Source organism: Dromiciops gliroides, chromosome 4 (genome assembly GCF_019393635.1).
Source record: "Dromiciops gliroides isolate mDroGli1 chromosome 4, mDroGli1.pri, whole genome shotgun sequence".
Taxonomy (NCBI): Eukaryota; Metazoa; Chordata; class Mammalia; order Microbiotheria; family Microbiotheriidae; genus Dromiciops; species Dromiciops gliroides.
This window is the reverse complement of record NC_057864.1, coordinates 266,938,392-267,082,570: the sequence shown is the minus strand read 5'-3', so window position 1 is coordinate 267,082,570 and position 144,179 is coordinate 266,938,392. Positions and strand designations below refer to the sequence as shown.

The 144,179-nt window shown below is 36.3% G+C and overlaps 1 protein-coding gene and 1 non-coding gene across 2 annotated transcripts; one reads left to right on the top strand and one right to left on the bottom strand.

Annotated features, from left to right (window-relative positions):
* Positions 1-59,968: 59,968 nt before the first annotated feature.
* On the top strand, positions 59,969-123,811 carry LOC122756011 (cysteine-rich secretory protein 3-like). Its single transcript, XM_044005041.1, has 8 exons — positions 59,969-60,037; positions 82,040-82,107; positions 84,411-84,527; positions 86,480-86,567; positions 99,087-99,229; positions 112,155-112,249; positions 122,153-122,241; positions 123,053-123,811. Exons 2-8 carry the CDS (start codon positions 82,042-82,044, stop codon positions 123,178-123,180), a joined length of 726 nt encoding a protein of 241 aa, XP_043860976.1. The 5' UTR covers positions 59,969-60,037; positions 82,040-82,041; the 3' UTR covers positions 123,181-123,811.
* LOC122726905 lies at positions 67,955-68,062 on the bottom strand. The gene has a single exon (XR_006352896.1). It is a non-coding gene; the product is annotated as a U6 spliceosomal RNA (small nuclear RNA).
* Positions 123,812-144,179: the final 20,368 nt, after the last annotated feature.

Genomic DNA, 144,179 nt, shown 5'->3' with positions numbered 1-144,179 from the left:
ACACTCAACATGTTCCAAAACAATGGTATTTTTTAAAAGCTTCATCTGATTTTATTTTTCTTAGCCCTAACATCCCCATTTAGCCACACTCTAATATCTAAAAACATTGTATTATTTCAACATGTTATCAGGTGGCATTTGTTCTATCAATTCTATCTCTGCAAACCTTTCACATATTTCCTTTCTATTCCCCTTGGTGCCACAGACACTCAAACCCTTACTACTATTCTCCCCTGTACAATTGAATTCATTTTTGAACACATTCTTCTTCCTATTCCATCCTTTAAATTGTTACCCAATGAATTGTCATTATTTAAAGATCTCCCATTAATGTCCTCCATTAGTACCTTACCTGTGCAAGAGAGTGGCCTTCAATATTCTAAAGCTTTACCAGCAAAGTACAAATTCTGTCAGGTCTTAATAAACTCAAAGGAGACTATAAAAAAAATCCTATATGACAAAAGCACAATCGTTCAGTGAAAAGAGGCTAAACTATTATTTTCTTGATCCTACTTATTTGGGTTCTAGTTATTAGGGAATATTAGGGAATGTTGGTTTTTTTCAACTATTTCTCCACTAACAGTGATGGCTTTTAAGAGATAAAGCACAGAGAGGGGGGAAAAAGCATTAAATTTGATGTCAAGGGGCAGCTAGGTGGCGCAATGGATAGAGCACCAGCCCTGGAGTCAGGAGGAACTGAGTTCAAATCTGACCTCTGACACTTGACACTTACTAGCTGTGTGACCCTGGACAAGTCACTTAACTCCAATTGCCTCACCAAAAAAAAAAAAAAATTGATGTCAATAGACTGGGATATTATTGCCAACTATGTTACTGACTTCTTGGGTGACTTTGGGTGGGCCACTTAATTTCTTTATGCTTCAGAAAAGTTATTTCTCATTTTCTGAACTAGTAAATGGGCAAGTGACCTGAGGTAAAAGGGGTCATAGAGGATAATAGAAATTGCTGATAGTCATGGTCTTGAACAAAGTAGAAGTGAGTTATTTTCTTCCTGACCCTCCTGATGTACTCTGGCTCCATGTTTACCCAACCTGTCAGTTTTCATCAGCAAGAAAATCAGAGAAGACTAGGAAGGCAAACTTTGTAGGAAAGAAGGTCCTTAGAATTGGAAAGGCAGAAGAACTCACAGGAAGGAATGATTTTCAGTAGAGATAAAAGATCTGCCTGAACTGTGCTATGCCTGAAATGTTCCTGCTCACCCTCACTAACAAAACATTCTATGCTAATAGTAATACCCTCAAGAAATATTTCTCCATAAGAAAACCCTTCCCGGGCAGCTAGGTGGCACAGTGGATAGAGCACCAGCCCTGGAGTCAGGAGTACCTGAGTTCAAATCCGGCCTCAGACACTTAACACTTACTAGCTGTGTGACCCTGGGCAAGTCACTTAACCCCAATTGCCGCACTAAAAAAGAAAAAAAAAACTTCCCTCTTTCCAATAGCAGCCTTCTCTCCAATAATTACTAAATACTTTCAATAAAGTCTCCCTTTCCACAAAGCCATATCCATGCTTTCCTTAATAGGAAAGTTTGAGGAACCTGCAGGAGGATATAGATTTCCAGAAAGAGTTGAGGCCTGGCTTTTTTTTCTGGTCCTTGTTCTATCTGAAGTGCACATTTCCATGTTCCAAGATGGTCTAGAAAGGTGGTTGTAGACAAGCCCCTCTCTCTGTAGGTTAATTTTTTAATGGGGGACAGGCTTCCAGAATGCACTAGTTCTTGGGTTCTTCTTCTTCCCAAGCTGGAACAGGACGACATGTAACCCCTGAAGGGTCATTACTACTGGTCCCAAGGAAAAAGCTCCCTTAGGTCTCAGCAGACTTTTTTCATCATGAATCATACTTCTTTTCTCTCCCTCCCACCTCAACTGAAGAGGCAGGAATAGAGACAGGAGCCCTCCAAATGCTTTCCCTGAAAGAATCCTTCCTGGACTTCCCATCCCCCACCATCATCTACCTATTTTATAGCATTTCTACCACTTTCCCCAATTCTGTCTTATTTCCTTTTTTTCTTAAAGGAGTACAAGTATTGTCAGCAGATCGTTACATTTCCATACTTGTAACAAATTACTGATCCTATATCAAAGTCCCAATCACTTTGGGCTACTTCCTGTTGGGTGAGAGTTGGAGGGAGAAAAGGGAGGACATACTAAAAGATGTACTCCCATCTTTATTGAGATCTTAAAAAAATGAAAATAAATCATACGGTAATAAGTACTTTAAGTGTTATAAAGTGCTTTACAAATATTACCTCATTTGTCCTTGAAACTACTCTAGGAAGGAGATGCTATTGTCATCCACATTTTATAGATGAGGAAACTGAAGTCAGAAAGTTTAAGGAATTTTCCCAGGATCATGCAGTCATATATCTGAGGCTGGATTTGGTACAAGTCTTCTCGATTCCAGGCCCAGTATTCTATCCACTGTACCACCTAGCTGCCAATTGAAGTAGCATAAGTAGGTCCTAATCTACTCTCTGAAGACACCAGAAGTAGAAGCTAAGGTAGGATAAACACGCACAAAAAAAGATAAAACAAGCTCTATCCTGTAGTTAGAGAAAAACAAACAAAAATCAAATAAAAGAATCTAAGTAAATAATAAAGCTCCATACTGTATATTTGGCAAGTCTCTTTCACTTTCTGGTCATGTATTCCCATTTGTAAAATGAGGAGTGGACTAGATCTCAAAAGTCTTCTATTAGTATTTTTTCTTTTTTTGGTGAGGTTAAGTGACTTGCCCAGGGTCACACAGCTAGTAAGTGTTAAGTGTCTGAGGCCAAATTTGAACTCAGGTACTCCTGACTCCAGGGCTGGCACTCTATCCACTGTGCCACCTAGCTTCCCCCTATTAGTATATTTTTAAAAATTTTTTAAAGCCCTTACAGTACACATACAGTGCCTGGAACATAGCAAGTGTGTAATAAATGTTTATTGCCTAATTGGCAGTCCATAATCCTTTGAGAAGAGTCAAGGCTCTGAATTTTTTAGAAATTGTGAATTTTTCATACATGTCCACTGACAGGTCATATCCCCCAACCTCCCCTCCTCTCACACACAGATCTGGTTTGTATATAAAACTTGAGCAAAAATTATAACTGGTGAATTTTCCAATAGTTATCAGACCTGATGATAGAAGTAGATGTACAGAGAGACAGATTAATTAGATATACCCATAGTTAAATACATAGGTGCCTTTTCAATGAAATCTGATTTAAAGAATCTGGTCATCAATATTTGGAAAAATATGTTATTAATTTATTTGATGTCAATCTTCATGTAATCTCTCAGTGCCATAAGTGATCTCAGAGATCATTTAGGCCAACCTGTACTTGAAGAATATTCCCATCCACACTATCTTTACTGAATGATCATCTTGCCTTCACTTGAAAATATGTAGTTATGGAGAAGTCACTACTTCCCAAGGCAACCAATGCGACTTCTGCACAGCTTTAAAAATCAATACTTTTTAATATAAAGTTGATCAGATCTATCCTTAGAGACCAATCAAAACATATCCCTCTTCTAGGTGGTGGGCCATTCAAATACTTTAGAAAAGATAGCATAACCCTCTTCCACCTGGTTAAATGTCCCCCGTACTAAAGACTTGTATGAACTGATATATAGTGAAGAGAGCAGAACCAAGAGAACATTGTGCTCAGAGACAGCAATAGTGTTGGATGAAGAACTGTGAATGGCTTGATTGTTCTCAAAAATACAATGATCCAAGACATTCCAAATAACTATTAATGAAACATACTATAAACCTTCAAAGAAAGAACTGATACTGATGGAACAGACTGAAGCATGATACTTTTTACTTTCATTTTTTCTTTGAATCAAGTTTTCTTATACAAAATGACAAATATGGTAATGTTTTAGATAATCATACATGTATAATCCAAATCTGATTGCCACCTCAGGGAGGGGAGAAGAGAGGGAGGGAAGGAAGGACAAAATTTGGAACCCCAAACTATAAATAAAAATGTTTATTACATTAAAAAATAAAAATAAATAAATACCTCCCCCCAAAGACTAAATAAATAAATAAATGTCCCCAGTACTTTCAATCAGTAATTGCATAGTATAATTTCAAGTTCCCTCACCAACCAGATAGACAAGCTCCAATTTTTCAATATGTTTCCTAAAATAGAGTGCAATATCCCCAATGTAGTTTGATTAGAGAAAAATACAATGGTTCTACTGGCTTCCTTGTTCTGGACTCTTTGATTGATGCAGTTGGTATTTGGATCAGGACAATCAAAGTTCAAGTCTTTCCTCTGCCATATAATGGTTACATGACACTAAGCAAATTGTTCCTTAACTCAGAACCCTGGGGCAACTCTTTAAGACTACAGAAGTTGTAGAATTGTTGCTTATCTTCTCATCAGTAAAAGAGTTTCCTCACTGGGCACTCCTTACACAGATAAAGGAACAAGTTCAGATGAAATAAAACAAGTAACTCAGATCAGTATCTTCAGTTGACATTAATCATCTTGCTTGCCATGATACACTATAGTATAAGGGAAGAGAACAGGCCTTAGGGTCAGGAAAATTTGGCTTCCTCAATTTCTTCTGACATATCCTGGCATATTTACTTATATAGGGGGCAAATTTATTTAACCTTTTGGTACTCTTGAAGACAATATGCCAACCTCCATTGGTAGAGGGATTTTTGCTAAGAAATTTTTCTAACAGATTCTTAGATTTTAACAGATTCTTGTCTCCAGCCAGACAAAAATATATTGATTAGGCTAAACTCTACCAAAATTGCATATTATTTTTCACATGAGTGACTAATTAGCCATTCATCCCCAATTCTATAGTAGGATAGTTTATTTTTCAAACATTGCTAGCAATTACATGTAAAACAATTTTTATATTTCATTTTTTTTAATTTTGAGTTCTAAATTCTTTCCCTTTCCCTTTTCCTTTCCCTTTCCCTGAGAAACGAGCCATTTGACAAAGGTTATATATGTGCAGTCCTGCAAAAAACATTTCCATATTAGTCATGTTGAAAAAGAAAACAAACAAAAAAGCAAAGAAAATAAAGTTTTTAAAAAGTATGCTTTCATCTGCATTCAGATTTCATCAGTTCCTTCTCTGGAGGTGGATAGTAGTTTTCATCATATGGCCTTCCAAATTGTCTTAGATCTTTGTGTAGAATAGCCAAATCACTTATAGTCAATCATTGTGCAATATTGTGGTTACTGTGTACACAGTTCTACTGGTTCTGTTCACTTCATTTTGCACCAATTCATGCAAGTCTTTCCAAGGTTTTCTGAAAGCATCATGCTCATCATTTCTTATAATAGAATAGTATTCCATCACAACCATATACCACAACTTGTTCACCCATTCCCCAATTAATGTCCATGACCTCAATTTTGAATTCCTGGTCACCACAAAAATAGCTATTATATATATATATATACACACACACACACATATATATATATATATATATATACACACATATATATATATACATATATATATACACATACATATATATATACATACTAATATATGTTTCTATGTGTGTACATACATACATATATATGTATATGTATATAAAGGTAATTTTTTGTATGTATAGGTAATTTTCCTTTAAAAAATATCACTGGAAAAAATATCTCTGGGATATAGAGCTGGTATTGCTATTGCTGGATGAAAGGTTATGCATGGTTTTATAGGCCTTTGGGTAGAGTTACAAATTCTCCAGAATGGTTAGATTAGTTCACGATTCCATTAATAATGTATTAGTGTCCCAGTTTTCCCACATCCCTCCAACATTTATAATTTTCCTTTTCTGTCATATTAGCCAATCTGATAGCTATAAGGTGGTATCTTAGAGTTGTTTTAATTTGCACTTCTACAATCAATGGTGAATTGGAGCATTTTTTAAAAATATAACTATAGATAGCTTTATCTTCTTTATTGAAAACTGCCTGTTCATATCCGTTGATCATTTGACCCTTCTCAGAAATGTCCTTCCCCTCTTATGTCCCATTAGGGTATGATAGATTTCTATATCCAATTGAGTGTGTATGTTATTCCCCCTTTGAGCCAATTCATATAAGAAGTTCAAGTGTTGCCCACACCCCTCTCCAACTTCCCCTCCTCTGTAAATTTTTTCACATCTCTTTTCTGTGATATAATTTACCCCATTTTATCTTCTCCCTTCCCTCATCTCTGAGTACATGTCTCTTGCTCACTCCTTAATTTTATTTTTTTTTAGATATCATCTCCATGCTATGCCCTCTGTCTATGTATACTCATTCTAACTGCCCTAATTCTTTTTCAACCTGAGATGAATTCACATTTTTCTTTAAGGCTTTGAATTTAGGTGTTTTAACTTTGTTGTCTTCTTCTGAGTTTGCGTTTTGATCTTCCCTGTCACTATGGTAATTTTCTATGGTCATGTTTTTGTTTCTTCATTGTTTGTTTATTTTTTAGTCTATTTCTTAACTTTTATCTTTGTGTTAAACTTGCACTCTGTTCCTTGGGTAGAGGAGACACCATCCCAAGCTTTACATGTTTCATGCCGCTATTTACAGAGCTAATTCTTGGGACTCATAATTTTTCAGTTCTTTCAATATAGTATGATCTAAAGAAAGGTCACTGCTTTTCTGTCTTGTCTTCTGTTCCATGAGTGACCACAAGCATTCTTTTTCTGTCCTGAAATTGTAACTAGGGTCTTCCCTCCCTTGTGTATGCATACTATAATGTGCTAGTGCTCCTCCTCACTCTGGAATTGTCACCTGGAACTGCATATGGGCAATGCAGCAGAGTCCTGCCCCCAGTGTCAATAAATGGTCCCCTGTAATTTACTGTCGACTAGTTGTCCAACCCCATTATCATCTATGGGCTGAGAGCTCTGGAAGCTGCTATTTATGATTCAGAATCCCCCAAGGCTTGCTGCTGTCTTTCCCAGGTGTGGCTGGGGACAGCCTGCCTTAAACTGCCCTCTACTCTCACGATGGGGAGCAGACCTTTCCTGCTGACCTTCTAAGTTGTCTTGGGCTGGAAAACTGTTTCAGCCTATTGTTTCTTTTTGGTTGTGTCAATCCAGAATTCATTTTGAGCTGTTATTTTTAAATTATTTGAAGGGGAATTTAGGACAATGTATGAGATGATTATGGATTTGAGTCATATTAAACTCTGAGGATGGGGTCTGGAAGGTACCCAGCCCCACCCCAGTATAGTTAGTTTAAAAGTTTATTGCTTGTCAAATTCTCACTGTCTCCTTTAAGTTTTATTGCCAATTAACAGTATTTTTACTTCTGCTCAGTCTCCCCACTTGTCAGCAACATCTTAGTTTTATCTGGAATCCATCATGTGTCAGAACCCCAGTCCCTGTTGAATGGGTCGGGAAGTTTGCCCACCAATTCAATACTCGGGACTCAAGAAGAAAGGACGGAGCTCAGCACAGGATAGGACAATTAAGTTGAGACCAGATGTTAAGTGACATGTCTCTTTTTCTCAGAGCAGAATTCCCTTGACCCTAGGGTCCCAACAATGGATTATTCTTTTATTCTTTATTCTATTTCTTTGATTTCCCAACATAGCTGAAGATAAATTTTAACCCTGTCATCCTTCTAAAATTAACACGACTACAAAACAATGCTGAAACACCTGAATGACTCTTGCTGTTATTCAAGTTGAATATCTTTAGAGATAGGGGCCAGGAGAGGGGAGTCAGTGGGAACTGTGAGATCTGAAACATCTGACTGTCACTCCCCCATTCCCTCTTCCTTTGGTTTGACCTTGTTCCCCCTCCCCTTTTCCCCCTTGTTCCTGGAACACGTATGCATGTCACCATAAATTGATCACGAGCTAAACACGCACCCTGGGTGAGACAGGATTGGATGTTAGATTGTGAGCTCACCCTAGTGTGCATGGGGACTTCCCCTCTGACCAACATTCCTATAAAAGGTCAAGACATGCATTAAATATTGTGACTCAGTTATTGAGTTTGCCCATTCCCATGGGAATGTAATAAATCTGTCTCTGCTTGAGTTGGTGGTCTCCTCAAGTTATTTGGGTAAACTGAGGCAGTTTGCCCCAAACAACAAGTTGCATTTGGAGTAGGAGAAGATAAAAAAACATTTGAATTGAATGAGAAGGAAATGTAGGTGACTTGAGGAATTTATATATGTTAATAGGGCCAGAGATTAAATTGAGGGAGGAGAAATTTTGGAAAATTGAGGGGAAAAAAAGTATGCAAAATCATTTTAGGATTAGGATTCTGGCTTTTGTGAGAGTATTAAGGAGAAGTACCAGAATTGAGGAGGAGCAAGGAGTAAGTATCCAAAGAGAAGAACTCAAGGGAAAGGAAAAATGATATGGTAATGTTAAAGCAAGATAAGAAAAATTAAGTATAACAAATTGTTAGGTAAAACAATTTATTAGGGTGAATTTTGGGATGGAACAAGTCAGTGAAAAAAGACATTGGTAGAGGTGAGAGGAAACCAGTATACCTCTAGAGATGTTAGATGGATCAAAGGAAATTGGGTGCTACTAGTATATTACTAAGAGGAGATGATCTTTTAATGTATTTACTGATTATGTAGGAGTGGGCAAATTCCCCAAAGTAATTTGAAAAAAAGTCAAAATTTTATCATTATTGAAAATCAGTATTGAATCTAACAAATTTTGTTGTAATCTGAAATGATTGTTTGGATTTCTTCCATACCTGGTGACTATCTATTTTCCAAGTAAGACTGCCTCCTAGAAAATAAGGTGATAGGATTTAAATATTACCTTTCTACATTCCAGGTTATTGGAGTTAGTGAATATTATTTTATAAAATGAAGTGAGGGGGGGGCAGCTAGATGGCACAGTGGATAGAGCACCAGCCCTGGAGTCAGGAGTACCTGAGTTCAAATCCAGCCTCAGACACTTAACATTTACTAGCTGTGTGACCCTGGGCAAGTCTCTTAACCCCAATTGCCTCACTAAAAAAAAAAAAAATGAAGTGAGGGGTAAAGTTGACATGACAGAGTGAAAGATCACAACTGCCAAGCAGTTGTTTTTTTTTTGCAAAACAAGCATAGAAAAATGCCAAATTAAATTCTAAGTATGAAAGCCAACAAAATTCACAGTAAATAATTTTTGTCAGTCCAGTGCCCTTTAAGAAGATAGAAAGGTCTGTAGAAATTGAGATGGGGGATGGCCAAGAAAACAGCATGGCAAAAGTTGTACCTGCTGTGGGTGGCAGTAGCATCAATAAAGAGAAATAGGTTATGAGGCTTTTGAGAAAGTATATGGTTTAGGTGAATCTGAGGAAGATTATCAGAAAATGGAGTCGCATCAATACTTATTAAAGCCTCTAATAGTCATTTTAACTGGGTAAAACCTGAATGAGATTTAAAAATAAGGATATTTTCCACCATTGTAATCTTTTCATTTTAACTTGAAAAAATGATTGGGAAATTGCTCAGAAACTGTGATAGAATCTTCTTGACCAAATGTAAAGGCAGTGATCATGTTGACTCACTTGACTAACCTCCCAACCCCTTAATCCCCAATGAAGAGTATTAACTGAAGAAGGGGGCTTTTGCACTAGAGTTAAGTTTAAAAGAAGTTGACAGTGCTGCTTAAACTTTATACACACACACACACACACACACACACACACACACACACACACACACACACACACACACACATAATGGAAACAGGAGAGCCATTCCTGAGGTTACTTTCCTGTTGAGCTCCTCTGTCTATAGCCTGTCTTGTCCCATTTAGTGGCGTTTTCTGTAACAGCTAGAGAAAAAACATATCATTGAAACAAATCACCAATCTTCTCTACTCATCCATCAAAAAAACTGAACTTAGATTTGATACTGAGATGATCTTGCTGAAGTGTTGGTGGGTCCCACTTTCTCAGAATTCTTCACAGGCCCTCTGCAAGACTCATTTTGCTGCCTTATGGGTCATTCTCTTAATCCTAACCTTTCCCTCAAAAGTAAATATGTTGGGCCAGCTAGGTGGCACAGTGGATAGAGCACCAGCCCTGGAGCCAGTAGGACCTGAGTTCAAATCTTGCCTCAGACACTTGGCACTTACTAGCTGGGTGACCCTGGGCAACTCACTTAACCTCAATTGCCTCAACAAAAGTAAATATGTCTTGAAGACTGAGAGCAAATAATCCCCTTCCTATTAGACATAAACTATATGAATAGCTAACTGGTTTTCTCCTCCAAATAGACTGCTACACAAAAGAAATATGTATATTTCCTTTTACCAAGAATCATGCTGAATCAGGAAATTATTATTTTCTCTATAAAGTCCAATTTCTAAATAACCAAATTCTCAAAATTGAGAGCTCTTGAACTTAGATCAAGTCAATATCCATGTATTTTTCTGCCACATACTTATGCAGGAATTCTTTTGATGCTATCATACCTCACAGTGGGGAAAGTATACTTTCAGTAATTCAGAGGAACAATTGCTCTGATAAGAGGTCATCTTCCTGAATGCCAAGTATTCATTTATTAGTAGTTCCTTATGTTCTTTTAGCAATGCATCAGTGAATATGATTTCCTTGTCATGGGAAGATGATATTTACATGCCTCCAAAGGCTCAGTTTCTAAAATCTCATTTAGTTAATTGAGAATCTCATCATATTTTCCAGCAACTCACCAGATCAATCCCCTTTTAAATTCTTATCCTCACTAAATATTTGCTTTCTTGAGGGGGGGGATTGAGGGTGGGTAAAGGAGGGCTTTCAGACAAAGGGCCATATTCCCAATTTGAAATTCTTCTACAGACATAAAGAATGTCTAACATTTCATTTTTCATTAGATTGTATATTCCCTATATTAAATCTTTGTGGGAACCTGAATCTCCAACATCTGGTGGGCATGAATATTATACTTATCCCTAAATATTCAGACAAATTTAATTTAAAAACTTTTATAAAATTACTATAGATTAATGTTCCATAATATTGTCAAGTTGATTGAAGAACTCATAAAGGAGTTGAGTTATACTTATGCTATCCCTCAATTCAAGGAGTTGAGGAGAAACTCCCTGATCATCTGCCATGATCCTGGGTACCAAGGAAATAGAAATGTTTGCCAACTGTGTTCCCCTATCATAATGTTGACTCAATTTCAGATTTCATAAACCATGATTGCATAGTGGAAATTGTCTTTTTTAACAGAGTAAATAGCTTTTGAAAAGAACAGTGACACAATAATGGGTTTAAAGTTTTCATTGTGGTTTTTTTTTCCTCAGAAAGTGTGCTTGAGCAATTTTTTTCATCCAGTAGTTGATTACAAAAATCTTTGAATTAAGAGATTGTGCAATTCAAAAAGGTCATAAGGAGACTGTTTTACTCTCCTATGAGTGAGTATTCAAGCCAAATACTACTGTTAAGTTGGCTCAATCATATCTGACTCATTCCTTCAAGGCTATTTGTCCTGTTGTCAGTCTCCCTGTTAAGTATAATTCAAAATCTTCCAAATCAAGTAGAAAGCATAGCATAGGAGAAAGAGCACAACTTTGGTGTTACTTTGGTTTCCAATTATAATGTTATTATGCTCTACCTTTGTGACCTTGGGAAAGTGCCTTAACTTCTCTGAGCCTCAGTTTTCTAATTGGTAAAAGAACTGTGTTGAACTCCAAGGAGACTTCCAGATCTTAATCTGAACCCTCTATCATCATGTCAGCATGTATCTTGGTTGCTTAAATGAAAATATGAGGAAGGAGGAAGAAAGAAAGAGTATTTTAAAATTTTTAAATGAGGTATTATGAAGTTGTATATACATATATATACATATGTATATACATATACATATATATATTACTTAGAAGTTTCATACTTTTATAAAGTTAATACTTCCTTCAGGGAGAGAGACTGAAGGCACCAGTGATAATTAGCACCAAACAAGGTCATAATTACAAAATCTCCAAATCTTTAAACAAGATTTTGACTGAAAAGTGGGAAGTACATGAGAAAAACAACAACATAAAAATACCACTGAGTCTGATGCATATAAAAGTAGAAAGAGAACTAGATTTGGAATCACGAGATTTTATTTCAGTTTATGTTCTGCTGTTTACTATCTCTATGAACTTGGTCAAGTCACTTAACAGCTCTAGGCATCAGTTTCCTCCTTTGGAAATAGGGGGAAGAAGACCAAATTACATACCACTCCCATCTCTAAATATGTGTTCCTATGATCTCTTGGACAAGTCTGATAAAGGTAAAACTATCACCACAGTGAGGAAGTCAAAACATCCGAGAAAACATTTAGTCACCAAGCACCTCATCTCTTTGACCAGCATAGGGATATGACAGCCAAAAGCCATTGCCCAAGCTCACTTAAAAGACATCATGGAAACAAATGAAAGAATAAGCAGTGCCCCCTTATATATGAACAAAACATAATGAGAATGTAGAGTTGCAAGGAAAAATGAGCCTACAAAAAGTTGTTTGGCATTAAAGACAACTAAATCAGATTACAAAAAGATCTCTCTCCCTCTCTCTCTCTCTCTCTCTCTCTCTCTCTCTCTCTCTCGCTCTCGCTCTCGCTCTCGCTCTCTCTCTCTCGCTCTCTCTCTCTCTCTCTCTCTCTCGCTCTCTCTCTCTCTCTCTCTCTCTCTCTCTCTCTCTCTCTCTCTCGCTCTCGCTCTCACACACACACACACACACACACACACACACACTCTCACGTGCACAAGCACACTGGAAAAGACTGCAGTAGTTCTATAGCTATCTATTTTTATCATTGACTGCACTGTAACCATTGTATTTAATTTCTTCCACCACATGAAATGCTTGATTAACTAGAGAAAATAGTTGGTGAAAGTACCTAGATATGACCAACTAAATGGAGAAAAAATCAATGCTGGAAATGTCAAAATGTCAAAGCAATTAAGGCCCCCTTTTCAAGTTGTATTAGAAAAAAATGTTCTGAAAAGTCAAATTATGTCATCGTGCTCAGCACGTAATTGGCACTTGATAAATGTTTCTTGAATGAACTGGAAAAAAATGTACAGGTTGAAATTATGAACCTCAGGAGAAGCAAACAAATAATCCCTGAGACTAGGAATATTTTTGTGAGTCAAAGTCTGGGGTAAAGTGGGAAGGAAAGTGAATGCCTTCTATGATACTCTTCCTCAATGATTGACCAATAACAGGTCCCAGCCCAGGCCTCATTTTACCATTTTTTAGTCTCTTGATGGTTCAGAGTTTGTGTAAATAGCAATTGTATCCCAGCATTTTCCCTTTTCAATTTACTTTTTGTGTCTTGTATTCTCCTGTTAGACTATAAACTCCTTAAGGAGAGGGATGGTCTCTTTTTCTTTTCTTTTCTTGATACTGTCCTGCATGTGCCTAGTGTCCCCCCCAACCTTTTTTCCTCACAAAAGTCATTTCTAACTATTAAGCTGTACCAAGTCAGATTCCTTAAATCATTTGAGTTCATTGAGATATATTATGCAAGGCCTAGCATCCAGATGGACCTTTGTGGCAACACAATATTGATCAAATACAAAAACATTTTCCCAGGATGAATCAACAATAGAAGAACCATGCAATAAAACTTCCAGTTTTTCCATGCCTTCTGATGCTTGCAAAGCCATGTAGGCCCCACAAAGATACCTAAGAACCACAAAGGGAAGGAAGCTATAATTCTTTTCTGACAGTTGCAACTGCCACAGTAGAGTCACTTGGCATTTTAATATCCACTACTGTAACATGTAGACAAATTAACATATATATCCTTGCATCATTAAATGATTAAGTTGTTTGAAGGAAGCAGTGTGGTAGCACATAAATGCTAAGGTACAATGTTGAGGGAAGCAATATGATGTCATGGAAAGAATATCGAACCTCTTCAAGGAGAAATCCGTAATGGTGGTGGTCCTTAGGTATTCCTCTTTAAAGAATTACACGTTTAGGGGGCAGGTAGATGGCATAGTGGATAAAGCACCAGCCCTGAATTCAGGAGGACCTGAGTTCAAATATGACCTCAGACATTTGATACTTACTGGCTGTGTGATCTTGGGCAAGTCACTTAACCCTCATTGCCCCATGGGGGGAAAAAAAAAGAATTACACCCTCTCACACATAAATCCAATTAGAATAAAATGATATTTTATTTAGGTGCTAGAGAAAGGAACCAAGAGAAATAGACTCTTTTTTTTTTTTCAGGGCAATGGGGGTTAAGTGACTTGCCCAGGGTCACACAGCTAGTAAGTGTCAAGTGTCTGAGGTCTGATTTGAACTCAGGTCCTCCTGAATCCAGGGCCAGTGCTTTATCCACTGCGCCACCTAGCTGCCCCTAGAGAAATAGACTCTCAAGGGGAGAAAATGGTTTATAGACATGATTCTCTGAAATGCATTTTTCTCCTTGAACAGAAGAAAGACAAAATCTTTTGTAGAAGCTAGATGGAGTGCCCAGATGGGGTAACTACCTGACAATGGAATGTTCCCTTTGGGGGTGGGGAAAGGCTTGAATGAGAGGTGGTGGTCCCGACTTCTGGAGTTATCTCTATCCCCTGACACTGATCAGGCAGCAGTCAAGTCTAATGGGTTTATCTCCCTTACTTCTTTTTTTTTTTTTTTTTTTTTTTTTAGTGAGGCAATTGGGGTTAAGTGACTTGCCCAGGGTCACACAGCTAGTAAGTGTTAAGTGTCTGAGGCCGGATTTGAACTCAGGTACTCCTGACTCCAGGGCTGGTGCTCTATCTACTGCGCCACCTAGCTGCCCTTTCCCTTACTTCTCAAGGTGTGTTTATCCTTTAGCTAGTAGGCCAGTTTAAACTTTATTAGTCCCAAATTCTTTGATATATCTCAACCCCATAACACCCTTATGACTGATCCTAACTATCACCATGGTCAATTCCTTTATCTTCTTGGAGCCAATTATTTCCTTAAAATGGAAATATTTCTACTATATCTCTGGATCATTATACAGAAAGTTTCTTGTGAACTTAGAGAGTTACAAACAGAGCAATTTTTCTCTCTTCTGAATTTCTTAATATTTTATGTTTCTGGTGTTCTGTGGAATTCTGGTGATTGTTAGAATGGTTTTTACAATAAAGTAGCCATGCTGAAGCTCTCTCCATCTCTAGCCTTTTACTGCTGCCCAGTATAATAGACAAAGAGGTCAAATTGTCCTATGGATTTGCAGGAAAAAATTCATTTGGTCAAGAATAACTTAAAGGCACAAATAATATTCAAGGAAGGCTGAGAGGTATAATGAAACTAGAGCTGAATATAGAACAGACCCTGATTGCTCACCTAAGGCAAGAAACTCAATCTATCCAAGCCTCAATTAACCTGATCTGTAAAATGAGAAGGCTGGTCTAGACAGTCTCTGAGTTCTCTTCCAGCTTAAAATCTGTGATGCAATAGACCCTATGAGACATACCAGGACAATCATGATAGACATGCATGCCCCAACAGGAAGCAGAAATACTACGTTAACCCAATAATGTAAGAAAAATGATTTCCAGACATATGCTCAATTCAATTCTACAATTTTTATTAAGTATCTATTATATTCAAGGAACAAAATATGGTAGAAATGGAGAATACAATACAAAAATGAAATATTCCTTTCTCTCAAGGAGTTTGTTTTTGCCAAAAGTAGTAGTATATTATTCTCTCTCCCTCCTTCAATCTGTGTGTGTGTGTGTATAAAAATATACAAACACTCAGAGGGTGTATATGCATACACATACATATACATAGATACTATATAGTATACTACATATACTATATAACCTATAGTATATATTATAAATACTAGTATATGTATAATGTCATTATAATAATTATATTTTATTTATATATATCACATAATTTTCAGTACAACATAAATTCCTTGAAAGAAGGAAATATTTCATTTATTCACACATACCCAAATACATATATATGTATGTATATGTGTGTCTGTGTACACACACACATATACACTCTCAGATAAGCAAATGCAAGTTGGTTTGAGCAGGAAAGAAGGCTTTAACAATCCTTGGGAACAGAGAAAGATTCACAACAGAGATGATATCTAGGCTGTGTCTAGAAAGAAAATAAGGATTCTGAAAAGAAAGAAGAAAATGTGTTTTCTTGGCATGGGCAAATGGTAGAACATCATGCCCAGATAATTACTAGTAAGCCATTTTGACTGAAATGTAAGCTACATCAAAGAAAATAAATTGAAAGCCATTTTAGCAGGTAAATCTGAGCCAGATTTCAAAAGGTCTTAAATGACAGATTGGGTCATTTGCATTTTATCCTAGAAAAATGGGTATTTATTGCAGGATTTTGACCAGGGGCATAATATATACAAATCTGTGGCTTTGGAAAGTGATTTTGGTTGTTATATGAATGATAGACGAGCAAGGAAAAAGACTGTAAACAGGACTATTTCTGAGGATACTACAGTAGGCCAAATAAGAAGGAAGAAAAATCTGAAATCAGTGTAGTAACTTTGTGAATGGAGACCAATGAAAAATTAACAAACATTCATGAAACACCTTCCATGGGCCAGGCACTGTGGCTAAAAAGACAAAAACAAAGCTGTCCATGCTCTCACATATCAAGGTTATAATTATATGAGGAGCAAGGGAGAAGGAAAAGGAAAGAAATGAATGAGTGTAAAGCTGGGCCATAGTTAGCATGGTAATGCCTTTGATGGAAATAAAGACATTAGGAAGAGAGGCAGGTTTAGGTGGAAGGATGTTAAGTTCTACATAGGTTATAAAGAGAACAGAAAGGTAGGAGAAAATCAGATGAATATTATGATCTAGAAAACAAGAGTGAAGAGAATATCTAGCAAGAATGGAATGATTTGGAAAGAGAAAAGGCAAACAACTCCAATATCTTTGCCAAGAAAACATCATATGGGGCTATGAAGAGTTGGACATAACTGAAACAACTGAGCAACGATAAAATAATGACTGAGAAATGGACATTGGATTTTGTAGTCAAGAGGACATCATTAACATTAGAACCTTGGAGAGAGCAGTTTCAATCAGATGGAAGGGTTGGTAGCCTAATAATTGTGAGGAGTTGAAAAATTAGTGTGGGTAACAAGGATAAAAAGGCAGGAAGAATTGAGTACTTTTTTCTTTCTAGAAATTATCTAGGAGAGGGGCAGAGTCAAGATGGCGGAGGAGAGGCTGTGACTCCCCCTAGTTCCCAACAAATCCATCCACTCACTCCCAAATAATGCCCCCCCAAAAAGCAGCCCAACTCACATAAGAACAGAGTGAGACTATTTTCCAGCCAGAAACAGCAATTAAGATCACCTGTTGATTAGGCTGAAAGAGGAGCTTAGCACATGGCCCAGACCAACATAAGAACAGATGCCTCTTAGTCTTCAGCGCCAGTAGCCTCTTCAGAGGCTTGGCTCGGGGACCAGTGAGGGGGTTCCGTGGTTGACCGGGGGTGAAGTGGCTGTAGTCTTTGCTGGAATTGGGGGGAAGCGCCCTGGTTCTGAACCAGTGGGCTGAATCAAGTGGTGGTACCTCAGTGGGGGAGGGGCACAGACACACCAAGCTTCCAAACATAGGGAATCAGATTTCAATCAGACATCTACTTCTAGCTTGAAAAGAATCAGCAAGGAGAACAGTGGACAATAGACAGCTTCTTTGGGGGAAGGGTAGACCAGAATACACCCTCAGAAGAAGATAATAACAAAGTCAATGCTCCAACATCCAAAGTTTCCAAGAAATATACAAATTGGTCTCAGGCCTTGGAAAGACTCAAAAGGGACTTTGAAGAGAAAGTAGGAGAGATAGAAGGAAGATTTAGAGAAAGGGAGGAAAGAATGGAAAGAGAAATTAGAGCAATGAAGGCGAATCACGAGAAAAAAGTAAACAGCTTGAAAAGTCAATTGGGAAAGGAGATAGAAAAACTCACTGAAGACAATAATTGCCTAAGAATTAGGATTGAACAAATGGAAGCTAGTGACTTTATTATGAGAAACCAAGACACAGCAAAGAAAATCCAATTGAATGAAAAATAGAGGGCAATATGAAATATCTCCTTGGAAAAAGAGCTGACCTGGAAAATAGATCCAGGAGAGATAATTTGAAAATCATTGATCTACCTGAAAACCATGACCAAAATAAGAGCCTAGACATCATCTTCCAAGAAATTGTAAGGGAAAATTGCCCTGATATTCTAGATACAGAGAGTAAGATAGAAATTGAAAGAATCCACCAATCACCTCCTGGAAGAGATCCCAAAAGGAAAACTTCCAGGAATATTATAGCCACATTCCAGAGATCCCAGGTCAAGGAGAAAATATTACAAACAGTTAGAAAAAAGGAATTCAAATACTGTGGAGCCACAGTCAGGATAACACAGGATTTAGCAGCTTCTGCATTAAAGGACCGGAAGGCATGGAATGTGAAATTCCAGAAGACAAAGGAACTGGGACCACAACCTAAAATGACCTACCCAGCAAAACTCTCTATAATGTTTCAGGGGAAATAATGGTACTTCAATGAAAAAGAGGACTTCCAGGCATTTGTGATGAAAAGAACTGAATAGAAAATTTGACTTTCAAATACAAGACCCTAGAGAAGCATAAAAAGGTAAACTGGAAAAAGAAATCATGAGGGATATTAAAAGATTAAACTGTTTATATTCTTACTTGAGAAGATAATACTTCCAACTCATAAGAAGTATTAGGGCAGCTGAAAGGAATATACAGAGACAGAGGGCACAAGTGTGAATTAAATATGAAGGGATGATATCTATAAAGCATTTGTCCATGTTTTTTGTAGGGCAGGCAGGATGGGGTGGTTTATGTCTGGGGCTGGATTTGGGCTCAAGGCCTCCTGGATCCAGGGCTAGTGTTTTGTCCACTGTATCACCTAGCAGACCCATGATGACATCTTTAAAATAAAGTTAAGGGGTAAGAGAAATGCACTGAAAAAAAGGGAAAGGGAGAGGTGGAAGGGTGTAAAAAAGCTCACGTAAAAGAAACAAGAAAAAGCTTATGGAGTGGAGGGGAAAATGGGGAAGGAGTGGGAGAGTGAGTGAGCCTTACTTTCATCAGAATTGGTTCAAATAAGGAATAACATAAACACTCAAGTGGGTATAGTAATATATTTTTCCCTGAGGGAAAATGGGAGGGAAAGGGGAAAGGGGGGGAAAGATGAAGGAAAGGAGGGCAGATTGGGGCAGGGGGCAGTAAAAAGCAAAATAATTTTGAGGAGGAATAGGGTGAAAGAAGATAGAAAATAGAGTAAATATTATGGGGAGGGAATAGGATGGAAGGTAATACAGTTAGCAATAATAACTGTGAAAGAAATGATGAGCAGGATGATATCAGAAGGATGTATGAAGAATGCAAACATCCTTCCTCTATCAATAGAGGAAGAACTGATGGTATTTGAATACAGATTGAAGTATAATTTTATTTGTTAGCTCCTCTTTTTTTTTATTTAGTGAGGCAATTGGGGTTAAGTGACTTGCCCAGGGTCACACAGCTATTAAGTGTTAAGTGTCTGAGGCAGGATTTGAACTCAGTTACTCCTGACTCCAGGGCCGGTGCTCTATCCTTAGCTCCTCTTTCTAAAGTTATTCTGTCTATTTTATTTCACAACTTGAGTAATGTGAAGATGCTTGGCATAACTGCACATGTATGACTTATATTGAATTGCTTGATTCCATAGGGAGGGTTGAGGAGAGAGGAAGAAAATTTAGAACACAGAGTTTTTTTTTTTAAATCAATGTGAAGAAGTGATGAGCAAGCAGATTTCAGAGAAATATGAAAGGACTCATATGAACTGATGCTGAGTAAGATGATCAGAATCAGGAGAACATTGTACACAGTATCAACAACATTGTGTATTGATCAACTGTGATAGACTTAACTCTTCTCAGCAATACAGTGGTCCAAGATTGTTCCAAAGGACTCATGATGGAAAATGCTCTCCAAATAAAAACAAAAACAAAAACAAAAATCAAAAACAAAAAACAAAAAAAAAACTGGAATCTAGATGAAGATTGAACCATACTATTTCCACTATTTTGTTTTCCCTTTTTTGAGGTTTTTCCCTTTTGCTCTGATTCTTCTTTCACAGCATGGCTAATGCAGAGATATGTTTAGTGTGATTGTACAAATATAACCTATATCAGATTGCTTGCTGTCTTAGGGAGGTGGGAGGAAGGGAAGGGAGGGAGAAAATTTTGAAACTAGAAATCTTATAAAAACAAGTGTTGAAAACTATCTCTACATGTAACTAGAAAAAATAAGCATAGCATTCTAAAGGCTGAATAAATAGTATGTATAATGAATGAATAAAGAAATATTTTTTTAAATAAAGATACAAAAAAAAAAGAAATTGTCAGGGAAAGCAAAAACAGTGTATGTGTTCATGCAATTTTTTTTCTAAGGATAGGAGAAACCTGAGAATATTTATAGGCAGTAAAGACAGAGCTAACAAGAGAGAGGGGGAGAGAGAGAGAGAGAGAGAGAGAGAGAGAGAGAGAGAGAGAGAGAGAGAGAGAGAGAGAGAGAGATTGGGAATTGAATGATGGTAGAATAATCCAGTCAGGGCAAGCCCCAGAAAGAGATGGGAGGTCATGGGATCAGGGGCCCAAGTAGAGAAGTTGGTGTTGACAAGAGGGCTAATCTTGTTTGCCTGCTTAAACACCATGATCTAAAGCAGAGAGAGGCATAATCTTATTGCTCTCAACCACAAACCTGTAATTATAATTTATTCTATTCATGAGGTCAGAAGCTTAAGCATTGCCTTTGTCTGGGATTAAAATGGACATGGATCACTTTCAATTTTGTGTAACTTGGAAGAGATTATTAAAAGCCTGGGGTTTTATAATTATATCATCTGGAAAAGAATAACCTGCCATTGCTATAGAATTGAATATTCCAGAAAGTCTAATAAGAAATCCAAGACATGAAATTATGAAATCCCAGGCTAAACTATGAAATGTTAATTCTAATTAACAAATGGAAAGATCCAATTTGCTTCAAAGTTCATATTGTGTGAGTCCTGTTTACAACAACTGAAGATCTTTAAATACTAGTGAAGTTTTCATACAAATTAAAAAGATTATACACCGAGGGGTCAGTGCCAGCATGAGCAAAGTTCCAGATGATTAAAAAGGTTTTGAACCTGTAAAACTGACTATACTTGGGATTAATATTTGGCAGAGGGCCATAGAAGAGAATCAAGAAGTTACTTTTTGCCCTTTGAGGGAAAAATAAGATGAATAGGTCACAAAGTAAATGACAAGGAGTTAGTGTCAGCAGGAACAAAATGTCAAATATTTCCAAGTGGGCTTCTTTAACATTGAATCCTGATCATACTGGAGATTAACATCTGGCAAAGGGCCATAGACCTGACCTAGAGGTTGCTCATTGAGGGCAATACAAGATGAACCAATAAGAGACACACAGGTACACACATTCGAGTATGATTAATAAGGATTTCCATCTTTCTGGAACACTAACAATAACTTTGTGTAAAGTTGGAATAAAGGACAGAGAATATTGGAATAGTTCCAATATTGGTAGGACAGTCTCTGAATTGTTGTAAATAAAAGCATAAAGAGAAGAGAGGAAATCAATCAAGAAGCACTTACTAAATATCTACCATATGCCTCATTCTGATATACAAAGACAAAAAAAAATTCCTGTTTCTTTTAGGAAAGATACCTTGCACATATATAAGTACATACAAAATGAATATAAAGAGAATTAATAATATAATATATGTATTATATTATATATAATAAATGCAAGGTAGTTAGAATGGGAGAGCATTAGCATTTAGAAGAATTAGAAAAGGCTTAATCCTAAAGTTGGTGCTTTGGTGGAAATCTACAGGATTCTTTGGTGCACAAGTGAGGAAGGATTACATTCAATACACAGTGAAAAGGACAATGAAAAAACAGGGAAAGAAAAGGCATGTGTGGGAAACACAAGGAAAGCTAACTTGGTGGCTGCAATAAAAAGAGTAGTAAGGAATGAGACTAAAAATATGGGCTGAGAGCAAATTGTGAAGAACTTTAGAGGTTAAACAAGGCTTTATATTTTTATCTTTGATGTTGTAAGGAGTTACTGGAGTTTATTGAGTAGGGAAGTAACATGGTGAGATCAGTGATTAAAGAAGGCATTTTGGCATTTGTGTGAAAGAGGGTTTAGAGTAAGGAAAGATTTTGAGGGAAAGAAACAAATTAAGAGTTTATTGTAATAGCCCAGTTGAGAGATAAGGACCTGAGCTAGAGTTGGGGAGTGAATAAAAAGGGGACATATTAGAGAGAATGAAAATTAGAATTGACAAGACTTGGCAACTATTTAGATATATGGGGTATGGGAGAGAGGAGAAATAGCAAAATTTTAAACCTGGAAGGCTGGACAAAATGGTGGTGCCTTCAACAGAAAAAGGGGAGTTAAGAAAGTGGATGGAGATTGAGAGGGAAGTAAATGAAGTCTGTTTTGAACATATTGAATTTGAACTATCTCTCAAAAATCAGGTTTGGAATGTCCAATAGACTATTGGTGGTGGGGGACCAGAGTTTAGGAGAGACATTGGGATAAATATATAGATCTGTGCATCAGTTGCATGTGATAATTAAACCCATGGAAGCAGATTATTTCACCAAGAGAAAGCATAGAGAGAAGAGAAGAAATTTCCAGACAAAGTCTCTCAAAGTAGTTAGTGGGCATGACATAGATGATGAATAAAGTACTGAAGACAAATGTAGGAGAAGGACCAGGAGAGGTAGTATAATGAAAACTCAGAGAGAAAAAATATCTAGGAGGTCAACAGTGTTAAATGCAACAATGTGGTCAAGGAAGATGACAACTTGGGGGAGGGGAGGGGAGGGAGGGGGGGACTTGCTCCCCTAGCAATGCCTTCCCCTACCACCTATTCACTCTTTTATTCTCTACCTGTTATATTTCATTCAATTAATTCAACAAGTATTTTTAAGCACCTTCCTTGTGCTAGGCACAGTGCAAGGTATTAAGGCATTAAAATCACACAGGATTAAGTCCCTGTCCTTAAAAAGCTTATATTCTAATGAGGTCTTTCTCCTCCTACTCTAGTTACCTCCATTACATTCCATTTCCCTTCATATTCACTCCTTTGACTACTCTGCTTCTTTTCTGATTCTATTCCCCAACATAAAAAGCTTATATTCTAATGATGTAAAATAATACAAAGGGAAGTAGGTGCTTATTAAGTGTTCATTAATTGATTAATTTAAATAAATGCAAAGTCTTGCAAGGGAAGAGACAACTAGAGGAATCAGGAAGGACAACTTAAAGAAGACACCATTTGATTTAAATGTTGAGAGGGCTAGAGAATACACTTAAGCAGATCTCAGAAGGGAAAACTTCACAGACAAGGGCAAACAGTCTGTGGAATGATGGGTAGAATGTGGTTATGAGGAACCCAGTGCTTGGCACAGAGGCTGGTACATAGTATGTGCTTAATAAGTGAGAACTATAAAATTTACTGAGAATTTATTCCCCACCCAGTCCCCTCTTTCCCAGACAAATGAATTGCCAGGGGCTGACTGTCTGTCATTTCCAGACTCTTGATGGACTTATGGACATTCCCCCAAGTAACTTATCCCCTCCCAATGTTCCCTATCTTACTCCCTGGACTTTATGTTATTGTGTAGAAGAGTCCATCTACATTAAGTAGTTTCTATTCAGTCAGTAACACCTATACTTAATTTAGGAGCAGTTCTATTATTTCTTTTGTTAAAGATTAATTTACATTAAGTAGCTATATGTCACTCTGGACAATCTTTTGGTTCCCTTTTTGTTCTGTTAGCCCATAAAAACCCTGTCCTCTGTTCCCATCTTTGGGTATTCCTAGCTTCCAAGCTTTGCAATACCATGCGCTATAGTTCCTCTGCCCCGATTAAAGATATTATTTCTCCTATATTGATTGTTTCCTAAATTTCCAGGTTAACATAAGTGTTTATTGATGGAACATCAACTATGTCAGTTTGGCTGAAAAAATACAGTGCTGGAAAGAATGGATGGAACCAGATTAAGATGCCAAAGAGAGGAGACTCAATTTTCCTGGAGGCAATAGGGAACTACTAAAACTTTGTGAGTAAAAGAATGACATAATCAAAATTAAGCTTTAGGAATATAAATTTGGCATCTGTGTGGAAGATGGACTAAAAAGGGAAGGTGATTAGAAACCAGAAGACTAGTACTTTATGTTGTGAATGTCTTCTCCATTATTCTGTTCTCATGTATAGATATGTGTATGTTTTGCCTCTCCACGTTGATTTTGAATTATTTGAGATTAACTCAGATCTTCTTGTATACTTCCATAATAGTTCTTGTAGAGTTCTGAACACAGCAGATGCTTGATAAATGCTTATTTTATGAGAAATGTCTATATTTTAAGGAAAAGCTAATGCATGTTGGGGGAAGGTCTTCTCACCTGGACTATAGTTGAAATACATTGACTGGAGAGAAAATTAACTTTAAGCTTTAATTCTTCCTTTAATTCTTGCTAAGCACTGGGTTCCTCATGACCACATGCTACCCATCATTCCACAGACTGTTTGCCCATGTCTGTGAGGTTTCCCCTTCTGAGATCTGCTTAGTGTAATCTCTAGCCCTCTCAACATTTAACTCAAATGCTATCTTCTTTAAGTTGTCCTTCCTGGTTACCTAGTTGTCTCTTCCCTTGTAAGACTTTGCATTTATTTAAATCAATGAATTAATGAGCACTTAATAAGTACCTACTTCCCTTTGTGTTATTTTACCTCATTAGATATAAGCTTTTTATGTTGGGGAATAGAATCAGAAAAGAAGCAGAGTAGTCAAAGGAGTGAATAGGAAGGGAAATGGAATGTAATGGAGGTAACTAGAGTAGGAGGAGAAAGACCTTCTTTGAGGTCGAGCTCTTCCACTTACTATCCATGTCACTATTAGGGATCCTCCATTATTTTACTGTCAGAATTTCAAGCTCTCATATCACACACCAGAGAACAAAAGCTCAGAAGGAGTTGTCATCATGGATACAGTGTTAGTGACCTTATAATACCACTGCCCATCCCTTTGATACTCTCTCTGTATGAGATCACAAGTATTTTATAGCACAATACCATGCATAAGGCTTAATCTATTAATTCACAGAACACCGGGGTACTAAAACACAGTAAAACAAGGAAAACTATTTAGGAACGCTAAGTCCCCAAGAGCTATATTTCTCTATCATGAAGCAATTCCATTTGGTTCTCTTGTTTGTTTGTGGTATATAAAGGATTATTGCACCAGGGATAGATATCATTGAAATCAAAATCTCCTACCATATGCAATTTACTCTATTGGATCTCACAGAAAGGTTTCTTGAGAGCTTTAATAACAGGGCAATTATTCATATCCTATTTGACTATGTCTCTCCCATCACTTCACCAGGTTCTAATCAGTTTGAGATTATATTCTGTGACATTCAAGAAAGTTTCAATGTATCATAGATTAGATGATACCAAGAATGATCTGTTCCAATCCTCTTAACTCCAAAATTCAACTTAACTGCTATGGTGATATTCAAAGTATCGAATGCAACAATCAGAGGGGCTACCTGACAATGACCCCATGGTTGGAGCAGTTTTGAAAAAGTTGGAAGTGGTCTTGTGGTTTCTCTGGCCCATTCCCTCCCCTGTTGCTACACCTGGAGTCTAGGGTTGTGACCTTTCATTACTCTCTAAGCTTGCATAGTCTTCTCTATGGACTTTTGGCTATTCTGCAAAATGACATGTTACAGCTATTCGAAGCTGTACCTTCCTTGATATTCCCTCCCTGTTGAAGTATCTTTAAACCCTTCTGTCCCTCCCAGGCACTCCAGTACTCTAGTCCTGTGTGGTATAGATATAGATATAGATATAGATATAGATATAGATATAGATATAGATATAGATATAGATATAGATATAGATATAGATATAGATATATAGATATATATCTATATATATATGTGTGTGTGTGTGTGTGTGTGTGTGTGTATATATATATATGCAATAGCCCCTGGCCTCAATTAATTGAATTCTACTGGAGAGCCACAATTTGATTTGTACACAGGTAAAGAAATATAAAATATATTAAAAAGTCATCTATAGAATGAGAGAATGTTTACTTCTCAAAGGATAAGGAAATGTGTTGTATAAAAATTGACACGTACCGTGTATCTCAATCAGACAGAGGAAGACATTTGTCCAAAGTCAAACTGCTAATAAGCAGAAGAGGCCATATTCAAACCCAGGCTTCTGGGTCCAAGTCCAACAAAATTTCTACCACAACCAGTCTCAGTCAATTTTATAGGATAATATGATTCTAGATTTAGAACTGGAAGGGGCACTGAAGATAGTAAGATAACTGATTTCAAGTTGAGAGGGATCTCTGAGGCAAGTCCTCTGCTGTAGAAACAGAACAGGAACATCATTCATCCCATCCCTCTTATTTAACAAATGAGGAGTCTAAGGTCCAAAAATGTTAAAATGAATTTATCCAAGGTCACACAGCTAATAATGAAAACAGCCAAGGTGCAAAATGAGATACTCTGACTAGAAACCTAGAACCCTTTCCTCTTTGGAATTTGAAATAATTAATAGTAAAATCTCCACAATCAAAGATCAATATAGCTCCTGCATGACCCATGGTGTCCATTTTGTAGTAGGTCATTTTTAGAGCCTAAAGGTTCACATAGATATACCCAGACTCCCACGTAAGCATATTGTCCATAGGAAGAAAATCTGCAGAGGCCCAGACAATCACTCACAAGAAGAATTAAATTTCTGGATCTCAAAGGTCCTTTCAAATTTTATAATTCTACAAATGCTTCATGATTCAATGGCAAATGATTCTTTTGGGGTAATTTGCATTTCTTTTTTCCAGGGATGTAAAGGGAATAGTAGGAAAGCCTGCAATTATGGCTTAGGTCTACTTTCTTTTAAGGAATTTGTCTTTTGGAGGCATTTAGGTGTTGGTATTGAGTCTAAAATCAGGACGCCCTGAGTTCAAATCAAGCCTCAGACATTTGCTTACTTTCTGACTGTCTAAGGTTGTTCATTTGTAAAATGGGAATAACAATAGTATCTATCTACCACGATTATTGTGAGAATAAAATGAGATAATTGTGAACTGTTTTGCAAACCTTAAGATGCTACCTGTATTATTATTGTTATCATTATTGTTATTACTATTATTAATAATGCAATATTCAGAACAAGTAAAATAACAGTACTGTTATAGTTTCTGCCCTAATTCATTCATATATGGTATATTAGGACCAATTTGGGGATTCCTATTTTGTTAAAGACCTAGAAAAAAAAGTATATGTCTAGAAGAGATGGTGAAGGAACTGGTATAATGCCATCTGAAGAACAGACTTATGAAAGACCTGAGATGTATCTTAAAGACTATTCTATAAAAAAAGAGGTTATATTTATTTCCTAGATCAAAATGTGGAAGTTACAGAGAGGTAGATTTCTGCTTGATATAAGGGAGAAAAGCATCTAATAAATAAAGCTATCCAAAAGTAAAAATAAGCCTCCTTAGGTTGTAATGAGTTTCCCATTATCAAAGGTTCTGAATTAGAGTTCAAATCACTTTTTGTTGTGGATTTAGTAAGAGGAGATTCTTTTTTCAGTTATAAATTAGAAATAATGATCTCTCAAGTTCCTCCCAACTCTATTATTCTGTGAAAATGGTATATAAAACAGGAGCTAAGCCTATGATTGCTCAATATCACAAGATAAAAGAAGTCCCATCTAGGCATAGAGGGTAGAAGAGAGAGACAATACACCTGTAACTAGCATGTGGTGGACAGGGATTTGCCATAGAAGGCAGGGTGAGCTTTCTTCCCATTATCAATTAGCCTTATCTTACAGCCTCCAGTTGTATTTCCTACCCCCAGGGGCCATCACTGTGATGCTCACCCACCTCCCAAACCATCCTTCAACTTTGTTTCAGAAAGGTAAGAAAGTTTCTATCTTCTGCTTTGAGTGAGCATTCTTTATATAAAAAAGCAAATATGACAATTATATAATAGAAATGTAAATTTTGGAACTTCATCATCCATCTCATTTATTTTCTTTGACAATGTGTCCAACCAGCTCCCCCATGGGCAATAAGGTATACAATAAGGTATCATCTTTATAGGGCCTCAACTGTTCTCTGGAACAATTTTGTAAACTGAGAATTAAGCAATCTTGTTATAAAGTGTCTTTTCACGAACTAGTGTTTTTCCTGAACACCAAGTATATCTAACTCATGGCATGAGTTTCTGATAGAAAACTTGGGCATCGTGCCATTGTTAACACTCTGTACTCTCCTGAGTTAAGGCCAAACTAGGTGATGGGCTCCCTGCAGCTGGAATATTGCTGAAGCTACTCTGAGCCTCCCCATATTTACCACCTTATAAGTTCCCAAAACATACATCAATAAACAGATGTAGTTCTCATCCAAATATGAGAAAGTATGGGTTGTATTGGTGTTCCCTGCACTAGAATGGGCTGACTTGATTAAACCTGCTCTAGCCTCAGGTGCTCTACTATGTTCATTAATAAGCATAAGGAGAGGTACTAGACATGGTGCTTCACTGGGATAGAGGACTTCTAGTGAAGAATTTCCCTTTACTAATACAGGTCAAAAACCTCTTTGGAAGTTGTAATTATAAAGAGTTGTCTAAAGCATTCAGAGACTAATTGATTTGATGAGGGTAACACAGCCAGCACATGCAAAAGTCAGGACATGACTTTTTGGCTTTAAACACAGCTCTATACATTAAGCCCTGCTGTGTTTTATGTTGTCATATGTAATTGAAAGAATTTGGCTTTGGGTCTCTTTGAGGATAATACAATATTGACTCTTTGATTCCTATATAGTCAGGTACATCCTTAATTAATCTGTTGCAAAAAAAAAAAAATTGGGGGCAGCTAGTTGGTGCAGTGGATAAAGCACTGGCCTTGGATTCAGGAAGACCTGAGTTCAAATCCAGCCTCAGACACTTGCTGTGTGACCCTGGGCAAGTTACTTATCACTCATTGCCCCACAAAACAAAACAAAACAAAACAAAAAAAGAGATTAAAAAAAAAACTTTGCCTTGATCAGAATAGATTATAGAAGGGATGGAATAAAATTATAAAACTTGTCTTACCTAGCACCTTGTCTATTATGAAAGTCCACGTGTTCTTTTGGTAGGAATATATTCTTTTTGTGTGTGTGTGAGGCAATTGGGGTTAAGTGACTTGCCCAGGGTCACACAGCTAGTAAGTGTTAAGTGTCTGAGGCCGGATATGAACTCAGGTACTCCTGACTCCAGGGCTGGTGCTCTATCCACTGCGCCACCTAGCTGCCCCAGGAATGTCTATTCTAAGTGAAATGTCCTATTGAATATTCTAGGTGAATGGCCTATTACAAGTGGGGTGTTTTTTATGTTGTACTTTCAGAGACAAGAAATCCATGTAGGCCAGTAACAGATTAAGTTTTCCAGGTAAGCTACACTAAGCATAGGTCCCATGCTTTATTTAATATCTTATGATTGCTTGAACAAATATAATCTCTTTTCCCTCTAATCTAGGTATTTCTACTGCCCCATATCTTCAGAAGTCATAATGGAGAATTTTCATAGTTTAATATCAATAAGCTTTGGGTTATTACCAACTTCTTCATATATATATATATATATATAGTATAGAACTGAATTTAATTCACTATGGTACTCCATTATGAATTGGCCTTCCCTAGTGGCAATGCATGCTAAGTGAGTAGCTGGACAGTATAGCTACTCCCCCCTGTCAAATAGAACCAATTCTAGAAATTGTCAAAATATTTTAGCAGATTAATGTTTGTCCATACTTGAAATCAAAGGAGTTTGAAATCAGAAAAACGTGACTTCAAATCCTTTAGACATGTACTGACTTGTGACCACAAAGGTAATTTAGATAACTTTTTTAAGCCTCAATTTCCGCATCTGTAAAATAGAAGCCAAAATAGCCCCTACTTTATATGGTTGTTCAAAAGATACAAACACTTAGAAATATAGATATGGCTATGTGTAAAAGACAATATATTAAAAAATAAAAATTAATATTGCTTTCAGTTTCTATCTTTATTGATTTCTGTTGTATTGATTCTGCAATGTAACTGATTTTATTCTATATTGATTTCTATAATTGAGTCTGCATTTGCCTAAAGCCATGTTGCTATGTCCTTGAATTGAGTTCAGGAATTTAGCTTTCCCTCTCAGTTAGTTCAGAGATATAATTAAAAGAAAAGTTGGTATATCTCATACTAGTAGCCCCTGGGATACTTACAGGTCATTAGTTTGTTATTTTTGATCCCCGCATGTTACCATCCTCAAAAGATAGAACATCTTTCTTTAATAGTCATTGTGAAATTAGGGGAGATTTTGTCTTTTCCAGCAAATCTGGTAGTTTTGGTCCCCTAGCAAAGATTACAAGAAGTAGATGGATCCCATAAGATAATTAACATGCCTCAATCATCATAGAGGGGTATGATTAGACTCACCTAAATGCCAGCTCATCTTTCTTAGTAGAGCCAATTGTAAAGTTCCATGACCACCCAGACCTCTTTTTTCTTGTGTGTCAATAAAGAAGGTTCCTCCTTTCTCATTGGGGTTGCTGGCTTGACTGAGGTCAGTCTGACCATCTCCAGTCATCTTGATCTATATCTTGCCATTGGACCCAGATGGCTCTGAAGGAGCAAGTGAGACTGGTGACTTTGTACAACCCCATCTTACGTAAATCCAATCCATTTGCAAGTCATCACCTTCCTGATGTCATTGGTCCTCTGAGAATGAATGAAAAATAGCATGGCCTAACCCACTTTGTTGACAGTTTTACTCATCATTATCAATACATTTTTTTTATTTCAAGTATGTATCTCATTTTATTTTTATTAAATTTACTCAAGACTGTATATGTATGGATGTATAACTATGTGTATGTGTGTGTACACATGCATGTGTACTGCACATGCACACACATATATACACATAAAATAATATATCACTATATAACAATATCGTGCAAACCTTAAAGCACTATATAAATAGCAGCTATTTTTAACATATGTACCTAGTCTCCTAACTTATCAGTAGTAATCAGTTTTAAAGTCACAAAGTCCAACTTGTAGAGAGTATGACATCTCACTATCACTAAGCCTTCTATGACAATTGCATCAGACTTTTGGCTATACATACTTTCCTACTATAAATCTTTTCCCAAGATCTTTAGGAAGGCATGAATATGTAACACAAAGAGTTTTTTGGACTTTGAGAAAGGGAAAAATCATCCATGTGTGAGACATCTAACAAGATGTTAAAGGTTTTCTTGTCTGCAAATAACTTCTCTGAGTAGCTCCAAAACATGCCATTTCTAGTGTTACGCTTTATTTGTTTCTCAGTTTCATGTGGTCATGAACTCTCACAGAGACTTCAGTCTTCTAGAAAGAAAAAACACCCTCCCCCCACCCCATCATTTTACCAAGAAGAGAGGAGATCATGACCCTCCCCAGATGTTAGAGTGAAAATGTCACCATTGCCCCTAAAATGAATTTCTCTAGCAAATGATAAGGGAAAGGTAGTCACGCATTGAAACCTAGGTAAATGCTAAATATAAAATCTCATTAATTTGTAAGCCTAATAATCCTATTTGTAAAATTAAAAGGACATGAAATTAGCCTAGCATGACCTGTTCTCGGAAAACTATATTGGTTCTTTGTGATCACTATCTTGTCTGGATTTATTAACTAACCAACCCCTGAATAATGAATCATATAACTTTCCCAGGAACTGAAGTCATGGTCACTGCTTTGTCTTATACAGAATTTCTTTCTTTAAAAACGAATGAAATAAAAAAGAATTTGCCCTTCTCCCTTCTAATGTCATTTCTCTATCATTTTTCAAAGTTTACTAACAATGGATCAGAATCATAATTACCAGGAACTTCTTTATCCTGGGGTAACATTTGTCTATGGCTATTGACTCAAAATGATTATCAACTGATTACTCTTATCATTTCACTATTTATGGTTTCAATTCCTAAGTAATGATTTCCAATTAGTCCTTTATAATTCAAAGATCATTATCTTTGTCAGGGAAAACTAGCAAAAGTAGAGTTAAATTGTCTTCTTTCTATTTTCTGTTATACTTATTCCATTGACTAAGCAGTCCCAGCCTTTTTTCCCCCAAGATGGCTTACAAAAAGGTTATCCTTAATTTTCCTTGCACCTTCAGCTCATTCTGGAGTTTACTGAACCTGACATTCTTCTTATGGAACTATGTCATGTATTTGTCCATTTACTCCCCTTACTTATGTAATAACTATTCTGGACTCACTGTACCAGAATGAGGCAAGCTACATTTAATCCTTAGGCTTCTAAAGTACCTTGGAATGATGGGAGTATTACTTCTCTAATGTCTTTGGTTCAAAGCCACCATCTAGTGCCCCCCCACACACCATTAGCTAATAATATTCATTAGTTTTATCCAACAATATCAATTAGTTTTTAAAAGGGATATCTAAATCAAAGTATAACAAGAATATAAATTACAAACAATTCGTATTGCTTTTGTATTAGGACACCATCGTCCATGTGAAGAGTGGGTTAAAACTTCACATGACTTCTAGATGACATTCATACATTAGTTTTATTTTCAATAACAACATATCTCTGTATAACATTGTCTCAAGTATTGCTGGAATGCATTCCTCAGGTTATTCTAAAAGTTGTTAATACTGGGATGGGTCTAAAAGGTCATTCCTTAGGACCTTGATGTCAGGTTGGCTGGCTATGAAAATTAGATTTTTTTCCAAATCCTAGACCTCTGTTGGTTAACCATTTTTACATTTCCAAGTTCACAAAATCCTAGCTGTCTTCAATATTCCTTCAGCTAAAAGAGGAAAAAGCAAATGCAAAGAAGTTATTGTTGTTCAGTCATTTTTGACTCTCCCCATTTGGGGTTTTCTTGGCAAAGATACTGGAGTGGTTTGCTATTTCTTTCTCCTGCTCATTTTACAGATGAGGAAACTGAGGCAAACAGGGTTAGGTAACTTGTCCTGGGTCACATCCGTAGTAACTATATTAGGCCATTTTTTAATTCAGATCTTCCCAACTCCAGGCCAGTGCTCAATCCACTGCAACCTACCTGCAAAAGAGATTACTATTACCAAGCTATATATCAACTTCAGATGCAGATGCCCCAAGGCCCCTCCACTTACAACATTTTCTCTCTCATTAGAAGACAGCCATGCAGTAAGTGTCAGACCAAAAGCAAGGTATTATCTTTTGTGCTTAATGAATTTTGAATGCACCACAGTTCTGTCTGTCTATGGAGCCAATCAACAGTACAACTTGTTTTCACATGTTTAGCAAGCTGGAATCAGTCACAGCATGTTTATGAGTGCTCCAAATCAGAAGCCAGGCAACTGCATTCCAAATTGTCTTGTCTTTCCAGAAGCAGGCTACCCCAACCCCTCCACATAGACGCAACTGCATCAGAAAAGCATGCTGTGTCTGAGCATTGATTCCCTCTTATACTTTCATATATACATCTTTTAAAAGATGTTACCCAATCAGTTGTCTCTATAGACACATTAGATTCTCATGACTCTCCTTTTGCCTTCTCATTGGAATTATATTTCAATGTGTTTTAGCATTAAATGATTGAGAATTTTTCATTGTCCTGGGCTGCCTTCCTCTTGGGAATTTTACTCAGATTGACTTACCTACATTTTGTCTAAACCCTCTGAAATCTTATTGAGTTGAATTATATTGTTTACCAAAAATCTTGGGTTCATCTTATGTTATTTCTGAGTTTCTATTCCTCCTAAGATTTCCTCTCAAATTCTAAGTTTGGATAATCATTTGCCCAAAAAGTTCCCATAATTTCTAGTTCAGTAATGCCTCCTTGTTGGTCTGATTCAGGGAGAGGATAATAGTCACTTTCCCCCTCTTCTGAAGGAGTAATAATCATTAAGGCAAGCTAAGAAAATATTAACTCTGGTTTTGGCAAGGAGAGCTAAAAAAGATGGGAGGATAAATGATGTCTCTAATCAGTATATATAATTCCTCTTTACCAAAATTGCCAATAGTTTCTTGAACTTCTCAATAATTTCCTCTCTCTGTCTAGGTAGCCTATATCATACTCTGATGAAAATTACAATTATCTTGTTGCCTTCAGGGGTCTTCACTAAAATGGTCTTCACTATGTTTCCTTCCAAAGGTTCTTAAATATATTGACATGAATATATCTTATTATATAATGTTATGCTGCCTATCATATCTTTTTAACGTATCATTTTCTTGGAATCAATGTATAATCTTACAATATTTGGTCTCATCCACTAAAACTCAATGATACCTATGTGAGCAAATTTGCTTCCTTATAACAAGATCATTAGTTGTTGTTTTTTTTCTCATCCAAGCTTTGTGCATTTTTGCATAGACATAGTAAGAAATGGGTTTAATTTCAGTTTCCTTTCTTAGCTTTATTGTTGATTGGCTCCATTTATTTATTGGAAAATAATAAATAAATAATTCCAATGTAATTGTTCTTCCAATAAATAAATCCAATGTAATTGTTCTTTCTACATTTAAGCTACTATGAATGGCATTTAGCTTACACATGTTAAATGGTCAATATTGTCTGATATCCCCTAATATCTGGGGGGGGGGGTGTTAGCAACTGATTATACTTGTCTCTTTTAAAATTTTTTAAAATTTATTTTATTTTTAATTTATGGAACAAAACAAGCATTTCCAAAATATAGTATTATACAAAAGATGATTGCACATGAAATTGCAAATATATCATCTACAACTTGCTATTCCTTCTAAATAGGTAATAAGGTTATCATGTAAATTTTCCCCTCCCCCCACCCTAGAGATGGCAACCATTTGACACAAATATATATATATAAATATACGTATGTGTATATATACATATATGTATATGTGTATATAATTATTCTATACATACTATTTTTCATTATACATACATATATATGTATATGCTGTGGTAAAATATGAAAGTTTTTAACAGTCGGTTAGGATAACTGAAAGACGCCAGTTTTTCAAGGACCACCCTTTTGGGGAGGAGATGAACAGTCCGCCTGCTGCGCATGTCAGACTGCCTGCCGGGTTTTTGACTTCCGGGGTGGAGAGAACGAGAGTAGGCCTTTTGCCTGCTTGGCGGGACTCCTGACGGCGCGGCACAGACTCTCTCTCCAAAGGTGGCCTTTTCGGTTTGGTGAGTTTTTATAAGGAATATAGACTAAGCTTAGACTTAAGACGATTTGTATTGTGTTTATACTTTCCTATCCTTCTAATCAACATCACCTTGTGACTATCATAACTATAAATAAAAAGGTCTATCTAGAAAACCAAAAGCTTCTTCCATTTACTAGTTTGGGAGATAAATTAAGGGAAAGGTTAAGTAGGGGAGATTTATGATCTAATATCCAATTTTAAATCTCACAATGCATACACACAAATCATATTATACATACTTCTATTGCTCAGTTCTTTCTTTGGATGTAGATATCATATTCTTTTGTATGACCTTTTTAGTAAATTTTGGTATTTGTAAAAGTCATAATGACATATTCAGTCAAACTTATTCTTAAAACAATATTGTTGTTACTGTATACAACATTCTTTTGGTTCTGCCCATTTCACTCTTCCTTATGTTCTACAAGTTTATACTTGTTTTTCTAAGAACATCGAGATCATCATTTCTTCCAGCACAGTAGCATTCTATCACAATCATAAATCACAACTTGTTTAGCCATTCCCCAACTGATGAGTATCCCCCAATTTTCAGTTCTTGGCCACCACACAGAGACTCTTGTCTCTTCGACTTCTGACCCTTACTGAATGTTGTCTCAGTTCTATTTGTCTCTGTTTATTTGAAACAACATCCCTATAACTTGGAAGATAATTCTGTGAACCTTCCTTTTCAGGAAAAGCATCATGTTTGTTTCTCAGCTACAATTTTTGGTAATAGGCAATTGTTTTTGTCTTTTTTTTCTTTTATGTCACCTGCTGTCACACCCAACCCCCATGGCACAGATTTTGATTCACCTCTGACTCATTGAATTGTTTTTCTCCTCTTTTTCTTATAAAAAGTATCTCTTTTTTTTTTTCGGGGCAATGGGGGTTAAGTGACTTGCCCAGGGTCACACAGCTAGTAAGTGTCAAGTGTCTGAGGCCGGATTTGAACTCAGGTACTCTTGAATCCAGGGCTAGTGCTTTATCCACTGTGCCACCTAGCCGCTCCCAAAAGTCTCTCTTTCTTAAAAGAACAATTAATTTTCTTTGATAATCTCAAAAGTGAGATTATCTTTTTCCTCCTTTGCTTTTCCCTTTTAATCCTCCCTCACCTTTTTCATTTTACTTCTTCTCAAGTGCTTCTCCTTGTATCCTTATTTGCCTTCTTCTAATCTTCCCCCATAGTTCCCTCTCAACATTTTAATTATTGGGCTTTAATTTCAAAGCCCTACAAATCTATATGGAACAAAACAAAACAAATCCTTTGTTGTTGTTTAGCTCAACAAGTTTCCATCCAAACTTCCCCTACCCAATGTGGAAGGTGAATGAATCCATTCAATCTTTCTATACATTCTTTCTCCTGCTTCGCAATTAATTTTCTTTTATGTATAAATCAGGCTATGTGACAATTCTGATCAAAATCTATAGTGATTCCATATTGCATGCAGAAGACTGTTAAAATTCCCAAATCTGGGGGCAGCTAGGTGGCATAGTGGATAAAGCACTGGCCCTGGATTCAGGAGGATCTGAGTTCAAATTTAGCCTCAGACACTTGATGCTTACTAGCTATGTGACCCTGGGCATGTCACTTAACCCCCATTGCTCTGCAAAAAAAAATTTTTTTAATTTTTTAAAAAATTCCTAAGGCTGACATTTGGTGCATTCAATAACTGAGCAAAATTCTAACTTATAGATTTTCAAAATACTTCATATTATTCCCGAATACTCTATCAAATGCATCTTTGGTTAGGCTGTTCTCAATGCCTAAAATGTCCTCCCTCTACTGCCTTGCCTGCTAAACTGCCTTGAAGCCCCAAATATGTATTATCTGTATCATAAATCTTCCCATATCTCGACTATTATTATTATTATCATAATTATTATTATTATTATTATTATGAAGGGCATTAATAACCATCACAGTAATATTTCGTCCTCATTATATTTTAAGGTTAACAGAATATTTTCATCTTAATAGTACTCTAAGATAGGTATTGAAAGTTTTATTGTCTCTATTTTTCAATTGAAAAAGTGGGAGGTTCAGACAGTGAAGTGGTTTAATTAGGGTCAGAGAGCTAATAACAAAGTATGGTATTCTGTACCTCTCTAAAGCATTTTTCAGATAATGAGGCATATTCTAATTACTTCTAGATAGAAATTATTTTCCCACTAAAACTAAGTATCATAAAGGAACTGTATTTTATCTAAAATATGTTTCTCTATAAGCGCGTAACAAAGTTCCTTCACATAAATGGTGCATAATAAATGCTTTCTGAATTAAATTGAATTTGATTCTAGAATACAAAGAAAGAGATTGGGCCATCCTACTTTTTTTTTTAAATATACCATGGTAAGCTAATTATTGACTCTTTTCCCTACAATTCCTTGAGAATAATTATTGTCAAACTTTAAAAAATTTAGCTTCTGCTTCTCTCATAATTGAGGAAAAAGAAGTAGATAACAGATATATCAAAAAAGTCACTTTAGAGTAATAGGAAAAAAATGTGGTGAGCCCAAGGAGACTGTAAGCTTGGCTAAAATTTAGCCTTTCCTCATTTAAGAAAACAATTCAGCCTTTCACAATTGTCCTAAACAGGAACCATATCAGCTTATACCATCTAAATTGAAGCTCTAAAATCAATACAGTGTACCTATTCATATCTCACCACACCCCAGAACTAAAGATTTTGTCATACAAATGTCGTGCCAATGCTTGGTAGATGTTCAGAAATAATGTAGCCAGAAAGGGTTCCAATAAAAGTCTGAGAAGTCTTTCTCAAGAATTTATCTATAAACATATTTGTAATCAACCTTTTGACCACACCCACAGGAAATAGTGCCTCAGAAGACTTGGGGAAGAAATCTGACATACTGGCCAAAGGGTTTATCCACAATTCCCTAAGGTTTTGGAGGAAAGGAGGCTTATGGAAAGGAAAAGATTCCAGGAAACTTTGGGGGACATACTGAATATACCCAGATGATATTTGAGGGGAGGCTACCAGATTTGACAAGATTCATTGGGATGCAAATCAGATTGATGACCAGACATGCAACAATATGTGTCTAGGTGCAGTGAGGAACCTCAAACTAAAAATGTCTTTTTGTTCCTTTTCTATGCATTCTTCTAGAAACATTATCTCACCTTGCCTGTAAAGTACTCTTTAACTTCCCATTTTACCTCTTTCCCTCTTTGGAGATTAGGTAAACTATGCAAATCATGGGGAAAGAGTTTCCATTTTTCTAATTATTTTATTTTCTAATAAACCTAATTGTTTGATTGCTCTTTGTTAAATGAGAGAAAAAGTATTTCCCCTTTTCAAGTGTGGGAGATACATGTGTTCATGCTCAGCAAAACTCAGCTACAGCCTAAATCCATAGGATCAGAGAAAGAGCTAGTGCTCTTATTATCCAAAATCTTTGCAAAACTATACAAACCAAATAAGGAAAGATATTCCTAGACCTAATGTCTTTAAAAATAAAACAAAATGAAGGAAGGAAAGGGGGAAGCCAAGGAGGAAGGCAAGAAGGCAGGCAGGCAGGCAGGCAGGCAGGCAGGCAGGCAGGCAGGCAGGCAGGCAGGCAGGCAGGCAGGCAGGAAGGAAGGAAGGAAGGAAGGAAGGAAGGAAGGAAGGAAGGAAGGAAGGAAGGAAGGAAGGAAGGAAGGAAGGAAGGAAGCAGAAAAGAGCGAGGAGAGAAAGGAGGAGAGATAGGGGTAAAAGACAGTCATCCAGAAATCAATATTCTGTGAAAAAAATTCTGTCTGACAAGATTTGAGTAGTAGACTGCCATGTACATTTCACAAAATTAGTCACTGAAGGGAGAGGACATGGTCTAGTAAGAATTTCATGTCTCTGCAGTAGACTTGTAGGGAGATTTGGATTGTACATGTGCAGTGACCATTATGAAATTACAAATGCTTGAACTTGATCACAAACTCTATTCATTCACTCAGCTTATCAGCAAAATGGCTCTCTTTTCTTTCCTTTTCTCTCTACCCACAAACCTTCCACTCTCAGGCTTTCATTACCTTTTTCTTGGGCTACAGAATTATGATAGCTACCCAATACCTATTCTAACATCCACTCTTTCTCCTTGCCAATTTGATGCACACTCAAGGTATCAAATTAGTATTCTTAAAACAAAAATCTGACCATGTTACCATTTTATCCCAAAATGTTCATTGGTGGTTACATGATTGAAAAGATTATGGAGAAAAAGGTTTTTATATGAATTTCCCACTTTATAAACTCTAAAGGGGGGCAGCTAGGTGACAAAGTGGATAAAGCACTGGCCCTGGATTCAGGAGTACCTGAGTTCAAATCTGGCCTCAGACACTTAACACTTACTAGCTGTGTGACCCTGGACAAGTCACTTAACCCCAATTGCCTCACTTAAAAAAAAAACAAAAAAAAAAAACAACTGAATACACAAAGTAAGACAGAAACAAGTTAAAGGATTTTATGGAATAATATTGGATGAATTAAATACTTATAGCCATCACTTACCCTCCACAATTCTAGCTAACCCTATAAGCCAGGAAGAGCCATTATAACTGAATTCACAGGCTCAGTGATTCAGAATATGACTGAGATAGTCACTGCCTGTTTCACGAAAGACAGTGATTCAATCTCACAACCACTACACCCTAAAACTACATAAAAGATGGACAATGTTGATTCTGCCAATCTATCGAAAGAAAAAGACTTACAACGGTTAGAGAATCAAGGACAGCAAACATGACAGTGTAGAACAAACTAAAGTTTAGTAATCTCCCATGGCCATAGAAGGGTGTCATGGGAGGATTATGGGCCCTGGTCACCCCAACAATTCTCTGGGGGGTTCAAGGAACTTTTTCCTTGAAACCTCAGGGGTTTTCCCTTGAAATCAAGTAGGCCTCTCCTTGAACACAATCAAGGACACACACACTCACCTAACAGAGATAAGCGACACAGATTGAACTGAGCATGCTCCAGGACCATCACCCCACATTCTAGTCCTCCTAAGCATCTGGATGAGGTAATGCAGGAGAAGACCATCTGGAACCGCCCATCAGCAGACTGCTTAGACCCATCAGGACAAAGTTGACACCCACCACCAGATCTCTCACGAGGGCTTCTTCCTACCACAGCCCCTCACCCAATAAGAGACTCTTACCCACCCCCATCTAAACCCTATAAAATGGCACCCCACAAGTTAGTTGGGGGGGAAAGCGTTTTGTTCTGGCAAAACCTTCCTCCCCGCCGGTTTCTCTTGTACCCCAATAAACCTGTTCTCTTATTCCTGATTAGGTCTTGTGCGAGAGTGTAATTCTTTACAGAGGAATCCTAAGGACCCACGTGCTTTCTCCTATCGGTTTCCCCCTTATCAAGGGGAAGTAAAAATCAGTTTTCTCCTGAGAAAGATTTCTCTGAATAAACAATCAGCCAATTTCACTCCCCTGCCCCTTTCCCCAAAACATACAACTTTTAGGGCCTAAAAACACCTAGTCTGAAGGCTTTCTGCAAAATAAAAGATATTCAGCCCATCAGTGGAAGGGGGAGTAATTAGAGAGATGAATGAAAGGAGCCAGAGATAAGCAACTAGAAAGGCAAAAAATCCAGAATAATCTGATTATAAGTCTAGCTTCCAAGCAGTTAAATAGTGATCCTCATAAAGACAGAAGAGAATTTTAAAATTAAGACCATAAGATTGACAATGAATTTAAAACTTTTAATAAAAAAGGAATTTATTAAATATTCCAGGGATCATGGAATAAGAGCAAAATCTCCAGAATTTTTAAAAGAAAAAGAAAGCTTTTAAAAGGTGATATAAAGAATGCTGTTTATCCAGAAATTAAATGTTTCTAAATAAAAGTAATTTAAAAAATATTTAACTAGTCATATTAAAACCCTATGGATAGGGGCAGCTAGGGGGTGCAGTGGATAGAGCACTGGCCCTGGAGTCAGGAGTACCTCAGTTCAAATCCAGCCTCAGACACTTAACACTTACTAGCTGTGTGACCCTGGGCAAGGCACTTAACCCCAATTGCCTCACTAAAAAATAAAATAAATAAATAAAAACCCTATGGATAATCTCTCAAAATATTAGAATCTCTAAAAGAAAGAGAATGACAGTCAGACTTTTAAAATCTAGAAGAAAATTTAAGAGTAGCAAAAAAAACTTTAAAATTTCTATACAAATCAAAACAACAGATCTGTAAGAAAGGATGCACAGATATAATGTAATAATGATAAGTATTCCATTAAAATATATAAAACAAAGCAGATTCTCATCCTGCACTAAATAATACATTTTCTGAGACCTTTTTAACGTATAAAAAATACTGACCAACTAAATCCATATTTTGCTACCAAAGAAAACCCCACCAAGGCTTATAAGGGAAAAAAACATAATTTCAATGTCCAAAACAAACAAAATGTATTTTGGAAACAATAATGATCCTTTAAGTTAAGGAGGAAAATCAATTCAAAAAAGCTTGGATTATCTCTTTTTTTTAAATCATAAAAGTATTTTATTATTTACCAGTTAAGTGCAAAGATAGATTTCAACATTTGCTTTCATAAGATTTTTAGTTCCAAATTTTTCTCCCTCCCTCCCTTCCCTCCCCCTCCACAAGACAGAAGATAATCTGGTATAGGTTATATATGTACAATCACATTAAACATATTTCTGCATTAGTCATGTTGTGAAAGAAGAATCAGAAAGAAAAAAACAAAAACAAAACTAGAAACACAATGATTCAAACTGCATTCAAAATCCACATTTTTTTTTCTGGATGTGGAGAACATTTTCCATCATGAGTTCTTTGGAGCTGTCTTGGATCATTTTATTGCTGAGAACAGCTAAGTTTATCACAGTTCATCACCACAAAATATTACTGTTACTGTGTACAATTTTCTGGTTCTGTTCCTCTCAGTCAGCATCAGTTCATGTAAGTCCTTCCAGGATTCTCTGAACTCCTCATGCTCATTGTTTGTTCCAGCACAATAGTATTCCATTACATTCACATACCACAACTTGTTTAGCCATTTCCCTATTGATAGTCATTCCCTAGATTTCCAATTCTTTGCCACCACAAAGAGAGCTGCTATAAATATTTTTGCACATGTGGGTCCTTTTCCCTTTTTTATGATCTCTTTGGGATACAGACCTAGTAGTGGTATTACTGGGTCAAAGGGTATGCACAGCTCTCCAGAATGGTTCGATCAGTTCACAACTCTACCAAACATGCATTAATGTCCCAGTTTTTTCACAACTTCTCCAACATTTATCATATTTCTTTTTTGTTATATTAGCCAACATGATAGATGTGAGGTGGTACCTCAGAGTTGTTTTAATTTTCATTTCTCTAATCAATAGTGATTTAAAGCATTTTTCATATGACAATAGATAGTCTTGATTTCTTCATCTGAAAACTGCCTGTTCATATCCTTTGACCATTTCTCAATTGGGGAATGAATTGCATTCATATAAATTTGATTTATTTCCATACATATTTTAGAAATGAGGCTTTTATCAGAAACACTTGCTGTAAAAATTGATTCTCAGCTTTCTGCTTCCCTTCTAATCTTGGCTGCATTGCTTCTGTTTGTACAAAAATATTTTTCAGTTAATGGAATAAAAAACATCAATTTTGTATTTCATAATATTCTCTCTTATTTGGTAATAAATTGTTCTCCTCTCCATAGATCTGAGTGGTAAACTATTTGTTCCTCTCCTAAGTTACCTATGGTATCACCTAAATCATGTACCCATTTTGATCTATGCCTAGTTTCTGCAATACTATCTTCCAGTTTTCCCATCAGTTTTTGTAAAATACTGAGTTCCCATCCCAGTAGCTAGAGTCTTTGGGTTTATCAAACAGTAGATTAATATAGTCATTTACTACTGTGTCTCCTGTGGCTAACCTAGTCCATTGATCCACTGTTCTATTTCTTATCCAGTACCAAATAGTTTTGATGACTGCCACTTTATAGTATAGCTTCACATTTGGTACAGCTAGCCCACCTTCCTGTGCATTATTTTTTCATTACTTCTCTTGATATTCTTGACCTTTTGTTCTTCCAGATGAATTTTCTTATTATTTTTTCTAGCTCTATAAAATATTTTAGGTAATGTGGTTGGTGTGAGACTACATAAGTAAATTAATTTAGGTAGAATTGTCATTTTTATTATATTAGCTTGGCCTATCCATGAGCAATTGATATTCTTCCAATTACTTAGATCTGATTTTATTTGTTTGAAAAGTGTTTTGTAATTATGTTCATAGAGTTGTTGGGTTTGTCTTGGCAGGTCAACTACCAAGTATTTTATATTGATACAACTACTTTAAATGGAATTTCTCTTTCTATCTTGCTGCTAAGCTTTATTTAGTCATGTATAGATATGCTGATGATTTATGTGACCTTCTGGATGCCCTCAGCTTCAGTACAGAGATGTATGCAAGGGAGACTTGAGGGCTCTGGGAACAGACACAGACAGCTGGGAGGAGATGGCCAAGGAAATTTTTTATGGAGTACATTGATGGCTCATTCAATTTCTTTTTCTAAAACAGGCTTATTTAAGAATTTTATTTCCTCTTCTGTTAATCTGAGAAGTTCATATTTTTGTAAATATTCATCCATTTCATTTAGATTGTCAGATTTATTGGTATACAGTTGAGTAAAATAGCTCCTAATTATTGCTTTTATTTCACCCCTTTCATTTTTTATACTGGTAATTTGGCTTTCTTCTTTCTTTTGAAATCAAATTAACCAAGGATTTATCTATTTTATTGACTTTTTCATAAAACCATTTCTTACTTTTATTTATTAACCATATAGTTTTCTTCCTCTCAATTTTATTAATCTCTCCTTTGATTTTCAGGAAAGATTATTCTCATGGCAGCATAAAACAATAAAAAAATGGAATAACTTATTCCAAAAAGCAAAGGAGCACAATCTATACTCAAAAATAATAAAATCTGAAAAAAAGTTTAACCTATTTAGTGAAAAAATATGGATCTTTAACAAAACATATGAAGCATTTATGCCAGACAAAACAAAGCTGAACAAATTATTCACCTTCCAAAAATTCCAAACAAGAAAAACACAAGAAAGTTAAAAAGAAAAATTAACAAAGACAGAATAAATAATGACAAAAACTATATTGTATTTCTAAAGTATTGTTGTTACAATAATAAATTTTATTGAAAAATGAAAGAACAAAAAGAGATCATCAAAGGACAAACAGAACATAAGCATTTGTAGATATAATCTTAAGGGCTCAAGAAAAGGGAAGGAGGAAGTTACTTATTATGCAGGCTAAATCTCATACTTCACTAAAAGTGCATTAATATATTTTGGAATAGGAATAACACAATCAAGTCATGTAACATCCTTAAAAAGACAGAAGAGAAAGAAAGGAACTGAAGCTATACCCTATCCAAGCTGAAGGTGAGTAGAGAAGGAGAAGTGATATCTTTTCCCTCTCAGAAAGTTTTGGGTTCCAAAAGCAATTAGAGTAAGAGAACTGGAAAAATATATCCAAAATGGTGAGGAATTAATTCTAGAGCTCACTGTAGAAGAGGAGAGTAAAATGACTTGTTAAAGAATGTTTAACGTTGGAATGAGGGAAGACAACCATATATTCAGTAATTGACATGTGCCTTACAATTAGTTTCACCTGGAGGAAATGGGCACAACAGAAGGCCACTTTCTGTGAGTAACAGTTATGCTTCCTAGGACTTCATCTTATCCAAGGAGAAGTTGTGTATGCTTTCATGTGGGGCAGGAGGACTCACATATATTAAGACCTAGGATAAGCCTAAAGAACAAAGAGTGATTATAATAAGAATAAAGGTAAGACTGGGTCTTCAGACATGGGATATATCACCATATATTATTGCTTCCTCACGAAGTACATTTCAAGTAGTTTCATCAAAAGGTCTAATGAAAACTAAAGCTAAGATGCTCTTCTCAAAAATATAATACCAAAATCTGAAGTAGTTTGGGGAGAAACTCTTCATGCTATGGATGAACAATCCATACATAGATACTAAAGGATGTGGGGTGCATGGGGAAGAGGACCAGATGGATTTTTACATGAATTATAACAAACATTTAAGGAAATGATTCTAATGTTACAAAGCTATTTTAAATAAATAGGAAAAGAAGTGGTCTTACCAATTTTCTTTTCTATATGAATATGGTCTTCATACAAAAAAGAGAGAGTTACATAAGAGAAAGACTATAATAGAACAATATTCCAAATGAATATTAATGGATAATTGTATATAAAATCTTAGAATGGAGCCCATCACACCATATCTCAAATATTATATGCTATGGCCTGGTTTAATTTGTAACAGGAACACTAGGGAGGGCCAGTAAAAAAACAAGCAATTAGTTTTATGATTACATCAATACATGCAGAAAAAAAGTTATGAAGAGCACAATACTCTTTCCTTTTTTAAAAAAATTGAAATAAAATCATATAAATAAATGGATTTTGACATGATGAATATTACCTAACTAAAACCAAGAACCAGTATTATCTCTAATGGGGATCAACTAAAGGTCTGTCTGATATGATCCGGTATGAAGCAAGGATGTTCATTATCATCATTAATATTCAGTCCCAGAAATGCTAGCTATACCAACAAGACATGAAGAAGAATTTCAGGCAATAATCATAAGCAAAGAATAAACAAAATTTTCACTTTTTGTAAATGATATGATGCTTCATTTAGAGAACACTAAAGTGTCAACTAAAAAAAGTTATTTGAAACAAAGAACAAATTCAGCAAAGTTATGATAGAAAATAAATCTACATAAACCTTTAGCTTTTATTAATAATCCAAACAAAGTCTAGTAGGAAGAAATAGAGTCAATTTAAAATACTTACAGAATGTATAAAATGCTAGGAGCCTATTTACCAAGACATATAGAGGAACCATATAAATAAAACTGCAAAACCCTATATACTCTAATAAAGACAGTTAAAGTAATTGGTAAAATACTCATTGTTCCTAGGTAGGCTGGGGCCATATATGTAAAATGACAGTACAAACTAAATTAATTTGTATATTCAGTGTCACGCCAATCAAACTTAAAAAAGATTATTTTGTTTGGAGTTCTCAGGTTTTTCAAAATTGTTTTGGCTATGCAATGTTATTGATATTATTTAAATTGTTCTCCTGGCACTACTCACTTCTCTCTGCAAGGTACTATAAATCATTTTCCTTTTTTTTGATGTCTTTGGGTATAGATCTAGTAGTGGTAACCGGGGGTCAAGAGGTATATATAATTTAATAAATTTTATATTATTATTTGTGATTGTTATTGTTGTTCAGTCATTTCAGTCATGTCTGACCCTTTGAGACTCCATTTAGGGTTTTCTTGGCAAAGAAACTGGAGTGGTTGGCCATTTCCTTCTCTAGCTCATTTTACAGATGGGGAAACTGAGGCAAATAAAATTAAATGACTTGTTCAGGGTTACACAGTTAGCAAATGTCTGAGGCCAGCTTTGAACTGTGGAAAATGTCTTCCTAAGTTCAGGTGTGGCACTCTATCCATGGTGCCACCTAACTGCCTCTTATACTAATATTCCAGAATATTATTGTGCCATGAGATGACAGAATGGACACTTGTAAAGGAAACTGAGAATATTTCTAGGAACTAATACTGAGTAAAGTGAGCTAAAATAGAAGAATAATTTATACAGCAACAATATTATAAAGGAAAATAATTTAAAGACTTTAGATCTCTGATCAAGGCAATAATTAACCACAAGTCCAGAAGACTAATATTGAAGCATGTCAGTTACCTCCAGCTATAGAGTTGATGGATTTAAAATGCAGAATAAAATATAACGGTGGCTACTCTACTACTTGAAGTCCAGGTATGTTATATTTTACCTTTATCCCAAGATATTCCAGCACTCAAGACTGCATATACTCTCTAGAATCTCTCTAAATAGCTCTAACTTCCATCAATTCTATTCACTCTATTGTAGGAAGGACAATTAACATTCAGATTATTTTTTACAAAGGGAAATTTATTTTATTTTTTTAAATATTTTATTTAAATTATTGAGTTTCAAATTCTATGCCTCCATCCCTCCCCACCCCTCCATTCACTCTGAGGTGGTAGGCAATCAGATATCTGTTATACATGTACAATTATATAAAATATTTCCATATTAGTCATTTTGCGTGAGAAGACAAATAATAGAAAAAAAGAAAGTGAAAATAGTATACTTCATTCTGTATTCAATCAATATCAGTTCTTTATCTGGAGGTAGATAATATGCTTCATCTTAGTTTTTTAGACTTGGATCATTGTATTGCTGAGAATAGCTAAGTCATTCACAGTTCTTCATGACATAACATTGCTGTTACTATGTACAAAATTTTCCTGGTTCTATTCTCTTCACTATATATCAGCTCACGTAAGTCTTTCCAGGTTTTTCTGAAATTGCCCTGTTTTTCATTTCCTATAGCACAATAATATTCCATTACAAGCATGTACTATAGCTTGTTTAGTCATTCCCCAATTGATGGGCATCCTTTTGATTTCCATTTCTTCACCACCAAAAAAAAGAGCTGTTATAAATATTTTTGCAATAAACAGGTCCTTTGCCCTCTTTTTGGATGTCTTTGAGATGTAAACCTAGCACAGGTAATACTGGATGACTTGTATTTTTATAAGTTTGACTCAGTTCTCTATATCTTTGAAAAATGAGGCCATAATCAGAAATATTTGTTGCAAAAATTATTTCCCAGGTTTCTGCTTTCCTTATAATTTTGGTTGTATTGGTTTTGTCTGTGCAAAAGCTTTTTACTTTTATACAATCAGCCCACATCACAGCACTGTGATGAAAGCCACTGTGAGCAGAATCTTTCAAACTCAGGGTGCTGATGTAACTGCCCAGGGGGACAGGAGGGGCTGCTTTAACTGTAGGGGAGAGGATTAACCCAGAGTATCTGGAGACATTCCTTGGGAAGCTGAGAGAGATCCTTCAGGGCTACCATTTCCTATGTCTAATTAATCTCTGAGCATCACCTTGCAAAGTACTCTATGGAAATGGCTTCCTTTTTTGTTTCTTAAGAGTCAGTCCCAACCCTGGGGACTCTAGCCTCACACATGCTGGAAAAAGGGGAAACTCAAGGACTTCCAAGTGCCTGTTCCACTGCAGCTGCTGCTCAGTCTGAAAAACGTGAGACACATACACTGCCAGAAGAATGTGATCTGCTAGTTGATCCTGCTGAGAGTCCTGGTGGACTGGGGGCTAATATGACAGATAGAGATATGCCTGGACTCTCCAACAGGCTTCATGGATCAAGGACTTCTCTGAGGAACTAGCAATGTTTTATTTTCTATTTCTAAGTCACAGTTACCAGGCCTCTGTCTAAGAACTTGTGAGTTGATAAGACCACCTCATGGAAATGTACTGGAAGATAGTAAGGGACAGTAAATGAGGTCCTGCCTTTAAGCTCATGATCAAAAGCTGTGGCCCTCACCTGACTTGTTGTTTGTCCTTCATTTCAAAGAGGACCATTACTTGTGGATGAATCAGATTTAAGTGAGTCAGAGTTGGACAAAGTTGTCTGCCTCACTCTCTCTTCCAGAATCAGTAAATCCAGTGGCAGGGCAAAAGTCAATATGACTGGCAATAGCCCAGGGTTCAGTGGATGACCTTGGCATCTTCAGTGTCTGACCAAGCTCCAAGCACTCCACAATGCTTGCTTCATCTACCTTCATGGCCACTGAAACAATTTTATTCTCATCCTCCTCTTCTGCCAGTCTTCACATGGGGAAGTCTTCACATGTTTGTGTTAGACATTCCTCCTAACTGACAGAGGTTTTGAAGCCTGTCAGTTACCCTCAACCTAGTTTAGCCCTTATGCATTCACTGTTTTACCATGGTGTGGCCACTATGCATGCAACAGCTTCTTGGAGCCACAAATGAGAGTTGAGTTGGGTAAAACATGGACACTAAAGGTGGATGAGTAACCCCAAAAAGGGCACAGCAAGCACTCATACCAGATGTACTAGTCCTTCTAGAATGCTCCATACACCTAAAGCCTCAGTGAAAGAATCAGGAGCCCAGCCCTGTCTTGCAAGGAGTTATCCACCCAGTGATCCTTAGCAGAAGATGAATAGGAAAAGCATCCTGAGCCACTATAATCAGATGCAGTGGGCAGAGGTAAGAAAATTCTTCTTAACCAGAGTTTTGGGGAAAACAGTCATCTTCAGGACAAAGATGAAAAGAGATGACGGGTCCCCTGTATCAGAGAAGGAAAAGGAGCTTTTATCACTTTGACTCTTCAGTAAAATGATATACCAATATATATTGTCAGAATTTAGAAGGGCCAACCTGCTGTTTTTCCAGAAGTTTCTTTTGACTTTGTGGTTTTAGAAAATCAGGAGACTGGTTTCCTTCTCATATATACCAATAGGAGAAAGATTTCCAAAAAAATAGAGCTTTGGATATTCCAATTTCCACTCCCAGATATTTTTTTCTTCAAAATATATCCTAGACGCCAGCAATAGACCACACCTCACTTAAGTAAAACCCAACTTTACCAACATGCCCAGTTTCATGGAAGCCAAGCTGGGACTTATTTAAAGGCTATCTGTGAACCAGGATGCAAGCCAAGCAAGGACTTAATTTAAAGGCTTTCTGTGAACCAGGAAAGCAAGTGTATGGAAGGAGAAGGATGGAATAGATTTTCTTTTTAATTTAAATAAATACCACTTTGTCAGAGAGAGAGAGAGAGAGAGAGAGAGAGAGAGAGAGAGGGAGAGAGGGAGGGAGGGGTGGGGGTGGGGAGAAAATCAATTAATAATATTAAGGACTTACTAAAAGCCAGGTTTTCTACAAGTCACTGGGTTTAAAAGAGAAAATAAAAAGTTGTTGCCTTCAGGGAATTTACTTTCTAGTGGAGTGATCAACCTATGAGACAGCTAGGTGGTTCAGTAGATAGAGTTATGGGTTTGGAGTAAGGAAGACCTGAGTTCTATTCCAGCCTCAGATGATGTATGACCCTGAGTCATTTAACCTCTGTTTGTCTTAATCCACTGGAGAAAGAAGTAGCAAGCCACTCTAGTATCTTTGCCAAGAAAAGACTCTTGGACATTACTGGCGTGCTACTGCCCATAATGTCACAAAGAGTAGGACAAGATGAAACAAGAACAATTAACCTATAGACTTAGAGATTTACCTTGAGCAGGGGTGGGGAACTATCTTCAAGAAAAGTGGCTTGCTGAGAACTAAGAATGTATTTTTACATATTTAAATGGTGAAAACCATATACACACATACACACACAGAAGAATATTTTGAGATATGTAAAAATTATATGAAATTCAAATTTCAATATCCATAAATAAAGTTTACTTGGAATACAGTCATGCTCATTCATTTACACATTGTCTATTATTGCTTTCATGCTACAAAAGCAGAATGGTGTAGCTGCAACAGAGACCACATGTGGTACTCTCATCTTCTCACACTGCTGCTAAGCAAACTACAAATCACTACAAAGTTTTTTTGTTTGTTTTTTTGTTTTGTTTTGTTTTAACTCAGCAGCATTTCAATTGCACGCATATTAACTTACTGAGACATTTTCTTTCATTTATTTATTTTTATTACCAATGCACATCATGTCAAAACAAGAAAAGAAGAGGAAAAAAGTTAAATGTAATTTTTTTGAGCACAGGCTGAGATTTGAAATTTTCTGAATGAGACCCACCTTCAGGCAAAATTATGGAACATTGAGGAGCTTTGAAATTACCTTTTGCTTGTAGACTTGATAATGTTATTTAAAGAATTAAAACTAAAATTACAAGTCAAAATTGTTATTAAATGCAAAACTTACTTTGTGGTAAAAGTCAATTTCAAGTAATGTATATACTTCCTGTGATGTCAAAGTTTAAATGAAGAAAAGCAAGATTTCTATTCCTGCACAAATTTGCAGTTAATATAGATTTTAGAGCTCAAACTACAGTTACAGAAACCTTTTTCGGACCTTGACCCAAATGCAAAAGAAATGTCCATATTTCAGAATCAATTTAACAGTGTAATTAAGGAATTTCTAGTTAAACTTCAAATGAAAATAACTCATCTTCAATGCAAGGATATACAAAAATCCAAATATTGAGTAGAGAATCAAATTTTATAAAGGTTTTTCAAGTAATGCATATACTAAACAAATACTCATGGATTGGCATTACTATTTGGCAGTGTCTGTGTGAAAAGATTTTCAAAGATGAAATACAAAAATTTTCATTACAGATCATTATTGTTGCTGTTCTTGTCATTTGGGGTTTTCTTGGCAGAGATACTAGAGTAGTTTGTAATTTCCTCCTCCAGCTCATTTTATAAATGGAGAAACTGAGACACACAGAGTTAAGTGACTTGCTCAGAGTCACGCAGCTATTAAGTATCTGAGGGCAGAGTTGGACTCCCAGAGATGTCTTCCTGACTCCAGGCCCTAGACTCTATGCACTGTACCAGCTAGCTTCCTTTGAATTAGCAGATGAACATTTTCAATTGATTTTGATGACAGAGAACACAAACTTTCAATTTGAGTTAATCAAAATTTTGCCCTGCCCTCCCCAGAAAATATTAGATTTTTATTAGTAGATTATATCATGAAAAAGTATTCTACTCAATTACTATTATTATCATTATTATATCCTGAATTTCATCATTAAAATTTTTGAGGAAATCTGTTTTCTCTTTTGTTATATGTGTATTTAGATAACATTCTTGATGTTTGTCTCTTGGTTCGCATATCCTTAATACTTACTATCTGTCCATTTAAAAAAAAAATAGTTTGCTATTCCCTGGCCTAGAATACTGGGAAGGTAATTGACCTGGTCACCCTAGAAAGAATGTGTCTGAAGTGCAACTTAAGTGTAGGTCTTCCTAGATGGTCAGTTTTCTGTCTATTTCAACCCTGTTGCCTGTCATAAGCACAAAGTGCATGGAAAACAAATGCTAAATATGTGGTAATCCTAGCAATTGGGGGTAGCAAAGCGTTATGATGATAAGAGTGCAAGACCTAGACTTAGGAAGTTTTATCCCCCTGATTTCAAATCTGGCCTCAGATACTTATTAGCTGTGTGACCCTGAGCAAATCAATTAACCCTGTTTGCCTCATTCTTCATCTGTAAAATGAGCTGGAAAAGGAAATGGCAAATCACTTCAGTATTTTTTGCCAAGAAAACCCTAAATGAGGTCGCAAAGAGATGAACACAACTGAAACAACTGAACCACAACAATAATATAAGCAATTGCAGAAAAAAATCAGAAAAGGCTTCTGATATAGGTAGTATAAAATACTTCTATTGCAAGATAAAATTACAAAATCACAGACTGGGAATCAGAAGGGGTTTAGAGATCATTTTATTGAGCCTCTCAAATTGGGGAGCTAGGATAGAATTTTGAACTAAAACTGATAAAATTTTCAATCTAGCAAAAAAAAATCCAAGTTATTACAGAGAATTTCCATTGAACAGTATACTCATCTCTTTCTTTAGTAATAAAAAACCAAATGACATCCATTATACTCAACTTGTGACTCTAATATGAAAGAAAAGCATGATTCATGAGCCAAGCTATCCAAAATTCAAACGCAAATAATTATTTTTGTTATGTGTGATTAATTCTTTTTGTCTCTCTCTCCCCAACTCCTGCCTCTCCTTTTTTTCCTACCCTCCTCCAGATTTCCTGATTCTGTGGTACTTGTCAGTAACAGAAGCAAAGAGATCAAGAGTACATTCCCATAAATTATTTAAACTAGGCCCAATCAGGAAGTTTGTTTTCCCTGGGATCTCAATCTAGTTTTAAAACCAATTCAGTTTGTATTAAGCCCTATAAGCTTTGAATAAACATCCAAACTTTTTAGATGCTACTTACCACCTCCTTTTCTGCCAAGTTTCATGACTTGTGACTAGTCCCAAAGAAGGCTAGATAAGTAAATCTTTGTTCTCCAATGTCCACCACCTCCTTACTACCCACAAAGCATTCGCTGTCTTGAAGCCAGATTGGGGACCATTGAAGTACTAGTGGGAAAAAAAATATGAACAAGAAAGAGAAAGCCTGTCCTCTCTATATTGTATTACCCTGTACCTTTATAACTCTTATCAAATCACTAAGCTCTTGTCAAATCACTAACAATAAGTGACATGACTTTTTTCTCATATATATATATAAATTTTTAGGGGCTGCTAGATAGCTTAGTGGATAGAGTGCTATGCTTAAAGTCAGAAAGACATATACATGAGTTCAAATCCAGTCTCAGATACTTAATACCTAGCTGCATGACCCTGGACAAGTTACTTAACCCTGTTTGCTTCAGCTTCCTTGTCTGGAGAAGGAAATGACAAACCATTCCAGAATCTTTGCCAATGAATCCCCAAATGAGTTCACAAAGAGTTGGAAATGACTGCAGAACAGTCATTTTTAAATTAAAAATTTTAAGCTAAAGGCAGCTGATGGTGCAGCAGAGAATTCCAAGCCTGGAGTCAGAAAGGACTGACTATAGGAATAGGTATTATTAAGCAAAATTAGAGAGACAATGTGGGGTATTATATCGTGGGTTGGCCAAGAGTCAGGAAAACAAGTCCTGCCTCGGACCTATACCATGGGAACCTAGAAAAAAATCATTTAACCTCTGAATAAGAAAATCAATGCTTTAAAACTGTAAGTTGTAGAACAGTTAACAATTTGAATTAATAAAGAAGAGTTCTACATGAGAAATTGAGTAAATCAATAAAAGCACTGGTTGGAGACATCTTATGAAGCAATAAAAATCAACATGTCTGCCATGACTGACAACATAGGCCTATTTATGAACTGATGGTTTACTAACTTTCTCTCTACTAAGAAGATGTACATGTGTTTCACTCTCTGTTCTCTGAAGCTACCATTTTAAAAATTGTTCCCACTCTTCTGATTCTTTCCTTCTCTATCAGTTCATAAAAATTTCCCTAACCTCATAATTCTTCATATTCATAATTTCTCACAAAATTCATATATCACAATTTATTCAGTTATTCCTGAAGCAACATGCACCTATTTTACCTCCAGATTATTACAACTAAGAAAAATGTCACTATGTATTTTTTGAAATATGTGAGCCTTTTCCCTCTATCTTTCCTAAACTTTTTTCTGTTATTTAATGTGTTGATAAAGATAAGAGGAAATGAGGAGTTATTGCTCTCAGTGAGGAGGTACAACTTTCTCAGAATTATTGGCCTTGGAATAAATATAGACAGCAACACACAGAGAAGGAGAGAGAGGATTAGTGTTATATTTTGTCATTCTTAATGAAGGAACAGCAATTAATAAACACACCTAAGCAAATCATGACATCAGAAAAAGTTCATGAGAATAAAATTCACTGCCATTGAGTAAAGGGAGGAAGGTATTGCAAGGGACGTGGCACAGGTGGACGAGTTAAAATTTCACCGAAAACACCCTAATCCATGAGACTTTGTGCTTATCACCTAACATGTATCTACCTCATTTTCTTGCACCTTAAATGGAAATAATAATAGTACCTACCTGCATTGTTTCTCTGAAGATCAAATGAGATAACATTTATAAAGTGCTTAGTACAGAGCCACATACAGAGACCACACTCTGGCAAAAACTATTTCAGTAGATATATTAAACTAGGTTGGGGGTAACCAACAGGCTTCAAACCCATTGGTGAGTTAGGGTAATGTCTACCCCAAGCATATGAAGACTTCCAACAGCAGAAAGAGCATATAAGAACAATTTGTTGCAACTGCCTTGAAGGCAGTTGAAGCAGCCACTTCAGATATTAATGACACCAAAGTCATACACTGAATCCTGGGCCACTGCCAATAATCTTGACTTTTTTTCTTGCCACTGGACTGGGATGGCTCTGGAAGAGAGTGTAAGGCTGACTGCTTTGTGCAACTCTGCCTCACTTAAATCCAATTCATGTGGAAGTCAATACATCACCCCATGATAGCATCAGTCCTCTCGAAAAATGAAGAACAGTAAAAAAAAAAATTAAAACAACAACATACTAAGCAGTTAATAAATGCTTGTTCTTTTCTTCCTCTCCAATTTTCTTTTCTTCCTTCTCTTTCCTTCCTCCTCCTTCTGCTCTCCCTTGTTCCCTCTTCTTTCCTTCCTTCTTTCCTCCCTTCACTTATTCTCTCCTGCCCCTTAAGTCTGTGAAGCAAGATTCCCAGTCACTCTTCAAAACATAGCCCCAGAGAGAAGGGGGACAGAAGGACTTCAATGCATGTTTAATAACTATAGCCCAAAAATCACTCATGAGCTCCCCTTAGTGGTTAAACTAGTCATAATTTTTTTGCGTGATAATAGGAAACTTAACTCTTATAACTTTATTTCATACTTATATAATTGCCTATAGTGCTTGGAATTGTGAAGTTTTGGATATTAATAAATGTCCCTTGATGCTGATAATACCCGTAAAAACTTAATATAAGGGGGAGCAGCTGGGTTGCACAGTGGATGAAGCACCGGTCCTGTATTCAGGAGGCCCTGAGTTCAAATCTGGCCTCAGACACTTGATGCTTACTAGTTGTGTGACCCTGGGCAAGTCACTTAACCCCCATGGCCCTGAAAAAAAAGTTAACATAAAACTCACACTCTTAATTGATAAAAATGTTGATTAGAGGGGGAAGCTAGCTGGAGCACTGGATAAAGCACCAGATTCAGGAGGACCTGAGTTCAAATCTGACCTCAGACACTTGACACTAACTAGCTGTGTGACTCTGGGAAAGTCACTTAACCCTCATTGCTCCACCAAAAAAAATGTTGACTAGAACAAGGACAAAGCTAGTAGTTCTCCACCAGAGACTTTCTTCCAGGATAGCATCTTTACCCTTTAGATATTGTTCTACCACCTAGGAATGAACCTAAATGTGCTATGCTTTTAGAATTCTCCATTGTTATTTTTCATAGTCTTGGTCCCACTAAGGATAAGACCATAAGATTTTTACTGATGAAACTTGGAGCCAAAAAGTGTAATTTTAAACTTTGCTGTTTAGTTATACAACCTTTCTCTTTCTGGGCTTATCCTAAATAATCTCTGATGTTCCTTCCACCTTTAGTATTTTATCATTCCAAGCCCACCAACAAGTAGATCATTCTCAGACAGGTAAAAGGCAACTATCTCAGATCAGTAAAACAGCAAGATTAGAGGTACAAAGAGGATAATCAAGGGTCAAATCTACAAAATGGTCTAGGTTCAAGAGAGTTGACATACTTGTGCCGAGAGTTGCTTGATGGACCTTTATTCTCTCATCTGCTTGGCTGATTCTACAGGAAATTTAGCTTTCAAAGTTTATGGGTACAAATAGTATTCTTTCCTATTTTTATTCCACTTTGTTCTATTCCAGCAAAGATTAAATGCAGTGTGCTTCCTAGTCCTATGGAATTTACAATGTGGAAGCTAGGTGGTACAGTAGATAGAACACTGGCTCTGTAGTTGAGAGGAACTGAGTTCAAATCTCACCTTACACATTAACTAACTGTGTGACCCTGGACAAGTCACTTAATACCAATTGCATTAAAACATCTAGGACTTTCTCTAGTCATCCTGATATATAGCTTGATACTGGTCCAAGATGGCTCTGGAGAAGAAAGTAAGGTTGGTGACCTTGCACAGCCCTCTCTAACTTAAATCCAATTCACTGCAAGTCATGACATCATCCCTATGTCATGGTCCTCTTTGAGAATAAAGAACAAATAACAACAACAATTGCAATGTGATGGTTTGCAGATTGGGGTGGGGGATCATGTATAGAAGACCCATATGATGGAAAGTAAAATCATAATTGCCAGCATTTTATAGCACTTTAAGGTTCACAAAGTACAAGTTATCTCATTTACTTCCCATGAAAACCCTATGAGAGGTACTATTATTATCCCCATTTTATAATTGAAGAAACTAAATTTTAAAAAAAACAAACATTTTTAAAAATTAAAGAAAAGAAACTGAATAACTGAGAGAGGAAGTGTGTGTTTTACTGTACTATACAGAAGTAGATTATGAAAGAAACTGTTGAACTCATCTGAGTTCTTCTACATTAAGATGTATTTCCCAAAATATTAAATAAGGCAAAAGGGAGAAGAACATTTACATCTACATCCAAGTCCAGTCACCCACATCAGAAAGTATTAATTCCAGAATTGTAACTTTCCCAATTTGTATTTATAATTTTTCTATGTAAGTATTGTTTTAGCTTTTTATCTCATCTTTCCTCCAAAACAAGCATTCTACAGCTTATTTGCTGATGCTAATCTATAATGCTTTTAGAACTAATGGGCCAAAAAAAAGAAAGAAAGAAATAATAGCATATCCTTTTTTTTTTTTTTTAGTGGGGCAATTGGGGTTAAGTGACTTGCCCAGGGTCACCAGCTAGTATGTGTTAAGTGTCTGAGGTAAGATTTGAACTCAGGTACTCCTGACTCCAGGGCCAGTGCTTTATCCACTGCACCACCTAGCTGTCCTGAGCATATCCTTCTTAATACTTCCCAAGATGCCAATCCACAAATTTCCTCCTAAAGTTACAGAGGTTATTTTTGTTTTTCTCTTACTCTTTTCTTTGATAAGGAAAGGGATTATTTGTCTTAAAAAGAAAACAAAACAACAACAAAAAACACTCAGATAAAACATGTAGCCATATCGGCCCTGTTGCTTCTATATTAGTAACTTCTTTATTGCAAGAGTTGCTGGATTTGTAGTTTAAAAAAATAACTCTAAAAATATAATAAAAAAATAAAACATGGTTTTCAGCTCCCAACCTCCCTACCACCACCACTTACTGGATCAATCTATACAAATCATTTACCAGACCAAGCCTCAGTTTTCACGTCTTAAGTTTCCTTCAAAGTCTAAACCTATAATTGATGATTTAATCATAAATCTATTGTCAGAACCACATACTTCCAACAATTTCTTATGACACCATATCTAGAAAGATAATTGTGAATTAAAAAAAGTCAAAGTAGCTTATTGGACTCTAGAGCACATAAACAATTCATATGTGATTATAATTATCTGGAGATTCATTTTTAGTGAGATAGTCTGCTGTGATTTTTATGGTGTCCTCATATTCCTACATTTTAAAGGAATTTCTTCAAAATTTAGATTCATTGATTGTCACCAAAGCTGAATCAGATAATAGGAACATGGGTTCTAAAGCTAATAGAGAGATATCTCTGAAGCAATTCAACTAAAATGCCAGATTTTACAGATAAGGCAACTGGGGTAACAGAGAGGGAACACACTAAAGAAATCAAATGATAATTTAATTACATTAAATGAATTCTATCCATTCAATTAAAATAATATATATTTATATTATATATAAATATATACTATATATTCATGTTATATATTCATGTTGGATAATACATGCGTATATCATATAATATGTAAAATGCATTTATATATACTCTGAATATATGACATATGTATGTATTAAAATACAATATATAATATATGCATAAGTACATTGTATATATGTATATGTATGTATGTATAAACTCATGATTAGAAAAGTTCCTGTTTATGTTAGTGCTTAAATGCTTGTTGACTGAATAGTTTTATAATACATACATGATGTAATACTTAGCATAACTCCTTAGGATTTAGATCATAAATTATCTACATTGATAGAGGGAGTTGCTCAGAGTTCTTCATGCTGATAAATCATGGGTCCTTTCCAAAATATCAAAGGTAACACTGTATAGAAAAAAAGTTAGACTTCTAATCAACAAAATTTAGATTTGATTACCATGTCAGACAAATAGCAGTTGAATTACCTTGAGAAACTGCTTGACTTCTCTGTAACTCAGTTTCTTCATCTGTAAAATGAGAGAAGTAGACCAAATGGGCCCTTCTAGCTTTAAATCAAAAGGGCCATGGATGACTTGGCTAATCAAATTTGGTCACTTCTATGTAAACCATATTTGCAGAAAATAAGGCTCATGTGAATAATAGAATATTTCCCACAAAAACTTTGAATATAGTTCATTTTTTCCCAAATAATTTACACTTTCTACATAGGGGACAGAGTGGTTTATTTGATAGAGTGCCAGGCTTACAATCAATAGTTCAAGGATTAAAATACTGTCTCTAACAAGGATTGGTTGTGTGACCTTGGATAAGTCACTAAACTACTATATGTCACAAATAACTCCTTAGGATTTAGATCGTAAATTATCTACATTGATAGAGGGAGTTGCTCAGAGTTCTTCATGCTGATAAATCATGGGTCCTTTCCATAAGTAAAAAGATCTGATTTTGAAACACTGGAAAAATCATACTTTGGATTTTATTAGTATAGAAATATTCTTACAAATTCAGTTCAGATGCAATGGTGAGAAAAACCATAGAAAGAGTTTAGATGCGTCTGTGAGAAAAATTAATTTATCAAAAATGTAAAACAGTTGCAATGTAAAATTTGAAGTGCTCAAACAATGGTTGGAAACATGTCAGACAACTTGCACTGTAATTTGATACAGTTTCCAGAAATGGCATGACAAAATCTGTTTCAAGGCCATGTTGACTTAAAATTAATTGCATAACCTTGCACAACCAGACATTGCCAAAACAGGAAAAGGTGTGCTTTACACATATATGTGATCGTGTATATATACTGTTCTATTCAGATCCTTAAATAGACAGACCTTAGATCTGCCTAAAGATACAACAGGTGCCTCATCTTGCTCTGAAGACCAGTGGTAAGTGACAACCTTTTTATTTCTACATGAAAAACTGCACTATTCTTATGTTTTTTGATTATGCAAGCTAGTAAAAAGACAGACCTAATAAATTTCCATGATCACCAATGAAGGGATATGTCATTGCTAATTCATATTGAACAGAAATATTCCATTTCTTTCTTTGAAGATGAGGATAGAAGGTGTAATCTTTTCATTCCCAAAGCAATTTCAATTTAATGGAAATACTGACCCATGTGGTTAGATTCTCTGTAGTACTTCAGAATAAATTTTCTTGATCTATATATGATAGAAAATTCAAAGGAAGCTATGGGGTAGGTGTTTTAAAAGGAATTTAACTGGTTATATCTGTGAATAATCATATTTTCTGTTCATTATTTTCTTTTATTATAATCTTACCAATTACTTTGTTTTGATAGAGTTTTCAAAGTGAGAAGTTGCATATCAACTTTTGCTTTTAGGTTACAATTTGCCAATCCTAAATAATACCTTTGAAATTGAAGTTTAAAGTGTAAGCCCACTTTTTCTACTAATAGAAAAATGCCCAGAATTGTTGTATATATTAAACTTGAAGAAAATTAAAATGAGCTGTATCATAATTTCAGACATCTGAAATTTATAGATGCTTGGAAGACTTTAAAGAGATTCCATCCAAAAGCTGACTCTGTTCAGGTTGAGAGAGATAAAGACAGAGACAGAAATACAGAAAGAGAGAGAGAGAGAGATACAGAGAGAGAGAGAGAGAGAGAGAGAGAGAGAGAGAGAGAGAGAGAGAGAGAGAGAGAGAGATACAGAGAGACAAACCGAGAGAGCCGGAGGGAGAGAAGAAGATAGAGGGAGAGGGAGAGAGGGAGTGAAAGGGGAAGGAGAGAAGGGGGAGGGATGACAAAGGGATGAAGGAAGAGAGAAGGAGGAGAGGGAGAGGGAGGAGATGGGAATATCAGAAAAAGGTATTAAGTGCTTCTAGGAAATCAAATATGTTATTTCTCTCTCAGGGAAGCATTTTACTTCCATAGGTTTAAATAATTCATCTTGCGTCACTGTACTACTTTCCACACTTGTGGTTTACCCTCTCCCAAAGAACAGAGGGCCTAACCCCCAGGTGGTTACGAAGTCAGACCTAGAAAAACTGGTTGTAAGATTGAACCCTTGAAGGACAACCAAAAAATTTTTTAAATATAGTCAAATTTCTAGACCATTAAAATCCACTCCAATGAGAGAAATTGAAGCATAAGAGAAACAGGAGCTAATTTGTGAGGGTTGAGACTAAGCTAGAAGTAAAAAGTAGAAGGATTTTTTAGCAGGGCTATCTATTTTGTAGTTTAATTTTTCAATTTCAATTATATAGTTGGAGGCTTCCTACTTAATCTTTTATAGATTCTCCAATCTTCGTTATTCCCCCCACCAAAAAAACAAAAAAACTTCTTCAAAAGTGAAAATAGGGGCAGCTAGGTGGTGCAGTGGATAGAGTACCGCCCCTGGATTCAGGAGTACCTGAGTTCAAATCTGGCCTCAGACACTGGACACTTACTAGCTGTGTGACCCTGGGCAAGTCACTTAACCCCCACTGCCCTGCAAAAAAAAAAAAAGCGAAAATAAAAATAAAAATATTCAAGCAAGTATCTTTGGTAAAAAGAATTTTGCTGATGTGCTCTATAAGTAAAATCTAACACCTTGTTTCCATGCTATCTTTTACATATGAATAGAATTTTAGGATGCAGAACAGGATTCACACTACAAACAGTATTAAAATACAGTTTCCTCTTTTTAAAAATGCATATTTTCAAAATGACACTATATTTCCCTGAAAAATAATCATTATATAGGTTATGACCTTAATCAAGTCATTCCATTTCACTGTACCTCAGTTTCCTCATTTTTAAAAATAGGAGTAGTAATACCATGTGTTATCATGGAGAATGTGAATTTGGATTAGTCATCTGACATCATGAAGCATCAGTTTTCTTACCTATAAAATGAAAAATTTAGAATATGTGATATTGCTCAGTGATATAGTGATTCCATGAACACTTGAAATTCCATAACATAGAAATTCTATGTCTTAACATGGGTCAGCATCTCTTCTATACTTAGAAAGTTATCTGGGGCAGCTAGGTGGCACAGTGGATAGAGCACCAGTCTTGGAGTCAGGAGGACCCGAGTTCAAATCCACCCTAAGACACTTAACACTTACTAGCTGTATGGCCCTGGGCAAGTCACTTAACCCCAATTACCTCACCTAAAAAAAAAAAAAGAAAAAAAAGAAAGAAAGAAAGTTATTTATGGCACTGAGAGTTTCCTTGACAGGTTCAGTGTCACCTCGCTTGTCCATTTCAGACAAGCTTTCTGGCTCTGAGGCTTACAGCATTTGTCTCACAATATTGCTATTATTTCTAAAATTTAATGTATGTGTGTATATAATATATATAATGCTCCTTAATTTCAGATAAGCAATAATAAAATTACAGTTATAAGATAAAAAAAGTTTAAAGAGTACAACATCTTTGTCTAAAATTGTTAAAAGTCTCTACACAATTTAGATATACAACATGCTTTAGCGAAAAGGACTTCAAATGAAAAGACATAGGTTTGAGTTTTACTACCCATAAAGTCAAATCATGTGATTCTGCAAAAGTGACTCTGTTTTGCTGACCCTTGGTTTCCTCATCTTTAAATTGGGTTTATAAATACTAGTACTAGCTATCTTCTCAAATTGATACCAAGCCCTTGATAAACCATTAAGCAATAAATTATTATGAAAATTTCTAAGTCTGATGAAGAAAAAGAAACAGAGAAGTCTCCGAGGTGTAGAAAGATAGGTTTATTGAGAGAGGGTACCTGTCTCGCAGTAAAGCCAGTCTTAGGTTTGGGACACAAAAACCATGAGCAGTACCAGGAGATGGTATTTATACCCCATAGACTCCTCCCATTGCACCCTCAGAGAATTACAAATGGTACAGAAAAGGATACATTGAAACTTGAACATTATCTTCAGTGACAAAGGCCATCTAGACAAATAATCACAAGAGGGAAACAGTCCTGAAGCATATTTCTAAAGCAACATGGTTAGGTCTTTCATCCTGGAGCATACTTCTAAAGCAACAGGTCATAAATCTCGATGCTGATTGGTTCCTTCAGCTTAGAAGGTACTAGTGTTGTGGTCAACCACAATGCACCTTTTAAATAGGGACATCACTACAAAGCTGATACATGACCCTTGGTTGAACATGTAACCACAATGGAGAGGGACTATGGTAAAGAGTCACTAAGTTTACAAATACTGCCTTGGCTCAAGCCACTAAAACAATTTATAACACATTAAGAACAAGTTACACAATATTTGTCCTCTGTGCTAGATTACTAAATTAAAAGAGACTAGAGAATACTTAAGATTGAGTAGATCACCATTTGTAGTAATATTATAATGATTACTATAACAGTTAAATTACTTATATTTAAGGGGTGGTGCAAATCTCACTCACAATATAAATGAATGGTTTTATTTCTCAAGAGGCAGTGTATATTCCACAAAGTCAGCAAGACCTGGATTCATGTCCTACCTCTGACATACACTGGCTATATGATCTAGGGACAAGTCACTTTATTTCTCAATGCTCTCAACAAGCCTAAGAGTGTAGGTTGCAGAGATGCTGCCAAGCTGGATTGATCAAGGGGGTTTCTTCACTTGGGAATTCCTGATACCAACCGAATTACAGATCTAGTTTCCATAATCCCAACAATTGTCTGAGATTGACAGAAGGCAGATAACATCATGGCTTTGTAAAATAATGATGATGATGATGATGATTCACAAATATATTTGTAAAAGTAATACATTTTACCAAATACTTTACAATAGTGCTTCAATCTAGAGCAACTTCCCAAGGCAGCCCAAGATTAGCCTTATTTTAGGAATTCTCTGTCCAGCATTTCTCAGAAAGGTGAGTTTCTTTCTCACACATACGGAGTGCATAAAAGCAGTAATCAGGAATTTTTATAAGATGCAAGTATACAAAAAGTGCCCAAAGTTGAGGGTTCTGGAACAAAATAAGGGGTATAAAATAATGCTGGGTTACTGACATGAGGCTGAAGAGGAAAGGGATGGGCAAGTATGGGAGAGCAAGTCAATCTAGGTGACATTTGGTAGTTTTCTATTTTAACTAATTATTCTTGCTATGAAGATGCTAAATTCTATTTCCCCTTAGGTGCTGAAGAAATGCAAATTCTGTGAGCATACTCTAAATTTGGCTTCATAAAATGAAGCTCTGATTTTTCCATACTACTTATCTCTGTGGTATATATATGATGTTAGGAGAGCTAGGAGGTGCAGTAGATAGAGCTCTGGGCCTGGAATCAGGAAGACCAGAATTCAAATCTGGACTCAGTTTCTAGCTGTGTGACCCCAGGCAGGTCACTTAACCCTATTTTCCTTAGCCCTTCAGTAAAATGGGCTAGAAAAGGAAATGAGAAACCACTCTAGTATCTTTGCCAAGAAAACCCCAAATGGGGACATAGTTGAACATGACTAAAACAAGTCAACAACAACAGTTTGTGATATCACTGGTGAGGTCATTCTTTTCTGTGTGATTTTTCTATCTGATTGAGAATCATACCTCAGACATTTTACAGAATCACACAATGTCAGAATTATAAAGGATATTAGGGATCATCTGATCCAACCCATTCATTTTACAAGTGAAGAAATTAGTCCCAGAGAGGGGAAGTGACAAGTCCATGGTCACACAATTAAGGATAGGCCTAGAGCCCAGGTCTTCTGATTCCATGTTTGCTCAGATCAGGATATGCCACTGACGAAGCTGTTCAGGATCTTTGATTTAGCTATCTCAGTATTAAGGGTCAAATATTTTATCCATACAATATAAATAGAAAATAAAGAAATAGCAACAACAAAAAGGACAACTTCCTAGTCCACATTCATCCATCAAAATGAGACTGAAGTTTTAGTCCCAAGTGTACAAAGCCTCCAAATCAAATTCAAATTTAAAACATGTAGGGAATAACCCACTGAGACAAAAATTCTGTGTTTTCCTATTGGCCTATCACCTCCATGGGTGCTTATGAAGCATTGGGTGAATTTTCAGGTTGCTTTACAAGCAACTTAGATTTGGTATTGCAGGTCCTAGGTTCAAATACTGCCTCAACCACTTCCTACATGGGCAAATTATGTAAACTTCTCTGTTTTTCAGCATCTTCATCTCTAAAATGAGGGGGAGAAGGGAATATTGAACTAGGTTTTATGTACCATCCCTTGCAACTTTATCATAATTCAAATCCAGGCATTAGTTCACTAATTACTCATTCTTGAGTGGTAGAATTGAAGTTAAAGAAGAAAATCAATGGGTAAAGAGGAAAAAGAAAATTAAACCAGGAACAAATGATGCATAACTCACAAAAAGGAAAAAAAAAATGCTTGTTAAGAGAGTTGTAGTCACTGGTTGTGGGGCAGCTAAGTGCCACAGTGGTTAGTGTGTTTGCCCAGGAGTCAGGAGGACCTGAGTTTAAATCTGACCTTAACCACTTACTATCTGTATGTCCATGGACAAATTACTTAACCCTCTTTGCCTCAGTTACCTCATCTGTGAGATGAGCTGGCAAAGGAAATGGCAAAGTACTCCAGTATTTTTGCTAAGAAAACCCCAGATGGAATTGGACAGAACTGACATAACTGAACAAAAGTCAACAGATATACATCTATACATCTTTATACATATATACCTTTATACTTATACTTTTATATATATACTTTATACTTATACTTTTATACATATATACCTTTGTACATCTATAAAGGGTGTGATGTTTTTTGTGTGGCAGGAAATCAGGGGTTCTTAAATTCTATGTTTGTGTGTATCCTAAATCCCTTAGGCCATATGGTGAAACTTTTGGACCCCTTCAAAACTATATAGAATTACAAAGAAAAAAATTGTATACATATATATACACATATATATATTTGTATACATGTATTAAAAATATGTATACATGTATGTATATATACACACATGTACATATATATATATATATACATATATATGTGTAATTTCAGTGATGATAAATTACTTGTCCAAAATCTTACAACTAAGTATCTTAGGCAGAACTTAAATTCAGGTCCTCTTAATATATATTCTTCTTCTTCTTTTATTTTCCCCCTGGGCAATGAGGATTAAGTGACTTGCCCAAGGTCACATAGCTAGTGTCAAGTGTTTGAGGTTAGATTTGAACTCAAAGTCCTCCTGAATCCAGGGCTGGTGCTTTATCCACTGCACCACCAAGCAGTCCCCAACTATATATTCTTTTGAACATAGTAGATACTTTGGTTTCTTTTATCCATTCAATGACTGATCATAGGAAAGTCTTTTATTTTTCTTACTAATGTGTCTCTCATTCTTTATTCTCACCATCCAAACCAGATTAACCAAATACTACAAGGACTAGCAAACTCAGTGTTGAGTCGGCAGAATGAAACATCAAAATGTTTGAAAAGTCTCATTCATCAATGAACATTTATTGAGTGCTTAGTATGTTCAATAGGAGTTAGAGAGAAAACATTTTTTAAACACTGAGGTTACACCAGGAGCAGTGGGAATTCCTAAGCAGGAATTCCCCATTATCTAATGATAAATCATCAGGGCTCCCATTCCATGGGATGTTCCCTTCCTTCTCATTGTTCAGTCAATTCTCAGTCATGTCTGACTCTTCATGAACACATTTGGGGTTTTCTTGGTTTGTCATTACCTTCTCCAGCTCATTTTACCAATGAGGAAACTGAGGTAAACAGAGTTAAGTAACTTGTCCAGGGTCACACAGCTAATAAGTGTCTGAGTCTAGATTTGAACTCAGGAAGATGAGTCTTCCAGACATCAGGCATGGCACCCTATCCACTGTGCCAAGCTGAACTTACTTCTCATTGCTTCTGAATAAATATGACAAATTGCTCCTTGATGTGTTCTAGATAGGAGAAGAATGCATTGATTTCATTCAATTCACTCAAAGGTTTATTTTATATCTACTATGTGTAAGAAACAAAGCTAGCCATTAAAGAGGATACAAAGAAAATAAAAGACAGTGTCCCTTTCTTTCAGGATTTCACACTCTAGCTGGGGAGGAGAAACATGCTCTTATGAACAACTGAAAGTTTCATAACAATGCAAAGAAGTATGTCACTATGTTGTCAGGGAGCTGATGATGTAGCCTGGAGATAAAATGCTCTTACATAGAACAATTAAATAACAGTTATAAGGCAGGTTGTCTAAAGTACTAACTAAACCAACTACTATGGAGAGCCAAAATATGCAACAGCTATTATAAATACTTGAAGACTTCCAGGAGTGGGTACAACTAAAGATAAGCCTTAAAAGATGATTGGATAAGCAGAGAGGAGGGTGAGGAGGGCATTTCAGAGGGGAGGAAGAACAGGATGAAGCTGTGATAAGAGAACTCCTGGCTCAACTTTTTACTGCCATTTACTTAGGATCAACAAGTCATATAACTAGCTAGAAACTGCAAAATCAATCTGAGACTATATCATCTATAACTGGTTAGTGTTTTGCTCCATCTTTTTGAAAATTCTAGCTTGATATCAGCTATAGTTCAGGGTTAACTGACTTTTAGTTGATATAGATCATCACCCCCTACCATCCATCCTTTTATAAAAGGATGCGGTTTCTTAGAAAGAGTCAAAATCATAATTTTTCTGTATTTATTTTTTGAAATTCCATTGTACCTTTCCTGCATATATAACTAAAACATAAGATTGTGTAACCTGCTGCTGAGGGCTCACTGACTTTTGTGTACAGCAGTGCTTATGCTTTGAGCATAATAGACTTTTTTCATATCTTTGTATCATTGTTATGATTGGCAGCAACAACTATCAACAGATCTCTGATAATAATTATCACAATAATTGAACGCTTCATGAATTTGTGTGTCATCCTTGCGCAGGGGCCATGCTAATCTTCTCTGTATCATTCCAATTTTTTGTATATGTGCTGCTAAAGCAAGCACAATTATCACAATTATTGGTGACCACATGTTAAATGGGATGGCTTAGGTGGCTCAGGGGATAGAGTGCCAAGCCTGAAGTCAAGAAGACTCATCTTCCTCAGTTCAAATCTGACCTCAGAAACTTATTAGTTGTGTGACCCTCAACACGTCATTTAACCCTGTTTGCCTCAGTTCTCTCATCTATAATATGAGCTGAAGAAGAAACCGGCAAACCACTCCAGTATCTTTGGCAAAAATAACCCAAATAGGATCAGGAAGAATTGGACACAACTGAAATGCCTAAACAACAACAACAAGTATATTAAAAGAAATCTTGGTTGAAGCTTAACCCTGAGGCAAACTTGGGAAAAGAAAGGCAAAAGTATTTTATTATCACACCAAGGCAATGAACAGTTATAGTGAGGCCAGGAGTAAACAGCTTTCATACAAGGGCAAAGAGATGCTCTTTGGTACCAAGATTATGAGGAATGGGTTTATGCCACCTTAGATTTTCCCTTGTCTAATTACAAGGGCGTTTCTAGACTGCCATTTTCTGATGGCTGGTTGTGCAATTACCCAAGGGCAAGGAAGTTTTAAGCACCTTAGGCTAACATTGCACAAAAAGAAGGGATAGACTAGGTTGGATGAAGATCAAGTTTCCCAGTCCAGAAGCCCTCCAGTATACACAATGAAAAAATTTACCAAGAAATATTCTGGGGGAAAAAGAAAATGACTGACCAACTGATCCTATCTAGAAAACTGCCAAGACAAGTTAGCATTCTATATTGTCAGTGTTGTCTCTTTGTCTACCTCTTGCACCTGAATAATCAAGTAGATAGTAATGATTGGCCTTTGCAAGGATCATCCTAGTAGTTGCCCTGATTATTCTAATCAACATGGTGCTGAGGTTAAGGAGTTGAAAGCAAGGGAAACTTTGCAAAAGCAAAACTGAACAACATTACTGTCTTAAATTTGAAGGCCTTCTCACACTGCAGTCTGAGTGAATACCTAGGCTAGGATTAGAATTTATGCAAACCCTGTGACCTTTGACCTTATTCTCTGCAGGCAAATAAACAAGAAACTTGTCTGTCGGCCACTTTTTAAAAATTACTTTACTGTTTTAGCTACCCTGTCTGATTAAAATCTTGGGTAGTCTTGGTCTGTCCAGTATTATATAAATCTAGCACGGATAGCAGTGGATTCCTACCACTAATATAACTCTGAAATAAATTTTAATTCCTCCAGGAGACTTATTGATCATTATGAGATCCCTTATTATCCCATAACTCTAGTCAACTTCTGGTAATTCTGGTTTGTGACAAATTCAGAAGCTAAATTATTCCTGGTCAAATCTACTCCCATATTATAGACACACCTTTGGATTATCTTCCTGGAAATTAGAAAAAAATTCCATTGAAAAGAAATTTGTTTAGAATATGGTTTTGACTATGAAAATATCTGGTTGTGGTTACCTTCCAAAACTAGACATCTTGAACCCCAGGGGGGGATCTTTTGAAATTGAAATATTACCTAGGTTTAAGTTAATTATTGAATTATCCAAATTATCCAAATCAGTTCTTTGTGTTGTTCAGGCTCTTCAGACACTTCCTGAATCTATTCGAGATTTTCTTGGTAAAGATACTGGAGTAGTTTACCATTTCCTTTCCCAGCTCATTTTACCAATGAGTAACTGAGGCAAATAGAGTTAAGTGACTTGCCCAGGGTCATATAGCTAGTATGTGTCCGAGGCCAGATTTGAGTTTTCCTGACTCCCGGCTCCTAGACTTCTGACTCCAATATGAGTTTTCCTAGATCCAGGACAAACACTATGCATTGTGTCATGCAGCTGCCCCTAAACTAACTCTATTGACTGTCTATAATTATTCCAATTCAAATACTAAACTCACCTTCTGTAAAACTTGGGACTTCCACTGAGCTTTTAACTAAAATTTCAATGGGAGATAAGTATTAAGAAACAAAAAGGAAAAAACTGGGGATTTTTCTGCTGAAAGTTTCAAAGCTCTTAAAAGCATGTAATCTCATCTTTGTGTTCCTAATTCAGGCCAGAGGAAAAATGAGTTAAGAGGGAAAGATATTACACTCTTCAAAAATTTGGAGCATTGCCAACTAATAAAAGACTAAATTTGTGAACTGAAAGGATATCTGTTTACCATACATGTTTCAAATTTATGATGAAAATTTGGTTTGAATGTTCCTATAAATTCAGAAGTATTCTACTAGGATTTTAGGGTAGGAGACCGTTTTTGTTTGTTTGTTTTCCTTCACAAAATGTATGCCTCCTATGACTCTTTCTTCCCTGGAGAGTTATGAAAAATACTTAGCTCTTCAAGAAAACTAATGCTAGCCTTTTAGGAGAAATTCCCCTAGAGTATTATCCTGAGGGAAAAAAATGGCAGTGAAATCAAAATATTTAATTACCCTGAATGCAACTAGTGTAGAATACCTAAATTGATGATTTTTTTTGTAAGATAGTTAAAAAATATATTCAATTGGATTAATGTTATTTGACTGGCAATAAGTTTTGTTTTAGGTTAATTTTTTGAATCTGTAATATTTTATTTTAGGACTATGGTTAATTTCTTGCTCTGTGATTATGGAAAATCTTTACATAAGAAAGACCAAGTCTTATTTTTATTGTTATTTTCTTCAGTATATTTGTACCTCATTTACCAAGCCATTCTCTCTCTATAATTTTCTTGCAAAGCCCTCATTTCTTTTCCCAGTTTATCTTCAATCATTTTTATTACATGTGGGTGGTTGTGTGTTTCTTTGCCCTTTTTGTCTCTTTAACTCTTCTAGAAATTCTTACTGGGCTTATGTCTAATCTGTAATTTTTTTCTTTCACCCTTTGCTTGTAGATATTTTCAAGTCACTGTCTTATTCTGTGTTTGTTTCTTGAGCTTCCCTGTCTCCACAGTAGCTTTTTGTAGTCTTTCTACTCTGATTCTTTTTTTTTTGGGGGGGGGGCAATGAGGGTTGACTTCCCCAGGGTCCTACAGCTAGTAAATGTCAAGTGTCTGAGGTCAGATTTGAACTCACGTCCTCCTGAATCCAGGGCTGGTGCTTTATCCACTGTGCCACCTAGCTGTCATCTATAGTTGAATTCTTTTTTGATATTATTGGCTCATTTTTCCAGTCTACTTATTGACTTTGAACTTTATCTAGTGTTGGGCTCTACTCTTCTATGGCAGGGAGTGCAGAGGGAAAATGTTTAGCCAGAGCTTTTTCTTTTTAAGTCCTGTTACTTTCACAACTCAGTCTGGGGATCTGTAAGTTTTCAATACCTTCAAAGTGGTGTTATCTGGGAAGAGATCTGTTCATTGCTCTCCTGGTCTACACTCTGCAAATTCCTGATCAGTTTTGGGTCTGTTGTCTTCTGTGTAGTTGACTTTTCTATAGACTGCTGCTAGACCTAGCCATAATTAGACCTAAAATAGGTTTTACAGATACAGACCAAATAAATTGCTGACTCCCTCCTAGGTTTTGCTCTCTATCCTTGGTTTATTTCACTGTAAACTTATGTTCAGAACCAAATGAGTCCAAACTCTCTTCTTGGACTCAGAGTCACACAGTTAAGTTTTTGATTCTTTACTCTTTTTTTTTTTAACCTATAACTGCTCTACTCTGACATAGAATTATAGTCAGGAACTGGGTAATGGGTGACAGAGATAATAGATGATACATGTTTCTCCTCCCAGATGAACCTGTGATCACTTTTTGCCCAGGAATTCAGTCATTTTACCATTACTAGGTGTTAGATTGCTTCCTACCATTGTTGCCATTGCCATAGCCTGCTTGTGGCCTGGTGCTACTTCTATTGCTGCACTGTCCACAGTGTCTGTGGACATCTCTTTCTGTCCTCCTAAGCTATCTTGGACTTGAAAGAGTGACTCGCTGTGATTTTTTCTTGAGTTTCTTAATCAGAATTTGGTTTGATACTTTTTTAAGGTCCTTATAGAAGGGACAGTTCTTATAGTTGGGACCGTGTGGTAAAAAGGCTAGCTCTCATTCCTCCATCATCATTCTGCCTTAAAAATACTGCCAATTTAAGATATGAAGGAGTGTATTAGATTTGTTAAAGATTACCTCTTTTCATATGAATGCTTTGGTTTTGCAACTTTGAACCTTGCTTAGCAAAAAATGTTATAGCTAATGATTATTATTAATATTTAACGGAGACTTGGGGCAGCTAGGTGGCACAGTGGATAAAGCACCAGCCTTAGATGCAGGAGGACCTGAGTTAAAATCTTACCTCAGACACTTACTAGCTATGTGACCCTGGGCAAGTCACTTAACCCTCATTGCCCTTTAAAAAAAATAATATATATATATATATGTATATGTATATGTATATATATATATATTTAATGGACTCTTCGGGGCCAAGATGGCAAGTGAGGAAGGAAACCTCTAAAGTCCTCCCAAATATCCTCCCAAAACAATTTAAAAACTGCCTCAGAATTTTTATAGGACTTTGGAGAGGAAGTAGCTTACCACCCTGGCAAGAAAGATCTGTCTTACCTGGGTGGGAGGGGAGTGAGGTCCAAGGGCAGCAGCAACAGCAGCCACCTCCAGACTCACAGCAGGGGGCCTGCAGGAAGTCTCTTACTTAGGGCAATCCAACAGCAAGGCCCCACCCTCCTACAAACCAGCAGCCTCCTGGGGAACTGAGCAGTCTGAGCTACACAGCAATGGCCCACCCCATAACCCCATCCCCACCACAAACCACCAAGGAGGCCTTGACCAAACTGATAATCAGTAGTGAAGCCCTGCCCCCAGGCTGGCCAATGATGAGATACAACTCCTGGGGTCTACCAGCAGAGATATTCTGTTTTTATAGTAAACCAGTAGCTGGGGGTCCCAACCCTCAGGCAGATCTAGACCAAATTACTCTTCCAGGACCTACTAGCTAGAAGATGTGGCTACTATAGCAGCCCAGCATCAGGGCCCCAACCCTTGGGTAGATCTGCAACAAGAATACTCCTCCAGGACCTGCTAACAGAGAGGCCCTGTAACCATAGCAACCAGCAGCAGGGTACCACCCATGAGTCTGACCAGCAACTAAATCCCTCTTCCAGGACCAGCCACCAGAAAGACTGTTACTACAACAACTTTACAGCAAGGCCCCACCATTAGATCAGACCAACAACTAAACTCCACCCCCAACAAAGGCCAATAGGGAGGATCCATCCCCAATACAAGCCAAAAGAGAAATTTACTCTATAGAAAAAGATAGTAGCTAATCCCTGAAGCCCAATGAATGCTACCCGTAAAGCCAGAGCCCCAGTACAAAAATTTGGGACAGTGTAGGATAGAGCCCAACTCTCACATAAAAGCATCAAGTCACAAAAAAGGCATAAAATTACACACACACACACACACACACAAACAAACAAAAGCTTGACTATATAAAGTTACTATGGTGATAGGGAAGAACAAAGCATAAATTTAAAGGAGCACAATAGTACCAAAATACCTACAGGTGAAGCTTCAAAGAAACATGTAATATGGTTTCAGGCCCAAAAAAAAATTCCTGGAAAAGCTTACAAAGGACTTTGCAAAGAAAATTAGAGAAGCAAAAGATAAACTGATGAAAGAAATGAGAGTAAGGTAAAAGAATCATGACAAAAGAGCCAATAGAATAGGAAAAGATATACAAAAATTTACTATGAAAAAAAACTCCCTAAAAACAGAATTACATAAATAGAAAAGGAAGTAATAAAGGTCAATGAAGAACATTAATTTCTTAAAAATTACAATTGAAAAATTGGAAACTAGTGACTATGATACATCAAAATATGATAAAACAAAATCAAAAACCTCTTTAAAAATAGAAGAAAAGTTAAATCTCTCATGGCACCACAGTCATGATTACACAGGATTTGGCAGCTTCCACATTAAAGATCTGGAAGGCTTGGAATATGATATATTGAAAGGCAAAGGAGTTAGGTTTACAACCAAGAATCGCCTACCAAGAAAAATTGAATACAATCTTTCAGAGGAAAAAATGGAAATTTAATGCAATAGAGAACTTTCGAGCATTTCTGATTAAAAGGCTAGAGATGAATAAAAAATAAATGACCTCCAAATACAAGACTTGAGGGAAATGTGAAATGACAAGAGAAAAAAAATTAAATTTGATAAGGTTAAACTGTTTATACTTCTACATGGCTATATGTCAAGATATTTATACAGCTTAACTTTATTACTTATAAGGGCAATGAGAAGGAGTATAGCTAGACAGAAGGTGTTGTTATAAGGTGACATTTATGTGATGATACCCCCAAAAAAACACAATAAAGGAGGAGAAAGAAATTGAACTGGAAAAAGGGAGATTGAATGGGGTAAATTATCATGGATGAAACTTAAATTTTACTCTAATCAAAATTGGCTCAAAGAGGGAATAACATACACACTCAGTTGGATATAGAAATCTATCTTACCCTATAAAGAAGTAAAAAAGGGATGAGAATAATAGGCAGGGGAATTGATAAAAGGGAGGGTATATTGGGGAAGGTGATGATCAGAAGTAAAACACATGAGAAGGGAAAGTCGGGAAAACAAGTGAAAATAGCATGGAGGGAAATAACCAATTAGTTATCATAATTATAATTGTGAATCAGATAAACTTACCCATTAAATGGAAACAGATAATAGAATGGATGGATTTTAAAAACCAAAATCCTACAATATGTTGTTTCCAAGAAGCACATTTGAAGCAGAGAGATACACACTGGGTAAAGGTAAGGGACCAGAACAGAACCTATTATGCTTCAACTGAGGCAAAGAAAGCAGGGATAACAATCATGATTTCAGACAAAGCAAAAGCAAAAATGGATCTAATCAAAAGAGTTAAACGAGGAAACCATACCTTGCTGAAAGGTACCATAGAGAACTAATTCTTATCAAAACTTAACGTATATGAACCAAATGGCATATAGCTTCTAAATTTTTGATGGGAAAGTTGAATGAATACAGCAGGAAATAGATAATAAAACTATACTAGTGGGGGACCTTAACTTTCCCCTCTAAGAACTGGATAAATCTAACCAAGAAATAAAAAGGAAGAAATTAAGGAAGTGAATAAAATTCTGGAAAAGTTAGATATGATAGATCCCTGGAGAAAATTCAATGGGAATAAGAAGTAATATACTTTCTCTTCGGGAGTACATGGTACCTACAAAAAAATGACAACAATGAGACAACAACATATAAAAATTTATGGGATGCAACCAAAGCAGTACTTAGGAGAAAATTTATATTTCTAACTGCTTAGATAAATAAAATAGAGAAAAAGATCAATGAAATGGGCATACAACTTAAAAAACTAGAAAATGTACAAATTATAAATGACCAGTTAAATACCAAATTAGAAATCTTAAAAATTAAAGGAGAGATTAATAAAATTGAAAGAAAACCATTGAACTAATAAATAAAACTAGAAGCTAGTTTTATGAAAAAATGAAATGAAATAGACAATTAGTTAATTTGATCCAAAAAAAGGAAAGAAATAAACCAAATATCTAGAAAAAAAATAAAAGAGGAAAAGACAACTCACCAATGATAAAGAGGAAATTAAGACAATTCTTAGGAGCTATTTTGCCCAATTATATGCCAATAAATTTGACAATCTAAATTAAATGAAATCTACAAAAATATAAATTACCCAGATTAACAAAAGAAGAAATAAAATACTTAAATAATCCAATTTTCTTTTTTAAAAGAAATTGAACAAACCATCTTCCTAAGAAAAAAAAAGCCAGGACCAGATGGATTCATAAGTGAATTCTATCATACCTTTAAAGAACAATTAATCCCAATACTTTATAAACTATTTGGGAAAATAGGTGAAAAGGGAGTCCTACAGAATTCCTTTTATGGTGCAAATATGGTCCTGATATTCAAAACAGGAAGAGCCAAAACAGAGAAAGAAAATTCCAGACCAATTTTTCTAATGAATATTGATGGCAAAAAATTAAATAAAATACTAGCAAAGGGATTACAGCAATATATCACAAAGATCATACATGATGATTAGGCAGGATTTATATCAGGAATTCAGGGATGGTTCGATATTAGGAAAACTATCAACATAATTTACCATATTAATAACAAATCCAACAGAAACCATATAATTATCTCAATAAATGAAGAAAAGGCCTTTAGCAAAATACAACACAGATTCCTATTAATAAAACACTAGAGAGCTTAGGAATAAATGAAGCTTATAATAAAATGATAAGTAATATTTATCTAAAACTCTCATTGAATATTATCTGTAATAAAGGTAAGCTAGAATCCTTACCAATAAGATTAGGGGTGAAATAAGGATACCAATTATAACCTATATTTTTAATATTGTACTAGAAATTTTAACTATGGCAATAAGAGAACAAAAAGTAATTAAAGAAATTACAGACATTTCTCAATGTGTTTAATTTTTTTTCCTCCTTCCTACACACTTCCTCCTGCCTTCTGTCTTATCTCATAGTGGGTTTTTTTTTCTTCTTCTTTCTTTCACATAGATCTTATGGAATGACAAATTTAAAAGACATTTCAAGGATCATTCAATAATCATTTCTTTCACAGAAGGGAAAGTGAGGCCTAGAAAGAATAGGTAATTTATCCATGATAATAGTCAAAGGTACAACCCAGATCTCTTGATTCCCAGTCCAGAGAATATATTTTCTCCTTTGAAACATTTCCATTTTCTTTTTTATTCTATTTATATTTCTAAAAGTATAAACAAGATTGTAATATATGTAAAATGCTTGTTAAACTTTAAGGAATTCTATAAATACTAGTTGTTGTTGTTAATAAAATAGCAAAAACTCAAAGTTCTTAGTCCTTAGTTAGCTTTCTCTAAATTTTACAGAACAAAAAATTAAATTAAGGATCTACATTCTCACTCCACCCCTGGCTAGCTGTGTCCTGATATAAAATAAACAACAAGGCAGGGTTGAAATGACCTTTAGTGAACAAAGCTCCCATTCACATCTACTGGTGATTCTGACATACAAGGGACAATCGGATTCAGTCTATTGAATTAGTTACTAGCTTAGAAGATTCTGTGCTGCCTGACATTCTTATAGAATTAAGGATTGTCTTCCTCATAGCTTCTATTGCCATGAGAAAAGGAATCTTTTTTTTTTTTTTTTCATCCATGGTTAACACTACTGCAGCACATTGTGGGTGGCAGATATTTCCTAGTTATTATCACAAGCATTAACTGCTTGTCTATCTCCATTAACATTGGTCTCTAAATGCACACTTAGGTTTAAGTATATGCATGGCTTCATTTGTATTATATCAGAGCCAAAAAATAATTAATTACATAAGTCAAAAGAAAGTAATGTGTGTGGGTGTTAGCTTAAACTAGGAAAAAAGAATAATTTCTAAGCAGAATTTTGTTCCCAATGAATGGGAAATGGAATGTTAGTTTTAACTGCTGGGGGGGATGGGGGGGGGAGAAATAGTGGGGAAAAAATACCGGGCCTTAAATCCTATTCCTGGTTCTAACTCTAATTGGTTGTGTGACAACCTTTCAGGATTTGAATTCTGTCATTGTTGAGTCATGTCCAACTCGTCATGACTTCATTTAGGTTTTCTTGGCAAAGATACTAGAGTGATTTAACCTTTCCTTATCCAGCTCATTTTACAAATAAGGAAACTGAAGCAAACAGGATTAAGTGACTTGCCCAGGGTCACACAACTAATAAGTGTGTAAGGCCAGATTTGAACTCAGTAAGATGAGTCTTCTTGATACCAGGCCCAGTGCTCTTTCCACTGGACTACCTAGCTTCCTGGTTTCAATTTTATCATCCTTCAAATGAGGATTTACTACCATGGCAGAATTATGTAATAATAAGAATTAAACTTTATAGAATACTTTGAGCAATATTCTCTGATATTTATAGAGTTCTTTACATTTTTCAACCTTCTTTTCATGTATTAACTTGTGTTCCTCACAATAACCCTGTGAGAAAGGTACCATCAGTATTTTTAATCATAATTTTACAGTTAAAGAATTTGAGCCTAGAAGTTGTCTTTTGCCTATAGTTACACAAATGAATAAGTATTAGAAATGGGATTCCAAGTACATCCCTTCTGATTTCAAGTCTGAAACTCTTTCCATGATTCTAGACTGTTTCCCCAATAATATAATGTAACTCATCTCTCCTCATTTGTGAGGAATAATGTCCCACATCTGGGTAAAGGATGAGCTGAATTGGTGAGAAATGGAAGAAGAGAGATCTGACCTCTTGGGATTCTTGGGTTCTTGTGGCCTCCTGCCTAATTCCTGAATAAGAATTCAAACTCTAGCTAAATCCATTCCTTTAAAATCACCCTCAGTTCTAATCACACCACCAAATATGCCTTCCCAAATTCCTCCCCAGAACCTTTGCTTCTTGGTTTTCCCTACATAGAAACCCTTTTTTTTTCTCTCTCTCTCTCTTCTACTTCTCCAAATTTGTGATTCCATAAGCAACTAGCCTTGATTACTTTATTTCCCACTGAACTAACTCTGTTTTCAACTCCACCATTTGCCACTGAATTAGCTACCTAATCCCCAGGTGTTACAGAAATTCTAGGTGACAGCAAATGCTAGATACTACAGAATTAAGAACCACATTTTTAAAATTACCATACCCTTTGTTGGAAACCAGGAAAGGCTGGGGAGAGTAAGTTCCCCCATAAGTTGAGATAAAAGAAATACTGAAGAATGATTCTGTAATACCCAGTATTGTTAATAATAAAGATTTATTATAAGGAACTCACACCTGGGGAGCAGAGCTTCATGATGGCAGGCATTCAGCAACTGGATCTATTTTGATCCCCATCTAACAAAAGTGCCTGACAACCTGCAAACACAAAAGGATTGACTCTGATCTTCCATACTGTCCCACCCTAAGGGAGCTCTTCTTACAGGAAGGGACAAATAAGGCATGCAGGAGAGAGGCCAGGTATACACATATAATCCCCTGGGAAACTATTGATAAAAAAGTCCCCTGGGGGTGGCTAGGTGGTGCAGTGGGTAAAGCACCAGCCCTGGATTCAGGAGGAACTGAGATCAAATCCGGCCTCAGACACTTAACACTTACTAGCTGTGGGACCCTGGGCAAGTCACTTAACCCCAATTGCCTCAGTAAAAAAAAAAAAAAGTCCCCAAGACTGTCAAGGATAGGCTAATGATATAGCAGTGTGCCTAGAAGATGTGCATGCACACATACCTCTCCTTATTAAGGGGGTGAATGAGAGGTCAGATTTTCCTTGTGAGACTCCACCATACAGCTAAAGCCATGGTACCCCACAATCTTGTACAAGACCATTGTGCGTTTGTAACTGGAAAGCTGTGTGTTATCCAGCTTGGTCAGTCTAGTTCAAACAAGATAGAAAACACCTTGAGAATGCTTAAATACTTTCAGGGTGTGTGTGTGTGTGTGAATATATTTGTGTGTCCAGGTGTCTGAGATAGGCAGAATGGGATGGAATGCTGTCATTTAAAGATAAACTGAAAAGATTAGCATTATTCAGTACGGATAACAAACGTAGAAAGAGAAGATGATCAGAGAAGATGATGAATAAATTCAGCAAACACTGGATTCAAGAGAATTGTCAGGAGCATGCTGCAGGTTAGTCTAGGATCAATAAAAGGAAGCACTATTCTACTTGACATATGAAGTAATCAATAGAATGAACACATGTTGGTACATAAGTAAATGTTTTTTTTTAAACAGATAACATTCTTAAAATAATAGCTCATATTTCTCTAACACCACTCTCTACAAAACCTTCCACAATTCTGGTGCAATTTATGTAAGGTAGGAAGGTAGGAGGTGAAAATATTTTTATTCCTATTTTGCATTTTGTAGATGAAGAAAATGAGACAGCCACATTTGAATCAGTTGCCACCTAATTCAAGCTCACATATTTCAACTCTGTTGAATGAAGGAAGTTAGCATATTCAGGGCTATAGACTTCAATGCCACATCAAGAAACTCACACAACCCAAAAACATGTCTTCCTTTCAACATTTTTGGTGGCCTCTGATGAAGAAAGAAAACCATGCTTGGATGAACTATGGGTCCAGCTCAGTGTAGTATCAGTTTTGATGTTATTAATTATTATTGTTAGCACCTATGATAATTAATCTCAGTTTGAAGCTTTGCACCAGCTGTCCACCTTGCTAAGAATACACTCCTGACTTACCTCCATGTCTTAAAATGTTCTTTCCTTCAAAATTCTGCTCCAGTGACACTTCCCACAAATGCTATTGTCCTCCTCCCACCCCATTACCTTGTATTTATTTAGGATATATCATATCCTATATTCTATCATTTAAAGATATACTGAAAAGATTAGAATTCTTCAGTATGGATAACAAAAATAGAAAGAGAATATCATAAAAGAAATGAAACACCAAGATAATTGACAATTGAAATACTTATATGTGTGTATGTGTGTGTATATATATAGATATATATAGTCTATAGATATATGCATATATAAAAGTATATGTGTATATGTATAATATGTGATATATTTTAATACATATACATTAGAACATCTGGGCTTTTATAGGTGAGCATTCTTTCACCTTTTCTTGTCCAGAAGCAGGCCTCCACAATGTAAGTAGTATTTCATCAACTGCCTTTCTAGGTCTCCATTGGTGTGTTATATTTCCCTATTTGGAGTTGGTAGATAGAGCTGGACACTTTCTAGCTTTGTGACACTGGGCAAATCAACCCCAATGCCTTAGACATCTAGGGCAATCTCCAGTCACCCTGATATATATCTTGCCACTGGACCTAGATGGCTGTGGAGGAGAGAGTGAGGCAGCTGAATTTGCACAGCCCTCCTTCACTTAAATCCAATTTAGTGCAAGCCATGACATCACCCCAATGTCATGGTCCTCTTCTAGAACAGAGGACAAACAACAGTCTTTCCCTATTAACATACCAGCTTCTTAAGGGGAGAGACTATCTTCCTTGCTTATATTTTTTATCCCCAGAACATAGTGCAGAGCCTGACATATATTAAACACTTCTCAGTTTTTATTCTCATATATGTTTATATGTAAACATTTGTGTAAATATGCATGTTTGTACATATATACTATATATGCATATATGTGTGTATGATGTATGTGTACACACACACACACACTTAAAATTAACATGTCACTCAAAAGAATGTAAGTTCCTTAAGGGAAAATACTTTGTTTGAGGGGGGTTGTAATTTTTTATTTGTCTCCCTTGTACCTGATATAGTATCTGGTATGTGGTAAGTATTTTTAAAATGTTCATTGATTGCATTATTGACCAGATTCAGAAAAATATTGGCATTCACTATAATACTTAGAAGTACATCACTCAGTACACAAGCCCACTGAATAAAAAGTCACTGAGTGGCCCAATCAAAAGAATAGAATTCTGCCTCTCTTCTTTAGTTTCTTTATCTGTAAAAAGAGAATACATATTTCTACTATTATTGACCTCAAAGGATTGCTATAAGGATTGAAATGAGATGATGGATATGAAAATGCCTTGTAACAATAACAACAGATAGCATTTATATGATGTTTTAAGGTTTTCAAAGTACTTTAGGAATATTATCCCATTTTTTCCTCACAAGAGCATTAGGAATATAGTGCTATTATTATCTTCACTTTGTAGATAAGAAAACTGAGGCAGAAGTTAAGTGATTTGTCCAGAGTCACATCATCAGAAAGTGTCTGAGGCTGGATTTGAACTCAGGTTTTACTGATTCCAAGCCTAGCACTTCATCAACCACAATACTTAGCTGTCTCATACATGGAATAAATTAGACTCCAGTTATAAATTCTCTCTACTGTGCTTTCTACTAAGAAGTCTGGCTACTAAATTTGGTGGTGGTGGTGGTGATGATTATGATGGTGGTGATGATGATGGTAGCAGCAAGGACAGAATTTTACATGTTTTTATTTTTATTTTTCAGCAATGATTTTACTACCTGTGCTGCTCTTCTTAGCTGCCATACTGCTTCCATCTTGTGGTGATGCACAGGTATGACTATGGTTCAAAATCTCTTTCAAGCATGCTAGGAACTTTTCCAGGCCTAGATAAGTGAGCCTTCCAGAAGTACCATTTCTACATAATTGACCCTAAGCTTTCATGTCCAAGCCCACTTTAAGTGTAAGACACTAATTCATAGAACAAGGATTCCTCTGTTTTTATGGATCAAAAGACACAAAGCAAGAGGCCAATGATTCCTTTCATTATCCCTTCATACAACTTATCAGTTCCATCATACTCCTCTTCAACAATTATCCCCTCTTCCTAATGCCCTAAGTCTTTTTTTTTCAGGTGAAGATAATTTCCTGAAGTCAGTGTCAATGGTACTGGTCTTGTCTTCCAGATAAATGCCTACAAACTTAAAGGTGATTTATATCTGTATCACCACCACTTGACCAGTACTTGTCATATAATAAGTGCTAAATAAATCACTCATTCATTCACCTGTCATGGTGTTTTTCTCACCTTCCATTTGCTCAGTTCTGGATCTTATGGACCATGTTAGTCCAGGGCCAGAAGAAATTGCTTGCTGCTAACATTTATAGAACACTTTAAGGTTCAAAACACTTTACACATACCTGGCAACTAGGTAATACAATGGATAGAGCACTGGACTTGGAATCATAAAAACTTAATTTCATGAGTTCAAATTCAGCCTCAGATGTGAGTTGTTGTGAACTTGTGTAAGTCACTAAACCCAGTTTGCCTCAGTTTTCTGATCTGTAAAATGAAAAGGAAATGGCAAACCTCTCTACTATCTTTGCCAAGAAAATCTCAAATGGGGACATATATAGTAAAATGACTCAACATCTTCACAACAACTCTAGCACGCAGATGCATTATTCCTATTACATAGATGAGGAAACCAAGGCAGACAGAGGTTGTTATTTTCCTAGGTTCACACAGTAAATATATGAGGACACTAACCACTTGTAATTACTTCATATATTTTGTACTGAATATATTATATTACTTTTTTTTTATTTGTGGGGCAATGGGGGTTAAGTGACTTGCTCAAGGTCACACAGCTAGTAAGTGTTAAGTGTCTGAGACCAGATTTTAACTCAGGTCCTCCTGAATCCAGGGCCAGTGCTTTATCCACTGCGACACCCAGCTGCACCTGTATTACTTTTAATATCCTATATTCAATGATTCCAAGTGAGTTCAACTGAGATGCAGCTGGTCTTGATTAGTGTTACAAATACCCTGAAGTAGTTGTATATATTACATGAAGTTTTAATTATATAAAATATAATCATTAGTTATAGACCAATGAAAATATAGTGACTATACTAAATAATGAAATCACTTCACAGGATCCATTATTTGTACTAATAAGAACTTAGTAGTATATAGTAGAATATCATTGCTTTGGGAATAATGATAAGATGATGAGCAAATAAGATGAGATGAGCAAATAAGCTCACTAAAAACAAGGTATATGATTCTGAATATTAACACCTCTCTGCCATTTCTAATATTATTAAATGGATGAGAATAAAGACAATCCCAATCCCAGAATCATTTTGGTTGGTCTCTAAATAAAGAATCTCCCTATAAAACCCAATTTCTCTACATTTCTTTTATTATCCCATACCATTTATTTTGGAAACACTTGGAAGAGGAAACTTCCTATAACAATTCAGGGGAACACCTCCTCTACAACTTAGTTTTATGGAGTGTAAATGAATTGGCAAGTAAATGTCAGAAGCAAGGCTTGAACAAACCTCTGTAATCCTTTCTCATAGGGGCAGCTGTCCTTCCATTATTGCCATGCTGCTTCTTTCAATAAATTCATAGCAGGTATTTTGTACTTGTACTTAATATTAGCCTTCGGGCTTGCTAAAACCCGAAATTGAAAGTAAATTGAAGTACAGGCAAAACATGTATACTGTTAAGCAGAAATGTTACAATCTATTATTTAAAATACTCCAGTGGAGAACCCATGTGGTAGATATTTATCTTTCCGAGTTTATTTCAGCTAAGTTTGTGGCTTAAGAATTATTTACATCCAATATTTCTTGTAGGACTCGGATACTGTGATTCTATTTTACACCTGCCTAGCCTATATTGGAGTTAATAATATTATATAGCAATATCCTGGAGCCTTATATTGTATTTTCCTATTTTACAAGTTTTCCAATACAGAGAATAAACTTCCTGTGTTATTACTGACCATTTATAATAATTTAATAAAATAACATTAAAATATTTCAATGAATCATATTAGAAAGGATATTCAGTTTTGAGCATTAACTGTGGTAAGATATGTCTTCTTAATGTTTTTCCCAAAGAGTGTATCCTATGAATCTATATCAACTAAACATGAAGGAATACAACGTGAAATTGTGGACAAGCACAATACCCTTCGAGCACAAGTCTCACCCCCTGCAGCCAACATGCTAAAAATGGTAAATTTCAATCCTGGGGGAGGGGGGCGTGGGATGGAATATGGACCAGAAATATAGCTGGCAATGATGATGTCTTAATTAAGCACTAATCATATGGTCAGCAATAATTATATATTTTTTAATTTTATCATATAATGTCATTTAATATATGATCATGACATACCTCCTATATCATTCCAAGACAAATATTAAGTAGCTGCTGTACTAAAAAACCTAGGAACAATAAATACAAAATTAAGAGAGGATGAAGTCCTTTCTCTTGTATAGCTTAGGCTCTAGTTGGAGAACAACACAAATGTAGATAGCTGTAAGACAACATATCATAAATATATGATAAAAGTTCAAATTCTTTGTGGAGCCCAAGGGGGAAGGTTTCTAGGGGAAAAGCAGGAACATGGATGAAAAAGTATAAAAGATAAAGTAGCATTTATATGGTACTTTTTAGTTTTTCAATTGACTTTTAAGTGATCTTTACAATAACCCTGTAAGATAGATAAAATGGGAATTATTAACCCTTCACCTCCTTCCCCCACTATATGAAAGAGGAGAAAAGCCTTGGAGAGGCTATATAATCTGACATAGATCACGTAGTTACTAAGTTAGAAAACCCAATGCCTTCTAATATAATTCAATTCAATCCAATAAAATTTTAAAATTAAATGAAAATCTGTTGAAATAAAGTTATGATGCAGCGTGTTGTGCCAAGCACACTCAGGCTTTTCCTTATGGTACCATGGTTATATCGTGTCACTGCAGAGCAAGAATCTGGTTCAACTACAGAAGGGCTAAGGGATGGAGAGAATAGCTAATCATTAAATTCTGATATATTTGTCTTCAGTTAGCCACGTTATTTCCCTCAGTACCAGAAAAATAAGCCTGAGAGGCTAGAAATTAATAATAGACAGGTATCAAGATGATTCATTACAACCTTTTTCCACAAAATGAAGACAAATTCAAAGCATATGCTTGACTGGTGATGGGTCAGTAACATGGTCATTTAAATGTGTTCTTCTATACCTCAAAATGTCAAGGACTTATGATGGCATTGATAATGGGAACTTCACTGAGGCCAGTAGCAATTAACCTATAATTTATTACAAAAGGTTATATGCAACTTGATGGCATAGTGTTTGGAGATATGGGCCTAGAGGCAATTAGACCTGAATTCAAATTTAACCTTATATGTTTACTAGATATCTGACTATATGCTAGTAACTTACAAATCACAATCTCTGTCTTACTCAATTTCCTCAGTGTAAAATGAGAATAATAATAGCATTTACCTCTCTGTTGTCTCAAATGAGGTAATATTTGTTAAGACTTTAGCCCAATCCTAAGTAATCTTTCACTCTTAAAAAATTTCCTGGGACTCAGAACTTAAATGATTCCACATGGTCACACAGATAAATGACAGAGACAAGACAAGTCTTCCTGATTCCAAGTTTATTCTTCTTCTGCCCCACTACCGTTTCATATTATAATTATAATCTACTTGTATTTTTTTAAGAAAAGAGAGCTTGAAATGGTTGTAATATTTTCTAGCTATGTAGACTAAAGAATTTTATTAATTTCTCAGAAATATTTTAAAGGAAAAAAGTTTACTTTTTGACTCGAAATTATTGGAAAGAAAGTTGCTTGTGAACAGTGAAGTGTCATGCAAATTATTTCATTATTATTCATTTGACGGTTGACCATTACTAGAATAATAGTCATTATTATTATTATTGAGCACACAATATGTTGTTCTTATGCTTTTTTACATCTTTTTCCTCCAATAGAGTATTAATAATCTCCACGAGGGCAGTTTTTAATTTAATTTTTTGTGTTCTTACATGATCCTTGAGTTAAAACAATTCTCTCATTATAACAGATAATAAATGTTTGAAGGGTATTGAATCAAAATTTGGACTTAAATTTTCAATCAGGACGTGTATATATTTTTCTATTTTAAGGAATGGAGCAAAGAAGCACAAAAAACGGCTGAGGACTGGGCAAATAAATGTACTTTAAAACACAGTAACCCAAAGTTAAGAACAATTGGTAAGTAAAAAATCAATTTTAATGAAAGGGTAATTTAAGACTTGATGACTGAATTGATTATGATGTGACATTTCTACACATTTGTGACCTCATTTCTGTGGGCAACCTCTTCCATGCAGCTCATAATATCTACTTAACCCAACATATGAAATTACTCTGGATTTGCCATCAGAGGACCTGGCTTGGAACCCAGTTCAACCAGTTACTTTCTGTGTGTTCTTAATCAAATTAATTAACCTCTTTGGGTACAGTTTCCTCAATTTACAAAATAGGTAGATGTGTACTACTCTAAGGCCTCTCTCTTACATCTTTAAATCTATGATTTTATAGATAGGTAGTTAGATAGATAGATAGATATGTGTGTGGCTGTATATACATACATGCATATGTACATATATATATATATATATACACTCATTAAAAATCTACCTTCTCTCCTCCCCTCAACTGAGAAAGATATGGTAAAAAGTTTTAACAGTCGGTTACCGATAATGGAGAGACGCCAGTTTTTTTAAGGATCACCCTTTCGGGGAAGAGACCAACAGCATGAGCTACGCACGCCAGTCCACCTGCTACACATGTCAGATTGCCTGCTAAAAATAAAACAAAACCTTTGTTAAAAACATGCAGAGTTGGAGCTCCCGAACTCATGACACGATCACTCCAAAAAACATCCAAATAACATCATAGGAAAATGCCCAAAGCAGCAAAACTCGCAGAAGAATGTGCTGAAATCATCTTCTAACCAAGAACAGCTTGGAAGGTCAGAAGGAGGGAGCTGCTGTGCTAATACAGAAGTGGAGGTCAACCTCACAGTCACCCTGACACAGATCCAGTCCCAGGAAGGCCTCACCAGAAAAAGAGACCCCAAAGGCCTCTGAATCAGCTGCAGTGCTAGTGTCATCTGGAACTAAATTCACAATCTGGAGAGAGGGCTGAGCCCTTGGGAAAGGGGAGATTACAGGGGTCTCTGCTGGTGCTAAGGCAGAACTTGGATTTTACACCCCTGCTGAGAATCAGGAGGTAGGCTCGAGTAGCAGTGGCCCAGGTGGGGGAGGGGCACAAGCTCATCAGAGCTAACAACCACAATAAACAAAGCTGGTTGATTAGCAAGTTGGTCTGGGGTCATCTACAGACCAGGGAACAGGCCGGGCAAGTGAAGAACCTGATTCTCCTTAAATCATACCACCTGGGACTTCTTAAGCTTGGGATACTGCAGCCTGGAAACAATGCCCCACTTTAAGCAGCTAAAAGTCAAGTAAAAGAAAGGCAAGATGAATGGACAGAGAAAGGTGAGGACCATAGAAAGTTTCTTCAGTAACAAGGAAGACCAAGGGGCACCCTCAGAGGAAGATGTCAAAATCAGGGCCCCTATATCTAAAGCTTCCAAGAAAAATATGAATTGGTCTCAGGCCATAGAGGTGCTCAAAAAGGACTTTGAAGATAACGTTAGAGAGGTAGAGGAAAAAAATGGAAAGAGAAATGAGAGAGATGCAGGAAAGACATGAGAAAAAAGTCAACAGCTTGAAAAGTCAAATTGGCCAAGTGGAAAAGGAGGTACAAAAGGTCTCTGATGAAAATAATTGTCTAAGAATGAGGATTGAACAAATGGATGCCAGTGACTTTATGAGAAACTAAGACACAATAAAGAAAATCCAAATGAATAAAAAAATAGTGGGCAATGTAAAATATCTTCTGGGAAAAACTGCTGACCTGGAAAATAGGTCCAGGAGAGATAATTTGAAAATTATTGGTCTACCTGAAAACCATGAACAAGGAAAGAGCTTAGACACCATCTTCCAAGATATTCTCAGGGAAAATTGCCCTGAAATTCTAGAAGAAGAAGCTAAAAGAGAAATTGAAAGAATCCGCCAATCACCTCCAGAAAGAGATCCCCAAAGGAAAACTCCTAGGAATATTATAGCCAAATTCCAGAGCTCTCAGATCCAGGAGAAAATATTGCAAGCTGCCAAAAAGAAAGAATTCAAATACTATGGAGCCCCAGTCAGGATAGCACAAGATCTAGCAGCTTCTACATTAAAGGACTAGAGGGCATGGAATATGATATTCCAAAGGGTAAAGGAAATGGGATTACAACCAAGAATCACGTACCCAGCAAAACTCAGCATAATCTTTCAGTGGAAAAAATGGGACTTTAATGAAAAAGAAGACTTTCAGATATTTGTGGTGAAAAGACCTGAACTGAATGGCAAATTTGACTTTGAAATACAAGACCCTAGAGAACCATAAAAAAAAAATTGGAGCTGGGGGACATACCTGGGGTCATGCAGTGGGTGACTGTCTTGTGTCTGAAGCCGCTTTTGGCTGGGGTCCCCCTGGTTCCAGGGGTGATGCTTTGTCCACTGTGTCACCTAGCTAGGTGATGACACATTCAGGGTTAAATTGAGGGGTGAAGGGAATTCACTGGGGGAGGGGGAAGGGCAGAGGTGAAATCCTACATGAAAGAAACATGAAAAGGCTTATGGAGTGGGGGAAGAGATGGGAGAGGAGCAGGGCAGTAAATGAATTTTACACTCATCAGAAAAGGCTCAAAGACCTTAAAACCATCAGAGCTGCCTCAAGGAAGGACTAACAGACACATCCAACTGGGTGAAGTAATCTATTTCATCTGGGCAGTAAATGAGCCTAACACTCATCAGAATTGGCTCAAAGACCTCAATCTCCTTAGAATTGGCTCAAGGAGTGAATAATGTACATACTCAATTGGGTGGAGTAATCTCTCTAACCCTGCAGGAAAATAGGAGGGGAAGGGGATAAAGAGAGAGGGGCAAAGGAAGGAAGGGCAGAGGTGGGGAGGGGACAGACAGAAGCAAATCCCTTTTGAAGAGGGATAGGATGAAAGAAAGTGGATAATGGAATAAATATCATGGGGAAGGGAAGAGGATGGAAGGGAAACAGTTAACAACAGCAACAAAGAAAAAGATTAAAGGAGGAAAAATTGTACAAAAAATATTTATAGCAACTCCTGGTGGAGGCTAAGAATTGAGAATCAAGGGAATGTCCATCAATTGAAGAATGATGGAAAAAGCTGTGCTATATGATTATAGTGGAATGGTCTTGTGCTATAGGAAATGACAAACAGGATGATCCATGAAAAAATCTGGAAAGACTAACATCGATGTATAGTGAAGTGAGCAGAGCTGGGAGGACATTGTGCATAGTGACAGCAATATTGTTCAATGAGCAATTGTGAATGACTTAACTACTCTCAGCAATGCAATGATCCAAGACAATCCCAAGAAACTAACGATGAAGCTTACTATGCACCCCTATAGAAAGAACTGATAAAAAGAACACTTGTGGATTGTACATATATAACCTGGTTGCAATCTTGTGGAGAGGGGAGGAGAGGGAGGGAGGGAGAAAAAATTTGGACCTATAAATCTTATTAAAATGAATGTTGAAACCTATCCTTACATGTAACGGGAAAATAAAATAAATGTTTGTTGCTGAAAATAAAGTTTCAGCAATGTAAATCAAAAAAATAAAAATATGCATAGTTAAGCAAAACAAATTGACTCTATATGTATATACATTTGTGACTGTGTGTATACATACATACATACATTCTCATTTTATGCTGAGTCATTCAACTCTATAAGAAAGCTGGAAGCACATTTCCTCATTATTCTCCCGAAATTATCATTGGTCATTACACTTGTCAGAATTTATATTTATTTCAAAATTTTTGTCTTTACTACATTATTGTATTTGTATAACTTATTCTCCTGCTTCGGTCCACTTAACTCTGCATCATATAATTCTACCCAGGTTTCTTTGAAAACATCCCCTTCATCTTTCTTATGCTATAATCATATTCCATTACATTTATATATCATAATTTGCTTAGCCATTCTCCAACTGAAGGGCATTCCCTCACATTCTCACAATTTACTGCCTTGGAAAGAGCTATCAATATTTTTTTTTTCTGATAAAAGGATTTTATTTTTTTTCTGATAAAAGGATTTTATTTTTTTTCCAGTTACACTCAAAAACAGTTCTCAACATTTGCTTATACAAGCTTTCCAATTACAGATTTTTCTCCCTTCCTGCCCTCCCTCCCCCCTCCCTCAGACAGTAGAGAATCTTACATAGGTTATATACATACAAAATAACATTAAACATATTTCTGCATCAGTCATGTTATAAGAGATGAATCAGAGCAATGAGGAAAAACCTCAAAATAGAAAAACAACAGCACCAAAAGCAAAAGAAATATTATGGTTCAATCAACATCTCTACTCCACAGTTCTTTTTTTTTCTGGATTTGCAGATCCCCTTCCATCATGAGTCCCCTGGAACTCTTCTGTACCATTGCATTGGTGAGAAGAATCCAGTTCATCACAGTATATCAACAAACAATGTTGAGGATACTGTGTACAATGTTCTTCTGGTTCTGCTCATCTCACTCATCATCAGTTCATGCAAGTCTTTCCAGGTTTCTCTGAATTCCTCCTGTTCATTGCTTCTTACAGCACAATAGAATTCCATTACTTTCATATAGCACAACTTGTTCAGCCATTCTCCGATTGGTGGGCAACCCCTTAATTTCCAGTTCCTTGCCACCAATAAAAGAGTAGCTATAAATATTTTTGTACATGTGGGTCCTTTTCCCTTTTTTATGATCTCTTTGGGGAAAAGGCCCAAAAGTGGTATTGCTGGGTCAAAGGGTATGCACAGCTTTATAGCCCTTTGGGCATTATTCCAAATTGCTCTCCAGAATGGTTGGATCAGTTCACAGCTCCACCAACAATGCAATAGTGTTTCAATTCTCCCACAGCATCTCCAACATTCATTATTTTCCTTTTTTGTCATATTATCCAATCTGATAGGTGTCAGGTCTCAGAGTTGTTTTAATTTGCCTCTCTCTAATCAATCGTGATTTAGAGCATTTTTTCATATGGGAATAGATAGCTTTGATTTCTTCATCAGAAAACTGCCTGTACATATCCTTTGACCATTTCTCAATTGGGGAATGACTTGGATTCATATAAATTTGATATAGTTCCCTATGCATTTTAGAAATGAGGCCTTTATCAGAAGTACTGGCCATAAAAATTGTTTCCCAGCTTTCTGCATCCCTTTGAATTCTGGATACATTGTTTCTGTTTGTACAAAAACTTTTTAATTTAATGTAGTCAAAATCATCCATTTTGCATTTCTTAATATTCTCTATCTCTTGTTTGGTCATAAACTGTTCTCCTTTCCAAAGACCTGAAAAGTAGACTATTCCTTTGTCTCCTAATTTACCTACAGTATCACCTCTTATGTCTAAACCATGTATCCATTTTGACCTTATTTTAGTATAAGGTGTAGGATGTTGGTCTATGCCTAATTTCTGCCATACTATGTTCCAGTTTTCCCAGCAGTATTTGTCAAAAGCTGAATTCCTGTCCCAGAAGCTGGAGTCTTTGGGTTTATCAAACACTGCATTACTAATGTCATTTGCTACTGTGTCTCATGTGCCTAGCCTATTCCATTGATCCTCCACTCTATTTCTTAGCCAGTACCAGATAGTTTTGATGACTGCCACTTTATAGTAAAGCTCCAGATTTGGTACAGCTAACCCACCTTCCTGTGCATTTTTTTTCATTATTTACCTTGATATTCTTGACTTTTTGTTTTTCCACATGAATTTTTTTATTCTTTTTTTCTAGCTCTATAAAATAATTTTTAAGTAGTCTGATTGGTATGGCACTGAATAGGTAAATTAATTTAGGTAGAATTGTCATTTTTACTATATTAGCTCTACCTATCCATAAGCAGTTGATATCTTTCCAATTATTTAGATCTGATTTGATTTGTGTGAAAAGTGTTTAGTAATTGTGTTCATAGAGTTCCTGGGTTTGTCTTGGAAAGTAGACTCCTAAGTATTTTATATTATCTATCGTTACTTTAAATGGAATTTCTCTTTGTTACTTTAAATGGAATTTCTCTTTCTATATCTTGCTGCTGGACTTTGTTGGTCAGGTATAGAAATGCTGATGATTTATGTGGATTTTTTTTATATCCTGCTACTTTGCTAAAGTTGTTAATTATTTCAAATAATTTTTGAGTTGATTCTCTAGGATTCTCTAAGTATACCATCATATTATCTGCAAAGAGTGATAGTTTTGTTTCCTCCTTGCCTATTCTGATTCCTTTAATTCCTTTTTCTTCTCTGATTGCTAATGCTAACATTTCTCATACAATATTGAATAATAGAGGTGATAATGGACATCCCCGTTTCACCCCTGATCTTATTGGGAAGGCCTCCAACTTATCTCCATTACATATAATGCTTGGGGAAGGTTTTAGGTAGATACTATTTTTAATTTTAAGGTAAGTTCCACCTATTCCTAAGCTGTCTAGTGTTTTGATTAGGAATGGCTGCTGTATTTTGTCAAAAGTTTCCTCTGCATCTATTGAGATAATCCTAAAGATAAATTGAAATATTTATAGCTCTTGAGGGGCAAAGCCAAGATGGCAGAGAGTAGCCAGTAAATCCTAATTTATCTTTAGGATTTGTTTCCATTATGAATATTCCCTTCTTTAAGTTTCTCTCCCTATAATTCCTTTTTCTCCCTTTACTTTCCCTTTTATATTCCTGTTGAATAAAATGTGTTTTTACTCAAATGTATATTTTTACTTCCCTCCTTTGATCAGTTCAGATAAGAGTAAGGTTCAAATATCAGACACCCTCCTTATGTGAGATGTTTTTTTCTTTAACTTTGTCTTTTTTTCTCCTAATATATTCTCCTTCTCTTCCCTTCCATTCTAGTTCTGCTCTAAGCCTAGTGTGCTCTGCACCAACCTTTTCCCCCAGTGTCTTCAGACCTATCTCTCTACACCGAACTGCAAAAAAAAAGAAAAAAAAAAGACTAACATTTTTTTCTTAGATTTCTTCACTAATTTGGTCCTTCTAGGCTCTACACCAGGATTTGCATTTTCTAGATCTCTTTGTGAAGGGGAGTTTGCAGGCAGTTCCTCACTGCACAGTTTTCTGCAACTTGACCATCTTTGTTTTGCCTTTCAGTGTTTCTGGATATACTCATTAAATGACCCATGCAATGTGTTTGAGCACTTCATTTGGTTCTCTTAATAGCTAAATGTTACCAATACATTTGGGCTTTTTATCTATTCTGTCTCATTCTTACTATATTGCCAACCCACCTTGGTTTCCAGTCATATATATCATCAACAGTATTTTTATACCACTTCTTCAATCCAATTAATCACTGAGAATATTAACTCATGGCCTTCATGAATACTTCCTTTGGTTTTAGTCATATTTTTATTAATATATAGTAATCATTATGTTTTTCCCCATTTAATAATATCCAAGCTTTGAGAGTCTCAACAGTAGCAGCTAATACCTTCTACTGTTTTTACAGACATGTATTTTCCTCTTAGGAAAATATATACAAGTGGATGTAAGTATTTCAGTAATGAGTATACGCTGAAATTTTGGAAAATGAGCATATATTTATTGAAAACACTGAGTGTAATGTACAGTGCTAGGCTCTGGAAAGTTATATTTTAGATGCTCATGATTTTTTAAATAATTATTTTTTTCTTAAACAGAGGCAATGTGGTACAGTGAAGAGAAAGGTGACCTCAAAGTCAGGAACACCTGGATTCATGTCTTGTCTCTGACACATAAAGACTCTATTGTGGGGGCAGCTAGGTGGCACAGTGGATAGAGCACCAGCCCTGGAATCAGGAGTACCTGAGTTCAAATCCGGCCTCAGACACTTAACACTTACTAGCTGTGTGACCCTGGGCAAGTCACTTAATCCCAATTGTTTCACTTTAAAAAAAATGTAACAGGAGCATATTTGTCAAGGATTCAAAATTTGGGAAAACAAATACCACCCCCCCCAAAAAAAAGACTGTATTGTGTGACCCTGATGCACTTAACTCCTCAATGCTCCAAACAAATAGTGAAGAAAGTACAATTTGCAATGATGATGCTGATATCAATTGTTGTTCCTAGAGTAAATGAATCACAGTCTAATCCCTACCCCTATCTTTCTAAAATACTAATTAATCAAACCATAAATAATTGTGCCCAGTGCTGTGTTAGGTACTATGTGAAATATACAAAAGTGAAAGGTATGACTCTTAGTCTTAAAGAATTCACAGTCTATATGTGAAAATAGAACAATTATCTATGAAACAACATCTATTCAGAACTTATACAATGAATGACAAATGTAGTTTAAAAATAAATAAATTGATATCTTTATATTGAAGAGAGGTTTAACGTCTGAGACCACCATTATTTATTATTATATTTTAAGTGCCCAAAATCTAATGGCTTAACACTGAATAACATATATTTACTATAATAGAAAAAGTAAAAGAATAACCAGGATTATTTAATTACATTGATATCAGTAACACTCATGTTAGCTTCCTGTCTCAGGTTAATTGTTACCACTTCTCTTTGATTAGTTGTTAAACTGATTAATGTAAATTGTGTATCTTTTGCTTTTTTCCTACTTATCCCTTGACAATTTTCTTGGTGATTTGTTCCAATGTATAAACACCATCACTTATATCTAACTTGAATGCCTCATTATCATACTGTGCTAATAAATAGCAGAATGAATGAGGAAACAAAAAAAATCATCTAAGATGATCAATTAATTAGTAGCAAACATTCTAATTGTATTTAAGAGCAGGATCAGTTCCCAATTTGTTCAGGTCATGGCCACCATCCTCAAGTATTTCAATATTCAGAGGATTTTATTTTTAAAAAAACTACTCTAGAGGAACTGCAATCCTTCAGCAAAAGGGCAGATTTGAGTCTTGACTGAAACTGGAAAACCTAAAAGGCAGAGGAGAGGAAGGAGAGAATTTGAGGCATTAGAGACAACAATGTAAAGGCATGGAGTCAAGAAATGATGAGTAGTGAGAGAGGAACAAAAGTAGGCCAGTGGAACTTGAGGAAAGAGTATATCTGGAGGAGTAAATTATAAGGTTATACAATAGACATGCTGTTTGGAAAGGACCAGTCCAGTTAAGATTAAAGAATGTCTTAATCAGGGTGAATGAAGGTTGCATTTTTTTTTCCTTTTTGGCCAAAGAAACTCTCAAGAATTATCTGATAAATCATTGGGATAAAGGAGGATTATGAGCTTGGCTAGTGAAAGTAATACTGTCCTCTACAGTAACAGAAGCTGAAGTTCTTTCTTTCTTTTTTTTTTTTTAAGTGAGGCAATTGGGGTTAAGTGACTTGCCCAGGGTCACACAGCTGGTAAGTGTTAAGTGTCTGAGGCCGGATTTGAACTCAGGTACTCCTGACTCCAGGGCCGGTGCTCTATCCACTGCGCCACCTAGCTGCCCCTGAAGTTATTTCTTAATACCCTAACCTTAACCCCAGGAAACTCTATCTCCATCTCAGTTTAGCCACATGTGAATATAACCACACATTAGACTTCAGCATTTCTTTTTCCACTGTCAATATCTGAAGATTTTATGTCCCATTCTCAGACCTCAACCTCCTACTTGTCCATCTCTTTGACACTGTTATTTACAGTAAATCTTCTGAGGACTTCACTATTTTTAATGAAGACTATGTCATTCATCTTTATCCCTTACATTCATGACTTTAGAATTATGCTAACTTTTCCTATTATTAACATCTTAGATCCAAATAGTTATGAAGTCCTACTGCTTTGACCTCCAACAACATTAAATTCATTTGTTCTTCCCTCTTAATTCTAAAAGACACTATTTCAGTAATGGAATGTCATTGCTGCCTAGCAGATTTCATAAGGAGTCTACTAATAGGTCTGGTTTCTTCAATACTCCCCCTCAAATCTCTTTAATATGTCTTTCATTGGCTGCCAGAGTAATCCTTTTCATGCATAAAGAGGGTCAAGCCACTCTTCTGCTCCAGAATCTTCAGTGTCATAAAGAACCATATAACAAAATTTGTTGAGTATTATCCAAATACAAAGTGATCTGTGAGCTAGCAGGCTTTTTGGTATTGCTCTCAAGAACCTCATTCATAATCAGAACAAGAATACAATACAATGTATACAAAAATAGTACATGAACATTAAAAGGGGATGCAATATAATGGCAAGAACATTAAATTTGGAATCAAAGAACTAACACAAATTTACATCACTGCTATATCTACTTCTTTAGCTATTAGCTTAACCAAATCACTAAATCTCTCAGCTTTTACTTCCTTATCACATTTTCTACACATCAGTAACTTTACTTGGAATTAATACATCATACTCTGTTCAATCAATCCTGTTGATAGTCTCCCACTAGATTTACAATTATTTGCTACAAAAATGTTGATATAAATGTGGGAATATATAGGTTATTTCATGATCTCTTTTAGTTCTTAGAAGTACAGTGGCAGTATAGGATTAAAGGGTGTGTAGTTTCAGTGGCTTCATAGATTTAATTACAAATTTCTTTCCAGAATAGTTGAACCAGCTCACAGCACCACCAAGAGTGCAATAGTATGTGTTTCTTCTTATATTTCCTCTGGCAATTATAATTTTCCTTTCTTGTATTTTTTTGTTATTTTAAACAATCAGATGAGTGGGAATCTGAATATCATTTCTAAAATGCATTGCTCTTATTATTGATCATTTGGGGACATTTCCCCATGTTTTTATAGCTTATATTTCCTTTGAAAACTGTCCATTCATATTATTTGTCCATTTATCAATGGGAGAAAAGATTTTGTTGCTTTATATTAGGATCACATGCTGATAGATGTTGCATATTGGAATTTTATGTAAGAAATTTGCTGCAAACTTCTTTTTTACTACAAATTTGATTTTTTTAAGTGAATGAAAGCCCTAATTATAACAGCATTTATTTTGTTTGTGAAAATATTTTTAATTTTTGCAAGAAAAAAAATACCTTTAATTTTCTGGGATATTTTCCATCCAATGTTTGGTCAACCATTCTTCCCTTATCAATAACTATGAGAAGCATCTTTTTTACTTCTCCTCTGATGTTTTATTTTTATGAAATTATCTTTTCTATTGAGTCATATGTCTAGTTGGTGTCTATTTTTGCATAAAACATAATATAATGGTTTAAACTGAATTTCTTCCAGACTGCTTTCATGTTATCTCAGCAGTTTTTATCTAATAAGGAGATTTTAAACTGATGTTTGGTGACTTGTGATATTTCAAGACTTTGCTACCATATTATTTTGCTTCTAGATTTGATCCCTTTCAATTTGAAGATATCTGGGTAGCAAGGGTTAAGGTAAACCACAATTATATGTAGACAGAGTTAGATGATTATCCTATATACATTTTTACTGAATACACATTTTTTATTCATCTTCATCTTAAGTTCTAAGGTATTCGAAGAAAAATGGCCAAATTTCCACATTAATTACTAAAAGTACATCATCTCTCTTATTAACTAGTAGCTCTGAATACCAAACTCAAATGATATTATTAATTATGTCATTAATAAAATATTAATTATTTTTGAAAATAGAGAAACTTTTTCTCAAAAGTATTTTCTCCTCTCTTTCAATCCTTGATCTCTCACATTCTCTTTCTTCATAAATATAGAAATAGAGGTAGTTATATAAATATAGTTATAGAGAGGTATATATATATATATTTAGATATGTATATCCATCTATATTTAGCTATAGGTTTAGATTCTTAAAGGTCTAGATAAACATTTAGATTTTCATTTAGATCTAAATATAGATAATATAGATATTAGTCAATGCATTTAATTTATTCAATGCCTACTATTTGCCAGGCACTATGATAAGTGCTAAGGATACAAAAAAGGCAAAAGACATTCCTATCCTCAAAGAGCTGGAAATCTGATGGGAGAGAAAATGTGCAAACAAATATATACAAAGAAAGCTACATACAAGATAAATAGGAAATAATTAATAGAGGGAAGGCCCTGGAAGTGAGAGGTTGGGAATGGCTTCCTGTAGAAGATGAGATTTTATTTGGGAAGTGATGGAAGTTGTCTTATAAAAAATTATATATAATATACAGTATATGCAAAATGTGTATCTCATGTGTACAGTATATATGTGTATATGAATATGTATATAGGAAAAGAGACAGCAAAAGAGAGAAAGAAAGCATATCAAAATCACTCCAACATTCAATCTTTTAGGCTTGAATAAATATCAATGTAATAGCCTATATTTTTAGCAGTTAAAAAAATATTTACAAAATACTCATTATAAGAAAAATCATAACCCTATTCACCTCTATCCAGAATTTTATGCTGTTTTGACAACACAATCCCAGTTTTCAGTTTTATCAAGATACCAATCACAATCTTTTTTCAGGTTTCCATATCTTTATTCTCCTTTTCAAAACTACAACTTAAGAAATTGTCTCTCCATAATAAAAATTAAAATTTCAGTCTCTCAAAATTTTATTGCCTTAAAGACATAGGAAAAGAATCTATATTTGTGAGAGAGGCTATTCAAGCTATGGTTACAAATATTATCCTTCCATGATGAATGTTTCATTTCCTTCTCAGGGACTACCTGTGGTGAAAATCTCTTCATGTCAAGTGCCCCCCTTAGCTGGTCAAAAGCTGCCCAAGCCTGGTATGATGAGTATAAACATTTTAAATTTGGTGTAGGATCAACTTCAGGTGAAGCAGTTGGACATTATACTCAGGTAAGGAACAGGAATAATTTGGAAGAATGATTATTTTCAGTAGATTACAATGGTACAGTAAAATGAAGCCTAAATTTGGAGTCATGAGACCTAAGACTTTAGATGAGTCAATTAACCTCTCTAGACCTACATTTCTGCATTTGTAAAATGAAGGGATTGAACTAGATGAGTTTTAAGATTACTTCCAATACAGATCTGTTAACCTAATCAAATTTATGGAATATATATAATATATATATATATATATATATATGCATCATTTGAAATATTGGGGGCTCTACCTGTTTCTGTTCTAAATCATTGGGAAACTAGGCTGGGGTTTCTAAGGTATTGCTACTTATAAATTAGAGGCTATTGCACCAGTTTTGGAATTTATTTGGAATTTGGAATTTATTATTAATTTGACCACATGTCTCCACTACCATAACTACTCCACTAGCTATATACCCAGAATGAAGTCCCAGGAAGGGAGAATGGGGAGAGCAAGCCCAGGGTAAGAGAGTAAGAGAAGCGTCTAAGAGCATAAGAGAGTAAGAGCAGGACCCTCATATCTCCAGGGATGTTTATCCTCCTTCAGATAGAGGCAGGTCACCATACATCGGTCTAAGCTAATTGGTTAGAATCAATCAGTTCCATTGATTGACATGATTTGGGGGTGGTCAAGTTGTGTTCCCCCTTAGCTAATCAGAAAGGTCAATTTGCATTCCTTTTGCTAAGCTGCAGGTTCTTCCCAAGCTGGGGAAGGGGAGAGGAGAGCAGCCTCTGGATTTCTCCTAGAAATTCATTATTAGGGGTGCAGCTAGGTGGCGCAGTGGATAAAGCATAGTCCCTGGAGTCAGGAGGACCTCAGTTCAAATCCCACCACAGACACTTGATGCTAACTATATGACCCTGGGCAAGTCACTTAACCCTTACTGCCCTGTCAAAAACAAACAAAACAACAAAAAAAGAAATCCATTATTAATAATTATTTTCTCACAATAGTAAGAATGCTGTAAACATTATTTTTGTAAGTCTTAATAATGCAAGGCTTGTTAACTTCACTTTTAAACATAAGATCTGATTATCTCCTCCCCTTAATTTTTTAATGATGTTATACAATTTAGTCCTTTATTTTTCTCATTTGTTTGTTTATTTATTTATTTGCAGGGCAATGAGGGTTAAGTGACTTGACCACGGTCACACAGCTAGTGTCAAGTGTCTGAGGCCAGATTTGAACTCAGGTCTTTCTGAATCCAGGGCTGGTGCTTAATCTACTGCACCACCTAGCTGCCCCCCTAGTCCTTTATTTTTGATGCTTGTTCCATTCATTAAAATATAAGGCCTCCCGTCTTTGGAGAGGTTGTATACTATGGATGTGGAAAACTTACATACAATACCAGTTTCAGTTGATCTGTTAGGTTTTGTCAACTATGATGGATTTAGTCAATGTAGTTGCATGATACTTCAGTGTCATTTAATAGACTTCAAATATACACAGAAAAGCTGTTTAGGGAGTTCTGTAGGAGAGGGGATGGGACAGGGTGCCAGAATTGTAAGAGTAAAAGTAGAGCAAGAAGGCAAGAGATTCTAGAAAAGACTGGATGATTGAATTTATCAATGTACAAAGAAAGGAAAGGGTGACTAATGGTAGTGAAACAGGATACCAAGAAAGGTTGGAATAACAAGAGACCAGTTGAGAATAAGGACAAGTATAAGGGTAACTTTAGACCTTCAACTTCTTAAGTGCTATTTTCACTTACTTGGTACAATATATACTAAGACAGTAAAGTTTATAAATCAATTCTCTGTGATTTCTGTTCCATTTTACATGCTTTTAAATTGATCTGCAGATGATGATAGAATGATAATGATCTAGTTGGGTCTCATACCAAGTTATATTTAGGTTCTTTCTCTTCTCCACTGTTGTTTCACCTTTTGGGAAGCAAAACCACATATAATCATCCATAATTCTCCTGCATGATTATAGTATGCATTACTGGGGAGAAGAATGAATCACTTGGCTTTGTCCAGGTCAGTTGATAAAATCACATAAAATACGCAGCAAGTAACAAAGAAAAATGACATGTTAAAGTCTCAAATGAAGTCTAAAGACATGTTTACCTTTTTTAACCTTTTTACAAGGTATGAAGAAATTCATAGATAAAATTAATGGAATCAGAATTAAACAAATTCAGGACAAAATGACCGTTTTCCTAATTTTTTAAAAAGTGAGACATGCAGAGGATGGAGTTAAAATGACAAAGTTAAATCAGCATTTTGCCTATTCTCCCAATATACCCTCTCCAAAAAACAATACATTAAATCAAATTCTGTGGAATAAAGCCAATTTAAAGTCACAGTAAGTCATATTCCTTCCAGTTTAAGGTAGCTTAGGCAAACAGAAAAGGGACTCTTCAGACATAAAGATAGTGGCTGCCTAGGAGTGTTGTGTAAGGCAGAAGCAGTACTAATTGTGGTGGCCACATGGTTGTGGTGGCAGTGGCAGCAGCAGGGAGCAGACCTATGCCCAGGAACAGTAAAGTGACTAAACACTTGGTCAAATGAAAATCCCAGAGAAATATTTTACTATCACTAATAGCAGAAACAAGTGCAATCTGTTCACCATTAGTCCTTTCCAGTTGACAGTTCTATGGCAGAAAGAGAAATGGACATGGTTATGAGTGAACTGTACCCTGATAAGGTAAGGACTGGAGTGCAGATCAGGAGGGCTGTAAGGAAATGTCTCCCTGGATTTTACCACACTGGAAGCACTGAAAGCTTATAACCTCTCAGTAAGTTGTGAAAGCAACAAAAGGATCTAAAAGAGAGAATCTCAACCAAATATCCCTCCACCCTGGAAGTTAAGTAGCACCCAGCTCTGGTCTTAAAGTCAAATCCAAATAAGAATAACATCTAAATAAAGTCAAGAAATAGACTGGGGAGGGGGTGGGGACAGCTCAGTGGTGCAGTGGATAAAGCACCAGCCCTGGATTCAGGAGTACCTGAGTTCAAATCCAGCCTCAGACACTTGATATTTACTAGCTGTGTGACCCTGGGCAAGTCACTTAACCCCCATTGCCCCACAAAAAAAAAAAGGAAGAAAGAAAGAAATAGACTGGGGGAAAAAAGAATCAAAAAAGAACCTTACCATAAAAAGCTTATTTGGTGACATGGTAGTGATAGCTAGGTGGAGCAGGAGATAGAGCACTGAGCCTGGAGTAAGGAAGACTCATCTTCCTAAGTTCAAATCTGGCCTCAGACACTTATTAGTTATGTGACTCTTGGCAAGTCACTTAAACTTTTTTGCTTCAATTTCCTCATCCATAAAATGAGCTGAAGAAGGAAATGGCAAAGCACTCCAATATCTTCGAGTTAGCCACAAATGAAAACAACTTCACAACGACAACAAAAAATGGTGAAAGAGAAGCTCAAGGAACAAATTCAGAAGAGGATAATGACTTGAAACATCTAAAAGCAAAGCCTCAAAAAATACAAGTTGGATGCAAGTACAAAAAAAGTTCTAAAAGAGCTAAAATAAGATTTAAAATAGAGTAAAAATATTCTAAAATTAAATAAAGGCAGTTGAGAGAAGTGTGAGAAAAGATATGGAAACAATGCAAAAAATATGAAAGGAGAATTAACAACTTAATTTTTAAAAAGAGATACAACAATGCTCAAGAAAATAATTCATTAAAAATCAAAATTGGACAACTGGTAAAAGAGGTAAAAAAAAAACTCCTTAAAAAGTAGAAATGTCAAATGGAAGTAGATGGTTCCATGATACATTAGGAAAAAATAAAACAGTCAAAATTTGGGGAAAAAAGAAGAAAATGTAAAGTATTTCCTAAGAATAAAGAAATGACATAGGAAAGATATTAAGGAGAGATAATTTAAGAATTATTGACTACCAGAAAGCCATTATTTTTAAAATACTTTTTCAATTTTTATGTGCTTTCAAAAAAGCTTTTAAAATGCTTTATAAAAGAATAATAATTCTAGAAATTATAAAGAAAAAATTCCCAAGTTATCTTTCAATCGGAAGGCAAACTAGGAATTCAAAGAATCCACCTGTCATCTCACAAAAGACAACTATCAAATGAAATCTCTCAGAAACAGTATGACCAAAATCCACATTTCCCTGGTCTAAGACAGAATATTTCAAGCATCCAGAAAGAAATTATTCAAATGCTGTGAAGCCACAATCAGATTGCACAAAATTTTGTACTTTCTATGATAAAGGAGTGGAGGGCAGGGAATAAGATATTCCAGAAAACAAAAAAGCTAAGATTACAACCCAAACAAATCTATCCAGCAAAACTGAGGGAGGGAGGACAAGGGCACTTAAAGAAATAGGGGATTGTCAAGCATCCTTGATGGTCCAAAGGTGACATTAAAACACAACATTCGGGGCGGCTAGGTGGCGCAGTGGATAAAGCACCGGCCCTGGATTCAGGAGTACCTGAGTTCAAATCCGGCCTCAGACACTTGACACTTACCAGCTATGTGACCCTGGGCAAGTCACTTAACCCCCATTGCCCCGCAAAAAAACCCAAAAAACAAAAAATACAACATTCAATAAAAGCATAAAAATAGTAAAGATGAGTGAGAAATCAGAAGGGTCTTCACAAGATTAAACAGTTTACAGTACTATATTGGAAGATAATACATGTAACCTTTAAGAACTTTATCATCATTAGGACAGATAGAAGGGATCAACTTAGATGGAGGGCACATGTGGGAGTCAACTATGGTGGGCTGATCCCAAAAGAGTAAGGGAAGGGGGAGAAAGAGAAAGAGAGAGGAAAAAAGAGGAAGTTATTTCACATAGAAGAGGGGAAAAGGAGGAGTTTATACAATGGAGGAAAAATGTGGTTGGGAGAAGGCAATACTTGAACTTCACTCTCATTTGAACTGGTCCAAAGAGGAAGGAGAGATAGAAAGAGAGAGAGACAGACAGAGATAGAGAGTGACAGAGACAAACAGAGAGACAGACTGAGACAGAGACAGAGAAACAGAGAGACAGAGAGAGACAAAGATTAGGGTATAGAAATTCATCTTTAAAAAATAGGAGGAAAGGGGAGAGGGGTGATAAGAGGAAGAGTAAATTAAGGGAGACATATGCAAAACAGATATTTGAGGAGTGGACAGGGCAAAAAAATAGAAGGATAAATAGAAGACAATATGATGGAAGGAAATATGTGCTTAGCATTCATAACTGTGAGTGTGAATAGGATGAACTTACCCATAAAATAAAGTTGATAGCATAATTGATTAGAAAACAGAATCTAATAATATGTTGTTTGTAAGAGATATACTTGTATAATTAAGAAACACATAGATGGACAAGTTACTTAACCCTCATTGCCCTGAAAAAAAAGAAAACATACTGAATTAAAGTAAGGTGCTAAAGAAAAATCTATTATGCTTCAGCTAAAGTTTAAAAAAAAACAGGTGTGGCAATCATGATTTTAAAAAAAGCAAAAGCAAAAAGGGATCTATTTTATTTTTTTTTTAATTTTTTTAGCAACAAACATTTATTTTATTTTTTCTAGTTACATGTAAGGGTAGTTTTCAACATTCATTTTCATAAGATTTAGAGTTCCAAATTTTTCTCCATCCCTCCCTCCCTCCCTTTCCTCCTGCCTCCACAAGATTGCTACCAGGTTATATAAGTACAATTCACAAGTGTTCTTTTTATCAGTTCTTTCTATGGGGGTGGATAGTAAGCATCTTCATTAGACCCTTGGGATTGTCATTGCATTTCTGAGAGTAGTTAAGTCATTCCCAAATGCTCATTGATTTAATGTTCTTTTTGAGGGAACAGAAGGAGAGCTCAGGCGGCTTGCTGCTTCCTCTCTGCCATCTTGGCTCCACCCCCACAAATGCTCATTGAACAATACTGCTGTAACTATGCACAATGTCCTCCCAGCTCTGCTCCCTTCACTATACATCAGTTCATGAGTCTTTCCAGGTTTTTCTAGGATAATCCTGTTTGTCATTTCCTATAGAACAAGACCATTCCACCACATATAGCACAGCTTCTTCCATCATTCCTCAATTGAAGGACATTCCCTTGATTCTCAATTCTTAGCCACCACGAAGGGTTGCTATAAATATTTTTTGTACAATTTTTCCCCCTTTTCTCTTTTTTATCATTGCTATTGTTAACTGTTTCCCTTCCATCCTATTCCCTTCCCCATGATATTTATTCTGTTTTCCATCTTCTTTCATCCTATCACTCTTCAAAAGGGATTTGCTTCTGTCTGTCCCCTCCCCCAGTCTGCACTCCCTTATTTTGCCCCTCTCTCTTTATCCCATTCCCTTTCTATTTTCTTTCAGGGTTAGAGAGATTACTCCGACCAATTGAGTGTGTACATTATTCCCTCATTGAGCCAATTCTAATGAGATTGAAGTCTTTGAGCCAATTCTGATGAATGTTAGGCTCATTTACTGCCCAGATGAAATAGATTACTCCACCCAGTTGGGTGTGTGTGTGTGTGTGTGTGTGTGTGTGTGTGTATGTGTGTGTGTGTGTTTTTGTACCTCCTTGAGGCAACTCTGATGAGTGTAAAATTCATTTACTGCCCTGCTCCTCTCCCATCTCTTCCCCCACTCCTGTTTCATTCATGTAAGATTTCACCTCTGCCCTTCCCCATCCCCCAGTACATTCCCCTCACTCCTCAATTTAACCCTAAAGATGTCATCATGGGGCAGCTAGGTGATACAGTGAACAAAGCATCACCCCTGGAACCAGGGGGATCCCATCCAAAACCCAGCCTCAGACACAAGACAGTCACCCACTGCATGACCCCAGGTATGTCCCCCAGCTCCAATTTTTTATGGTTCCCTAGGATCTTGTATTTCAAAGTCAAATTTGCCATTCAGTTCAGGTATTTTCATCACAAATATCTGAAAGTCTTTTTTTTTCATTAAAGTCCCATTTTTTCCACTGAAAGATTATGCTGAGTTTTGCTGGGTACATGATTTTTGGTTATAATCCCAATTCCTTTGCCCTCTGGAATATCATATTCCATGCCCTCCGGTCCTTTAATGTAGAAGCTGCTATGTCTTGTGCTATCCTGAATAGGGCTCCACAGTACTTGAATTCTTTCTTTTTAGCAGCTTGCAATATTTTCTCCTTGATCTGAGAGCTCTGGAATTTGGCTATAATATTCCTAGGAGTTTTCCTTTTGGGATCTCTTTCTGGAGGTGACCTGTGGATTCCTTCAGTTTCTATTTTAGCTTCTTCTTCTAGAATTTCAGGGCAATTTTCCCTGAGAATACCTTGGAAGATGGTGTCTAAGCTCTTTCCTTGTTCATGGTTTTCAGGTAGACCAATAATTTTCAAATTATCTCTCCTGGACCTATTTTCCAGGTCAGCAGTTTTTCCCAGAAGATATTTTACATTGCCCACTATTTTTTTATTCATTTGGATTTTTTTTATTGTGTCTTAGTTTCTCATAAAGTCACTGACATCCATTTGTTCAATCCTCATTCTTAGACAATTATTTTCATCAGAGACCTTTTGTACCTCCTTTTCCACTTGGCCAATTTGACTTTTCAAGCTATTGACTTTTTTCTTATGGCTTTCCTGCATGTCCCTCATTTCTCTTTCCATTTTTTTCCTCTACCTCTCTAACTTTATCTTCAAAGTCCTTTTTGAGCACCTCTATGGCCTGAGACCAATTCATATTTTTCTTGGAAGCTTTAGATATAGGGGCCCTGATTTTGACATCTTCCTCTGAGGGTGCCCCTTGGTCTTCCTTCTTACTGAAGAAACTTTCTATGGTCCTCACCTTTCTCTGTCCATTCATCTTGCCTTTCTTTTACTTGACTTTTAGCTGCTTAAAGTGGGACATTGTTTCCAGGCTGCAGTATCCCAAGCTTAAGAAGTCCCAGGTGGTATGATTTAAGGAGAATCAGGTTCTTCACTTGCCCGGCCTGTTCCCTGGTCTGTAGATGACCCCAGACCAACTTGCTAATCAACCAGCTTTGTTTATTGTGGTTGTTAGCTCTGATGAGCCTGTGCCCCTCCTCCACCTGGGCCACTGCTACTCAAGCCTACCTCCTGGTTCTCAGCAGGGGTGTAAAATCCAAGTTCTGCCTTAGCACTAGCATAGACCCCTGTAGTCTCTCCCCTGCCCAGGGCTCAGCCCACTCACCAGACTGTGAGCTTAGTTCCAGACAACAATGGCACTTCAGCTGATTCAGAGTCTCTGGGGGTCTCCCTCTCTGGTGAGGCATTCCTGGGACTGGATCTGTGTCAGGGTGACTGTGAGGTTGACCTCCACTTCTGTATTAGCACAGCAGCTTCCTCCTTCTGACCTTCCAAGCTGTTCTTGGTTAGATGATGTTTTCAGCACATTCTTCTGTGAATTTTGCTGCTCTGGGCATTTTCCTTCGGCATTATTTGGATGTTTTTTGGAGTGATTTGTCATGGGTTCAGGAGCTCACTAGAAAAGAATTCTTAAAGAGGCCACTTATTTAAAAAAAAAAGAGGCCAATTATTGAGTTCTGAATAGCTATTTTTTTGTATTTTTCAAAGCTATAAGAATCTGTTTCTCTTTTATTTTGCAAGTTCTCTCCTCTTTTTATTTATTTATTTCTTTATTTAAAGGGGTTTTTTTGTTTGTTTTGTTTTGTTCTGTTTTGGGGTTTTTGGGGCAATGGGGGTAAAGTGACTTGCCCAGGGTCACACAGCTAGTAAGTGTCAGGTGTCTGAGGCCGGATTTGAATTCAGGTACTCCTGAATCCAGGGCCAGTGCTTTATCCACTGTGCCACCTAGCTTCCCACTTTATTTAAAGTTTTATGTTCCAAATTCTATCCCTCTCTCATTCCTTCCCTCCCTACACCTCCCCAAGGTTGCAAGCAATCCATATAGGTTATACATGTGCAATCATGTAAAACCTTACCATATTAGTCATTTTATATAAAAAGACAATTAAAAAAAAGAGAGCGAGAAAGGGCAAAATAGCATGCTTCAGTCTGTGTTCAATTAATATAATTTCTTTCTCTAGAGGTGGAGAGTATGCTTCATCATTAGTCCTTTGGGATTGTCTTAGATCAGTTTAGTGCTGAGAGTAGTTAAGTTATTCACAATTGCTCATAGGTCTATAATGCTGTCACTGTGTACAATGTTCTCCTGGTGCTCACTTCACTATACATGAGTTTATGAGTCTTTCCAGGTTTGTCTGAAATGACCCTACTTGTCATTTTGTATAGCACAATAATATTCCATTACAATCTATACCACAGCTTATTCAGTCATTCCCCAATTGATGGGCATTCCCTCAATCTCTAATTCTTAGCCACCACAAAGAGTTGCTATAAATATTTTTGTACATTTTTTTCCTTTTCTCTTTTTCATAGTTACTATTGTTAACTTTCCCTCCATCTTATTCCCATTCCCATGGTATTTACTCTATTATGTATCTTATTTCACCCTATCCATCCTCAAAAGGGATTTGCTTTTGATTGGCCCCTCAATCACTCTGCCCTTCCTTCTATCACCCCTCCATCCTTATCCCCTTCCCCTCCTACTTTCCTACATGGTTAGATAGGTTACTCCACCCAGTGGAGTGTGTATGTTAATCCCTCCTTGAACCAACTCTGATGAGATTAAGGTGCTTGAGCCTATTCTGATGAGTGTAAGGTTCATTCACTGCCCTGCTTCTCCACCATCTCTCCACCTACTCCATAAGCCCTTTCCTGCTTTTTCATGTGGGATTTCACCCCATTCTAATTCTCCCCTTCCCCCTTCCCCAATGCATTCCTCTCACCACTCAACTTTACTGTAAAGATGTCATTGTGGGGCAGCCAGGTGACACAGTGGACAAAACACTCACCCTGTACCCAGGAGGACCCCAGCCCAAATCTAGTTTCAGACACAAGACACTCAGAGAATCTGTTTTTATAAGACAACTATATAAAGCATTTGTTTCTTTAATATTTTAAGCTGCATATATATGTGTATGTGTGTGTGTATGTATAGGTTTCTGAAGCTATATTTGCTAGACAAGTTTTTTAATACTAGTTAATTATTAAGCAATTAAGCATTAAGCAATTAAAATTATAACTTTAGATAAATACACAAAAGTTAGAGAAGCCGATATTTGATCCTAGGGATGAAACAAAAGAAGCCATTGGAGTTGATTGAATAGGAGAAACACATGGAGAAATATTAATTTTAGAAAAATTGCTGTGTCAACTATGTGTAGGATGCACTACAGAAGGGAAGAGAATTGAGGCCACAAGATCAATTAGGAGGCCTTTGTAGTAGTATAGGTGAGACGTCATAATTGTGTAAACTAAGATGCTATTACTGTCTAAACTATCTACCTGAGTAGAGAGAAAGGATGAGATTCTAGACGTACTGGGGAGGTATAAATTGCAACATTTGGCAACTGTAGCATATGGGAGAAGTCCATGAGAAGAGTGAACTGACTCATACAGAGGGTGTTATTTGGTCATCAGTATGAGGAAGTATTTAAAATTAAATAGGCTAGGTAGACCAATAATATATAATAACAGAAAAATAATAATAGCTCTATTTATATAACCACAATTATTTTATAATAAATCACATTTATATAAAAATTGTGGTACCTCCGAAAGAAATAAGAATATTTGCAAAAAGTTAAGATTTAGAGGAAGAGATGAATCTGCTTTTGGATGTGTATTTAAGATCTCTAGGACATCCAGTTTGAAATAGCAAATAGGTAATTTGTGATATAGTTCTAAAGCTTATGAAAGAGACTGGACAGATATACAGACCTGAGAGTCATCTGCATAAAGGTGGTAGTTATCTAATCAATGTTATATTTAAAAAAAAACATAGTGTATAAGAGGAAAAAGAAGATAGAATGTGAGCAGTAAGAATATTTTCTCCCTAGAATTCATGTGATTTTTTGTAACTATAGACTGGTGATTTCTTTTTTCAGCTAGCCAAGTAGTCCTAGTGAAAGGTAACTTTGAACTGCCATGTGAAATGCCCTATGCATTGAAGAAATCCACATGTGTATTTACCTGTGCCTCTAGTTGAATGTTTTAGGGATTGAACAAGACCCAGAGGAATTTTCAGATTTCTTCAATTCCAGGTGAGGAATTTATTTTTAGGAAATCTCAGAACCCTTTGCTCATTGGGGATTTCTTTTTGGGCCAGAATTTCCCTCTCATCTGGAAAACTCAATTTTCTTTTCCGTATTTGTTTATCATCTTTGGACTACAGAAAGATTTGCAAGCACTTTGCAAGTAGTAACAAGAATTTTCTAAAATGATATTTTTTGAATGATAAAATAAAATGTTCTGGAATAGGTTTATTTAAAACCTGTCTAATGAGTCAGCCTTAGGATTGAAAATCAATGAAATTCTTTTAGATAGCAAAATTCAATAAAAAAGAATTAATTTACATTCAAAAATATTCAATAGAATGGGAAATAACGATGTGAACCATTTTAATATCAAATTTCTATAAGGATTTGTTTTCTAAGATACATAAAATTAATATATATATATATATATATTCAAGTTATTAACTGATTTTTTCCTCTTTTTTCATTTTGTCCTTGATAATACTACTTCTTAAATGTAATGGGATTCTATGAAGAGAAGGGAAGGGATATATGGTAAAAATAAAAGTGATATGTAAAAAGAGAATCAAGAGAAATATTTTTAAAAGCAAATGTTGCTGTTCCGTTCCATCTCCTTATTCACCAAGTCATTAAAGCTGGATCTAAAAAATGTCCCATAAGGTAGTGGACATTACACTAAATATCAGGAATATAAACTCCCTGTGGACTAGAACTTTTATGCCTCAGGTGACAAGTAAGCCATGCCAATCAATTGTTAAAAACCAAACCTTCTGGTACAAATTAAATTTTCAGGAGGGCCTGCCTGTTGACCCTTAAAAACAAACTTTCTGAACATAACTAAAATAAACACCACATATATTATTCCATGCACTTGAAGGGGAATAGGTGAAGATCCATTATATTTTCCAGGGCTGCCAACTATAGTAGTCCTAAAACTTCGTGGAAGAAAGTAAATTTTTTGATTGTCTAAGAATTGTGCCATATGGATTTTGATAAAATGGCTTAATATGAGATTAGGCAGAAGTGCCAAATTCCTTGCCTGTAGACCCCATTGCAGCTGCAACACTAAAAGCTTAAACTTTTGTTTTTACCATTTCACAAGGCTGAAAAATTCTTAGTATGATTGTCTGCCATACTGCACTAAATTTCTCTTTTAATGACTTGTTATGGAGTCAAAATGAGCATAGGTCCTTGTAGACTATGGTACGGAGCAAAATCTCCCCTAAGGTTTACCCAAGTGGCAGGGATTTCTAATTCAGGCCCTGTGAAAACGTTGTCTGTTGTGTGGGAACCACTTTCACTATGTGTAGAAAGACCCAGCAGAAGAATTTATCCAGTTGATTCTGTTTTCATTTTGGTGGCTTCGGTTTGTTTTTGTTTTTTGTTTGTTTGTTTGTTTGTTTGTTTTGGTTTTGGTTTTGGGTGGTAGTAACCTGACACAGATGGAGCATTCTATGAAGGTAAGGAAGAGTAGTTATTTATTTATATCAAAGGAAGTCATTGCTCCCACTCAAGTACACCTCTACCCACAACACGCCCCCCCCCCAAAAAAAGAAAAAAAATGAAGAAATTATGGATTCTTTTTTGTTTTGTTTTGTTTTGTTTGTTTGGTTGGTTGGTTTTTGCAAGCAATGAGGGTTAAGTGACTTTCCCAGGGTCACACAGCTAGTGTCAAGTGTCAGAGGCTGGATTTGAACTAAGGTACTGCTAAATCCAGGACTGGTGTTCCACCCACTGTACCACCTAGCTGCCCCCGAAATTATGGATTCTTGCAATACTGGAAGCATTGTTTGGCAAAGGAGACTTCATACTTTTAAAAATATTCTCATTTAATTGGCTTTTTACATTTTAGATGGTGTGGTATAGATCTCATCAAATTGGATGTGCAGTTGCCAGGTGTCCTGGTGCTGCTTTCGAGTACTATTATGTTTGTCATTACTGCCCTAGGTAAGTAAAAACAATAGAATTTGTAGAAAAGAGTATCATTAATAACAGTACTTTTCTTGAATCCATTCAGAAAACAATACTAAGTTGCAATAAATTAGAGGAAAATTCATATAACTATAGAAATCAACTTCAAAAAATTTCAAGAAGTTCTAATTTAAATATATTAAATATTAACTCTTTTTCATATGAATTTAAACAATGTATATTAGAGAGACCCCTGCATTCTGAGTAGGAAGAAAAGAGTAAAAGTTCTGATTCCCATCCTAACTAGTTATATAACTTTGAAAAAATCACATTACTTCTCAGATTCTCATTTTCCATATCTATTAAATGGGTCTAGTAACAATGTCATCATTTACCTCCCTGGGGTGTGATGAAAGTGCCTTGTGAACCACAAAATTTTATCCAAATATGAGTTTTTGCCTAGAGAAAATCAGTAAATTAGTATTTATTAAGTACCTCCTATTGCCAGGTACTATATTAAGCATTAGGAAAAGAGTATATGAGTTGATGAGTTCACTAACTGGAGGTAAATAGCATTTTTCATTATATGTCCTTTGGAATTTTGGTGGGTCATTATGTTGATCAGCTACTGTCGATCAAACAATCAATCAATAAACATTTTTAAGCATCTAATAGTGCCAGCCACTTTGCTAAGCAATGCTGTGGATACAAAAAAAGAGGCAAAAGACAGTCACTGGAATTAAGAGGAGTTGAGGAAGGTTTCCTGTAGCAGGTGTGATTTTAGGTGGGACTTAAAAAAGTCAGGGAGGTCAGTAATCAGGGCAAAGGAGGGAGAGTGTTACAGGCATGGGGGATAGCCAGAGTAAATGCCCAGAAACAAAAAAAGTGTTGTTCATGAAATATCCAGGAGGCCAATATCACTGGATAAAGGAGTCCATGTTTGGGAGTAAGATGTGAGATGAGTAGAGAGGTCAGAGGGTGCTAGTTTATAAAGGGCTTTGAATACCAAACAAGTCATTTTGTATTTTCTCCTGGAGGAAATAGGAAGCTTAGAAGTGGCAACAGGGAACAAAGGATTTCTTACCTCCTCTACTACAAAAGGTTACAAGGGGTCTCTTTGTTGGTACTAGGGGCAGGATTCAGCTGTTTTTCCCATACTTAGATGTGGGTCACAGTTCCAGGGAGAGGAGGAGTGCTAGCACACCAGAGCTTGTGGCTACATTGGAACAGGAACCCTAGTCACAGTTCCAGGGCAGAAAAGAGTGCTTGTGGTTGCTCAGAGAGCAGAGGAAAAGCCAGGAAACACACCTCTCCTTACATCATACCATCTTGGAAGAATTGAAATCTTACAGGTCCTTAGAAGTATCTCTGAAAACAACTCCACAAAACCCATGAAGTTGGGGATAGCATACCTCCACCCTGGAAACCTAGCCCTAGCTAGGTTATTTACAATTCTTTAGTGAACAAAATTGCTGTTACTTTGTACAATGTTCTCCTGGTTCTGTTCACTTCACTTTTCATCAGTACATGAACGTCTTTCCAGGTTTTTCTGAAGTCATCCTGCTTGTCATTTCTTATGGCACAATAATATTCTATTGCAATCATATACCACAGCTTGTTTAGCCATTCCCTAATTGAAGGGGATTTCTCCAATTTCAAATTATCGACCACCACAAAAAGAGCTCCCTGGATACATGAAAACCAGCAGCACCCATGGCAAGTGTACAGTCTGGGCAGCATAGTAGAGAACACTCACCAGGCACCCTACCTCCAGCACAGACCACCAAGGAGGCCTTGACCCACTGCTAACCAGTAGAGAAGCTCGGCCCAAGGTGGAAAAACAGTAAGTTCGCACCCCTGGGGTCTATAAGCAGAGAGAGTTTTTACATAGCACACCAGCATCAGAGGCTCCAACTCTGAGCAGATCTGCAATAAATTACTCCTCAAGGGTCTGCCAGGAGAGTGACTTTGTTACTATAGCAACAAAGCAGCAGGGCACCCCATACCCGGGCAGATTTGCAACAAAATTACTTCTCCAGGGCCTGCTAACAGAGAAGCCCTGTTAACAGAGCAGCCCAGCAGTAGAGTGCCACCCCTGGGGCAGACAAACAAGTTCACTCTTCTAGGGCCAGCCACCAGAAAGACTTTATTAACTTTTGTAACCCAGCAACAGGATATCACCCCAGGAGAAGGCTGGCCCATACCCAGGGGATGCCCAAAGGGATGACTAACCCCCCAATACCAGTCAGAAGTGAAGTTTATTCTATAAAGAAAGCAAGAGGCTAAGCCCTAAAGCCCAGTGAAAACCACCAATAAGACCCAGAGCCTAAGCACAAAAAGTTGGCACAATGCAGGAATAGAGTCAAACTCTCTCATTAAAAACACCAAGTCATAAAAGGGCATAGAAATGAGTAAAAACAAAGAAAAAGCTTGACTATTGAAAGTTACTACTATGATAGGGAAGATAAAGGCATAAACTTAGAGCAGGACAAAAGTAACAAAATGGCTACAGGTGAAGCTTCAAAGAAAAATGTAAATTGGTATCAGGCCTAACAAGAATTCCTAAAACGAGCTTAGAAGGACTTTAAAAAGTAAATTAGAGAAGTAGAAGAAAAATTAAGGAAAGAAATAAGAGTAATGTAAGAGAACCATGAAAAAGAAATACAAACATTTACTGAGGAAAATAACCCTAAAAAACAGATTTAGCCAAAAGGAAAAGACAGCACAAAAGGTCATGGAAAAAAATAATTGTTTAAAAATTAGAATTGAACAAATGGAAAAGAATGACTCTATGAGACACCAAGATATAGTTGAACATTTGTGGGATATATATTTAGTGATTCTATTGCTAAATCAAAGGATATGCAGTTTTATAGCCCTTTGGACATAGTTCCAAATTGCTGTCCAGAATGCCTGGATCATTTTACAACTTCACCAAGAGTGGATTAGTGTCCCAGTTTTCCCATATCCCCTTCAACAGCCAACATTTTCTTTTTGCCATACTAGCCAATATGATAGGTGTGAGGAGGTACCTCAGAGTTGTTTTAATTTGCATTTCTCTAATCAATAGTTATTTAGAGCATTTTTTTTTTCATATGAATATGGATAGCTTTGGTTTCTTTTTCTAAAAATTGCCTGTTCATGTTCCAGAAAGACACTTTGAGGAGAGACAAGATTAAAGGAAAGAGAAAATAGAATAGATAGGAGGAAAATAGGATGGAGGCAAATACAATTAGCAATCATAACTCTGAAAAAAATTAAGGAAGTTTCTCCAATAAAGGCCTCATATCTCAAATATATAGAGAAATGAATCAAAGTATAAAAATAAGAGTCATTCCCCAATGGATAAATGATCAAAAATATGAACATTCAGTTTTCAGATACATTCAGATAACGTAACCAAAGCTATCTATAGTTATATTAAAAATGCTTTAAATCATTATTGGTTGGAGAAATGTTAATTAAAACAATTCTGGAGTATGACCTTATACCTATTAGATTGACTAATAGGACAGAAAAGAAAATGACAGATTTTGGAGGGGATGTGGGAAAACTGAGACATTAATGGACTGCTGTAGAGTTGTGAAGTGATTCAAAAATAATGTAGAGCAAATTAGAACCATACTCAAAAGGCTATAAAAACATGCATGTCCTTTCACCCGGCAATACCACTATTAGGTCTGTATTCCAAAAGAGATTTTTAAAAATGAAACATACCTATATTTACAAAAATATGTAAAGCAGCTCTTTTCTTTTGGAAAAGAATTTGAAATTGGGGTGATACTCATCAACTGGAGAATGGTTGAACAAGTTGTGGCATATGACTGTAATTTGAGATATGATGAACAGGATGCTCTCAGAGAAACCTGGAAAGTCTTATGAACTGATGCAATGTGAAATGACTAGAACCAGAAAAACATTGTACACAGTAACAGCAATATTTTAAGATGATCGACTTGAATGACTTAACTTATCTCAGTAAAATAATTGTCCAATACAATCATGAATGGATTATGATGAAAATGCTATCCATCCCCATAGAAAGAACTGATGAACACCGAATACAGAGAGAGGCATGCTTTTTTTTTAACTTTACTTTCTTGGGGGGTTTGTGCCTATGTTTTCTTTTACAATATGACTTATATGGGAATATGTTTTGTATGACTATACAAGTATAACCTATATCAAAATGCTTGTCGTTTTTTTTTTAATGGGGCAATGAGGGTTAAGTTACCAGCCCAGGTTCACACAGCTAGTAAGTGTCCAGTGTCTGAGGCTGGATTCGAACTCAGGTCCTCCTGAATCTAGTGCCACCTACCTGCCCCCAAGGTCTGTCTTTTGTGCTGAGTTACTGCTGCTTCAGTGACCATTTCCCTAGTACAATTTACTTTTCAGGATTTCCAATTTGGTTTTTAAATTGTTTTTTTCTGGTGTTTTTTAGCCACTACTATTTTTTGGGGGGTGAGGGGCAGGGTAATGAGGGTTAAGTGACTTGACCAGGGTTAGACAGCTAGTAAGTGTCAAGTATCTGAGGCCAGATATGAACCAAGGTCCTCCTGAATCCAGGACTAGTGCTTTATCCACTGTGCCACCTAGTAGCCCCCAAAATGCTTGTCTTCTTGATGAGAAAAGTGGGGAGGGATGATGAGAATTTGGTACTCAAAATTTTAAAAATTAATGTTAAAAATTGTTTTACATGTAATTGGGGGAAAATAAAAGATTTCTTTTTTCAAATGAATTCATGTACATTCTCATTGTCCATAGGGATTAAGCTTCAGGTAGAGTTGGCCTGGGTCATCAGGAAATTATGTGTAAAGCAGAGCAGTGTGTCAGGGCAGAAAAATGACTAGATTTTGAGTCTGAAGATAGGAATAAAAACCCTGCCTCTAACATTTAGTTAGCTTTTTTGCCACAGGTAAACCACTAAATATCTGATTTTCCATCTCAAATCTAAAATGAATGGATTGGATTAGATAATTTTGAAGGTTTCTCTTAGCTCTACTAATCTATGTGCATTTTATTGCATTCTATGATGCTCTTGTGTCTGTTGGCAGAAACATGAAAATCAGGCTATTAATAACTTCTTGGAAGTCTGCACATACCCAGGGAATTAAAGACATAATTTTCCCCAGTGTGAAACCTAATATTCTTTTTTTAAAGTATAAAAGTATTTTATTATTTTACAGTTACATGTAGAGATACTTTTCAACATTTGTTTTTATAAAATTTCCAATTTCAAATTTTTCTCCTTCCCTCCCCTGCTTCCCTCCTTCCCCAAGACAGTAGGTAATCTGATATAGATTATATATGTATAATAACATTAAACGTATTTCTGCATTAGTCATGTTATAAGAAAAGAATCAGAGCAAAAAAGAAAAACCTCAAAAAAAAAAAAAACACCACCAAAAACAAAAGAAACAGTATGGTTCAATCGGCATCCATATTCCACAGTTCTTTTTTTTTTTTTCCTGAATTTGGAGAGGCTTTTCCATCATGAGTCCTTTGGAACTTTCTTGTACCATTGTATTGGTGAAAAGAATCTAGTCTATCACAGTTGATCAAAACATAATGTTGATGATACTGTGTACAATGTTATTTTGATTTTGCTCATCTTACTCATCATCAGTTCATGAAGTCATATGGGAATAGATAGCTTTGATTTCTTCATCAGAAAACTGCCTGCTCATATCCTTTGACCATTTCTCAATTGGGGAATGACTTGGATTCTTATACATTTGATTTAGTTCCCTATATATTTTATAAATGAGGCCTTTATCAGAAGTACTGCAACCTAATATTCTTAATATACAGCTTCTAAACCCTTTAGCATGGACGAAATAGTTAATAAGCATGAGAGAGAAGATTCTGCTCAAGCCTTCTGAACTCAAGCCCCATTCTCTTTCTACTACTCCAAATTTTCTATTAATATACCCCTCTAGGTGGTTAAATTTAAACCATATTTTGAAAGCAGATATGTTTATGAAAACTCCTACATATTGTAGCCTTCTGTGGGAATTGAGCTTTGTGAGAACTTATTTTTCCTTCATAAAGGCAAATCACCCACTTTGTTGGAGTTTATAGATAGAGTTGCATTCAATGTTCTCTGATGCCAGTATGAATTTTTGAAAGGGTTGGCTGAAGTGTTACTAAACTAACCTCTAGGAAATGCATGTACTCAAGTAATTGGCATTAATAGTCTGATGTTGATGTTCATGGAAGTCTTCAGTGGAATACCCTAAGAATATGCTGAATTGTGTTTATATTTTAACATTTTAGTGTTTGAATTAGATGAAGGAATATAATGCATGCTCACCAATTTTGGAGGTGGCATAAAGTTGAGAGAGATAGTTAACCCTCAGAATGTCAGACTAAGGATCCAAAAAGCTCTAAATAGCATATGGTAATAGGCTAAATCTTTTAACAGGAGGTTAAATAGGGATAGATGTAAAGTTATACACTTGTGTGAAAAAAATCACTTTCACATGTACAAGTTGGTTAGACATGTTTACACAGCAATTTGTCTAAAAGAGATCATGGGTGGTTAGCAGACTTCAGGTTTAATGTCAATCAGCAGTAAAAATGCATCAGCCAAAAGAGTAAATACAATCTTGGGCTGTATTAAACGAAGGATAGCTTTCAAGAATAAGGAGATACTTCAGTATTCTTCTCTTCTAACATTTTCACCACACTGGTGTAGACTGTTATCGTCTAATTCATGAATTATTGCAATAGCCTGCTGTTTGGTCTCTCAGCCACAATCTCTTCCCACTCCAGTTTATCTTTTAATCAGTTATCAAAGTGATCTTACTAATGTGCAAGTCTGACCATAGCACTCACCTACTCAATAGACTTCAGTAGCTCTCTATCATCTCAAGATCAAATATAAAATCATGTGTTTAGTATGCAAAATCCTTCATAACCTGCTCCAACTATCACCATTCCAGTCTTCTTACACCTTCTTAAACCCCACTCTACATCCTCAGCATTCCCATAACATTAGTTTCCTTCCTCCTCAAATAAGAACTTCATCTCCTGACTCCAGACTCCAGGCATTTTCACTGACTGCTCCATTTTCACTGGAAAGTTCTTCCCCATCATCTCTGAATCTTGGCTTCCTTGGCTTACTTTAAGACTCAGCTAAAATCTCACCTCCTACAGGAAGCCTGTACTAATTACCCTTAATACTATTTCCTCTCCTCTATTGATCATTTCCAATTGATGCTTCATATATCTTGTTTGCACATAGTTGTTTGCATATTGTATCCCACATTAGATTCCTTGAGAGTTCCTTGAGAGCTCCTTAAAAGCAGGGACCATCTTTTACATTTCTTCGTATTTACAGCATTTATTATAGTGCTTAACACATTATAGATCCTTAATAAATATTTACTGACTGACTGATTGACTAGACAGATAAAATCTGAGCAAGTGTGTTCAGTTGTAGACAGCATAGTTTAGGAAGGACATTGACAACCTGGCAACTATCCCACGGAAGGTGACCAGGAGGGTGACGGACTTTATGTTCATGCCAGGACTGGTTGAAGTAATTTGAATTGTAACTTTGAAGAGATTCAGGGGTTACATGACAGCTGTATTCAAACACTTTATAGATTACCATGTAAGAAAGGGATCAAACTTGTTCTATCAATCCCTGTATGGTTGGGAGAGGTACAGTGATTTACAAAAGTAGTGTATTCTATTGTGTATAAGAAATGACGTGCAGGCAGATTTCAGAAAAACCTGGAGACACTTAAGTGGACTGATGCTGAGTGAAGTGAGCAGAACCAGGAGAACATTGTATATAGTAAGAGAAACTTTGTGCAATGATCAACTGTGATAGACTTTGCTTTTTTCTCAGCAATACAATGATCTAAGACAATTCCAAAGGACTCATGATGGAAAATGCTCTCCACATCCAGAAAAAAGAACTGTGGAATCTGAATGCAGATTGAATCATACTGTTTCTACTTTTTTGTTGTTATTTTTTTTCTTTTTTGAGGTTTTTTCCCTTTTGTTCTGATTCTTCTTTTACAACATGACTAATGCAGAAATAGTTTTAATGTGATTACACATATATAACCTATATTAGATTGCTTGCTGTCTTGGGGAGGGGGGAGGAAAGGGAGGGAGGGAGAAAAATTTGGAACTCAATATCTTATAAAAACAATTGTTTAAAACCATCTTTACATGCAACTAGAAAATAAAATACTTTTATGTTTTTAAAAATAGTATATTTAGAGTTAATGCCAGAAAAAAGAATTAGCTCCATTATTCAAAATTTAAATGAGCTGACTTAGAACATAATAGCATTATAATCTCCTTCTCAGTGGAGACCTTCAAATGAAGACAATAGCATTTTGCCAGATAAAACATAGTGGGGGTTATTTTTCAAGTATGGTTTGTACTGGACAGTCAATAAGGACACTCCCAGTTCTGAAGTTAAATAAAAGAAATATACATTCTGCCCTCATGACTCTTCAGATGATTTGATTTTAGCCTCTAGAATTGAAATGCAGGGGACAGCTAGGTGATGCAGTGTATAAACAACTGGCCTTGGATTCCGGAGGACCTGAGTTCAAATCTAGCCTCAGACACTTGACACTTACTAGCTGTGTGACCCTGGGCAAGTCACTTAACCCTCATTGCCCCACAAAAAAAAAAAAAGAAAAGAAAAAATGGAATTGAAATGGAAAAAAACTCCTGTACTCAAAGCTGCTACTCAAGTGGAAACAACTGCCTCTGTTACCATGGGCTAATGGTTGTTTCCAAAGGAATTTTGTCAATGAAAGGAGTCACCTTATAACCATAGATGCTGTAATAAAATACATCCCCAACATGACTTCCTTACTTTTATACCCAATATGAAAGCAGAGTCACAAAGTTAATGAGCAAAGATCATTTCATTTTTGATTAGTTGAGTGTTTTCTTGAAATAACCATTTTCCAGTTGTTAAATATTCTCATCATGGGGCAGCTAGGTGGCACAGTGGATAGAGCACTGGAGTCAGGAGTAACTGAGTTCAAATCCACCCTCAGACACTTAACACTTACTAGCTGTGTGACCCTGGGCAAGTCACTTAACCCCAATTGCCTCACTAAAACTAACTAACTAAATAAATAAATATTCTCATCATTACCACAAATATTTTCTATAAATCAACAGTGTGCTGTACTCATTGTTCAGCATTAAGGGGAGATAACAAGTTTAGAAGAGATAAAATCCTTGTCTTCACAGATCTTAGTGGAGGATACAATACAGACATATCATTATAATATTAAAATATATCTATAATTATATCAATTTAGGTGATATCTCTAATCATCTAGATGTCAATCTGAAGCACCTGATACAAATCCACATATACATACAACTCTGGTAGTCAGGATTTATTCCAGGTTTGATTTCATACCTAGAGGCTTTGATATATATCCTTTTAGCTAGAGAGGGAAGAAGCAAAACACTCAGATGGTTCCTAGAAATCTGAACTCATTAGTATGTCACATGTTTTGTATTACAGCTTAGTTTATACTCTCCAACATCCACATCAACAAATAAGCAATTCAAACTGAAGGAGGTATTGTAAGGTTGGCTCCCATATAGGCAAATCTGTCTAACTCCCTTCACCATATCATCCCAAAGCTGCCACTTCAAATGCATTGGAAAGATGGAGTCTCTTGTGTCTTATCCTTTTGGCAGCTTTCATTTTACCTTTTCCACAAGTCCCTACAAGGATCAAGATCAATCTCTTTCCCTGAGTCTCTCTGCTCTCTTGATTATTGCCAAAATCAGGTTACTTTAGAAATAACGTTTCAGAAAAGTTACATTGAAGAACTCTAAAACTGATTGCCAATGTTACTGTGGCAACATATTTGTAAAAGCAAATATTTGAGAAAAAAGTCAAGAAATGACCACTGTCTTATCTTTTCTTTTATATTTCAGTGGAAATGTTCAGCCTAGAGAAAATTCTCCTTATGAAGTAGGAAAACCATGTGGCAAGTGCCCCAAATCTTGTAGCAACAACTTGTGCAGTGAGTATGAGGGAATTCATTTACCATGAGAATTCAAAAGTAATTTCAATTTTTATTTTGGAGGGGTATTATATCAATTGAAATTATTTTCAGTTACATATGGTGCATTTTAATAGATGACTCAAACTGCTTTATGTGATCTCTGTATTTCAGTTCAGTGTATCTACAGAAAAATGATAATGTTATACGATGTGAATTAAGAAACATGGTCGGGGGGCAGCTAGGTGGTGCAGTGGATAGAGCACCAGCCCTGGAGTCAGGAGTTCCTGAGTTCAAATCCGGCCTCAAACACTTAACACTTACTAGCTGTGTGACCCTGGGCAAGTCACTTAACCCCAACTGCCTCACTAAAAAAAAAAAAAAAAAGAAACATGGTCAAAATAAATTTCTGGACATTTTCAAAAATAAAATACAATAAAAGCAGACTATCAGCTAACATTTATGTATATGATCATGGCGCACAAGAAAATGTCAAATTATCCATGCCTTGTCCATATATTATATAAAAGAAAAAGCAAAACCCCATGTTTTTCTAAGTAATAAAGTTGCCTCGAATTTTACAAAGGTTAATATAATACCTTTATGCGTGGCATTGATACCTTTTATAAGAGCATTTCCCATTACATGTTTGATTCAAGGGTTCCATATGGGACTGTTAGTTATGGTTTGGACATTCTGTACTTTGCAGCACCAGATGTTCTGCCAAATTTTTTCTTGCTGAATTGGTTATCTATTATAGGATGGGGTTGGTATAGGCTATACTGAAAAGAAAAGGAAGCTGAAAAATGTTCAATGTTTCCTTGAATTTCAGCCAATCCTTGTAAGCACAACGATGATTATTCAAACTGTCCTGATCTGAAAAAGAGTGTTTCCTGCAGTCATCCAACTGTCAAGAATCATTGTAAGGCTTCCTGTCAATGTGGTGATCAAATCTATTAAACTTCTCCTTGGAAATTTGCTTCCATTAATAGAGATAACTGGAACACAGTAATGCCAGCAATAGTTATGAAAAAAAATAGAACATGCTTACAGTGAAACCAGTAGATACTACTCCTAATTGTTTTCAGAAATTAATGTGTCATTTAATCCTGGGCATCAGTCTTTTTTTTACCAAATCATTTAGGGGTTTGCACATGTCCTATAAATGATGTCTTAAACTGCTTCACTGAAATTTTTAAAAATTTAAAACAATTAAAAAACAACCATTATTTCCTAGCTTTAAATTTGTAGATAAGTAATATGAAAAAAGAGTACAAACTGTGGTATCTTCTTTTTAAATTTTTTTATAATAATGATGTTCTTTCAAAAATCAATGGATTGAATGTTTGCAATTCAGCAATATGCATCACTCGAAGTTCCTAAGACCACAATTACTCTGGTCCTGAAGTAACTATGAAAATTGTTTTCAAGGAAGAAAATACAAAAAAAAAAAGTTTATCAGTTTCTATACAAGTTACTTCTCTCCAAGATGAAGAATTAATTTCAATGTTCGCTTCCTACTTTGTTATTATGGCCTTTTCTGTAACTTTACTAATGTTAACCAGCTTTTAGAATAAAGGATTTACAATTACTCCTTCTGAGTCTTACTTGGTAACCAAATGATACTTGGATAGTATCTACAATCCTGAGAAACCTTAACCAAACCTAACAGTTTGGACCCACTTTCTAATTTTCTTTATGACTTGGCCTACCAGGAAGGTGACTGTATCTCAGCAAGCTTTCCCAGGGATGGGAATTAAATTTGAATAGGATGAATTCCTTATATTAATGTAAGGCAAATCTATAGAAAACCGGATCATTGCTCAGATCTACTCATTGATGCACTTTTCTGTATCAAAGTTCTAAAAGAGTGTAGGACTTAAGAGTGGATCACAAAAGACCCCCCCCTAGTTATGAGATATACATAACATAAAACCTTGATGCATTGCTACCTCTGGAATTACAACTTGAGCCACACACAACACCACCAAAGAAGAAGACAGGAGGAAGAAACTCTGGATCATAAAACTCGAGTCATAAATCCTCAGTTTTAACTGCTATCCACTTTCCTGCTATTTGCTACAGTGCACTGTGATTTACAGAAAAGTTACACTGGTCTGACAAGGATGAACCAACATTAAATGACATGGCATAAAAAGCTGGGTCAAATATTGCTCTGGCTTTATCAGATATTGGTAGAAACCCTGATGATTCTCTCCAGTGCACAACCCCAGTCAAGCTTCATTACTAATCCTTTAGACATGCCTTGGCTTCTCAAATTTAGGGGTATAAAGGTCAGAGTATATTTTCATGACTGTCATGAAGAATATAACTAGGGAGTCTGAGAAAGAGTATAGGGCTGAAGTAAAAAAAAAAAAAAAAGAAAAGGTAAAAAAGAGCCTTATATGCAGAATCCCCAGTGTTTGCCATTTTGTACTTTTTAAAGCAAATCTAGTTTTAAATGATCATTACCCACATCCCAGTCAGATACAACTCCTGAGTACATAAAACCTAGAGATATACAATTGGTTAATGTAACAGGCTAAAGTTTCTTGATCTAGTGGGGAATATTTTTGCAGAAAGCTTAATGCAGTATTATATATATTATACATGTATATATATACATATATACATAGGCAAGTATACATATATTGCATTATTTCCTTCAACTTTCATATCTATATGTGTGTGTGTCTATAACCCAAAGCTAGAAGTCCTAAAGAGGACTTGAAATTTGAAAAGGGCTAAAGAAGGCTGGAACTCTATTGCTCTCATAAACTTTGGCCTACCCCTCACGCAGGGCAAGGCATTTATCTCCACAAATATAGAGAGAATCCCGTAACAATGGGCTCTGGAACAGGGGATACATATATGTTTATGTATGTGTGCATATACATGCACTTGCCAATATATTCATTTAAAAATCTATACAAATATAATTACATGTACATATTATATGTATACATATAAATATGTGTATATATATTATATATATGTAAGTATGTGTGTATGTCACTACTTCCTACTGGGGCTCAAAATAAGGCAAAACTTTCCAATTCTACAGTGTGATCATGGTTGTAAATGGCAAAAAGGGAAGTACTGATTGTGCACATGGCACATGGCATATGACACAAGTGGAGGGGAAAGACAAAAGGCTTCCTGATAGCTGTCTTCCTCTGGGTTTAGCATACTAAGGGATATATAAAGCACTATCCCAAGATCAGTGTCATGAAATTTCCTATTGAACAAGGTGAGCATACACATATTCAACTAATTTCACAAGGATTTTCATACAGTAGCCAATTCCAATCAGGAATTCTTGACCTGGGTTCTATTTTTTTTAGCAGGGCAATTGGGGTTAAGTGACTTGCCCAGAGTCACACAGCTAGTATGTGTCAAGTGTCTGAAGCCAGGTTTGAACTCAGGTTCTCCTGAATCCAGGGCCTGTGCTTTATTCACTGCGCCACCTAGCAGCTTATTTTTAACATTTCAATAACTATATTTCAATATTGTTTCCTTTGCAAAATTATTTATTTTATACTTTTAAAACATTATTTTTGGAATCTTATACCAGACTTGCCAAAGGGGTCATCTATAAGTGCAAAAGGATAAGCACACGCCCTAGAATCTCAACCTCCAAAGACAATCGTAAAGGTGGCATGATAATAGCCTTGATTTTTCTGGATTAATGTGGTGGCCAGTGTTTTCTCGAATGCTTCTACTAACCATGCCTCTTCAATCAATGAGATTTCATTGTTCCCACTACTCTCATTAATCTAGGATTGTTGAAAGAATATATTAGTTTCCAAGGGCAGCTAGGTGGCACCGTGGATAAAGCACTGGCCCTGGATTCAGGAGGACCTGAGTTCAAATCTGGCCTCAGACACTTGGCATTTACTAGCTATGTGATCCTGGACAAGTCACTTAATCTTCATTGTCCCACCAAAAAACAAAAACAGAAAACAAACAAACAAAAAAGAATATATTAGTTTCTCACCCTAGCTATTGGGACTTGAGAAGAATATGCCATCCTGAGACTTAAAACAAGAGACACTGAAAAAATTCTCCAGGTCTGTGCTAATCATGACTCAAACACCACTGAGTTGAATCACCAAAACATGTAAGCAGTGCTTTGAGAACCTATATGCCAGCAACTGCATATAATCAATCCAGATCTCATTTTGGTTTCACAAAATGAGGATTTGGTCCTTGTATCATCTCTCTATAGTCTCTTTTGTTCTTTTGATGTGTTGTCTTGAATAAAGACTGTCTTCTATTGGTTTAAGGTCAGTGTTGAAATAAAATGAAGTACTTTTATGACAATCAGTAGTTAATAAAAGGTTTGCCCAGACATAGCATTGAAAGAATACCCAACAAGGATACTTTATCATTTAACTTGGATCAATCTGATACTCCTCCTCCCTATGTAGATGATTATCTGGTCAACAGGACAGACCATGAATACTTTGGTGCTGGATCCCATAAAAACATTCTACTAGAACTTCTAAAAGTTGGTTTTTATTTGCTTTCTTAGCAACGCTATGTTTCAGGAGTCACATCCTAAACTCCCTCCAAGAGAGGATGGCATTTCCCTCTGCATACATAGGAAGGTAGGGGGCAGAGCAAATATGGTGGAGGAAAGACATTAAATGCACAGAGCTCCTGATACATTTACCCCTAAAACAGCAATAAAAGAAGCCCTGGAACAGAAAAACCCACAAAAATATTGGCTGAGATTATTTTCCATCCATAGCCAGATTAAAGGGGGCTGTGCTGGGCTGCCCAGTAAAGTACAACCCCACAATCAAGCTGAAAGAAACCCCAGGCACACTGCACCAGAGGAAATTACCCCCAAGCCTCTGAATCATCTGCAGCACTGGTGTCTTCTGGAACTGAGCTTTCTGAGAGGGCTGAGTGGCTGGGGGGAGGGAGGGAAAGTACAAGGGTGTCAGTGGGACTTAGGGAGTAAATCGGGTGTCCCACCCCAGCAGGGAACCAGGAAAAAATCCTGAGTGGTGGGAGACCCAGGATAGGGAAGGGCACAGGCTCATCAAAGCTAAGAACCACAGGACAGAAAGCTTTGCTTGATGTTTAATTAGTAAATTGGCCTGAGGCCATCTTCAGACCAGAGTACAGTCCAGGCAAGAGAAACCCTGCCCTCTATCAAACCAAAACACCTGGGACCCTCTGAAATTTGGGACAGTGTAGCCCCAGTGGGGAGTTAAAAGTCAAGGCAAGGGAGGCAAGATGAGCAAGCAAAGAAAGTTGAGAATTATAGAAAGTTTCTTCAGCAACATGAAAGACCAAGGTGCACCCTAAGAAAAGAAAAACAACTTCAGGGCCCCTACAATCCAAAGCTTCCAAGAAAAATAAGAATTGTTCTTAGGCCATGGAAGCACTCAAAAGGGACTTTGAATGGAAAGTAGGAGAGAAAGAAGGAAGATTTAGAGAGGTGGAAGAAAAAATAGAAAGAGAAATGAGAACAATGCAGGGGAATCATAGAAAAAGGCAACAGCTTGACAAGCCAAATGGAAAAGGAGATTAAAAAGCTGTCTGTAGAAAATTATTGCCTAATAAGTAGGATTGAACAAATGGAAGCCTGTAACATTATGAGAAACCAAGACACAATAAAGCAAATCCAAAGGAATAAAAAAATAAAGGGAAATATGAAACATCTCCTTTGAAAAACAGCTGACCTGGAAAATAGATCTAGAAGAGATAATTTGAAAATCATTGGACTACCTGAAAACCATGACCATAATAAGAATTTAGATAACATCTTCCAAGAGATTGTCAGGGAAAATTGCCCTGATATTCTAGAAGCAGAAGGTAAAATAGAAATTGAAAGAATTCTCCAATCACCTCCTGAAAGAGATCCCAAAAGGAAAATCAACAGGAATATTATAGCCAAATTCCAGAACTCCCAGGTCAAGAAGAAAATATTTCAAGCAGCTAGAAAAAAGGAATTCAAATACTGTGGAGCTCCAATAAGGATAAAACAAGATCTAACAGCATCTACATTAAAGGACTGGAGGGCATGGAATATAATATTACAGAGGGCAAAGGAATTGGGACTAAAGCCAAGAATCATTTGCCCAGCAAAACGGAATATAATCTTTCAGAGGAAAAATTGGGACCTCAATGAAAAAGAGGACTTTCAGGCATTTGTGATGAAAAGGCCTGAACTGAAAAGAAAGTTTGACTTTCACATACAAGACCCTGGAGAAGCATAAAAAGGTAAACAGGAAAAAGAAATCATGAGAGACATTAAAAGGTTAAACTGTTTACATTCTTACATGAGAAGATAGTACTTCCAACTCATAAGAACTTTCTCAGTAAGGAATACACAGAGGACACAGGTCTAAACTGAATATGAAGGGATGATATCTGTAAAGCATTTATTTTTTGTTTATCCTTGTTCTTTGGGGGCAAAAAAGGTGGGGTATCTTATGTCTGGGGCCGGATTTGGGCTCAGAACCTTAAGGGTCCAGGGCTGTTGCTTTGTCCACTATGCCACCTAGCTAACCTATGAAGACATCTTTAAAATAGGGTTGAGATGTAGGAGGAATAGAATAGGGGAGGGGGAAGGGAGAAGGGGAAAGGTAGACTGGGGAGAGGTAACTTATATGAAGGAAATAAGAAAAAAGCTTATAGATGGGAGGGGGAAGAAGGGGAAGGACTGGGGGAGTGAGTGAACCTTACTATCATCAGAATTGGCTCAAAGAGGGAATAACACATACTCGAGTGGGTATAGTAATATATTTTTGCCCTGAGAAAAAGCAGGAGGGGAAGGAGATTGGGGGGGGTGGGATAAAAAGGGAAGGAGGGAAGGGAATTCTGGGGTAGGGAGCAATAAAAAGCAAAACACTTGAGACTTCCTTTTCCAGGTCAAAGAGAAAACAGCCGTGATTATTCGCAAGCTAGGCAGGCTGAGAAGAAGGCCAATCACCCTGTGGGCCTCACTGTAGCATGAACAGTGTGTCCTGGAAGCAGTGCTACACTTTAAGAAGAAGTTAAAAGCCAAGAAATAGTAAGCCAGGATGAGTAGGCAGAGAAAGCAGAAGACCATCAAAAATTTCTTTAGGGGAAAGGTAAACCACAATACAACCTCAGAAGAAGAAGATAATAACTGGGTCAAAGCTCCAACATCAAAAGCTTCCAAGAAAAATATGAACTGGTCTCAGGCCATGAAAGCTCTCAAAAGGGACTTTGAAGAGAAAATAGGAGAGATATAAGGAAGATGTAGAGAAAGAGAGGAAAGAATGGAAAGAGAAATGAGAGCAATGCCAGAGAGTCATGAGAAAAAAGTCAACAGTTTGAAAAGCCAAATGGAAAAGGAGATTAACAAACTGTCTGATGAAAATAATTGCCTAAGAATTAGGATTGAACAAATGGCAGCTAGTGACCTTATGAGAGACCAAGACACAGTAAAGCAAATCCAATTGAATGAAAAAGTAGAGGGCAATGTGAAATATCTCCTTAGAAAAACAGCTGATCTCAAAAATAAATCTAGGAGAGAGAATTTGAAAATCATTGTACTACCTGAAAACCATGACCAAAACAAGAGCTTAGATACCATCCTCCAAGAGACTGTGAGGGAACATTGCCCTGATATTCTAGAAGCAAAAACTAAAATAGAAATTGAAAGAATCCACTGATCACCTAATGAAAGAGATCCCAAAAGGAAAACCTCCAGGAATATTATAGCTAAATTCCAGAGCTCACAGGCCAAGGAGAAAATATTGCAAGCAGCTAGAAAAAAAAAGAATTAAGATACTGTGGAGCTCCAATAAGGATAAAGCAAGATCTAGCAGCTTCTACATTAAAGGACCAGAGGACATGGAATATGATATTCCAGAGAGCAAAGGAACTGGGACTACAGCCAAAAATCATGTACCCAGAAAAATTACACATAATCTTTCACAGGAAAAAAATGGAATATCAATGAGAAAGAGGACTTTCAAGCATTTGTTCTGAAAAGACCTGAACTCAATAGAAAATTTGACTTTCAAATACAAGACCCTGGAGAAGCATAAAAAGGTAAACAGAAAAAGACTTCATGAGGGATATTATAAGATCAAACTGTTTATATTCCTACATGGGAAGATAATACTTTGAACTCATAAGAACTATCTCAGTAAGGAATTCACAGAGGACACAGGTCTGAACTGAATATGAAGGGATGATATCTGTAAAGCATTTATGTTTTGTTCTTTGTGGGGTAGACAGAGTGGGGTGTCTTATCTCTGTGGCCAGATTTGGGCTTGGGGCCTCCTGGGTCCAGGGCTGGTGTATTGTCCACTGTGCCAACCAACTGACCAATGATGACATCTTTAAAATAGGATTGAGGAAGAGGATAAGGAAGGAAGGATGGGGGGAAAAAAAAAAGGTAGTACAGAACAGGGGAGGGGCAGTTTGGGGATTTTTTACTGTTTTCTCTCACAACTGAACTAATGTGGGAATGTTTTCCATGACTACACATGTATAACTTATTTTGAAATGCTTACGTTCTAGTGGGTGGGGGGATGGGAATGGAGGAGGAAGAGAAGTTGGAACACAATTTTTAAAAATTGTTGTTAAAATTTGTTTTTACATATATTTTGGAAAATAAAACTCTATTCAATACAAAAAAGGGCATGGATAACCAAAAAAAATTTTTTTAAAAAAGCAAAACACTTTCAAGGAAAGGGAACATGTTCTGCATAACTCCACATGTATGACATATATTGAATTGCTTGATTTCATACGGAGAGTTAAGGAGGGAGGGAGGAGGAAAAATTTAGAAAACAGATTTAGCTCAAAGACCTTAACATCATCAGAGTGGGCTCAAGGAGGGAATAACATACACACCCAATTGGGAAGAGTAATCTATTTAACCATACAGGAAAGTAGGAGGAGAAGAGGATAAGGAGGGAAGGGTGAATGAAGGGAGGATAGAGAGGGGGAGGGGGCAGTCATAGCAAAACACTTTTGAGGAGGAATAGGGCAAAATAAGTTAGAAAATAAAGTTAATATCATTGGAAGGGAATAAGATGGAGGGAAATAGTTATGATGATTGACTACAATGGCAAAACATATGGTACCTACTCTGATATTGTGAAGAAAATTCTTTGTCGAGTTTAAGGTTCTGTATAAAAGTTATGATGAACAGGATGCTATAAAAAAAAAACCTGGAAAGATCCACATGAACTGAAGCAGAGAGAAATGTACTATGTACAAAAAAAACCAACAACAATAGTGTAAGATGATCTGCTAGGAAGCACATGGTTATTTTCAGCAAGGCAATGATCCAATATAATTCTGAAGGACTTATGAAAATTGCAATACATCTACAGAGAAAGAACTGATGGTATGTGAAAACAGACTCAAACACCTTTTTTTGACAATTCCTTAATCTGAAGTTTTGTTTTTATCTGTTTTCTCTCACAACCTAGCTAATGTGGAGATGTTTTCCATGACTATTCACATATAACTTACATTGGATTGCTTGAGTTCTTGGGGTGGGGGTGGGAACGGAGGGAGGGGGAGAGGTTGGAACACAAAGTTTTAAAAAATTGACGTCAAAATTTGCTTTTACATGTAATTTGGAAAATAAAATTCTTAACAGGAAAAAAACCACTTAGGTAGGTGGCTTCTCACCTCCCCATCCCCAGAACCCTGTGCATCCTCTCCACTCACCCATTTCCATCCCCATAACATGTATTTTGACTTTTAGAAGTATTTGCCCAGACTACAGTTTTCATTATCTCTTGCTCAGATTTTACCAGTTGTCAGTGCACTCCCACACAGCTTTATTCTGAAAGAGACTCATAGCTAACATGAAGTCATTTGGATAGGAATCTACCCAGAAGACAGGATATAATAGCCCCTAACACAGCATTGTCACAGTGTGGCAAGCCATGGAGTTGGGTTAGTGCACAGAATCCTTAATACCTGCTAAGGTGCCTATGGTCTTCCCTCAAGTTTTTTTACAAGTCTGGCATCTGATGCATCATTAGTATTTCTGTCAGGCATATAAGTGGGGAGACTCTGTAGCAACCCTGAAAAGATAACCTTGCAAGGATAGAATATGTCTCTTAGCAATTCTCTTCATAAATTGGTACAAAAGTGTGTATCCTAGTGCACAGTAGCACCAGGAAGCCTACCTTTTGATATAAGCTTCAATGGCCAAAGCTCTATTCCACACTAGAGTTACATTTTATTAGCCATGGGATACAAGATATGTGTATGTGTGTGTCTATGTTATAAAACAATCTATTGGGACAGCTAGATGGTGCAGTGGATAGAGCATTGGCCCTGGTATCAAGAGGACCTGAGTTCAAATCTCATGTCAGACACTTACTAGCTGTGTAACCCTGGTAAAGTCACTTAACCCCAACTGCCTTAAATATCTGGGACCATCTCCAGCTGTCCTGATCTATATCTTGTCACTGGATTCAGATGGCTCTGGAGTACAGAGTGAGGTTGGGTACCTTGCACAGTGCTCCCTCACTTAAATCCAGTTCAGTGGAAATCATGACATCATTCAGATTTCAGAGTCCTCTTGAGAATGAAGGACAAACAATAGCACTTTATGGTTTGCAAAGCATTTTTAAATTCCTTTTTAAATTTGCTTTTTATAACAATCCTACATGGTTATGCACACTATCAATAACTACTATGTCTATTGTGCTCAGAAACATGATGTCTTTGAAATATCTCCTATTCACCAGAACCTAGGCCCTACTCTGGGCTCCATCAGCCTCTGAGAGGTAAGCCTATTGCCTTATCTACTTGGAAAACAGGCCTCAATGGCAAGTTCTTGAGTCTCCTCACTAGTCCCTAGACAGTACCATTTTTTGCTCTTCCTTTTCCCAGTACAATTTTGTATGTTGTCTTGCCCAATTAGGATGTAAGCTCCACCAGGCCATAAAACTGAATGAAACTGTATTATTCCAGCCAAGTCAAACAGGAACCAAATGCATCACTACTTAATCCTTTGGCTCTTCGTTCAATCCTTCCTTAAAATAAATCAATATCAATAAAGATATATCCCCCCAAACCAGAAATGTCCAGTCAAATCAGTTCAAGATAATATTTTAAAACTTTTTTTTCTAAAATTAACTCAATACTATCCATGTCGAAAGAAAGAACTTACTGATGGAACACAGACTGCACATGTATAACCCATATCTGATTTTTTATTGCCTCAAGGAGCAGGGAGGGGAAGGAGAGAAAAAGGGATAAAAATTGGAACCCCAAAATATAAATAAAGGTGTTTTTTACTTTAAAAAATAAAAAATAAAATCTTTTCCACTCCTAATTCATATGACTCTTTAAAAAAAATAGCTCTATATGTTTTCCCCATGATAGCAAGATAACCAGCTGATAATTCAAAGAATCAACAAAACAACAGCTATAATTAATTCTTACTGCCTGCTTTCTCAGTCCACTGACTTTGAGTGGTGTCTTGGAACTATGTGTAATCATTCCGTCCTTTTGGGGAACCAATTCCACAACCTCATTCCTTGTTCAAACCAGAGACCATCCTGGAGAAAATTCCAACTTGGGTGCTTGAACACTTACATGATAGAGGCAGCTGGTGACACAATGGAAAAAATAGGAGTCTGAAGCAAGGAGGACTTGAATTCAAATCTGGCCTCAGATTCTTATTAATTGTGTCAACCTGGGAAAGACACTAAACTTCTGTTTACCTCAGTTTCCTCAACAATAAAATGGAGAGAATAATGTTTTTCTTAGGACTATTACTTCCCTTAACCTCTCTATCTTCTAATTCTTATGCCCCTACTTCCATTTTACTCCTATTTTCAGTTTGATTGAAATGTATTTATATACTCAATTGCATGTGTGTATTCTTTGTTCCTGATGTGGCTACAGTCAATAATGCCCTGTTGGTATTTTACAACCACAACAACACTATAAATTCAGAAATTTTGTTTCATTTAAAAGTGCCTGACCCAGAATAGGAAATAATTATTTATCATTTTACTAATATTTTTGTCTTGAAATTATTTATAGGATTCTTCAAACAAAAAAGGTGCATTAACCTCTGCTTAAAACTATTTTTTTCCTCCCACTACAGTGAAGAACATTAACCTCTTACACAAATGAATTATATTGTGTTCTCAGGGTTGTATTAAACTGGGATAAGAGTATTGGATTGCTTAAAATGGCAAGTCAGAAGGGATTTTGCTTGATTCTCTCTTTTTTTTTGGGGGGGGGCAGGGCAATGAGGGTTAAGTGACTTGCCCAAGGTCACATAGCTAGTAAATGTCAAGTGTCTAAGGCCAGATTTGAACTCGGGTCCTCCTGTATCCAGGGCCGGTGCTTTATCCACTGCACCACCTAGCTGCCCCCTTGAATCTCTTTTTATCTTAACTTTCTTTTCTGAATTGAAGGCTATACTACTCAGAGATTCTCTAGCTATACTTTTCATGTGAGTCGTGAAAATAAATACTGACCTTCATACAAAGTAACTAAATCAGGCCAAGGGATGTCTAAAGGCTTATTGAGAAGCCTTAGGGCAGAGAAACTCAGATAGATAGATAGATAGATAGATAGATAGATAGATAGATAGATAGATAGATAGATAGATAGATAGATAGATAGATAGATAGATAGATATGTAGTGGTTGAAATAAGTTTTTGTCAAATTTCTCACTGTCTTCATTCTTGTTTTACCCTTGTCAGACCAGTCCAGTCCTTCTGTGAATTACATTGTGGTTCAGGAAAGAGTGTGGAAGTGGATGACACATAAGGCTCTAAGGATTTATACCAACTCTGGTTTGGTAATCCAGAGCTTCCTTCTCCTTTATCCTTCCAGAGTACTATTGTGTGTTGCTCTTTTTATATTTCCACAAAGACAAAGTACCCAGGTTTTATGTGATGCATCTGTGCTTCCTGTAGGGTATTTCACGGTCCATGGACAGGTCCAGCACAATTTGGGAACCGGGACCCAGAACACATTGAAGAATAGAGCTCAGCAGTGATGCTGTTTTCTATAGATTTTTTTCTCCTAGAGCAATGTCAGGACTCTTTCATTACTAAATTTAATACCAATCACAGGGAAAGTTTTCCAGAAATGGGCACCTTAATGACAAGCCAATACACAAAAGAATTTGGAAAGTAGGTCCAAAAGAAAAATCCAATACCAAATATTGTCTTTCCATATTTGTGAGAAAGCATTCTTTTTAAATGTATATACCCTTGTTATTTTCTCCAAGGGAGAGATTGGATGTAGTCAGAAAAGATAGATGCTAGGAAGCAAAGGAAAAGAGGCTCTGATTAATGCAAAACTTTTATTTAAATGAAAATTGTAGTGTAACAGGTTCAGAGAAAGTAGTTCCTGCATGCAGTTGATTTCCATATAGGTAAAGTTTAAGTTTGTCAGCATTGTACATAAGATCCAAGAATCATTTGGCTACCAAGGAAGTCTTAGACGGAATAATTTCATAAACAAATCCTTATTCTACAATAGCCTTGAGACCGGTGAAGTTAAAAAGGAGTCCGTAATGACAAATTAGGAAGTAAACATTGGAATTGATTGTTCATCCTGAGGAGAAGGAACTTGCATCACTGCTGACATGCTCTTTCTGTATTTTAATCTTAGAAAACAGAGTTTTCATAGCTAGGCAAGTACTAGAGTGATCTTGTTTGTTTAGAATGACCTAGGTTGTAAAATACCTTGCATAAAGCATCAATATTTTAAGGAATTAAAAGGAAAGGTATCATAGAGTGTGCTGCTTTGAAAAGTGGCCCAGAAATTTCAAGCTAGGAAATAAAGGGTTTTTTTCATTTGTTTGATTGTTTTTCAGTGAGGCAGGTCAAGACCTTGCATATAGGACCACTTACAACTTCTGTAATTATTTTATAAATGAAACTGATGTCCAAGGCCAAGTAACACAGAAATATCTGAAATTAATTTGTAACTAGTACGCTTACATCTTAACTGCAAGTATCTTTATTATTTTAATAACTTTTCATATTACTACATTCCAACTAACTTTATTGATTAAGGCGGGGAATTTTTATATACTGCAATCATAGGAGACCTACAACATCCCTTGACATTTGGATTGTCACAAAAATGAGAATTCTTTGAGTATGGCTAGTTTTGTGGTCATCACTATACCTACAAGGATTCTGAAATTAGAGCAGAGAATTTTCAGTTTCATTCTTCTTTTTTCCTGGGTGCTCTATGGCCACCCAGTCCTATAAATTCATAGTCAGCCAATTCATTGGGGGAAAAAATAGACATAACAATGTCATATAGTACAGAATGTTCAAAAACACGACCAGAGAGTTAGACATGTCTCTTCAGTTCTTGGACCCTTCAGAGCCTTTGAATAAAACATGCTGCAAGGAAATTCTATTTACAAAAAAGCATCAATCTTGTTACTAAATGTACATCTTCATAAAATTTGAAACAACATTACTTTCTAGAATCACATGGAATTTTGATTCTCTTCTATGTGATAGACAAATTATAGTTGTTTAATTTGGCATTTTCTTGTGGACCATGACCATGTACATACTTTTTTAGCTGATAGGATTTTTATTTCTTTTGAAAGTGCACAGAGGGGCAGTTAGATGGTGCAGTTGATAAAGCACCAGCCCTGGATTCAGGAGTACCTGAGTTCAAATCCGGCCTCAGATACTTGACATGCACTAGCTGTGTGACCCTAGGCAAATCACTTAACCCCATTGCTCCTCCCCCCCAAAAAAAACAGAACTAGAAACAATGTATAAATCTCTGGGGTAAAAAGGCCCCAGGCACCCCAAACCTGTCTTCAGCCCAGCCAGCTCTAAAGAGCTAGTTTTGCTTCAAAAAACATAAACTCACCAACACCTGAAATCTATACCTCTAAGAAGAATTAGCTGTGTAGTCTCTTTTGTTTTTGTCCAAAGGTCAAACACCAGTAGCTCCTCTAACTGTCTGCTTCCTTCCCTGTTTCCATCGGAACCCTTTCTAACTGCCTCTAACTGTATCTAAGTGACTCTCCCACCAGAAGGGAAGGGGCGGTTCTTAACCATGCTGAGTCTCCAATTGGCTCAGCAACCCACATGGGTTGTCCTCATTATAATCTGTCCAGACCCATGTGGGCATGGGGAAGCTATTAGAAGGAGGCTTAGTTACTTAGTTTTAATAAATGTTCCCTGTGGTCAGAGTTCCTCTTGTTTGTTCAATTATCTCCCAAAGTACACACCCATCTTCTCTTAGGCTTTTCAAGCTTACTTTTTTTTTCAGTCTGACCAAAATGAAGCAAAGATAGGGTTATGAAAACCCCAAATCATAATTAATTCCTTACAGGATGTTCACCGGATTATCAATGTCTTTCTGAAACTGTGGTGCATATAAATGAACACAACTCTAGAGCTGTTAAGTGACTAGTAAATTAGTCAATCAATAACTATTTTTCAAGCAAATACTATGTCCAGATACTTGGTTAAGCACTGGGATACAAAGAAAGGTAGAGTACAGTCCCTGCTCACAAGGAGCTCACAGTCAAATGGTGGAGACAACATGCAAATAGCTATGTACAAACAAGGTATATACAGGATAAATTTAAAATATTTAACAAAAAGAAGTCACTAGAATTAAAGGGAATCACATAAGGGAATATACAATTTAACAAGTCTCAAAAGGGGTGTAGAGTGATGAGGAATAGACTCTAAAGGACTTTGAATTCCAAACTGAAAATTTTATATTAATCCTGGAAGTGATAGAGATCTACTGTAGTCTGTTGAGTAGGTAAACGGCAGAGTTGCCAGCACTTTAGGAAAGTCATTTTGACATCTAAATGGAGGATGGACTGGAGTGGGGAGAAACATGAAAGGGAGAACAACCATCAGCTGACTGCAATAATTGGGCATATACCAGGGTGGGGACAATCCACAAGAGAGTAGGACCAAGTATGGAGAGACTTCCATATTCCTGGAAGCTATGCTTCTTTTAATGTAGCCCAAAAGTGCTTCACTCTTTTGGTTGCCACATCTCACTGCTCACTCATAATGAGCCTGAAATCTAATAACTCTGCCAAAATCTTTTTCAGACAAACTACTGTCTATACATGTCTTGTATTAATGAATTTTATTTATTTTTAACACAAATATAAAACTACATTTATCCCTATTCTTCTCATCTTATTAGATTTAGCCTACTGCTATTTCCTGTTAAGATCCTTTGGATCCTGATTCTGTCATTCAGTGGATTAATTCTTTCAGCTTTAAGTCATCTCCAAATTTTATGAGCATATATTCTATATCTTCATCCAACTAAATCATAAAATGTTGAAAAAAAAATGAACACATATTAAGGACAGATTCTTTGGACACTCCACTGGAGACCTCCATAGAAACCAATGTCAAACCATTAATGACTACTCCTTGAATCCAGACATCTTAGAGGTTATATTACTAACACGTAAGTCAGCCACAGGAAAAAGAATATCATACTGGCATCGTAGAACATCTTAAGTTGGCCTATCTAAAATTTTCTCAAGGTGGAAGATGTTATTACATGAAAGAGAAAATTAGTTAAGCAGTCCCTAGTCCCCACAGAAAGATAAGAAATTTGGGAGTTTTCATGAACATCTGTGTTTTTAAATTTTGGGTCATGAAATCACCTATATTTGCATTGTTAATGACAGCATGAAGGAGTATAAAAAGAACAGGCTATGGATTCAGAAGGCTTGCACCTCAGTCTTAGCACTCGTGTTTATTAGCTGTTTTACTCACGGCAAAAGGATTAGAAATGGTATTACAAGGATATTGGGTTTCAGTACGAGTAAAATCATGTCTGTTCAGTTCCCTGGGTTTATGTAGATCTCCATTTTCACTTTTTTTGCTTGCCAACATATGCAGTAGCATAATAGAATATGCTACATATACCCATAGATTAGTAGAACTGGAAGAAACCTTTAAGATCATCTAGTCAAATGCATTTAGTTTAGATTTGAGGAAACTCAGATTCAAAGAGATTAAGTGATTTACCCAAGACAAAGAGCTAACTAAAAAATTGATGTAGAACTATAACTCAGGTCTCCTTGATCCAAATCCCCATGAACCTGTCTTACATTCCATATAACTGCCTGATGACCTGAGGCAATTCCACAAGAGGCTGAAGTTCTATGGATGATGGTAAGCTAGCTGAACTCATTCCTGAATGACTACTGTTTATCTGTCCCATCATACTAACCCCATTCTGAATCCTCTGTTGCTATCCTTTACATCCCATTCTCTATTGCCTATTATTCCTTATTTTCCTTATTTTCACGTTCCCCAAACTCCTACTCTGAAAATGACACGTGCGTTCCACTATGCTCTCTGAAATGCTTTAGCCACAGTTAATTAACTAGGTTTCATCTTTAAAACTTTTATTTTCAGGTTTCCTCCATCTTCCTATACTCATTGATTTCAGGTTCCCTCATGATGAAACAGCTTTAGGGACTGACCCTCCCAGCAATCTTTGCACTTCTGCTCAAACTTCTCACTTCCAACCCACTGGCAGTGGTGGGAGCTTTGCCATATTACATCACCCAATAAATATTCTGGTAACTTGTATATATAGACTTCAGGAATACTCTTGTTCCTTCCTTAATATGTTTAGTTCCCTGACTCATAGTCTTTCCTTCCCAGTTCCTGCTTGTCTTAACACTAGAGTGCTTCAACATATATACTGATATTTCCTCAGAAACCCAGTTCTTCATATTTCTCATTTCAAATAACCACAATCCACCACAATCTTCTCCTTCCCTCCTGTTTCAAATGAAGGGTAGCCCAAGGCAAACTCTTCTACATGTACAATAGATCAATTCCATCTGTCTTCACCTGCAAAATGCTTTCTTTATCACACCCAATCTCTCATTAATCTCCAATCACTTTCTATTTACTGTCTACTCCATTTCTGCCTACAATTATGTATATCTTTCATCTTCAAAAAAACCCTCACTTGATCTATCCATTCCTTCTTGCTATCATCCTATATATTTTCTCCCTTTTGTGTCTAAATTCCTTTCAAAACTTGTCTGCAGTGGGTGTCTTAAATTACTCTTTCCTTGTTCTCTTTTTATCTCTTCATAATCTGTCTTAAAACTTCATCATATAACCAAAACAGTTCTCTCCAGAGTTACTAACAAGCCTTTAATTTCCTAATCTCATGGCCTTTTCTCAATATTATCCATCTGCAACCTCTGATACCATCAATCTCCCTTTTGTCTTTGATACTTTCTTCTCTACATTTTTATGAAACTGGTCTTTCCTAGTTCTCTTCCTCCATGTCTGATTTCTTCTCTGTCATATTTTCTGGATCTTCATTCAAGTTACAGTCAGTAACTGTGTCTCCCAAAGCTCTGTCCTAGGCCCTCTTTTCTTCTATGTCTTTGGTGATCTTATTAGGTCCCATGATTTCATTTATCATGTATATGTAGAATAGAGATGATTCTCAGATCTAATTGGACAGCCCCAATCTCTCCCCTGACCTCTAGTCTTGTATCTCCCACTGCCTATTAGACATCTCAAACTAGAAGTCTCATACTTATTAGATGCAATTTATCAGATCTGAATTCTTTATGTTTCCCACCAAACCCTACATTCTTCTGAAATTTTGTATTACTCTTGTTGGAGTTACTATCCTCTCAATCACCCACACTCACAACTTAGTCTTCAGACTTGTTTTATCAGTTCTATCTATGAATTACCATAATTTCTGTCTTTGTAATAGCTTTCATATGCCCTCTAATCCTTCTCTCCTTAAACACTGCCACTGCTTTGGTAAAGGTCCATAGCACATCACTTGACAACTATTGAATTTAACCTTTCCTTGCTTCAAGTTTTCTCACCCATTGTATTCCACTGAGCTGTCAAATTAATCTTCCTAAAGCACAGATCTATTATGCCACTATTCAATAAACTCCTAAGTCTCCCTTCTACTTTGAAGATCACATAAAAATCCTCTGTTTAGCTTTCAAAAACCTTCATAATGTGTTCTCCTATTGTGTCAATCTTTTTTACAAGTTATTCCTGCCCTACATTCTTTGCTTTAATGATGCTGATCTTCTTGCTGATCATCACATACCATACTCCATCTCCTGATCTAGCAGATATGCTAGCAATGGTTTTTAAAAAATGCTCTCATATCTCATCTAATCTTTCATACATCCATTAAGACAAATAAATAAATAAACAAATGAACAAACAAATAAATAAATAAACATATATATACACACTCCATTAAAAATTATATCCGTTTAACTTTAATTCCTCCTTTGAAAGGATTACTTACCTTAAGGTTTTTGAGATAGAAATTTGCTATGAAAGGAAAAGTCAGGGAGGCAGTCATAAAAATACCCAGACTAACCTTTCAGGATAACAGACTGATCAAACAGAAGAAAAATTCCATCAAGCTCTGGCTACACAACTAATAGCCAATCGTGTAGCAAAGTTCCACAAAATTTGCAGGTGTTATAACCATGCTCAAAGCTGACCAGATGGGAAAGTTTTCTGTTCAAAAGGAAATATCACAATTGGGAAATTTAGACAAGAGATTCCTATCTCAACTCATGTCAGAAATCATTTGATCAAGTCTTCCCTGAGACAGAAATTTACCTGTAGCATTTCATGTACTGCATTTTCTCTCTGGGTAGAGCAATGTTTTCCCCTCTGGGAATGGTGGACTAACAATTTAGACAATTATACCTGAAACCAAAACTCAGAGTGGAATGTTATAGTCACATGAGATTTAACCTTAAAGAGCAAAATATCACTGACAACACCATAAAGTAAAAAATTATTTTAATTCCCTCATGGATCACTTGTCTATAAACTAATTCTATAAGACTTTTTAACATAATCATTATCATTATATGTACTACCACACATTTCCCTTTTGGCAAAAGTTTGAAACATGTTCAAATACAGCAACTAAGGCAAAGCTTTTAAAGGATAACAAGACCAAGGATAATAAGGGCCCATTTAACCAAGATAACTAACAGGCCAGGTACCTATACCCAACTGAACCAAGATGAGGTTATTTCACCCTTCACCACCATCTTTCACATGGTGAATTATTATCAATTATTTGCTGAAGTATATGCAGGAAGGTCTAGATGTACCCTGATTTGTTAATGTACAAACAACAAGATTAATTTATCATTGCACAGGCCCCTCCCTCAGAATCAGTGATGAGATCTAATGCCATAAGGTTTTGTAGGACAACCTGAATGAGGGAATCAACTTTAATTTTGAGGATATTGGTAGTTGACCTAGAGATGGTAACTGGATTTTCAATTTCCATTGACAAATTGTATATGGACTGTTCATATAATACTACAAAAGATGAGATAAGATGTCCAAAGGAAGGAAAGGAAAGACCTCTCCACACATTCAGTGATGGGATTTCTTATGTGCCCCGGGGTAGAGGTGTTGTCATGCTTATGGTGATGCCACCAGCTCCCAAAGTTATGAGCTAAAGAACAGCCTAGCAAACCCCCAGGATGATTGAAAATGGAAACCAGGAATGGGGAGATGGTACTGGATATGCAATTCCACATGTTCCATACTATCCTGGGGGAAGGTAGGAGAAAGCCAGAAAAGCACAAATTTAAAAAAAAAAATGGCCTGAAATTACTAACCCCCATAGTGGTTCTGAGATTTTTTCTGATGTGTCCTTAAAAGATATCTTATTGTTATTAGTCAGAATTGTAAAAGAAAGATTTCTGAGTTGGGAGTCATCACTGCCCTTAAAGAGATGGTTTTTAGCACAGATGAATGGGCTTCATAATACTAAAGGATAAGAAAATTAAGGTTTAAATCTATTGTCTCCCACATCTTTTTTATCAGTTACTTTGGTATTGAAGAACTTTCTTTTCTTCCTTCTTCCTTCTTCCTTCCTCCTCCTCCTCCTCCTCCTCCTCCTCCTCCTCCTCCTTCTTCTTCTTCTTCTTCCTGAGGCAATTGGGGTTACGTGACTTGCCCAGGGTCACATAGCTAGTAAGTATCAAGTGTCTGAGGCTGGATTTGAACTCAGGTCCTCCTGAATCCAGGGCCAGTGCTCTATACACGGCACCACCTAGCTGCCCCTGGTGTTGGACTTCTTGATGCACAGAGGGCACATTGGCAAAGGTAGCACAATTAAGAGTGGAGGAACCCTGGTATTTAATGATTGCTTTAATTACATCCCATAAATTTTGGTATATTGTTTCATTGTTGTCATTCTCTTTAATGAAGAAAACTTTGCGTCAGCCTCTTACCTTTACTCTGTGTATGTCTCTGTGCTTCCAAAGAGATAAATATATGTCTGTCAAAACACTAGTGGTTATATTAAAATATATACCAAAGAGGTAAGTAGATTTCTGTAAAATATTAATGGGCATAAACCATAAGATTTATCCTATGACATGAATATGACTTTTCTTACTGAATGGGAGAAAAACACTAATTATGTCATAGAGATTGTTAGGGGGAAAATTCTATCTAGTTTGTCTAAAATAACTAACGAGTAGTCACCAATAAATTATAAGCTCTAGCAAGAGTGAGACTTTTAAGCATTTATTAAGGAGAATAAGAATTTGGTGAAGAGAAAGGCCCAGATTCCTATCTATTAAAGGGAGAGAGCATTCCTAGCTTCGCTCTCCACCAGAGTCCACAGGAAAGAGAGCGAGTCAGAGACCCAGGATCCCCCTTCTTCCTTCTACAAGCAAATGTCACTTCCTGATGCCAAAGAAAAGACACATGGTCTTGCCCCCAGGGATCTTCAACTCATGGTGGAGCTTTTCTACAGTAAATCTCCAGCAGGTGGCATCATTCCAATTGTTACAGTCCCCACTTTGTTTCTTCAAGAAACAGGGCATTTCCTTGATGAAACAGTCAAAAATAACAGAATATAATAACCTATGCTAACTAACAATATGTTAATAACAATATAGAAAAGGGAGAGAGGAAAGTTTTGTCCAGAGGGGCAT

Bases quoted from the DNA above. Each gene is read 5' to 3' on its own strand.
- LOC122756011 (XM_044005041.1), top strand. From the start codon at position 82,042: ATGATTTTACTACCTGTGCTGCTCTTCTTAGCTGCCATACTGCTTCCA. The intron at 99,230-112,154 runs GTAAGGAACAGG...TTTACATTTTAG, and splicing joins CAGTTGGACATTATACTCAG to ATGGTGTGGTATAGATCTCA. The intron at 122,242-123,052 runs GTGAGTATGAGG...CTTGAATTTCAG, and splicing joins TTGTAGCAACAACTTGTGCA to CCAATCCTTGTAAGCACAAC.